This window comes from Sceloporus undulatus, chromosome 1, assembly GCF_019175285.1.
Source record: "Sceloporus undulatus isolate JIND9_A2432 ecotype Alabama chromosome 1, SceUnd_v1.1, whole genome shotgun sequence".
NCBI lineage: Eukaryota > Metazoa > Chordata > Lepidosauria > Squamata > Phrynosomatidae > Sceloporus > Sceloporus undulatus.
In genome coordinates, this window is record NC_056522.1 from 159,325,829 (window position 1) to 159,470,007 (window position 144,179).

General features: G+C 40.6%; 4 protein-coding genes across 10 annotated transcripts in view; 3 read left to right on the top strand and 1 right to left on the bottom strand.

Moving 5' to 3' along the window:
* The window catches only part of CTNNA1 (catenin alpha 1), a 98,234-nt gene extending 94,480 nt beyond the window's left edge, over positions 1 to 3,754 (top strand). The window contains exon 18 of the mRNA XM_042465856.1: positions 2,400 to 3,754. Within this exon, the coding sequence (XP_042321790.1) occupies positions 2,400 to 2,687 (288 nt within the window). The 3' untranslated portion in view covers positions 2,688 to 3,754. The remainder of the gene's footprint in view (positions 1 to 2,399) is intronic.
* Positions 3,755 to 38,721: 34,967 nt separating this feature from the next.
* Positions 38,722 to 103,294, bottom strand: SIL1 (SIL1 nucleotide exchange factor). 3 transcript variants are annotated; one of them, XM_042445000.1, is made up of 10 exons: positions 103,216 to 103,291; positions 98,462 to 98,572; positions 94,935 to 95,076; positions 86,112 to 86,232; positions 75,814 to 75,922; positions 72,766 to 72,957; positions 70,043 to 70,164; positions 61,117 to 61,213; positions 44,894 to 45,058; positions 38,722 to 39,157 (listed from the first exon to the last, which is right to left on the bottom strand). In XM_042445000.1, the coding sequence occupies exons 2-10, from the start codon at positions 98,564 to 98,566 to the stop codon at positions 38,804 to 38,806; spliced, it is 1,407 nt and encodes a 468-aa protein (XP_042300934.1). In that variant the 5' UTR covers positions 98,567 to 98,572; positions 103,216 to 103,291; the 3' UTR covers positions 38,722 to 38,803. The 3 variants fall into 3 exon arrangements, with proteins under 3 accessions (XP_042300934.1, XP_042300935.1, XP_042300936.1); XM_042445001.1 differs by lacking the exon at positions 103,216 to 103,291 and adding an exon at positions 103,086 to 103,109; XM_042445002.1 differs by lacking the exon at positions 44,894 to 45,058 and having other exon boundaries at positions 103,216 to 103,294.
* Positions 103,295 to 104,790: 1,496 nt separating this feature from the next.
* Positions 104,791 to 137,033, top strand: MATR3 (matrin 3). Of its 5 annotated transcripts, none has more exons than XM_042446722.1 (16): positions 104,799 to 104,934; positions 115,506 to 115,610; positions 118,361 to 119,422; positions 123,211 to 123,272; positions 125,762 to 125,803; positions 126,978 to 127,078; positions 127,898 to 127,950; positions 128,582 to 128,707; positions 129,429 to 129,554; positions 129,674 to 129,844; positions 129,932 to 130,063; positions 130,691 to 130,734; positions 130,898 to 131,267; positions 133,022 to 133,373; positions 135,150 to 135,271; positions 135,972 to 137,033. In XM_042446722.1, exons 3-16 carry the CDS (start codon positions 118,523 to 118,525, stop codon positions 136,044 to 136,046), a joined length of 2,676 nt encoding a protein of 891 aa, XP_042302656.1. In that variant the 5' UTR covers positions 104,799 to 104,934; positions 115,506 to 115,610; positions 118,361 to 118,522; the 3' UTR covers positions 136,047 to 137,033. The 5 variants fall into 5 exon arrangements, with proteins under 5 accessions (XP_042302899.1, XP_042302656.1, XP_042302585.1 ...); XM_042446651.1 differs by having other exon boundaries at positions 104,840 to 104,976; XM_042446804.1 differs by lacking the exon at positions 115,506 to 115,610 and having other exon boundaries at positions 104,845 to 104,976.
* A 4,754-nt stretch (positions 137,034 to 141,787) lies between these two features.
* Positions 141,788 to 144,179, top strand: part of PAIP2 (poly(A) binding protein interacting protein 2) — a 20,013-nt gene continuing 17,621 nt past the window's right edge. The window contains exon 1 of the mRNA XM_042446006.1: positions 141,788 to 141,913. The gene's annotated coding sequence lies outside the window, so the exon portion shown is untranslated. The remainder of the gene's footprint in view (positions 141,914 to 144,179) is intronic.

A 144,179-nucleotide genomic window follows, 5' to 3' on the forward strand; every position in this document is an offset into this window, starting at 1 on the left:
TTATATAGCTTTTTATAGATGTGTAGTATATTTAGTTTGCTGTTATTCTTGTAAGAAACAGCTAAGTCCAAGCTCTGTTTTGTAATTATACTGATAGACACTGATTTCATAGCTGTACTTTTGTTTTCTGAATACAAATGTGTCCTCTTCCTTCTATCTAAAACTGCCCTACCAAAGTCGATTGCCTCTCCTGTTGCTCAGGTTATGCAGTGCCTCTTCCCCTTGCAGAAATTCTGATCAATTCCATTTTCACTCATTACTCCCTCAAACAGCAGGAATTCTTCATCATTTCTACATTTCTAATTGAGTTTGCAATGTGATAAAGTAGGAAGCTGTGTAAACAAGGGCATGTGGCTGCTTGCTCCTGTACAGCAAGAAAGATTTCTCTAGCACTCAGGCTAACATCTTCTGAGTTACACATTTCTTTAGGCCTTTCACAGTCAAGAATTTTTTTTTATCATATCCCATAGAACCAAGCCTTCCCTAGAGCAGTTACTCTGGGGTTTTTTTTCTTCATTTCACTAGTTAACCCTATTCAAAATATGACACTTATTAGCCAAATAACAATTTGGTCCTCAAGCGTTAACCTATTACCAAGAGCCAAATGCTAATTGGCAGAATGGACATTCAGGTAGCCCCTTTCATATCCCTCTCTATGGCTTAGTAAAAATTATCTGACAGAAGTGTTGTTGTTTTTTATGTTGTGTATAAATAATCCAGTAAATAATCCAGACTATAGGGTATGAGAGAAACTAACATTTCCCCTCATTAAACTTTGATGGTGGTTGCTAAAAATAACATGATAAGAGTGAGTCCTTTCTTTGGGGAACAACAGCACACTGATGCAAACACAAATCAAATGCCACTTAAATGCAAAATACTTCTCATGTGACTGTAGGTTTCTTTCTCACCTCCCCACCATCACCAGGAGGAAACTAAATGGGCATTGTGGAAAACACAACATATATTGTGGTGCTTTTCTGCAGGCCTGGGTACTCTTTGAAAGGTGGTTTGGAAGTGCATGAGGACATACCTGGTAATTTGACAGCAAATAACATGTTCCTTTGGGTTCCATTGTGACTGTAAATGCTGATTTGCCTGATGTGGTCATCTGTTATAGAAATGTATTTCTATCCAAGCTAGAATTTGAAAAATGTGATTTAATATACCCTGAAAATCAATTATGCCACATATTGTAGGTATCCTGTTGCTTCTTGGTTAGATAAATACAGATATAACTTGCTATATCTGCTGTTTTACCAATAAGAGGTCATTGTGGTGTATACACTTGTCCCAAAGAACTACTTTGGGAAACTACAAGGGGGAGTTAAAATGGCAAAAGGCATCATGAATTCTATATAACTTACTTGTTTGTTTCTTAGTTGGAAGGACTAATGCAGTGCAATAGAAAAGTTGCTCAACTCTACCCCATAGTTTGCAGAATCTGAATAGAAGTGGGTCATAGTGGACCCTCCTGGCATACCAACTAATTTTTCATTTGTGGCCCTCCTGAAATTGCAAAAAGGGGAGGCAGCTTTTATCTGTTAATTCCACAGGTCATTGCAGGTCATTAATAGCCATAAATTAGTGGTTGAAAAAGATTACAAGCAGTTAAGCTTTGTGCTTCCTCTTTCATAGCTTCTGAACATTCTTTCAAATCTCTCACATTCTCAGCTGGCTAACAATCTGTGTCAACCTACCTTTTGCCACACTGAGTGGATTTGCATGTTCTTTTGACAGCACACTGATGTGATGCTCCTATACAGATGTTAATATGATACACATCAGTACTGGCAGATGAACAATCTTAACCAAGATAAATGCAATCATTGCATAGTGGCCACATCAGCTATTGACACAGATCTATTCTGACACAATAGAAACTAGTTAGAAACCTGCTGTGTGCAGTCAAAGTTTTTATTTCCATCTGTTATCCTACTGACTCATTCAGACATCACAATCCCTGTTAAACCTAACTAGATGCAAGAGCTGTACTGCAGCTGAAGCTTTCCTACATAATCAAAATATTAATTTAATTTAGTCCAGTTGCAAGAGGCTTTACTCTGTTCCCTTTCTAGTCTATATTCCAGGATATGCTGCACTCAAATATTTTCTTAACCCTTTTGGTAGATCCTGTTTTCTGGTACTCTACAAAGTATCCCTCTCCTATCACCCCATTTTCCCTAAGGCCCACTGACTTTCACCAGGAACTCCTTTGTATAGTAAAGGAGTTCAACGTACTAAACAGCAGGCATGCATCTTTGATTATATAAAGACACAGTTTTGCAATCACAGATTTCCTACAAATGGTAAGAAGACCACTTCTCTTCTTTACCTAAATAGGCTCTATTGTGGACACTGTTTAAAACTAAGGCAACTTCTTGTTGATTTCATTTTAGGTGGATAGCGCTATGTCTCTAATTCAAGCTGCAAAGAACCTGATGAATGCTGTGGTACAAACGGTGAAGGCTTCTTACGTGGCATCCACTAAGTACCAGAAGTCTCAAGGGATGGCTTCTCTGAACCTTCCAGCAGTGTCTTGGAAAATGAAGGCTCCAGAGAAGAAACCACTAGTCAAACGAGAGAAACAAGATGAAACGCAGACCAAAATCAAGCGAGCCTCCCAGAAGAAGCATGTTAACCCAGTGCAAGCACTCAGTGAATTTAAGGCAATGGAGAGCATTTAAACAGACAGGGCAATCTGGGTTTGATAGCTACTACCTACAGAATTTCTTCCAGTATTCTGTGGATTATGTTAAAATTCATTTACTTAATAATTTGATAAAATCATTTAGAGTAAAAGGACGTAAACAGACTTTGAAAGTATAACAGTACAAGTTTAAATCTACAGACGTGCTGATTCTATTATGAAAATATTGTTTAGAATTCTGTGGTATTTTTAGCTGGCCTCTTAAAAGTAATAAATCCTGCTTTTAAATCTATTCTATAACCAAAGAAGAATTTACCATAATATTAATCCTTTACATAACTGGACCACATCATTCCTTTCGAAGAAAAGTGAGCCTTCTTAAACCTGAAAGTAGAGTGGGACATCTGGTTAAGTATATAATGCTGTGGGTTGGTAGAGAGTAAGCTTTTTATGACAAAATCGTTGGCAAAGTGGAAACTGTTAGTTGCCGCTTTAAACACTAAAACAATGCTAGAAAACTGTTTTGAGGAAGTAACGTACTGTAGTGTTCCTTTCTTATTTAAGCAAGTTTCCCCCCTCTTTTATTTTTTAATGGAATACATTGATGGATTTGTTCTTGAATTGCTGAAATCAATGTCATTTTTATCAGCATGCACAGCTGTGCACAGCAGGGAGAGGTGAACATTTTCTGAGGGCCTCTTGTGAGGGCTTCTCTGGAAGCCTGTGGGAAGACAATCCCAAAGAAACATGGTGTGTAATACACAATGCATCATTAAAAAATCTGATTGTTTTCCTTGAGACAGGGAGAAAGTTAAATGTTGATTACAGATTACTAATGTACCTTGCCACAAGACTCTAATAAAGTTCCTTGTACCAGCCAGTACAGTAAACATTGCATTCAAATGCCAATCCATCATTGCGTTCCCCTGATAATTGCTATGCATCCTGCCTTAAGCTTAAAAGGAAACGTAGCCAATAGTTTTAATTCAGACTGCAATTTAGACATTGTCATACTGGGAGCTTTTTGGTATAATTTTGCTGTTTTAAAAAAATTATGGATTTCTGTTTTTATACCTTTTCCAATAAAGTTCAGGATAAAAACCAGTTGCATAGATCAGAATTGGATTATGTTGTTGTTGTTGTTTTCGTGGTTCCTCCATGAACTGTGATTCCTCAGTGAAACTACTGATACTTTTAAAGGAATAAGTTCACACTATATTAATTTAGTTAAAAAGTAGATAATACCTGGACAATTACTTTTTCATTGCACCACTGGAAGAGTTAATCTGCTTTTATTCTGATTCATATCGTGTCACTAGGAAAATGTATTTATGGGTTAAGGAGCTGGGTTTCTTGGCGCATCATTGGGATATTTGTTCCAAATGTTAATTGGTTTGGGGTTGTTCTTTGTTTGTCCACAGTACTTACACCAAATGCATCCACTTGAAAGAGAGTCCACTGGAAGAGCAATATTGATCTAGAATCTGGATTCATCACAGTGGCTGTGTTTTCAGTATGGACAGCTCAGAAAGTGTTTATTATTTCAGCAAGTTACAACAGTGCCACAGTGTTTAGCAAGATATTCAGATGCAAAACTAGTAAACCAAGGTTGCAACATCATCATCATCATCATCATCATCATCATCATTATTATTATTACAGTTGCCCCTCCTTTTTCATGTGGGATCCTGTCACAAAAATGGAGTTTCATTTATATTCAAGCTCCATTGGCTTGAATATAGGTGCAAGCCCCATTCATTCCCCCTCCGTTTGTCCCTCGCACATAAGTGGGGATGCAGGTCTGAAGACTGTGAGAAAAAATATCATATAGTTAAAAACATACAAAAATAGTATATTAGAATTAAATTACTACAATAATTAAAACAAGTTCAGTGCTAAAATCAAGTACTGTACTTTAAAAATATTTAAATGCTTAAAATACATTAAAACAATATAACAACACCCCATCACATGCCTTTAAAATTTTCTGTTTTAAAAGCCTGTCTGAACAAGTAGGCCTTAGCCTGCCGGCAGAAGGATAACAAGGCAAGGAGTTACAGAGTCTAGGGGCAGCCATAGAAAAGGCCCTCTCTCGTGTCCCCACCAACTGTGCTTGTGATGGTTGTGGGATAGAGACAAGGGCCTCTCCTGAGGATCTCAGAGCCCGGGCCAGCTCATACAGGGAGATATGATCTGCATTTATTTTATACACACAAGGTGAACAGGTTGATGTGTTTGAGAGAGTCATCTTGTTAGGGTGCTTGCAATGAGAAGCAAAATACTCTTTTCGTGTGCCATCCTCTCACAGTTGAAAATTGGTAAAGATAGACATAAACCTTTCATTGTTTCAGAAAAGTCACTGCAGTAGTGAGATGTTGGGTCAGATAGAGGCTGGTTGGGTTACATGTTCAGATAAATCTGTGGATGTGGCCGTTTCTTCCAGTTTAATGTAAAATGTGTTCTTTAAAAGTTGTACCAGAGTTATGCCTATAGAGAGAGGTTACCCCTGGTTTGCAATGGCTACAGTTTTAATAATAATGCTATACCCTGGGGTGCAGATTTAAAGGTGTACAGAATACAGAACATGGAGTTCCATAGGAAGCATTTATTTATTTATTTATTTATTTATTTATTTATTTCATTTTATGCCATCTTTCTCCCAGAAAGCGACCCAAGGCAGCTCACAAGATAAAAAACATTTTTAAACTTTAAAAACATAATTAAAACAACCACCCCATATAAAAGCCACCCCATCATGATTTAAAAGTCTGCCTAAGTAAAAATGTTTTTGCTTACCAGTGAAAAGAAAGCAGGGAGGGGGGCAAGCCTAACCACCCACAGAAGGGAGTTCCAGAAATAAACAAATAAAGTAAATATGTATGCCATTAATATTGCAACAAATTTACTAGAATTATATGCTATAAGAAAGGAAGAGATAACTTGGGTAACTCTAGCAAATCTTCCTGGGTATATTGTGCTATGGATATAATAATATATACATATAAATAGTACTGATTTTTGACATTACTGTTTTGGTGGTGACTCTCCTGTCTTTAGTTTTTCGGGCTAAGTGGCCATGTTCTAGAAGAGTTTATTCCTGACGATTTGCCAGCATCTGTGGCTGGCATCTTCAGAGAATTCATCTTCAGCCACAGATGCTGGCAAAACGTCAGGAATAAACTCTTCTAGAACATGGCCACATAGCCCAAAAACCCAACAAAACAACTATGGATGCCGGCCATGAAAGCCTTCGACTTCTCCTGACTTTGTTAATGCCCACATTTTCCTGGTGGTGTAATAATCAGTTTTTACAACTGCTGCATCAATATAAAGCAGCTTTTGTATTACTAGCTTAACTGACTATAGATGTTACTGAATTACCTGGCTCAGAAGAAAATCTGTGGTGTTCATCATGCTTGCATGTGCTGCAGACTGAGTATTCCTCCCTCCCATTTTTCTGTGACTTACATTCTGCACCTCAGAGTGTGTGTGCGTGTGCGTGTGCACTGTGTGTTGTACGCCTTCAAGTCATTTCCAATTTACGGCAACCCTAATCATGGGGTTTTCTTGGCAAAATTTCTTCCGAAGTTTGCTATTGCCTTCCTCTGAGGCTGAGAGCATGGCCAAGTTAGGAACTGAACCATGGTCTCCAGAGTCGTAGTCAAACTCTCAAACCATTCCATCACGCTGGCTCTCTGCACCTGTGCCAACAGTGAATTTCCAGTTGAATCTTCAAGGGTTCTTAACAGTCACAGGAAGGGAGGGATTGCAACGGCAGTAGAAATCATGTAATTTGCCATATGTCCAACTAAACTGCAAGTCCTTGCAGCATACCCACTGGAGCAGAATATCCTATAAGCTAAAAAATAATAATTTTCCCAAATGCATCATCAACATAAGAACAATTATGTGGATTTTTCACGTCCATGTTGCCCCTCCCTCCCCAAATTCCCTTTTAGAGAATCATGTTAAGAGTTCCTTTGCAGCGTCACACTCCTTCAGAAAGATAAGATTTTCTGCAATCTACAACTTGCCTTCAGTAACAGGATCATTACCTAAATTGTTCATTTCTGAGTTCTTCCTGTAGCCTTAGATACTACTCCTCATGATGTGTTCATGAATCACTGAGGACCTGTTCACAGGAATATGCAGGAACTATGTTCATATTTAGCAGGAAGATCCAAGGAGGTTGCTTTGTGTGATTTGACCAGCATCTCTCATGTCCTTTCTTTTCAGTCAAGAGGAACAGCTATGGGGCAAAAACTGTAAGGTTAGTGCAACCATTAATCAGTTTGTATTCCCTCCTTGGTGCCTCTGAGAAAAGGAGATGGGCTTTGGCTCTGAAGGAACCATTGGCCATGTGGCTTCTCAATGCATTTGGTCATTATATAAGGAAGTTATATAACAGCATGCAAGAGTTAGTGCCTACGTTTATATCCCTTTTTCATGCAGTACAAATATTACACTCAGTCCTCCAGTGGTTCGATAGCAGGGATGGGTATGTATCACTATGTTGTGTGTATGTCAGACAGAAGCAGAAAGGAATGCGTTCAGATATTTAAAGCACCCAGAATACTATAAAGCTATAAATCAGGTGTAGGAAAGTTTGAGTCATCCTGTGCTTGATATACCATGCTATCAAAGAGTCCCAGAGTCCAGGGATTGGTCTGCAGTGGAATACAGAATACTGGGCCAAGAGATTTGTCGTCTGATCGTGGTGTGCTACATTGTTCTGTATATATATCCCTGTAATTTCTGCTGTAGAACTGCATCTGCCAGATCATGCTTTGGATCCCAGATGAATTGTTTGACCATGTTCCAATTAATTTGAAATCATTATGCCAAGTTCATGCTGAGAACTGATCTGAGACTGTCCTCTGTGTTTTTCGGCTAAGCCAGGTTATCTTTCCTCTTCAAACTGCAAGCCTAAACCAGGGCATGTTTCAAGCTAACTGGAGAGTAAGCGTTAGCTGTGGATAATATGCCTTGAGGGCTTCAGAGTCAATGATGTAGTAAAAATCAGAAGGCTGCAAGAGGGACAAAAGCACAGCCGTGGTTCTGTAAAGGCTTGTATGATGGCTAAAATTACTCAGCCTTACAAGGCACAGAGGGAAGGGGCACAAAGAGCACAGCACATTTTACAGCCAAGACCCCAAATGAAATGTGGTTATGCAGTTTGCACAAATGGTCATACAGTTCTGCTCTTGGCAATACATAAGAGCCTCGGAATGTACTTTCAAATAAAGACCTTTTGATTTCAATGTAAAGGAAAGTGATAGCTTGGAAGAGAACAGTGCAACAGGAATAGAAAGAAGAGAGAATAGCAAGCTAGTCTCTACTTGAACCTTCAGTCTTCTGCTTTTCATTCTGTTTCCCCATCTCTCAGAAAAACATTGGAATGTCACATTACTTTGCTTGACAAGGTAGTGGCACATGTTGTAAGAGGTCCCCCCTTCCAACCATCTCCTGAGCTTGTACCAAACAGCTTGTGATGGATGTCGCAGCATTTAGCCAATAAGAGGAGGCAATCGTGAGATCAAGATAGATGATGATTTAAACATTATTATAATATTAAATAGGTAGGCTTTATCTAGAACTGTCCATTTCTGGTGGCTTTTTAAGAAAGGCATCAGCACTCTGGAACATATCCAGGGTTGCCTATCAGCACTAAAGAGGCTGTACTGAGCAAGAGTTGAGACGAGATCAATGCTACTCAAATGAACCATTATCTACAGCATTTCTGGAAATTAACAGTTGGGATAAGCAGGCACAAATATGGTACTAGCCTCTGTCACACTGGAGGGGAATGCCATGGCCATCTGATAGCTAAAAAAACTAGATGACCTCTAAAGGCATTCCAACTCAGTGAAGATCTTTTCCCTAAGAGTTAACATTCAAACTGTTACAAGAAAACTCAGATGTGACATCAAATTTTAGATTGCCACCTCTTCCACTAGTGGTTATCATTCACTGGCTAACTTAGCCTAGTTTCTGAACTAGAAGCCTTCAATGGGAAGTGAGTTACAGAAATAATGGACTACATAGTATCATTTTGGACACTACTGTTTGTGGATATGTTTCCTATTCAGTATGTTTAAAATGGTTCCTAAATACTTTGGGTCTGTCATCACTAACCACTCTTCTCTTTCCTACAGTTTAATTCACTGTTGGGAAACTAGAGAAAATGAAAGTGCTGTAACACAATGGATAAAGTATATCACTTAACAAAGAGTACGAGGGCAATGGTATTGGAGATCGAGAAGAACTATCTTCTCAAAATGTGGACCAACTCACAGTTAAGAGCACTCCTCCTAGCTACTTGGCAGTGTCTCATGAATTGCCAGCTCACTAAAACAGATATATATATTTTAAGGGGGAAAATCACATCCCTCTTGTATAATGTTGATTTCCTGTCAGACTCCATCTGTTCTTGTCTGCTCTCCCCAGATGTATTATGGCTACCTTTCCCCCACTAAGCTCATCTGTTGTATGTTCTCTCCTAACTTGACTTTATGCAATACTAGTGTATTCCAGTAACCATCTTGTTCCCCAGCAGCTGCTAAACATAACATAATGGGCTCTATTGCATCGCCCTCTTGTCCTAGTGTGAGTTGTCAGTGAGCTGATTTACTTACTCTTCCTTGGAATATGAATTTTTATGATCCCACAAAGGACTATATTTTATGCATGATCATTTTGAAACCCAAGTAAAATACTAATAGGCATGAATTTAGCCTGGTGTGACATTATGCTTATGCCCTTGAGATACTGAGGCTACAATCCTAAGCAAAAGTGTCAGTCAGTTTTAGATTGAGTTGGTGTTGACTTGTTTCCAGAAATAGCCTGTGATCAAAGAAACCTATATCCTCAAGTTTTACATAGTGAAGAACATTCCAGGTTGGTTGAAACTCCACTTTAGTAAGTGTTAAATGAATTATATCCATTGTTGCTCATACAAAAGGAAGTATAGCTACAAGAAATGGATAAACAGAGCCTTAGTGTATACGAATGCCTAGGAGCAACAGTTGGTGCATATACCAGGAGCCTAAACAGCATAATTTATCCCAGTGCCTCCAAACATAGGAATTCTGCTGAATCTAGACCAGGATTCTGCTTCTCTATGGTGACCACATAGATGCTGCCTCACCCAAAACTCCATGAGCAAGACTGGAAAGTAATAGACCTTCCTGTGTCTTGCCACCTACTCTGAAATGGCTGGGCTCATACTGGCTTAACCTGGGACTTCTATACACCACAGCTTTTAACTGCTGACACACCTCTATGACTTTGCTGTTTACATCAGTGCCAATGACTAGCACTGCATGTTGCAAATGTGATCATGGATTTTTGTGAAAGTAATGGGCTTGGAAAATTTAACTTTAACTACAGCTCCCACCATTCCCCCAGCCATTGTGACCACTGGCCATGATGACGAGGAGATCCTGGGACTTGTAGTCACAAAAAAGTAAAATTTCCAGACCCTAGAAACCCATTCAGGTTTTCTAACTTCCTTTTCCCCTCAAAATTGCCTGTTTCAGACAAAGCCCTGTACCCTTGAAAAAAGTAGTTTTACAAAGAAAAGCAGGACAGAACAGGGGTGGTTTGGCCTACAACTCCCCCACCATGGCCAAAGGGATTGTAGGAGGTGTAGTGCCAAACATCTGGAGCGCTGAAGAGTCTCTACCTCTTGACATCGACCATCTGAAATATATCTCATGCACTATTAGCAAATGCTTGATTCTGCAGTTAAGGGCTCCTGGGGCCAGGGACCTAATAATGTTGCCATGTCTATGTACATGGGGATCCACTTAAAAGAGAACACTAAAAGGAATAGAAAGTGTCAATGATTATTGTCACCTCTAATAGCTAACTCAGCTAGTGAGTGCAAAGATATTAGAGTGGGTGCTTGGTACCCACTGAGATTTGGTTCCAGGATCCCTGTGAATACCCAAATCCATGGATGCTCATGTCCCATTAAAATACAATGGTATAGTAAAATGGTGTTCCTTTATATCAACTAGCAAAATCAAGGTTTACTTTTTGGATTTTTTAAAAAATATTTTCAAGCCATAGATGGTTGAGTCTATGGATAAAGAATCCATGGATACAGAGGGCCGACTGTATAACCAACAGTGGTGCCACTAAGAACTGAAAAATGAAGGAGGTTTTAGCATGCTTGGAGAAATATGCGCACGCACACACACACATGTATCTCTTATAAAACATACTTTAAGGACCCCCCACAAAAAACCCAAAGGGAAGAACTTATCACCATTTAAAAAAAACCCAGTGAGGGCTGAGCTGGCTTAATGCTCATTACTAGAACACTAGTTGCTCACTAAATAACTGTTGGAAGCAGGGATGCGAAACCAGTGGAAAGGAGGAATGGAGTCATGTGTCCTGAAAGAGATCATCGCTAACTGGAATGGGTACACTCTCCACTGAAACACTATATTGCAGATTTCAGCAGTAAAATTTTGACTGCAGATATAAATGCAGCGAATAATAATAATTTTATTTATATTTCCCACCTCGATCCGCAGATTTAAACTACAATGTCATATAAAATATACTCAATAAAACAATATAACCAATACCAATACAATGTATTGACTAAATCGTCATTTAAAATGCATATTACAAATAGAGGTGGAGTGTTTCTAATTCTCTTATAACAGATTAGGTGGATAGGCCAAGCGCATGAACATTGGTGCCTTGATTTTTTAGTACTGAATAGATAGCTTATCCAAATCGGTGGCTCAAAATTATTTTTTTCAAAGACATGCAACAGAACAGCTACAGATCCCTCAGCATCACTTCTTTCCCATTGGATTCCTTTGGGAAATGGGAAAACCAGCAGCACTAGTTTTGCTTGCCAGATGCAGTTTGTGAGGTTCCTCCACTCTGGGTGGAGGAATTGCTTGCCTGTCCTATGCTAGGAGGAAGCCCACACTCCAGCAATTCAGCTGAGATTCTGGAAGGGCAGGTGCCACTGGGACTCTCATGTTATTTCTGTTTATCTTCAGGTGAAAAGTGTGGAAGGGTTTATTCTGATATTGTCTTTCTTGCTGATCTTGTTGAGTAGAGAATGGGTTTGGCAGCCTCCATCCAGCAAGAACAGAGTCTACAAAGAACCCAGAGCCTCAGACCAGAATCCACGTCTAGAGTTTAGAACAAAGTAATCCATCATTCCAAAGATGAAGGATACCTTACTATGCATAAACTACACATAACACTTCAGAAGCCTTTCTTCACTAGGAAATGAGTTGGGTTGGTGGATTGAGGCACGTGTCAAGAGTGGAGACTTTGTCTGACGGTGATGGCAGTGGTGGTTTTCCAGGAAGGAACAGGTTACAAGTGTAAGGTAGGCAGGGGGAAAAAACGCACAAATAAGGGAAATCACCTTCCTTTTGTTTGTTATCTTCATTCATTGTTGTGTGCCTGTAAGAGATTTTTTTTACTTATGGTGACCCTAAGGCAGTTCTATCATATGGTTTTCTTAGCAAATTTCTTCAAAGGGGGTTTGCCATTGCTAGCTTTTGAGGCTGAGAGATTGCAACTTGCCCAGTTACCCAGTGGGTTTTTATGCTGAAGCAGGGAATCAAACTTTGATATCCAGAGCTGTAGTCCAACAACCAAACCACTACACCACACTGGCTCTCCAGTGAGCTCAGGTCAGCATAGATAGCTTACCTCCTCATTTCACTTTAGCCTCCCAACAACTCTATAAGGTAGGTCAAGCCAAGAAGAATGACTGCCCCAAAGTCACCCAATGAGTTTTGTGGTGCATTGGGGTCTTGTAGCTGAATCTCCCAAGTCCCAACCCAACATTTTCACCACTACACCTCACTGGTTCCTTTTCCAGTACTACCCCCCCCCCCGAGTGGTAAATCTTGTTGGTGTGGCCAAAGTAGAAGATGCTTCGAGACTCCGATCAAAGCAAAGCTTTTGCCCTCTGACTAATCCATCCTACTTTGTAAGAAAATGACAGCCAGCTACCCAATTCTGATACACAGGTTTACTGCCGTCACATCTTGTTTGCCCCTTTCTCAAGCTTAACTGAAGTAAGGATCTCTAGAGAGAGAGCGGGAGCTTTTTGTTGGTGGAGACCCCCAAGAAAAGCCTTAAAGCCACATTACAGCATTTAATGAATGCAGACAGCGTGTGCAATGACCTAGAAATGTAAGGCAGTTCTTTTTTCTTTTTTCTAAAGGGAGGGGAGAGAGAGAAAGAAAAAAGTTGAAATGGGAAAATTCCTGGCAATGACAAGAGTGCCTGAGCCGAGGAATACTAACCCCAGTGTTACCCTGGGGGCAAGAAGTGTGGGTTACAGGGTTACTGGAGTAGAGAAAACAGCAGCTCTGTTTCCCTGGCCCTCATGTAGGGCAGTTCATACAAAGGAGTCCCAAGACCTAGAACTCCCTCTTGCTCACAAGCCTTCCTGCTGAACGTCCTACACAGGCGCTTGCTCAAAACTTGGGAAATCATTGCTTTGGGGGACAGCAACTCTCAGTGCACCAGTGGCCCTGCTGACTGGGGATTCTGGAAGTTGTTCTCTCAAAAAATAACTTCCCAAGCTTTTTTCCTTCATCATAACTTGGTGCACACAGAGGAAGCTCCAGCAAGGAAAGTAGCTGGGATGAGGAGGATCACCATGGTGTGGTCTCTCCCCCAAGCAATGTTTGACGTCCTATTAAGCAGGGTGAGGTGGACACCTTACAAAACAGCTTTGGGGGTGTTACGGCAGAGCATCAATTTGTAATTTGATCTGTTGGCAACTTTTTTAAAAAAGACTGCCAGAACTAGGGAAGGGTACTTGGGGGATTATAATATAATATAAAATATTATACAAGGTTACCAGAGTGGGCTTCTCCTCACAAAGCAATATTAAAGAAGGGTAGAATTGAGGGAAGAGATTGGCTAAAATATAAAGATTATGTAAAGATAATAGAGGGGAAAATTACAATGAAATCTAGGGAAGAAATGCTAAATGAGGGAATTAAAATAGATTGGTACTTATATTACCAATTAACGGAAAAATATAAAGCAGACAGAAAAAATGTAGGTATAACGTTAAAGAAAACAGAATTGGATGTCATATGGAGGGATAAGGATAAGAAAAAATAACAAATTTCTATAATTTAATTTTGAGGCTTGAATTGGAACAAGAACAAATTAAGCATTGTATGATTGTATGGGCACAGAATATAGGGAAGAACATACAGTACGAGGCGTGGAAAAGAGCTTGGGGACAGGATTTAAAATTTACATTGTGTATGGATCTAAAAGAAAATTTTTACAAAATGATGCACAGATGGTATATGACAACGAATAGATTAGCGAAAATATATAAAAATGATAAAGGAAAATGTTGGAAATGTGAACGAACTACGGGAAGTTTTTTTCACATGTGGTGGAGTTGTCCTCTGATAAAAAAATTCTGGAGAGAAGTACACAAGAAAATTGAAATAATTTTACAATTGGAATTCCCTCTGGTCCCGGAGCTCTGTCTTTTAAACATAGTAGAAAACAAGGATTTAAGACCGAAACTGAAACCATTATTATATTTAATCACCGCTGCCAGAATAACAATTGCCAAAGTCTGGAGAAATAAGGAAGTACCGAAAGTGGAGGATTGGTTAGGAAAGTGTTTAGAAATCATAGACATGGATACCATAACTTTGAAATTAAAAGATGAAATGCAAGAAGAAGATAATTTAACTTGGTCGAGAATAAGAGAATTGTTTCAAAAGGGAAAGGTTAAATAAGGTAATAAGGAGTGAAGGGAAATTATGTTAGATACGTGATACCGTTGCTGTGTAGAATTATGGATAAAGAGTTAATTATTGTATAAACTTAGGATTTAAGCAAAATAGAATGAAAGACGATGAGATAAGGAAGTAAGGATGATAGATCTTTGAGAAATAGAGATTTTATAGCTAATAAATAAGCAGTAAGTGAAATAGAAAGTGAGGGGGAGGGGAGGGTTAAGAAATATTGGAATAAGAATTTGGAAATGTTTTGGTACTGCCCTTTTTATGTTGTAAATAATTTCAATAAAGATTATATAAAAATACTATAAAATAATATGTCTGTTTCGTTCTGCATATCAATAGGAATACAGGCTGAGTCTCCCTCATCCGGAATTCCAAAAATAGAAATATTCCAAAATCCAAAATTGTCCTCATGGATGGCTGAAATAGTGTCATTTTTGCTTTCTGATGGTTCAGTATGCACAAACCTTGTTTCATGTACCAATTTATTTAAAATATTGTGGATAAAATTACCTTCGGGCTATCTGTATAAGATGTATACAAAACATAAATGAATTGTATGTTTATCTCATTAGGTATATGTCAATATCCCCAAAACAGAAAAACTCCAAAATCCAAAACACTTTTGGTCCCAAGTGTTTGGGATAAGGGAGAGTCAACCTGTATTTCATACCTAAAGAGTGCATCAGGGGTAGTGCAACAGGAGCTTGTGATAGAGGAGAAATGAGTCTGGATGCTTTTGTCGGGTAAATGAAAGGAAAACTTACATTTATTGTCTTAGGAAATCCATTTTAGGATGGTAATGGAGGTAGACAAAAGAACTTGACCTATATTTGGTTACAAGAGCCTCTAAAAGCTGAAGTTTATGTGTGGGTGTAAACTGACATCAATTCTTGAGGTTGGAGCCTCATGGATGCTCTTTCCCAGACAAAGGAAAACAAAGAGACTAACTTCTTGAAAGAAGAGGAGAAGCGAAATCTTTGCAGGCAAGGAAACAAAAGCCTTGAGTAGATACATAAACCAAAGGAAGAAAATGTAGAGAGATCTTGCAGCACCGTTGAGTCTAACTGAAAGAAAGAAGTTGACAGCATGAACCTTGGTACTACTTCCTCAGATGCATTTGGTCAAAAAAAGAAACATGGTGATGAAGACAAAGGGCAAGCATTCTCTAGACTCCCTTCTCTCCCTTATCACTTTGTTCATGCTTCTTTGCTTCCAACAATATCAACTTGGGGAGGGACTGGGTACCATTTGCTATTCTGCCTCAGGCAGCGAAGTATCTTGGGTTGTTCTTGGTATGGCAGCAAATGGTTATTTAATTTACTTCCAAGGAGATGATGGGGTTTTATTGGATTTTCTGCCTTATGTTGCCAAAATAAGGTGGCTGACTTTGGTTATGATTCACAGTGAGTTGGGGTCGGAGTGCTGTTTGCTGCTGCACCCCAGGCTACAAAATGCCTTATGACAGTCTTTGACTTTGAGTTCACAACGAGAATCCTGTATGGGATTTATGGGATGCATAAGCACCATAGTTGTGGTGCTATACAGTGAATCCCAGCCCGACTCCCCACTTACCAGTACGATCAACAGGAGTCTGTTCCCCTTTAGATCAAGAAGCAGTGGATTGACAGTCCCATCCCCTCCTGTGAGCAATCTCCAGTTCTACAAGGAGAAGTTGCACTTCAGTTCCACTTTCCACTGTCAGAGATTGCTCAGGGGCGCATGATTAACTTGTTGTTTTTTAAAGCTCCTTTCACACGGCACAGTAATAGTGCTACAACACCACTAACTATCATGGTCAGCCAGCTGCTTCCTAATAGACAGAGAAAGAGACCTTCATCGATCGCAGTGGCTGCTTTCTAGTAAGTAGGATTGAGTGACTTTCACAGTACCTGTCTCCACAAGTCAGAAATGATTTGAAGCCACACAACAACAAACAATCAACAAACTAGTGGTTACATAGGGTTCATAAATATGTAACCCTCATAAGTGCATAACTTTAGGTTATGCATTCAGAACTGCCATAGAGAAATTCGGCCCTTATTTTCTACCGTTCTCTTTTTTAACAGATTTTTTAAAAAATTAGACCCTTTTCACACTGCACAGTTATAGTGCTATGATATCACTAACTACCATGATTGCATCCTATCCTGGGATAATTTAGGATGCATCAGAGGGGATGTCTGGCTCAGAAGCCTTAATGTTCCTCCCCTAAAAATGTCCATCCAAGGTTTCCATAGGATTATGCCATGGCAGCTAAAGTGGAATCAGAGTACTATGACTATGTTGTAAGAAAGGGCCCTTAAAGGTAATTTTACCCATCCCAGATTATACCTATCCCATCTGTGGGATAATATACAGTCAGCCAGACATATTCACAGATTTTTTTATCCATGGATTCAAGCATCCAGAGCTTGAAAATATTTCTTAAAAATATAATATCCAAAAAGCAAACCGTGATTTTGCCATTTGATATAAGAGATACCATTTTACTGTGCCATTGTATCTAATGAAAATTGAGCATTCAGGGATGTTGGCATCCATGGGGGGTGGGTCCTGGAACCAAATCCCAGAGGATACCAAGAGCATCCTGTATATAGAGGGCACAGATTGGGAAATTACCTTTTTGATTACAACTCCCAGAAGTTGTAGTCTAAGAAGCAACTATTTCAAGCTCCAACACAGACCCCTATTTTCTCCCTGCTTCCTCCCCACCCAAAAAGGAAAGCTGCTTGGACAGAGTTGGTTTTGAGTGAAGAACAGCCATGGTGAAATCAGACTCTGGGGAATATACCTGTATTAAAGAATTCAAAAATACAGCTATGTAGAATCAGTACGTAGAGAGATCTTGTAGCACCTTTGAGACTAAATGAAACAAGGAAGTCGGCAGCATGGGCTTTCATAGACTTAAGTCTAGATGCACTTGTATTAAAGAAATCTGCAAACCCCAGATGACTCCCCTCTGTTAAATTCAGAACAGTGCTTGGTAAACCAGGCTACTTTCTCAACAAAATCAACAATGCGTATTCATTTTTCTTCTTTTTTAAAAACCTATTTTACTTTGGCTTGAAGCACAAGCAGCCTGAATGCCTTCTTCACTACCCCTCACAAGTTCCCACCACAAAGAGTTGCCAAAGAGAAAGGTAAGGAGCGAGATTAACTCTATTCTGTCAAGTCACTTCGACAGAAGGAAAATAGCAAAAGCGACAACTCTGAGACATAAAAAGGAGAGGAGAATATCTGGCAATAAAGAGAAAAAGGCTGCTGTCTCAGGCTGGTGGTTTGAGGTGTACTGCAAGGGCCGAAATTTGGTAGGGTTATAGATAAAGCCAATTTCAAGTATGGGTTTTTGAACAGAACAGTAAACAAACAAGAGAAGACCCAGTTTGATAAAGAAACAATTTATTGCCTGCAAGATTTCAGTTTAGGATTACCATCCTAATCAATATCTGAGACCCTGAGTAAAAGTAAAGCCTTCCTTTTATAGGCCGCAAACAAAGAAACTCTGGCAAATTCTATTGAGTAGAGAAATTGAAACATAAAAAAATTTCAAGCACTCATAATACAAATTCCTGCATACATTAAAACTCAATTAATATGCATTAGAACCCCTATGCCACATTCCATCCTTTCTCTTATCAATCTTGTTATTACTAAAGGGGCTCCATATACCACTCTCAACCTTCTACTTAGACTAGTCTACACATCCCTATCAACATCCCTTATTTTGACTCTAAGCAGTACCAGTATTATCAGACATCCTTCAAAGATGTCACTCTGCCCTCTTTATTCATCTTGTTAGAATCCCTGATTCAGCAAACTTTTTATTGAGGCTAAGGTTCACCTTTTGGGCCTCTTTTCTACTATGCATTTAGGGGAACTAGATATTGATTGTATCAATTAAAAATTGAATATTGCTATATGCCATCACAGTAGTGATAAAATTATTATTATTATTATTATTATTATTATTATTATTATTATTATTACTATTACTATTACTATTATTACATTTTTCCTGTCATAGCAATAACAATATCATTTACATTTCTATACTGCTTAATAGTGAACTAAGCAGTCTAAGTGGTTTACAATGTGCTAGGTACTCATTTTACTGACTTACGAAAGGATGGAAGGCAGAGTCAACCTTGGAGCCCTGGGACCGAACTCATAACCTTGTGGCATGTAACCACTGTCACTAGGGCTGTCATAGAGGGGGGAAAGACACTTGTGGGACTTTTTGCCTCAGGTGCCAAAGTAACATGCCTCAAGAGATTATAACATGGCAGGCACAGTGTTCTTTTCCCGTCCTCCCCTTGTCCTTAAACTCTGCTCATCGTGTGATCAGGGACCGAAAATTATCACACTCCCACATGCTTCACCCCTCTTTCTCCGGTGTGTAAAGTGTAACGGAGCCATCATTTGGTATTAATGGGTGTTCTTGGCCTGATTTGGCTCTTTTTGACATAAACTCAAGCATGAAAAATTCAACCACCAGTTTCAAGGATTGCTTGCATTTATTCATTCTTTAATGGTCTCCCTTTTTGGGAGACTTTGAGTATGTTTTTGTTTCTGGGTGCTTATTGTTTTAGTTTAATTTTCTAATGGACTTCATTGTTAAAGGGTTTCTTTCCTCTCTTCCCCATGTCTTCTCATAGCTTTGGTTCTCTCATTTTAAAAACAATCCTGTTCAAGCAGCCCTGCATAATTGCATTATTGGAACATGGAACTGACTCAGTATTCTGAGAAGCATCTCTATTAAGCAAATGGGTGAGCATTGCCTTACAACTCTGAACAAGGGCCAGTCAAGAATCACTGTGGTGTAGTGGTGAAAGTGCCACATTGGGAACTGGATGACCCTTCCTTGGGCCAGTCTCTCGCTTGCTTGTTTACTCTCTGCTTGACCTCTCTCACAGGATTGTAATGGGGATTAAGTGGGATAGAAGCAATCCAGGCACATTGCCTTGATCTCAATGGAGAAAAAATGAAAAATAAATTTAACTACCTGAATGGATGGACAGAAAAGGAGGGAGAGAAAGAGATGCTTGTGACTTGGCTGAATGTTGCCTGAGACTATTTTCAGTAGTATGGCGAATAGCTTGATCGCAATATTCTTTAAAATACATTATGGCAGACAGGTTGGTTTCCAATTGGTAACAAGATTAGTTAAGTCTTTTAATAACATAAATGCCAGTCAGCAAACAGGCAACCTAGTATGTACTGGAGACAGCTCAAAATCGTAATTTGTGGGTGCAAATATGGGTGTTTTGGTTTTGTTTTTCCTTTCGTCCTCTGTTAATGAAGAGGGAAGCTTTTTGGCCTGGTTAAGGCCTGAAATAGCAGCTGGCAATTTGTGTCTGGAGAGGAAGCTGACAGTTTCTGCTTTCGAATGCAGCAGTTTCCTGGAGGGATGTGTGTGTGTGCAACGGAGAGACAGAGACATGGAATCAATCAAATCCAAAACCCAAACCTGGAGACAAGAGATCCTACAAAGGTCAACTGTTTTGAGTTTGGCTTCCTTTGAACATCCTTGGGCCCTGCCCTAATATTAAGCAGAGAGGACAGAACAGTTTTTATTGTTCTTGTTTTTTTGATGCCATGGAGATGAAATCTATCTACAATAATTTTCTTACTTACTTATTTAGCCTTGGGTTTCTAAAGAGCTTAGCCAGTTTGGGGGAGGATAGTGGTAATGGTGAGTCAAACTATACAAATGAAGAGAAAGGTTATATTCTTGGAGGCCAAAATACAGACCAGTTCTCCCAAGAGCAAGAGGTCACTCATTTGCAAAAGCTGCATTTGCTGAGCAGTGGGGAATGTCTTTTGCAGTTACAGCTGTGGGCACATATAGCCCCACCTCAGACAGCAATCTATCTAGGACCAGCTCTGATTTATAGGTTTTTCACATCTTGCGAAAATGTAGATTTGTTGAGTTAGATCAATAAATCAATGGCCTTTTGGCAATGCCACGGAACACCTCATTGTAGTTCATAATTAATTGTCTCTCAGTGCCATTTCCCAGCAGCATCTCTAAAAGGAATGGCCAGAATAACAAGGCCTCTTGCAATAAAAATGACTTGTCGTATGCCGGTTTGGCACTTGCCTTTAAAACGTATGTGTATTTATTTATTTTTATATAAGAATCAAGTTTAGTTGAACATGATACATCTACTTATATGCCAGGGCTGGCCCAAGATATTTTGCTGCCTGAGGGAAATCAGCAAAAAAGACCGCTTCCCAATTCACAGTGCGAAGAACTCCAAGTGAGCCAGTTTATTTTGACATGAGCATCCCTCACCATCCCTGGCAGTAAAAATATCAAGAAAACCATAGTAAATAGATAATCTTACACCATTACCTGACCCCAAAAATCGGCTGCCTGACGCAGTCTGCTAGGCTCATTCTTTGTGAGAGTGAGAGGGACTTGATCCTCCCCCCAAACTAGGCTAAGAGGGCATATCCCCCCAACACAAAGTGATCAAGCACCAATGATCAGAACCACCAAGAAACCTGTATAATTGTAGTCTTCCATATTTCCCTATTTCCTTGATACATTAATTGTACGCTTTAAGAAATTTGTGTTTCCTTTATTATTTTGTCATTATCTTTATGGTAGTTACATTGTTGTTTGTTACAGTTGGCATTATTAATATTATTATTCACTACAGATGGCCCTCTATACTGTAGTCACAGATTCTATATTCAAGGATTTAGTCATCCATGGCTTGATAATACAGTGGACCCTTGTTATACGCTGGGGTTTGTTTCCAAGATCCCCCGTGGATTACAAAATCCATGGATGCTCAAGTCCCATTAAATATAATGACATAGCAAAATGGTGTCCCTTATAAAAAATGGAAAATCAAGGTTTGATATTTCAAATTTATACTTTTTTGAACATTTTCAAATCGTGTATGCTTGAATCCATGTATAAGAAATCCGTGTATAAGAAGGGTCGACTGTATTCAAAAAAATATAAATTTGAAAAAGCAAATGTTGATTATATAAGGGATGCCATTTTACTATGCCACTGTATTTAATAGGATTTGAGTTTTTGTTTCCCTCAAGTCAATCTCAACCTATGGCATCCCTGTGGATGAGACTTCTCCAAGACTCGTTGTCCTCCATTGTTCTGCTTAGTTCCTGCAAAGTCATACCCATGACCTCCTTAATAGAGTCAATCCATCTAGCATGTGGCCTTCCTCTCTTTCTAGTTCCCACCACCTTTTCTAGCATTATTGTCTTTTCTATGAGTTGTGCCTTCTCATGTGTCATCCAAAGTATGACAGCTTCAGTGTTGTCATTTTGGCTTCCACAGAGATCTCTGGCTTAATTTGCTCTAGGACCCATTGAATTCCCTTGCTATGTTTGCATTCCCTTAGGAACTTTTGCCTGTCCCTTTTCTTTAGCGGCCTAAACTCTATTTCTAAATGCTCAACTGACATTTTAAGTTATTCCAATGCTAGAAATTTGGGTAATTAAAGACAATTTCTTGGGGGGGGGAGCAATGCCCTTATTTTGTTTGCCCCACAGCTACATCTCTGTAATGTGTTTTAAGGGAGGAGCTAGAGATAATGTTTCCAGCACCCATTTGTACCATTTCATCCACGTGTTTTTCCACAAGCAGGTTTCTCAAATAATCAAGCAACACTTCAGTCAGAAAACAGAAGAGCAGAGAAGATGAAGGGAGCAATGCTCATCATCCCCTAAGACATTAGCTGTCAAAAACTTCGCCATCATTGCCATGGGAAATCTTTAATCAAGAAAGAGACAGGGAAAGCACCCTTAACAAAAGTGATTTCTGTTTTGAATTACTCCTGTCCCAGTTAGGGAGAGAGCAGTGAAGAAAAAGAGGGGCAAAATAAGGCACCCCTGTCTGCATTTACTCTTCAGTTCTGCACATTGCCCGCCTGAGATAAAGACTGTCCCCAAGTGTGTGTGTGTGTGACCCTAGACACACAAATATTAGTCCATATTGAAACATAGGAAGCAGAGACCGAGTCGAGTCTTGTGAGCACCTTGAAGACTAATGGATTTATTTTAGCACAGAGTACACCTTTCAGTATATGTCAGGGAGTAGATAATTTTTCTGAAACAAGACAAGACCAGACATGGGCTAAAATAGTACCAGGAAATGTAGAAAACTCTTCAGAACATAAAGAGAAAAATAGCATATGGCACAAAACAGCTTTTGACTCAGAAGATCCACCAAAAATACTTTTTTGGACTGCAGCTCCCAGAATTCCTCAGCCACCACAGCCACTAGTGAGGAGATTTCAAGACGTTCAGTTCTTGAAATTGGTTGCCATTGGAAGACATTTATTATACCAAAAGGAGACATCTGTGCACATTCCAAATAGAGCAATATGACCAAAGACATGAAGGATAGTGACAAGCTGGACCATGCCTAGAGAAGGGTGACCAAGATCATCAATGGTCTGGAAACCAAGGCCTGTGAGGAACAAGCGAGAGTATGTTTAGCTTGAAGAAGAGAAGATTAAGAGAGGACATGATGGTGACAAATATATGAAGAGATGTCATATGGAGAATAGACCAAGCTTCTTTTCTGCTGCTCCAGAGATTAGAACATGAACCAATAGATTCAAATGACAAGAAAAGAGATTCCATCTTAACACTATCTTGTACAAGCCGTTCAACAATAGAATAGAATGCTTTAGTCTTTGGACCTCTTTTTTGGAGGTCTTTAAAGAGAGGTTGGATGGCCATCTTTTGAGAATGCTTTTGTTGTGTATTCCTGCATCTTCTGTCTCAAGGATTCTATAATCTTGCTGAAATGCATACCTTACTAGTGAAACATGTGGTCCTCTGGATGTTGTCAAACAGGTCAGTCAGGCTGCTGTGGCTGATGAAATTACCTGCCATTGGAAGACAATGGGATGATGAGAATTGCAATCTAGCAACATCTGGAGAACCAGAGTCTGACCATAGCTCATTGCAAACGTTGACAGTCTACTTCAGCCTTTCTGCCTTTTAGAAAAGCCAGGAAAAAAAGGAGGATATCATTGGACCCGGACAGACAGGCCAAAATAAAGCTGCTTCAGGTCAGTTTGGAGGCATGCTGTTTAAATGACACACACATCTTAAGAGGCCAGAAGCTGTGCCAATGCTGTGTTCTGGACCTTAGGACTGGAGCATGGCTTTGGTGTAGCTTCCAGCTTCTTAGGATGCATGCAACATTTAAACAGCATACCTCCAAAGTGACCTGAAGCAGCTTTATTTTGGCTTGTTTGTTCGGGCCCTGTATTAACAGGAAAGCCTTGATGCCCTTCAGTATACATCTGTAACATTCAGTTGCTTATGCACTTTTTTAAAAAAAATCAAAACCAGAGATATTTCAAATATCTGTTGAGGTTAAACTCGGCTTTTGTGACTCCTTGGAAAGTGCAAAACACATTACCAAGGAGAAAAGGGAATCTGAAAAATTCAAGCGTAGAGGCACCGTGCAGGATAGAAAAGTGCAGTCAAAATAAGAGGTCCCCCCTCGATGAGCCTTGTAAATGATGGTAGCGACCCAGTTTTAGATAGAACACCTCCCCAGCGAGCTCCTACAGATTGTGAGCCAGAGAACATCAGTAAAGAGAAGACATTATAAACATAACCTTTTCCACTTGGAATACCGCTTGCATAATCAATAAGCCCCAGCTTCCCTGATACGTTCTCCTCCAGCTCACGACTCTATCCCTGTGATTTTTAAAAATGAACTTTCTGTGGGCTGTAAATATCAATCTGTTTAAAAATATCATGAGATCTATAGCTGATGAAGCTGTGTAAACATGGCATACAAAAGAGAGAGTTGTGTGGTGTTGGCGGTGATGGTTTTAAAGGTCTATTACCTTATTTTGAATGTACATACAGCAAGAGAGATCCCAAAAGTGGAGAGACTCTGGTGCAGTTGTACTGCTGGAAGAGAGAGTATGCTGCTCCATAAGACATAAGGCTCGAGGAAATAAGTAAGGGGAAATCTTGTCAGTTCTACTTTGTCCCATCCTTGGGTAATTTAAACTTCACATTCGTTCCATCACAAATATAAGTAGATTTGCGGATAGGGGCAAATTCTTCAAGAAATCAACTGCAGTGGAACTATGCTCCATTTTCCCTGATCAAATTCAGTACATATAGGTAATCCTAGAATGGAAAAGAATATATTAGACCTGATCCTAACCTTTGGAGCAGAAGAGCCTCAATCATATCACCCCTCAGTCTTCTCTTCACCAAGCTGAACATTTCCAGCTGCTTCAACCTTTCCTTATAAGTTTAGTTCTCCATTTTTCTGATCATCTTTGTTGCTCTTCTCTGAACCTGCTCCAACTTGTCTATAACCTTCTTAAAGGTTGATTTTCTTCCTTTCCGCTTTTTTTCACTATTCAGTTTTTTACAACCATGCCTAGAAATCAAAAATACAATGGCATGGATAATCCTGACTTTGTTATTCCTACTGAGCCCATATGGCCTTTGGTATGAACTGCTGATGCTGTTTCTTCTTAATCTGCTCTCAGCATTGAACTTAAGTGGGGCAAGCCCCTTTGACTGTTTTAGTCTGGTAATCAGCCCTTAGACACTAGTGCAAGAGTCAGACAAGTAAAGAGAATTAAAGCAGGAGTCAGGCAAGGAAGGAGAATTAAAGCAGATTCAGGGAACCCAAGCACTGAGGAGTCTTTGAGAATAAGAGAAAAGGGAGGAATGGCAATAGACGCTACTTTCTAATAACATATCCTTCTTGGAACATTTATCTTTATGAATCTAACTTTCTGCAATATGATAATGGGCAGGCAATTGCTAAGATTATGATTAATAGATTAAGATGATTAAGACTGGACATGACTTGACAATCGTGTCAAGGGAAAACCTTTACCTTTTCACCTTTAATTGCTAAAACAAAGAGCCAGTGTGTAATGGTGTAGTGGTTTGAAAGTTGGACTAGGAAACTGGGAGACCAGGGTTCGTATCTTCACTCAGTCATAGAAATCCATGGGCACATCACACTCTCAGCTTCAGAGGAGGGCAAGGACAAACCCCCTTTGAACAAATTTTACCAAGAAAGCCCCACGATAGGGTCTCCTTTGGGTATCCATAAGTGAGAAATGACTTGAAGGCACACAACACCAATGAGGCTTTTTCTGTTGTGGGATCTACCCCATCTGTGGAATGCTGCTCTACGCAGGGTTTGCCTGATGCCAGGCTTGATGTCACTTTAGTGATAGCTAAAGCTCTTTTAATTCACTTTTTACCACCTAGCATAAACTTGATGTTGGATCTGCTTTATCCTTTCTATTTAATCTCAATACTTTGTTTCAATGGCCACTTTATTCACTCTCGTTTATTATGTTATCGCTTGGTTGTATGCTAGCGAGGAAAGTGTTTTCTGAAGGGCAGTGTAGGAATATTGTAAAGAAACAAAAACATGCACTTGAGGGAAAGTCTGAATTAATGCATCATTGAGGCCAGGCAAGAAGTTACAGATTTATTCAAACCATTTCCAGTGTAGGGGATTTATTCTGTCTTATCTCCCCCAGAAAGGTGGAGGAGTAACTCATTTTAATGATCTAGGAGAAGGGCTAGAGATAATCATCAGATTTTGTGGTTATAGTGAAATCCAAAGATGGTGAAAAACCTCAGCATCTCCACTGCTAACTAGTTTCTGCTGTCTACTTCTATAACAATATGTCTGTCATCGTGCCAGTCTGAGTACCCACATATATTTTCAACACCAAACCACTGCCATCACATGTATCCAAATGTTGGATCCCAACTCACAGCCACTGCCACCAAAGCCACCTCCACCAACATGGCTTCTCTGAAGACTTCCAGGATCAGTTGAAGGTTAGTGTACCCTTAAAACAGATATAACCTTTGAAGATCCTTGAGATGTAACACCATAATGCAGAGCACTACATGCAAGCAACCTTAATCCAAAAGGCCTTAAATTAACATAGAATGGTTGAATGGTTGTCCAGTCCAACCTCAAGCCATTTTTTAAAATACTGTACCCTGGAAAAATGTGAAGCTGTCTTCTTGCTGGAGTTGTCAACCTGTGTCTGAAAGTACCAAGTGAAGATTTATGCAACCAAATTTGACCTAAATCCAACTGCTAGTCCCAACTAGAGACGGTCTGTTGAATCCTGGTGAGCCAAAACAGAAGATTAATATTCATTGGGACTAATAATTGGCTTGATACCCAATGAATTGATTCCCAATTCATTGGGATCCCAGTCAGTTGATTGGCACTAATTATTATCTTGAAGTTTGAACATTTGAGTACCTTGATCTCCTGACTACGGTCTCCTTGCTTATTAAACCCTTCACCATTTCACAGCTCAAAACTAGGATATATGTAGCTCAGCAACATCAGAGCGTGACCAAAAGGGTTTGGCGAGGCAACAAAAGACATAAGCGAATATGAAAAATTACTCTTTTAAACAGGAATCCTAGAATTTATGTACTGAGTTTGGGAAAGCCTGGAAAAAGGAAAAGCGGGGGGGGGGGGGCACACAAATGAACCTACTGAGAGAGGGAGGACTTTGCCCGCATCTCTTCCTGAGAATGTGGCCTGTTACAGACTGCCAAAATAAAGCTGCTTTGGGTCTCTTTGGAGGTATGCTATTTAAATGATGCATGGGTCCTAAGAGTCCGGAGGTCGCGCCAAAGCCACACTCCATTCCTAAGCACTGGAGGGCAGCTTTGGTGCAGCTTCCGGATTCTTAGGATGCATGCATCATTTAAACAGCATACCTCCAAAGAGGCCCAAAGCAGCTTTATTTTGGCAGTCTGTAACAGGCCTGAGTTAACTGAGAGCAAGCTATTTTTCCAGTTTGAAGCCTGTTTACATCAATTGTTGTAAGCCAAACATGAAGGAAGAAAGTGGGAAGAGGCAAGAGAAACAGGGACATTTTAAAAGCAGCTGAGAAAGTTGGATGAAAGATGATTTATCAGGATTGCCCCAGCTAAATCAGAACAGCTGGAAGGTATGGCTTCCCCTTTCTGGGCGCTTTAACTGTTCTATGGTACACTGCAACTCTAGAATAAAGATCTCCACACATTAAGTTACATAGACAATAACACATGATAACAATCTGCATCAAATTCTCAGTGGACAAAATAAAAGTGTCCCTTGCCTACCATGTCACATCTTATAAGAAAAAAGAGACATGCCCATTCATTAGAGATGCTTACATTTAAACAAACAACTTCTTCCATTTCTTTCTTTCCTGCCAGAGGATTTCAGAGCTGAGCCAGTTCTGTCTTCCTTGAAAAAGCTTGTTTGTTCTGTACAATAGTTTCCCATTGGTAGTCTCAAAGGGACATGCCTGTGGGTATATAATTATTCATAAAACTCTCTGTCTTTGATTTCCTGCTGTTTTTCTAAATTGTTTTCTTCACTTTCAGTGCAAAAGCCCTGTTTACGTTAGTGCAGAGTGAGTGTGTGCGTCTGTGTGGAGCTGTGGCAATATGAATTCACATGACAGACAGCCATGAGGTTCACATCCAGAGGTGTGCAGAATGAAAAGCTGACCTCCCGAGGCCCCACTCGGACCCCTTCCTGTTCTCCAAATCCTTAAGCCTACATACCCACGTCCATCTTTTCTACGCACTCCTCTCTACTCTGGACTCCTCCTGTGTTGCATCAGACACGGCTCAGTTGTCTTTGGATTTGCATTTAAAATACAAGACTCCCAGTGCTGTCAGTTTTCCAATGCAAAGCTGTACTGGGCTTCTCAGAAACAGGGTTTCATGGAGCCAAAGTGGACAATAACCCAGTCAGCAACTTGATTCCTCAGAGCGGTTGCCGGACATCTGCTAAATGTTTGCTGAGGAAGACTCAGCCATCACATTCTTTCTACTCTTGTCGCAGCATGGGATGGGCAACTGTTCAGGATTAAACACCACACAGGAGAGGTTGCATGGCTGCACACCCTGCAGCCTGTTTTTTGCTCTCAAATACCCCTCCTGCACCCTCCAATGCCTCTAGGAAGTATGGAGGTATTTTTGCTCAGGAGAACCAAGCCTCTTCTGAGCCTATAATGGCTCAGGAGGGCAGAAATGTCCAAATTTGCCCCCGGGTCCCATGGAGAACATTTGGGGGCATGGAGTATTTAAAAAAATGAACCCACGGGTCACATGTTACTCTAAGCAGTTATGAATTACTCCACTCATAGCCCCTTGCCATTGGCTGGGGTTGATGGAAACTGAGTCCAACAGCATTAGAAGGATCACTGCTTCCCCAGTCCTGCTTAGTTGCCAATGGAGTTTATCAGACAAGGGGAATTGGAAGTATAATCCGATGGCAATCTGAACGCAATCATGGGGTTTAACGTTATTGTGTGATAGACCACCACACGCAAATTCGGGCAATGGGAAGTCAGTCCTAACGCAAACATGTGGTTTCACGTTATTGTGTGATAGACCACCACACACAAATTCGGGCAATGGCATGCTATTTTCGGGCAATGGGGAGCCAGTTCGAACGCAATGCGTATTCATGTAATTGCGTTAAACTAGCGACTTTAAGTGAATGCGTTCTGGCCCCACTTTCTTTTCATTCGAATTTAAGAGAAATTCCTTCAGTTTGATAAACTCCCATTCTCTTCAGGGAGCAGATTTCTTTGGTGTCACGAAAAGGCAGCTAATTCTTAGTTACTATTGTTTACTGAATTTTTACGTCTAGGGGAGGTAGTAAAGGGACGTCATAGCCTCCAACTGCCCCAGTTTGGCAGGAGCAATCCTAAATAAATCCTTTTATTATTATTATTATTATTATTATTATTATTATTATTATTAAATAATCTTTTGTCATCCTGTTTTGTTTTGTTTTTAAGATGCTTTTAAAATTTCTGACTCTCTCTCTCTCCTTCTCCTCCTTTGTTCTCAGCTTACTTCAATTGCTGCAAACTGAGTTCAATGTGCAAATCAATCCACGTTCAATTAACTAAGCAGTGAGAAGAGGCAGAGGCAAAATCTTGCCCTTCCCAGAAGGTTCAGGCAAAAGCAAACTGCTTCAGCCTGTCCCAGTTTGTGAGTTCTTCCTCATAAATTACTTCTACCGTCTTGGCCACATTCTGATGTTGTTTGGCCACATGCATCCCAGTTTTTACGTGTGAAATGAGGGAAGGTACCTCAGGTGCTGTAACAACTTACTTGGGCTTAGGTACAATGTATCTTCACTTTGGAGGGGCAGTGGACCATCATCTGCTCCACCTCAGGAAGCACAATGTCTTGGGGCAGCCCTATTGAATGCCACATCAGCACTGTACCTCCTTTGAACAGCCATTCTCAGCTGTTTCTGCTTTCTTTCTCGGCTTGCTCTCTCTTTGTGGAAAGCGATAAAACAAAAGGGGCACGTGCTTGGTACCAAATCCTATTGATGATGGGGTTTTTTCCTGTTTCTGAATATACATCTCCACACACCATCCATGAATAAAGCAATCTCATAGTTGCACAAATTAACAAGGTGTGTCTACGCAACAGCACATAAGGTCTAGGGGAGAAAAGCCAGTTGGTTTGCATCTTCAGTCATAACAGCATGTTTGCGATGCCTAATACAAAGCCTGTTCTACTTCAGGCATGTAGAAACATGATTTGTAATGTGCAAAGTCTCTTGGAGGAGACAAAACGGTGCCTCACTACCCATTTATAAAGCAAAGACATGTTTGTCCATAGCTCACTGCAGATTCCACTATATGCACTTGCACAGTGCGAGGTTGTGGTTGTGTACAGACAAACTCTCCGTTTGGTTGTATAAGCTGTATTTTTGCATTGGTTGGCATGCAGATGTGTTTCCCCCTACAAACACACTCAGTCCTATCGCAGTTAAAGCAAGCAGTTAATATGAGCTTCTCTCTCTCTCTCTCTTTCTCTCTCTCTTCCCCTATTTGTTCATGTTCATTGGGGCCAGCAGTCGCAGGGCAGCCAGGGGGCAAAGGGTGGTTCAGGTCACGGCAGATTAATCAGGTTGTGTTTTGCCGGAAGGTTGGCTTTGTAATGCCAGTGAACACTCAGGCTCTCTTAAGTCGAGATGCAAGAAGACTGAGGAGGGAAGATCTCCTTCAGGTATTTTCCTTCTGCTTTAGCCAAGCCACAGAAGCATGTTCCCACCTGCTCATCCGCCTCCTCTTTTCTTTCTTCACTGTTATAAGAAAGAGGCAAAAATCGGAACAGGCAACCCGTAGCTTTCTTTCCCTGCAGTTTTTGCGGAAACCTCCAGCCTCTTGCTGAGGAAGATGCCTTTCGCCAGCTTCCTGCTGCAGGAGAGAGACCAAGCTAAAGCTGGCCATTCTCCATTTCTGTTTGCCAGCATGTTTTGCTTTTCCTCCATCTGGCTCCAGCTTTTTCTCCAGGAGGAAACAAAATGTGACTAAATGAGGCCTGGGCACACTTGTTGGTGGTGTGGCACTGGGGCTGGTCCCTTTCCCCCAGCCTGAACCGTAACAGCAAGCAAGGATCATTCTGTAACAACACTCTAGATGTCTGTAGCCCTTGCTCCCACAAAGCACATTCATAGCCATCCCAACTCCAAACACTCCCATTTTAGGCATATTTTGCAGAAGTTACTCTTTTGGACCCTCAGCTCCCAGAACCCCCCAGGCAAAATGGCCATTAATCATCCATATCCTCCAACTGTCCCAACTTAGCAGGGACAGTCTCAGATAATCCTCTGTTGTTCTACTTTCTCAGCTGGCTTTAAAATGTCTCCCCCCCCCCATCCTTAAACTACATCAGTTGCTGCAAAATAGTCTATTTGGACAGCCAGGAAGACCACAAAATGGGTCCTGGGAACAGATCAAGCCTGAACTCTCACTGGAAGCCAAGATGACCAAACTGAAGCTGTCATACTTCAGCCACATGGTGTGAAAGCTTATAGAAAACATATCCAGGGGTAACCGGGTTGGTCCTATAGCAAAGTACAATGACATCCAAAATCTGCAAAACTCTGATACCTTTTTTGGCCAACCAAAATTCAACAAATATATGTCACAAGCTTTCAAAGCTTCACTGGCTGCTTCATCAGAGAAAGATGTTAAAAATACAAGAGAGAGAAAAAAGACGATGTTAGTCACAGGCTTGCATTTTGCCAAGATGTTGGTGGCGGCAATCTGAGTATGTCGGGATATCTATGTAGGCAGGCCACTCCTTCTGACTATGTGGTACAGGGAGACAAAGCATTTCAAAGTCCAGGAAATGTCAGGAGAGAGTGGTGTGTGGCCTTCCAGATGCTGGACTGCTTCTCTGTGTTGGCTATGCTGCACTAAACTGATGGGAGGTGTAGACTAAAAACATCTGGCTGGCAACAGGTGCCCTATGCAGCTCTCCAGATGTTGCTTGACTGCAACTCCCAGCATTCTGTATGACTGGCTCTACTGCTTAAAGATGCTGGGAGCTGCAGGCCAAACAACATCTGCAAACCAGATTATTTTCGTACCTTAAGGGAGCAGACCAGTACAAGAGAGCAGGGCAGCTCTATCTTCCACCAGAACTGTGTGCTGCCTGTCCCTGAAGCCACTCCTTGGCCTTGTGCAACAATGGGAATTATTCTGCCTTCTAGACATGGTTGCATTGCAGTGCCCACCAGCCCTGCACAGCATTGGATGCAGGCACTCCAACAATATCTGGAGGGCCGCACATTCCTGGGCACTGGTTTAAAGGCAGGAGAAGGTCCTATTTTTCCCACTAGAAAAAAAAGACCTGAGTCCAGTATGGGACAAACATCTCTTCTGAGTCCAAGGAACAAAACTGTCCAGCAATTTCACATACTCAGTTCCAGAACAGCTGAGGAGTAAGAGAGCAAGATATCCTCTATCCGTGGCCTGCAAGTCCACAGCACTTGCCTTCTAAATACTTGATTTGCCAAAATCCCATCTGGACTTTAGCTACCATTGCACTTAGTATCATTGCAAATCCATATCAGTTTTAGTCTGTAGAATTTCCACTTAGCGGTCCCAGAAAATCCAGCAGAATCCACTGAGATGGTGACCTCTGTGCCCTTGACCTGAACATGAAGCACACGGAAGGCTCCCACTCTTTAAATAAAATCTGAAGAACAAGGATATTCTCTGCTGTGTTATTCCTTGTCAGCACAGTCCCACTCCCTTAATATTTCACAAGCCTCACTGCCTAACCATCAGGCAGAGAGAATGTCATCCCAAGGCTTTCTACCAGCTTAAAATTGAACTGCAAGTAAAAAGATACAAACGCAAACCGTGAGGAAAGAACACAACCCCCTTTTTTTTCTGCTACCACAGCACAGATTTTCAGGAGCACTGCACGGCATGAAGACCAGCAACTTACATGGATCTGAAAAATTAAAATGGCTCCTGAGCTGCAGCTGCATTTGTGAGCAGAGCTGAGAATTTACTGAGCACTCAAGGTGTATCCAGACGGATTAAAAAGTCCCAGATTTTTGTTGCTGTTCTTTCCAGTTTTATATTGGATTGAAATAAATTAACCTGGGGAGCTGGTATAAAATGTCTTTGCTCATACTGGGAGCTGAAAGAAAATATTCTGGGATAACGAAAACGTGTATGAATCTCCAAAATGAAATCAGAAAAAAACAGGAACAAATCCTGGGACTTTCTGGTCTTTTAATCAGTCTGAATGCACCCTTACGAGATTATTGCACAAAGATTCCCTCCTGAAGCTGTGCGGGTTTTTTAAACACCTAAAACAGCAACGATTCTTATCAAATTACCATGCAATTGTGAATTAATAGGTTGCCCATGAATCTTAATGCACTACCGTTGCATTTACTCATCAGCTACCCGAACTTAATCAGTAAAGTAGTCTTGCCTTTGGCAGTGGGGTGTGTGCAGTGAAAGCCCTTTAAATCTTGTTTTTATTGACCCAGATGAAATTGTTGCCTTGTCAGTACTAAAAAGTCTTGCTTTCAATGGGAATGGTGTGTGGATGTGTCCATGCAATGAAAGCCTGTTGCTGTTTCTTCTCCCCGAGATGGGTTGCCTCCTCAGCAGTAAGAAGTCTTACGTTCATTAAGAATGGGGAGAGGTGCAGTGAAACCAGTTTAAATGCCCTTCTCTCTGAATTACCCTTGAATGATTTATGGCACATACTTCAAGAATGGGTTAACTGTGGGACTGACAGCTATTTACGGGATTTTCCCGTTCATTAAAAGCAGTGGCAGAAGCACAGATTGACCACAGGATACCTAATGCATAGCCATGATGTAGTGGGCTAAAATCCGTGGATTACAGTGTCAATCCCGCTTCTATTCCACTACTAAAGAATTGTGTGATAATCTCCTTAGTCACATCAACGGTTGTGATGCCTGACCTCTGTTTCCTCCCAAACATTGCCAGAATTAGCAAAATCCCTAAAGCAGTGATGGTGAACCTTTTACAGGCCGAGTGCCCAAACTGCAACCCAAAACCCACTTATTTATTGCAATGTGCCATGTCCCTCTGGCTTTCTAGTAACAAACTCTGGCAAACTCTGTGCTGGGGCGATGGCACATGTGCCCACAGAGAGGGCTCTGAGTGCCACCTCTGGCATGTGTATAGGTTCGCCATCACTGCCCTAAAGGATGACTGTGGAGGAAAATAAGAACCCCAAACAGCATTTCCCATCAGTTCTTCAGAGGGCAACCCAATCTAGGAATGCCAAATTATCCATTTGTGCATGGAACGTACCCCAAAGTCTGGGTCATACAGGGGTGGAAACCTATAGCCCATAGACAGATCTCAAGAGCTTCCTGGAGACTACTAGCCAAAATATGATGCTCCCCACTAGCAACCGGCTGAGCATGGAACATGAGATAGTGGCAAGGGAAAAGAGAAAGAAAAGGGCTGCCTCCCATGGCAATGCAGCCCCCAACAGGGGAGAAAAAAGGCTTCCGCACTGCAGAAGCATTCAGTGGCAATCTTGTGCGATTGTCATCTTTTCCTCTTTGTTTCATATGTGCCTTGTTCCTCACCTTTCAAACCCAATTAACCACTGCCCGCTGCTAACCATTGCTGCAATCTGCTCGCATCTACTTTTAAGACCCTGAGTGACAGCTCAAACAGAAACGTACAACACCTACAGAGCATTGTTCCTTCCCTCACCTTGCTCAGGGAAGGTTGGCTTTACAGTAACCTAACTCTAACAAGCAGGAATGGCTTAAAATGTGAGTGCAGCCTTTTCTTTTGAGCAACACCCTGTGCGCACTGCCAAAACTCTGACGTATTCTAAAGCGCTAGTGTTTTACTGCTTCTAATAATCACATGCTGTTCTCTGGGGAACATTTCCTGTAAAATCCCTTCATTTTCTCCCTCTCTGATTGAAGATAAACAACCAAAATGCCACCAGAAGGAAAATCAATGTCTATAATTACTTCTGCAACTTAATCGCATGAGCCAAAGTGGTAGAATGTGCAAAAAGTAACAAATATTTCTAAGTCCAGTAAGGAAGGGCTATTAGCTATTAGCCTTAAAATAACCCAATCGATAAAAAGCCAAGTGCTATCCATTCACTTTTTAAAAGAGGCTGCCTGTTTCAGCTCCAATGAATATAAATTTATTTTGGAACATGCACTCTGTGCATCAACATGGCAGCCCTTGTTATCAGGGAAGAACAAATCCTACATCACCCCTCCAAAACAGAATGGCTCTCACAAGTTGTTTTTTTAAACATTTGCATCATGGTGTAGTGGTCTGAGGTTGGACTTGAACCCTGGGAGACTAGGATTTGAATCCCTGCTCAGCTGTGGAAATTCACTGGGTGACCTTGGGCAAGTTACCTTCTCTTAGACGAAGGCAAAGGCAAACCATCTCTGAACAAATCTAGCCAAGAAATCCCCATGATAGGCAGCTTGCATAAATCAGTAACTACTTGAAGATGTACAACAAATGTGTGGGACACGTGCTAGCGTTTGGTACGCACAAATTTGCAGTTTGAAAGCACTTAAGATGGAACTGGGTTTCGTTCCAAACTACTTTTCTCAAGTTTAGCTTGCCTTTCTTCCAAAGTGCTCAGGGCTGGAATACATGGTTAGTCCCAACTAGAATTAGACCCATGTATTTAACTGTTGACAGATGAGTCAATCCAACTGATTCCATAGTTCTACTCTAGTCAAGACTAGCAATAGGCCCATGGTTTTCTCTCCTCTCAGTCTGGGCTCTTAGGTCATCATCACACGGCGACCTATGTGCTGTCATCCCAAAAATGGTTAAAGTGTAGTCATTCCAGAAAAGCAAGCCCATTTGATAATGGTTATCACACACAAGAGCACAACAAGGGGTTAAAGGCACATTATTTAGGGTTAGATTCAAATTTAGCTATCAGATGGGTGAGGACAAATTCCCATTGCTTGCTTAGAAATATCTGTTCTGAGCATGCTCCAAACTGTCACTTCCACAAGTGCCCCCCCCCCCACATGCCGCAGGGAGGGAGGGGAAACCAGGGATGGAAGTCTTTGTGCCCCAAAAGCTGTGTCAGAGGAAGGCAGACAAACTCTACGAAGACACACACAGGCAAACAAGAGTCATATGGGTCCTATTTCCTCTGAGGCTGAGAGAGTGTGACTTTCTCAAGGTCACCCAGTGGGTTTCATGACCAAGCAGGGTCCCTGTCTGTCTGTCATACATACATACATACATACATACATAGCTGCCAGTCTGTCTGTCATCCATCTCTCTGTGTCTGTGTGTCACCTGTCTGTCTGTCTGTCTGTCTGTCCATCCACTTACCTATCTCTCTGTTAGCTATCTCTGTCATCTATCTATCCACTTACCTATCTCTCTCTCACTCTCTCTATCTCTCTATCATCTATCTCTCTATCTCTCTATCTATCTATTCATCCATCCACTCACCTATCTTTCTGTCATCTATCTGTCATCTATCCACTTACCTATCACTCTCTGTCATCCATCCATCCATGTCGGGGAGAGAGGGCCATGAACTTGCCTGGTTCCAGTGAGGGCTGAGCCTCCCAGATGCCCTCTTTTTCCAGGGCATGTCCTCCATTTCTCCCTCCAAAGCACCCTCCCTCTGCCTTCTTCTCCCACCAGCAGCTCTGCCCTTTGTGAGAGGCTCCATTAGAGGAGGAGAGAGGCTGGGTGAGGGAAGCATGTGTGTCTCCCCTTAAGAAGTCTCTAGTCCCAGGGACTAGAGGCAGCTTGCGAAATCAGGAAAGTGGATGCATCTGGAGCCTTGCATTATCACACAGCAGCCATTACGTGAGAGGAGCCAATTTGCAAGGAAAAAGGACAAGTGAATCCGGTAGTTTTGCAAATTTGCTTATTTCCCGATTGACCTCACATTCACTCTAGATTCTCTTCTGATTGGCTGCAGCGTCATGTGAAAAGCAGCTGCGAATTGGTCCCTGAACCCTGGATGGCTCTGCATTGGCCCCACTTTAAACTTCCAATTTTGCCTTGTGGGATAACATGGTTAGCAATCCTGTAGATTTGATTGAAAATAAGTGAGCTCAACCAGCAAGGTTTACAAGGGAATGGGGATTTCAACTTGTGTTTCCCTGGATATTGAGAGTCTAAAGATTACATCAAGCAGGCAAATGGGCTGAGAACCTATGAATTTGACAGTAGCATGGAAGAAGGTATCCATAGGCCATTATGGCTTTCAGATGGTTTGGATTGCAACTCCCACAATCCCTTGCTATTGACTGTGCTTGCTGGGGCAGGTAGGAATTGTAAGTCAAAACATCTGAAGGGCCAAGGATTCTCCACCTTCACATTGCCAACTCAGCAGCAGCTTGCATAATGTGCTAAGTTCTGGTCATACCACCTCCCACTGCTGAGGCAATGGTAATCAATCTCTAGAACTGGCATGGCAGCTAATGAGATCAACCACACAATGATTCACAAAGCACCCCTTCCCTGAGTGGGCAACGAAACTCCCACAAGGTAAGCAGTGGCCAAAGCTGAGGACACAGCCACACAAAAGCTGTGAGTATTCCCCTCACGGGAAAGTAATCCAGAGTTCTACATCACAGCATCATAACTTTAATGAGACAGAGTGAAAGAGATACAAGCTAAGTTGGCTGCAGAACCAATGAAGGAACATCATTTGCCATACAGATAAGCAAATCAAAACATGGGAGCTGGACAGCAAAAGAATATAACCCCATGGAGAACCATTCAATAAGTAAAGCCTGAGCCATAGATTGCTCTGTGACATTGCTATGCCTGGTCAAAATGGCACATGATGGTTTCTAATGCAGCTGTTCTAGCAAAGGGTCTCGCGTATTATCTCCATCAGCTTCTCTGTTGAAGAAGTGCTGTGTTTCAGAAGATTCTACAGGAACTTCAAGTATGCTTTGAGTCCATATGGTGTGGTTAGGTCTGTTGGATCTCCCCACTGTCCCCATGTGAAGCAAGAGCTCACCTGAGAACATGGACAGATAAGTGATGCCTTCTAGACGTTTTGGATTGCAAGTCTTCTAATCCTTTTTCATTGGCCAAGTTGGTGGGGCAATAGGAATATTCCAACACATCTGTAGGATATACCCCTGATTTAGAAACCATCCAGCTTTCTTCTGTAAATACACTTTTCAGGGCAAGTTCAATAATGGAAAAGCTGACTGTCACTGAATTTCACCTGCTGTTACCAATCTCCTCCACAGAGGAATCCGTGTTAACCCAAATACAGTTTGGGAATCGTGGAGCCAGAACATTATTTCTGGAGCAGCATTTTCTTAAGGCTTAGTGGCTAAGCAATCCAGCATTCTCTAATAGTGTCTGAACAATCCACTACTCAGTCCTTGTCACTCTGAATTGCAGATGAAAGCTCAGAGCTAGCACAGGGCTAATAAAATGTGTTTACATTGAAGCTACTCTTTAGACAACAGTAAGGGGGACTGAAACAGCAGCAGAGCTACAGAGCTGTGTAGAAAACAATACCTTTTCTTCCCGACATGTTTTGAGACAAAGGAGTAGTTGCCCTTCCAAACAAATAAAGCAATCCGATATGCTCCCACCCGTGGCCAAAAAATTGATTTTTCACCCTTGGCCCAAACATTTATTTCAACTGACATGGGTAAGACAAGATAGAAGCCTTGCTCCAGCTGATTTCAGACTGCCTTACTTATTTGTAAAGACAATTTCTCTTGGAACGTAGTTGTTAGCTTTTTTTTTTTAAGTGATAGAAATAAAAGATGCTCCCTTTTCTGACACAACTTTAGTAGGTGCACCTCCATCCTGTTGTAAGGCAGGTATTTCTGGAAATTAGTTCCAGGAATAAAACATAGTATGAATTGCTAATATGAAAGTAGGCTCTCTTTCCCTCTGTAATGGGCTTACTTACCACTTCAAAGGATTACACAAAGCCAAAAGGTTGGTTCAATGGTTTTATTATGCAAAACTCTTTCCAAATTGACCAGTGAATTTTAACATCTCTCCAAGGCTGCAGAAGTCCTTTATTTCAGCTGCTGGGTAATGCTATTTATGGAGCTAAGGAGTTCCTTAAAATAGCCATCTTCCTCTCCTTCCTTTTGTTCTTCTGCTGCCAGCTCTTCATACTCTTGGCGGAGGAGGCTCAGCGTGTGGGCGAGGCTGTGATCGTGGGAGTAGCTCTCCCTGCAGAAAGCCAGCAGCACGTGCACAGTCTTGAGAACCTTCTCCCTGGTGTCATGTTCAGGCATTCTCAGGAGATTGGAAATAATGGCACACCAGCCCTGCTCCACAATGGCAGGGACCAAGGCCACTTGGCTGTACTGCTCAACCCTTTCGCGGACCTGATGGTTGTCGTCAAGCGGTTCCTTGTGCAACAGCTGTAACCAAATTCCCCAAAATGATTATTAATACTAGTACTCCTCACTTCCTATTATATATACATTCACCAGACCTTGGTAGTCCAAAAGACTACCACTCCCAGGATCCCACAGTCAGTATGACCACTGGCCACATTGGCTGGAGGATTCTGGGACCTCTAGTCCAAGAGGGGCTTGGAAGCCAAAGCTGCCACCCTTGCCATCTAGAAGGGGCCATGATCACTGAGGGTCTCAGGGGGCTGCAATCAAACAAGAGTTAGAAAGAAAGAAAGAAAGAAAGAAAGAAAGAAAGAAAGAAAGAAGACAGGGGAAAAAAGAAAGCGAAATAATGTTCTTATTCTGAATTTGAAGTGGTCTTACTTCTAGCAGTTTCCTATTTCACTGCAAGGCACTGCATTATCAGACCTTGCCAATTCTTATTCCAGTATTTTATCACCAGTAACCATACTTTTTCTATTTCAGTTAATGAGCTGTTGTTTAAGCTACAGGTAAGTTTGTCTAATTCAATCATATTTATCAATTTAATTAACCATTCTTCAGTTGAAGGCGTTATCTTTTCTTTCCAGTATTTAACTAAAAGAATACGTGCAGCTGTCACCATATATAAAATTAGCTTCCAGTATTCCTTTTCATCTGCTTTCTCTAAGATTGAAGTCATATTAAGCAAGAATAGTTCAGGGCGCATAGGGATGCATTTTCCTATGCGTAACAAGTAACTTTACTAAGCTCTAGCTTTCATTTAAATATGGGATGAGAAACCTCTAGCCCTCCAAATGTTGCAGGGCTCCATCTCCCATCAGCCCCAGCGGGCAATTATCAGGGATGATGAGTGCACCAGTACATGATTTGGAAGGCTACACGTTCCCCACCCTGACTTACAGGAAGATTGCAACCTTCTATGCCTTAGGGTTTCCATAAGTCAAAATCTACTAGGAGGCATACAACAATACCTGTTTTTATTGAAAGAAGCAAGACCTGACTTTCAGCTTCTCATGAGTATGCAATAGGGAGGGGTGAGAGAAATATTCTCTGATTCATTCCAATATACTGTTAGCTGAAGAATCTTTAAAATGTAATTTTCTACTCGTAAGAGTAGATACCACACAAAATGAAAAAAGACACAGACAAACCCAAATGGGTAGCACTGTGGCTGAATAGAAGAGTCAAAGAGGTGCTAAAAGATAATGCTTCATTTGTATAGGATGCCTTGCCAAAATGAAGAAAATAAAAAAGAGAAAAACTCTGACAACCAAATGCAACTTGACTATAAAAGCAAGCTGAGGAACAAATTGCTTTAAAATGTAAAAATCTATTATTGCTGGGGATGGGGGAGAGTCATTTAGAAATAAGAAATCAGCCAGAGATAGTAAAAGTATTTGATGACTCAAGTAGAAAAAGGAAAGGAAAGGAAAGCTTTATTCATTATTTATATTAGCTTTCACTGCTCAAGCTATTAAGATGGACACAAGCACACACAGATATCCTGGCCTGAACCATTGTTAGCAAGTGGTGTGGGGCAAGTAGGTAATTTTTAGACTTCGTGCTTTTACACAAGCAGATGCCCATGCACACACACACCTCACTTACTTCAAAATGTGGTAAACAAAACCTGCTGCATACTTCCACCCACCCACCCTTCTTCTACTTCTGGGAGCTCCCTGGTTTTCTGCCTCCAAGTCCTTTGAGTGCATCAGAAATACAATAAATGTCTGACAAAGGTGACCATGTAGATGAAACACTGAAAAGGAGCAACAACCAGGACTGGATGGTGTTTATTCAAGGGTTCTTTAACTATGCAGAACCCCATCCTACGCCAAAAGTCAATGTGAAGATGAGGGTGGTGGACAGAACTACTCCCTGTCCCCATTGCAGCATCTGGACACTACAGTGGGCTTAGGTTTGCCATATCCCGATTTCTGCCGGTCTGAGAGGCAGCGTGTGTGTCTTTGGGAGCACCACTAGCTTGTATTGTGGCAAAAGCTCAACATAACACAAAAGGATGTTATTCAAGAGGTACTAAGCTTGAGGATATCAGTAACAGCAACTTCTCTTCCCAGCCCTGCCCTCGTTTTCCATCTAAATGTATCCTGACATTATTTAATACTGTTGCTTTATCTCTTGCCCTCAGTGGAAACAAAAGTTCGAGTTATTCTCGCTTTCCTTTCCAGGGGCCAGTTAAAATACTTTGAAATAGTATCAACAAATGAGATTACTGAGGTTGGTTGTTTTTTGGAAACCACAACTGTAGCAGAAATGGGACCTGAATGTCAAAAACAGACTAGACTTCTGCTTTTAATGCTCTTTGGGCCCCCTGGAGAAGTAATCAAAATCATAAATGACTATCCAAATATGATATTGCCAAAAAAGGAGGAGGGAGCAGCAGCCCACAGGGGAAAGATAAAAATAAGGGCTACAAATACCAGCAAAATGCTCAAAACGTATTTGTTTTCAATGCAGCGTGCATTAAAAATACCTCCTGCACCGCACAATGGCAGTCAGCGGCTGTGCTGTATAGTATCCCATCTAATCTTAGTCACATGTTTTCATGTAATCTCTATGAAACATACAGGGATGGGAAGAACGAGGGTTGGGGATCCTTTGTTTGCCTTAAAGAAACCCACGCACTTAAGCTGCTGCATAACAAGGTACAGCTTCTCAAGTGAATCAGGTTTCTGCAGAAGTTTTTAACAAGAAGAAATGGAAGAGAATTGTTTGTAGCAATTTCTCTTTGGATTTTACTCACCTTTACATCTTTTATGTCTTGTTAATTTATGTCTTGTAAGTTACTAGGGCAATTTGTGCAAGTCTACGTGTAAATAAGACACACAACATTCAACAAGGTTTATGATTAGCCTTGCACAGGACAGGGGTCCAAGTAGTTCTGATATATATTATTTTGGGCACAGGAAACAAAAAGGCTGCTTTCAGCCTTTTCAGAGTCTTTGTGCTGGGGGAAGTGAGGAGATACTATTGCATGACAGTCAACAGTCATTATTACTCTCTTTGAGTGAATGAATGTGGGCCTGGTGATAGCTTCTGATCAGTTAGTTTTGCAATAATATTTAAGACCATCCTTTGAAAAAACCAAAGTAAGCCTCCAAATGTGACACTGTTGCAACAGAAAGGTGTCTATTTGGGCAAGTGACTGAATTGTGACTATTGGCAGATGCCTTAGTCCACTCAGTGACCCAAGCATTCTTGGGACCTTGGGGTGGATGCCCATCTCCATAGGCATTCCACGTTATCCTTAAATTTAAAAAAATTCAAAAGATTGAAATTAACTAAACCAGATATTGGTTGCTGTCTCTCCTGACCTATTTTATTAGTCTGTGGTTTCCACGCAGTTTGGGAAGGGGCTCCAATTGGGTCTGGATGGGATAAAGGGGGGGGACTTCTCCCACCGCTACATTATGCTGTACAATAATCCAGCTTTTCCTTCTTGATCAGCGTTAAGGCCAAAGAGGTAAAAAGAGGAAGAAGGAGGAGGAGTGAAGGGAGAAGCTGCACCTCTTGTTTGATAGAAATCATCATCTGGACTCAGCCCAGAAGCTCAGTTCCCTCAGCAGAACTCCCACATGGGCCCTGCCAGCCAGCCAGCCATCTGGCTCAGCTTATGAAGTAAAAGGTTGCTTACAACATGTAGTTGCCAGATCCAGAACACAATGGGAGCCTGTATCCTTTCTTTAAAGAAGAAGAAAAAAGCATTTCTTTGCTTCACTTGGCAGCCTCCTGTGTTAATTGCTATATATGTGCTTCATTAATTAGATCCTAATCACAAGAGTCTCCTTACTACTATATTATAATTAAGGAAGAGTGTTTCTCTGGGTTGAAAAGAGCAAAGTCAAGGCAAATCAGCCAAATTATAGGAGGATGTGCATGGGGAACACATTCTGCTCCCTCAAGCAATGCAACACTCAGTGTGCAACAGAGAAGTGTGAGTGTAACATCTTCCCTCCAAGATACTCCACCAGCCATAGGGTGTGTGGCCAAGTATGCTGAGGGTAACAGTTGAACTCAGCACCTAACCCAATGGGAAAGAAGAAGAAGAAAGCAGTTTTCCACAGAGCCAGAAGGCAAGTGAGACCTGGAGTCTCAAGGCATGGCAAAAAATATACTTACTGAGATGCTCTGCAAAATTTTGCAGGTCTGCCTTCTTTTGAACTCACTCAATCAGAAGATGGACATTTATGGATGTCCAGATGTTGAGGGGTTACAACTAGAGCGTGAGAAGCTACATTTACAAATTAATTCACTCAAGATATATTTCCAAGGGTCAAAAAAATTAGTTGTTCACTTATGTGCATTATAGCTGCATTATTTTCCCTCAAAAAGGGGGGCGCTTTACTTTAAGTTGGCAACACCTGTTGTAGCTATTAGTCCTAGCTGAAGAAGGGCACTGTGTGATGGTGAAAGAAGACAGGAGCTCCACCAAAGGTAGGCTGCACCCAAGTTAATCAGCAACAAATTTCACTTAGTAGGAGATGGGCAGATCCTGCTGCACCCGCTTATGAAATCACCTCCTTCTAAACCAAACCTTCCAACAGGTGGCTACCAATAATGTACTGCACATCCTCAATTTTATCTCTGTGTGAAAGCATCACACAAAGCTCAGGAAGAGGCAGTCTATAAATAGAGTAATACATTCAGGGGATGGCCTCTAATTTGTAAGTTATTAAGAATGCAGTCTGCCAAATGCAGCCATCCATGTCAGTGGTGAAGATTTCCCTCTTAAGAGGATCTGGGGAACAGTCAGTCATCTACACAAAGCTAAATGATTATCACAACAGAAACAGGAAAGCATGTGCAAGCAAGAACTGACACAGCACAGTGACCAAGAAACTGAGTCCCTAGTTTGCGTCTTATCTTTGCCACAGTTTACCTTACCTTGCCCTTTGGCAAGTACCCTCTCTCAGCCTGCCTTTTGCAAACTAGGGGTAAGTGATATTTAACCTACTTTACAGTGTTATTACAAGGGCTATGTGTAATATTGACTACTTTAAATTACTCTATTAACAAACTCAAGTGGCAAGTGCCAAGAATTGGAGCCCAAATTGGGCCACGGATAAACAAGAGGGAGGTCTGAATGCTTCAGGAAATTCCAAAGTTTGCAGACTTACAAAACTTATTAGCCAAAATCCCACTACTAGCCCCAACCAGAATCACTGAATCAAGTCAAGAATTTTAAGTCAACACTTTTGTAAGTCCCATTGAGTAAATCCTAGTCAAGACTAGCAACTAGATTTTGGTTCTACTGAAACGCATTCACAGATAAAGATGGGCCACCACAGCTAATTTAATGCTCCCCATGGGCTTGCACTCTGCAAAACTGCTTAATAACAAAACTCACTGCCTTGATTTCTAATTCTTCCAGGTGAAATCCACTTGTGGAAAATTGCTAAGATGGAACATGGTGGATCACACAAAGGGGGCCCTTTTTAACAACCAAAAGGTGGGATATAAATAATGCAATATGAAAAATCAAATGATGGAAAGGACTCTGCAGCTTTTTGCTCTGGAACCTAGAATGTCAGCTCACTGTGAGCTGTGTCTCACTTTTCAGGCTCCATCATTCCATTTCCCCATCAGCATTGTTCCATCAGTGCTAAGAATACAGTCCTGCTCTTTCTGCAAATTGGAGGGCTTTGATGCATTTCATACTCCAATGATGATACTTGACCCATCCCTGTGTATTCATGCCTATTCTAAAGCCTGTGGAGTGTTAACAAGCCCTTTTACCTTTTCCACCATTAAGTCATGCAGAAGTGTCACAACACGAACATGTAATGTCTCCATTCCTTTTTCTGTGCAGAGATCTCTGAGTACCTGAAGACCTCCCAGCTTAAGGAACTGCTGCTGAGCATAGGGAAAGTGGCGTAGCATTGATGACAAGGCAAAGAGAGCCTGGAAACAAAAAGAAAACCAAATAATCTACCTGGTCCATCAGTACTTTCCTGTGCAGTATATTTAACCCATACCCAAACATTTCCCTCATATCTGACAAAACCCATTTCTATATTCCCATTACAGTTTTATTTGCATGGATTCATGGAGGGAGAATCTGAAGAATCCAGTGGTTAAAACAACTTGATTCTCTCCCTTTGGGGCACCATATTTCAGGGGGCTGGTATGCTCTGATGCATGACACACTATGATACAAGGGTTAAAAAAAATAAGACTTATAGAACAGACAAAAATCTGGCTTGAATCCAGAACTCCCATAAACTGAACTACCCTCACAAGACATTTTTGCTGAAGGTAGGATGTGGGGACCAATTCTCACCCACCTCCCCACTGCTGTGTATCTTAAAAAGCAGATCTAGAGGACAGAGACATCCTGTAGAGCAGAGTGGGAGGCAGCACAGAAAGAAATGGCTCAAATCACCTTCCTCTTCCTTAGTGGAATCTTCACTGGATCTAAGGCCCTTTCCTCTGTAGAAGTGCCCTCCTGGCTTCTAACTTGGGCTTTTTGATATATTTTCATTGGGGGCACTTAGCTGTTTACAAGATGCATTACCAGCCTGTCTAATATGTTTTTCTCTCTGGTGAACGTGCAATGTTTGAAAGAAATAAGCAGGCCTGTGAAATCATAAGGGGAAAGTATGCCTGAGAGAGGCAGGCAGCAGACTTCATCTCTATCTATCCCCTGCTAGGATACACAGTGGACATGCTGGAAACCAGGGTTTGAAAAGGTGATTCCACCCCCTCCCCATACAACTCAGAGGGCACATTCCCACTATGATAAAATACGAATCTTGACATGAGTTATATGGACCTAGTGCCCACTGGAACTCGAATCTGATCCTCATTTGATCGATTCCAGTGGGAAAAACCCACGTCAAATGCCAAAAGCCTGGGGTATTTAGGTAGCCTTTTTTTAGCAGTTCTTTTCAGAAGCTTCGATCCCAACCCGCATCCATTAAGTGGGAACGCCAGATCGAGATTGATTCTTTCAGAGGAGAGGGGAAAATGGCAGAGGGATGTGTGTCATCCATCCCCAGAGATGTCACACACACACACACACACACACACACACACACACACACACGTGCCGCCTTTTTTAAAAACAAAAAACAAAAAATAAAAATAAAAATAATAGCAAAATTGATAGATTGGCAAAGCAACTAATTGCAAAGGTGAGTCGCTGCTAAGCCACTCTATCAATTTTGCCATTAAATTTTATTTTTTGGGGAGGGGGAAGGCTCCCATGCCCTCCTCCTCCTCATGCCAGGCCCCAAGCCTCCCATCATCCCCCTCCTCCTCTTGCCTCCTTCTTTCTCCTTCATCCTCCTCCTCCTCCTCATGCCAGGACTCAAGACTCCCATCATCCCCCTCCTCCCATTTCCTCCTTCTTCCTCCTCCTCCTCCTTCTTGCGCCAGGACCCAAGACTCTCATCATCCCCCTCCTCTTGCCTCCTTCTTCCTTCTCCATCCTCCTCCTCGCACTGGCATCTATGCTCCCCCCATTTTCCTCCAGAGCCCCCTCTTCCTTTCCTACCGGGTCACTGACCCTTCCTCCATCATCATTCTCCTCCTCCTGCCTCTTCCTCCCCCTCACACTGCTCTGACCCTTCATTGTTTCTGAGCATCACACTCTTTCAGCCTCGGGTCACACTCTCTCAGCCTCCAACCCCCCAATTTCCAAGCTGGGCAGCCCGCTTACATCACAGATTATTTACAGGGGATTTTGAAGCTGCGCTGCCAGTAGGAATGACAATCGGGATAAACTTGCTTGGACGGGGGTAAGGAAAAGATCCCCTTCATAACTGGAGGCCTTTTGGGTTCACTTTCAAACCCAGGGCAGAAGTGAATCAGGAAGCGATTCATCCTGCCAGTAGGAATGACCCCAAAGAATCTCTGGGCTGGCATGCCTGATATAGTTCAAAAAAGTAACTTTTCCAAGCTGTAAGAGAAACATAAGTAGGAAGCAGCCCTTGTTAGAAATCCTTCCCACTTTATCAGAGATCTTTACATACTCCGTTTTGGCTCCTGTGTCCATATTATAAAAGATGACAACAATTTCCAGTGATTAGGGTTCCAGAAATCAGAACTACTGGTTTGTCTTCACATCAATCTGACCTTCAAAGAGACAATTTTCTGAGCAGGTCTGAGCAAAGAACATTTCTTCCCTTTCCAATTTAGTTTGTTTCTTTATTGCATCCTCTCCAATAGTACAGAGGATGAGCCTTCTTCTTTATCTAGACTACAGTAATGACATCTGGTGATGTTTCAATTCCCATGGCATCACAAATGAATGAAAAATAAATCTCTACGGTGTCCTCACAGTACCAGAAGTCTGATACGTGCAAGTATCTCTCGTCTTCTTAAATGCTAATGGAAAGAGCATTCTAGCTAGTGCTGACCTGTTCTCTCTTTTAGTCAAGGAAGGGCTAGAAAGAAATACTGCAGAGGGAACTTGACATCTGCCTAGCCTGCCAGTTTTTCATCCAAACTGCTTCCTGATTTTTTAAAGCACAACTCGGGCACAGATTAGAACTCCCCTTTATTTATTCTTATTTTTATTTTTGCTTTGCTTGATAATTTGAAGGTCAGTGAAGACCTATAAACCTTAGTCACTGTCTTCCAACATTCCAACCCTCTTCCATGCTGTTAAATGCTGGACATTTCTCCTCTGCACAAATTCAACTCTCTCTTGCAAAAAACCAACAAACCAAACATCATTCACTTGTTGCCATGGCATCCATATGGCACCCATATATGCTTCCTGTGGTGTGCCAGAGGAGAGACTGAGGAATAGCATGGCTCTGATCTCTTAAAACTCCAAGGGAAAACCAATGTAAGTCAGCCCACACTGCATTTACCAAGGAGCTTCTATACAGCAACTCAAAGCAGTGTGATGTGGTGGCTAGCCACTAGAGCGTTTAGTGGGGATTATGAAAATCCAGGTTTAAACCCCCCACTGAGCCATAAAACCTTCTGGCAGACTTTGGGCCAGTCACCCTCCACATCATAGGGTTGTTGTAAAAATAAAGCGGGGAGTACAAGAGCTGTGCAAGAGGGTATAGCTACAGGGTATAGCTACAGGGATGGCAATATGTGGGCACTGCCTTCCTCTAAGTAAGAATTCTGCCATCCAATTAAAGTTTCCTTCAGTTTTCAAATTTCTAGCATTGCAGCAACTTAAAACTTCAGTTGAGTATTTAGAGAAGCATCCAAGCAAAAGAGATAGACATAGCAAGGGAATGTGGGGAGAGCAGGTATAAGAGTTTTAAGTGTGTTTCAATGTCTCCATAGACATTTGAGAGCCAGAGGCAAATTTCATTGGTGGGGCAGAATTCTTGTTTGGGAAGGAAATGCTCTCATTTTGCCACCTCCACCCCTGAAGCTATAGCCCATCTACATGTGAGGTTCTGTACTCACCGGAGAAAAGTCAAGATATAAATGAAATTACCTGTCCATCTCCTACAAGCCCTCCCAATGATGCACATACAGATACTTCCTTGACTGCACCATGTTGCTGGAAGATGGAAGCATCAAGCAGGGAAATCCTCCAGGCAAGCTGCTTTGCCAATGGATACAGTGCAAAGGCAGGGTGACCCTAGAGTTCTAAGCAGGTTGATTTCTTTCATGCAAAGTAAACATATCAGGACACACAGCACATTTCCTTGCCTTTCCCTAGGCCAGCATTGCCATCATTCTCCTTATATGAAGAGCGATTTTATGAAGACAGGAACCTCCTTGGTGTGTTCATGTGATCCAGAACACAGGTCTTCCTGCATTCTGAAATTCACACAGAGTATCTCTACAAGTAATAGGAGGCTCTTCTTTTCATCAGGTCGCTCTCCATGTGAGAAGACTGATGTAAAAATACAAGGAATGTGTGAGGGTAGCAAATATCCCCACCTTGCACAGAAAGGAACACCTGCATAGGCCTAAAGATAAGTCAACACAGGCCTAAAACCCCTCAGAGCAGTTAAAATTCCCCTGGCTACTCAGAGCAGAGCAAGAACTGATCCTCAACAGTAGTCTTCCTCCAAAGTGAGCAGGATGGGAATGCAGGATGTTAGCAAGTCCTTATTCATAAGTCTGCCTATAGTGTTCCCTGTGGTACTACAGAGTATGTGCTGCAACCTGAGAAAGTAGCCAGCGGGACATGCAGTGTGAACATGCTCAAAGCAATTTGCAGGCAAAGCCCTCCAGGGTTATGTGCTGAAGTGTGATTAGCAAAAAGCAACGGGAAGGAAAGAGGCGGTTACAGCCCTTACTCCTCCCTTGCCAATTTTTGGACACTGCTAAGAATGTTAGGCAGAGATGAACCACTCCCCCCACCATATGAAAAACTATATGGCAAGAACGTAGCTGTGGAAAACAGGAGGAGGCAAATTCTCCTGTCCACCATTCTTTCCTTTAGGACACAAGCAGAGTGCTTTGTAAGATTAAGAGTACACTCCACACAGCTTTCAGGGAGATGCTATAAACATTTTTCTGCAAGCACAGCTTTATATAAGGGTCTGCACTGAGAAAGGGATTTTCCCTCAGGAAGCATTTTCCTCTTACATGAACATACCATCAGTCTTGCTTCTTTTTCTGAGGCACACACACTCATTCAGAGAAGCTCCGGGGTTTTAAAACACAGCTAAAGGCTAATATATTCCAGGGCACCCTTGTTAATACGTCGACAGCACAGCCTTGATTACACTGACACAGAGTGCATAATGAATAAAGACAAGGAAGAGGTAGGTCTACTTGATGATTGCAAATGGTTGCTATATTCAGAGCTTGGAAAAGTTAAGGGGGGAAACAATAGATACCAGAATTCCCCAGACATGGGCGTTAAGTGGGGACGCTGTGAGTTGTCATCCAGAAAGAGTAACTTGTCCAAACTGCAGCTGAATGAGAAAACGATGACTGTAGCTTCTAGAGGAACTGTAAACATTTGTGATCAACAACATCTTTGCTATTCTGCCTGATAAGGGTAAATGGATCTCACGCCTCAGAGAGCAAATTGATCACCGAAGAGCCAGTGAAGAACCAAGCCTCCAGCTCTCAATCAGTCTGTCCCATACATTGAGCTAGAGGCCTTTATCAAGGCTTTGTCCCCTGAAAAAAAAACCAACATCAAATATTGGTCACGGCTGGAGGCGGATTACTGAGCTGCATGAAGCAATTATCTCATTCCCCGAATGTCTACTCCGATGTTTGTTAGACTCTGATATTCAGGCCTGCCAGTGGAATCAGTTTTCTTTTTGACAGTCCGTATTATGCTGGACAAACTGCCCTGCAGTCCTGTAAACTGTGCTATGCAAGCTTCATCTCCCCCTTTAGAAAGCTTCAGAACTATGATACCATCAGAAAAGCCTAGACCCAGCAAATGGCAATGCAACCCAGCAAAAATTGCCCCCATCATTATTCCAGCTGTGCTCATCTTAAGCAGCAGCACATGGTGGCACCGTATGTCCTTTGTCCCTTCCATGAAAGCCTTCCATGGCCTTCCTGCAATCTAACCCCAAATCTCTCTACTAGTCTGACTCAATACAGTCAGCCCCCATCCACGGTTTTGACGTTTGCCAATTTGATTATTCACGGATTTGATTAATATGTTTTCTCTAGGAATCTCTAAGTCCTCCAGCATGACTCTATGGTCAACTTCTGCCAAAGGTTATGCTGAAGGCCCTAGATGTAGTGGTTCTCAACCTTTGGCCCTCCAGATGTTTTGGACTTCAGTTCCCATAATTCCTGACTATTGGCCAAGTTGGCTGAGGCTTCTGAAATTTCCGAATAGTTTCCAAAGGCAGCCCCATGTAGAGTGTGTTGAGGTAGTCCAAACAGGATGTAATCAAGGCATGTGTCACCATAGTCAGAACTGATGTCTCAAAGAATGGGCACAGCTGGTGCACAAGTTTTAATTGTGCAAATGCACTCCTGGCCACTGCTGAAACCTGGGCATCCAGGCTGAAAGTGGAGTCCAGGAGCACACCCAAGCTGTGAGCTTGAAATTTCAGGGGAAGGTAACTCCAGCACAGGCAAAGCCCCAATTCCCTATCCTGCCTTATGACTGACCAGGAGCACCTCTGTCTTGTCTGGATTATGTCTGAATTGGTTTGCCTTCATCTAGTCCATTACTGACAGGAGACACTGGTTCAGCACAGAGATAGCTTCCTTGGAGCCAGATGGAATTGAGAGACAGAGTTGGGTGTCATCTGCATATTGATGACACCATATCCCAGAACTCTGGATGACCTCTCCCAGTGGTTTCATGTAGATGTTAAATAACATGTGGGACAACACAGAACCTTGTGGGACTCTGCAGGCCAGGGGCCAAGAAGCATTCACCACTCCCTTTACCCACTTGGCCAGTCCCCCTTTAGCTGATTTCAGAAGCCAGGAGGGGCAAGGATCTAGTATGCAGGTGGTGGCTCTCACTTCTCCAAGGATCTTGTCAGCATCCTCAGATTGCACAAACTGAAACTTATCCAATAATATGGGACAAGCAAGTGCTAAGATTACATCTACTGGACCTGTCTCAACTATAGCATCCAAGTCAGAGTGAATCCGAGTGATTTTGTCTCCAAAGTAACTTGCAAATTCTTCACAGCAAGCTGTCGAATGGTCTTTATTTCCTTCGTGGGGGCCAGAATGTAAAAGACCCCTGACAACTCAAAACAGCTCTGTTGGACGACACTGTGCAGAAAGAATGGTGGCAGAGAAATATAGTTTCTTTGCTGTTACCACTGCCATGGCATAAGCTTTCCAATAAGCTCTAGCCTGTGTTCGGTCAGATTCACTCCAAGTCTTCTGCCATCATCGCTCTAGTCTCCGTCCCACTCATTTCATCATTGTCAGCTCCCTGGTAAACCGGGGGCACATCTGGCTGCATTTCATAGGAGCGGATGCTTAGAGGCAAGCCTTGGCCATTTCCCTATCAGCCAGAACTTCGACAGGATCACATGCCAAGGCAGCAGGAAACTCCCCAAAAACCATCAGGAAGCCATCCGGATCCATAAACCTCCTGGGGTAGACTATCTTAATCAGCCCCCCACCACTACAAAGGCTCTGGATCCCAGTAAGTCTAACTCCTACCAGGTAGTGATCAGTCCATGACAACAGAACTACAGAGTTCCTCCACTCCCAGATCACTATTATCCTGTCCCGAACAGAAAACAGCTCCAGAGTATGTCCCACTACATGGGTGGCCTCAGATATTACTTGGGGCAACCCCATGGTTGTCATGGCAGACATGAAGTCCTGAGTTGTTCCTGACAGTATAGTATCCACATGGATGGTGAAGTCACCCACCACAATAAGCCAAGGGGACTCCAACGCTTCTGCAGAGACTAACTCTGCCAGCTCAGGCTGGGAGACTGTTGTGCAATGGGGTGGGCGGTACACCAACAAAATCCCTATTCTGTCCTAACCATCCACCTTTAAATAAATATACACTGTAGGACAGGGCACCTGATAAGGAAGATGGAATCCTAATAGACCACTGCAATTCCACCTCCCCATCCCCCAGGCCTCACCTGCTGATGTACGGAAAACCCAGGTGGGCAAAACTAGGAAAGATTAGCTCCCCCAGCTTCATCCAGCCAGGTCTCTGTAATACAGGCCTGGTCGGCATGTTCATCCAGGATCAAGTCCTGGATCAGTGCTGTTTTACCATTCACTGACCCGCCACTGAGCAGCAGCATTTTCAGCCCAGGGGGCCAGCTGTCAAGGCTATACAGGCTATTTGAATAGGGAGTACCCTGTGTGTCTCCCTTCTACCACAGTGATAGAACTGACTCCCCCTACCGTATCTCCAACTGCCCATTATTGTTATAAATCAGATGGTTATTGTTGTAAACCGCCGTGATCGTAGGAACGGCGGTACAGAAATAAAGTTTCATTCATTCATTCATTCATTCATTCATTCATTCATTCATATAAATCCCTTTGATGTCACTCCTTTCTGCGACGGCTCCACCAGCGGCACACCCGCTGCAGCAGGCACCCAGCTTTTATCACCTTAGAAAGGGGACAGGTTGTCCTACATAGCTGTTTAGCCAGGAATTAGCTGGGTGCCAGGAGCCTGGTCCTGAAGGGAATGGCCTCTCAAAAGGCAACAGTCTTCCAGGTAAGGCTGCCAACAGCCAGCAGCAAGCAGCAAGAGCAAGCAGGCAGGCAGTCTGTAAAGTTCTTCCTGAATGGTGGGGTGGCCTCTTCCTCCTCCCACATGCTGACATCCAATTCCCATGACCTTTGCTCCTCCTGCTTCCCCACACGCCATCATTCAAATGTTTCTCTGCTCTTGAATGAGCTCTTGTAGCACCTTTGAGACTAATTGAAAGAAAGAAGCTGGTAGCATGACTTGAGCCTACTTCTTCAGATGTATCCCTTTGCATACTGATTTTCCAAACTAACACAGCTATGTCTTTGAATCCTGCTCTTGAAAGACTTCTCTCTCATTAGCCTGTAGTCTTGAAAGACTTTCTCAGAAAACCTGTATGATGCCATCACTTACTTCTTCTACAGCAAAATCTGTTTTTCCTGTACCTTTCTGACACCACCCATGGGTTCCCATGTCGCACTAGGAAGCCACTTTGGATGAAACTAAGCCAAAACATGTGCTGTGGAACTCACCATATTGTGCTTCTCTGTTTACTCTTTGCACTTTCCTCATCCTCCCCTTTGTTATTTCCCCAATTGAGATCTAAAGAGAGTAAGCTCCTTAGTAGCAACCTGCCCCCCTCCTCTGTGAAGCACTGGACACACCGAGGGTGCTGCAAACAAAAGCAGCTTTATAACTCTGCAGGCCAGAGCTCATTTGGCCAAATAGAAAGCAACATGTAGGCATGAAGCTGGATCTCAGCAGCTGCACACTGAGAGGATCTTTTGAAATCAATGAGCTTTGAGCCTCCCTGAAGTCCCATTGATGGCAATAGACCTACTTAAATGAGGATATAACCCAAAGGTGGGAATTAAACTACTCTCCAGATGTTATTAAGACTGCAAGTCCCAGCAGTCCTAGCCAGCACAACCAATAATTAGGAATGTTGGGAACTGCAATCCATCCACCAGGATGCACAATTCCTATGTCTGATGTAACCACTAATATAGTGTCATTGCTAATGAAGTAAGCCGTCCTAGTCCTGAGTTCAAATTCCATCTGATTTCTGAACTGAATGGGCAAAAATACATCACAGCCTCCTTTGCCTCAACACTTCCCTCTCCTAATATCTATAACATGGGGATAACACTGATCAACTTTATTGAGTTGCCAAAGCATTGCTGAAATGGTTCATTCAGACATTTATAAGCTACATTCTCTATTGCTGAATGGCACTCAAAAGGACAGCCAAATTAAAACGAGAAACAATCCAGGACAAACATAAAAGCATCAATAAAACCTTAATAGAATAGCCAAATCAAATCTCAGCAACAAACTAGATCAAACAGCAATTTAAAATTCAAGGAGCTGGAAGATTGTTGGCATGTAGGCAGATTAACTCCACTACAGGAAGCATTCCATGATGTGGAACCATCCCAGAAAAAAGACCAGGTCTGCACCAGCATAAAGGATGGGAAGAGATCTTGCTATCTGGGTCTTCCAGCACCTTGAATGGAGACAGGAAGCAGACCAACAACCAGAGCAGAGGAACTAAAAAAAGAAGGCCTTATGCTTTCTAGAGCTAACAATCTTAGGAAGTAAGCTATTTACAGATCTGTTAGAATACCAGAGAACAAAGGGCCTTCCAGATGTTGTTGGACTGCAACTACTCTCAGCCGATAGATAGCACTGCCAATGTTGAGTGCTGTTCCTTCTCAAAACAGCAACACTTGAAGAGCCACATGTTCTCCATCTCTGTTTGCAAACTTTACTTAAAAGTCAGCATCATATAAAGTACACTATCGTGGTCAAAACAGGAATGACAAAAGCACAGGTACTGGAGACCACATCTTCCTCCAAGAGAAGTAACTGAAGATGGCCCATTAACCAAAGCTTGTAAAAGCTGCTCCTCGCCACTGCAGCCTGTAAGCCCATTTAGGACAAGTAAACCACAGCCTCCTTGGGTAGGTTCATCATCCTCTCTTCTGTCTTGATAGGACTGAAGCCTCAATTTGTTACTGCTGTCCTAACCTACAACTGCAATCAGGCATTCTTTTGAGAACTATGTTACTGTACCTAGATTAATCAAACAAGGAAACAATACAGAATGTCAAAACACAGTATCTATTATAGTCTATCAAGAATGGTAGCTCACTCAATCCTTCTGACAGATCTAGAAATCATCAGGACTAGAGTTACAGAAAGCCCACAGTTCAATGGCAGAGCTTGTGCTTGCATGCAGAAAGTCTTGGGTTCAATCTCCAGCTGGGGATCAAAAAGACGCTTCTCTGAAACCACTAGAAAGCTGCCACCAATCAGTACAGTACGGAAAACACTGAGCTAAGGGGAACAGAGGTAGTTTACTGTGTTGCTATCACATAGAGCATATCTCATGTAGATAGGGCAGAATACTCAAAAAAATACCCTTCTGACAAGGGCCCACATTGTGTAATGGTTTGAGTGTTGGGCTACGTCTCTGAGAGACCAGGCTTCGAATCCCTGCTTAGCCATGGAAATCCACTGGGTGAGAGGAAGGCAAAAATAAATCTTGCTAAGAAAACCCCATGATAGTCTTTGGGCCACCATAAGCTGGAAATGACTTGAAGGCGCACCACCACCACCACAACAACAACCCCCACTGAAACCAATGCTTAAAAACAGAAGAATATAATGGTTTAGATGACGTCAATAATGTTTGGGCATCCAGAAGTTTTGGAGTTCAAAAAACTAAAAGCCCCAGCTACCATAGAAACACTCCCAATCCTAAGGGATGAGAGTGGTAGCCCAAAACATCTGCAGGGGCAAAGGTATCCAACCACCAGTTAATAGTACCAAATAGTACTATGTTCTCCTCATCCAACCCTCTATGAAGAACACTGAACACTTGAAATATGGTCGGTATTAATTTTATACATGCACTGCAGCTGAAGCATACTGAAGGATAAATTCAATTAGCAGAATATAAGGACTAAAGATAATTGGAATGTACACTTGAAGTACTACAGCAAAATATATGAATAAAGCATGTCAGAAAATAGCAATCCCTCTTTCTCTAAGCTCCAAAACAAACACACCAAGGACCAATCATATCTTATTATGGAGAGATCTGAATTTTGCTGATTGACACACAAACAGTATCACAATAGGAAGGATAGGACTTCCTGAAAGCCCTGGACATGTAGAAAATTGGACCTGAGATCAAAAAGCAAATCTTTGGACTTTCAATCACTATGTAATACCATCAAATCTGATCTGAATTGATTAGTTGTCTCTGTTTTGCTGGAAGAAAAAGATACACTTCTATAAAATGCAGAGCAGGTCTTACAAGATAGATGGGGGAAAGCTATATAATCTCTAGTCTGTATCTTTGGGCTGAATGTGTTCACTGCCACAGGTCTATACAACAATAGAACTTGGATTTTGTGAAGCTATTTGCACCTGAATGATATAATCTCTCCTTAAAATTTTACTCAACAGATGGTACACTGAGATGTTCAATCACCACATCTGGAGCATGTGCATCTCATTTTTGGTTTCAAGCCCATCTTTTTGAAACCAAAGTTTAGAAAAATTCTGGGAAACTACATCATGGATTATTGTAAATTGACAGGAGTTTGGAGGTGTGTGTGCACGCACGCACACATACACACACAGAGCTCCCAGAAACCTCCAACCAGCTGTGTTATTAGACATGCTACTGAGAGATTCTAGGAACTGTGCTTGATAAAAGTAACTTCTCCTTATGGGACCTGAAAGTTACCCAACTCAGCCAATTACACGCCAAGAGATGTAACAAAGTTCCTGTTTGGTTTGTTGCTGTTAACAGCCATCAAGTCGACTTGACTTATGGAGACTCCATGAATGAGAGACCTTCAAATCACCCTGTCATCAACAGCCCTGCTCAAGTCTTGCAGACTCAGGGCTATGGCTTCCTTGATTGAGTCTATCAATCTAGAATGTGGCCTTCCTCTTTTCCTACTGCCTTCCACCTTACCTTGCATTATTATCTTTTCTAGGGAGTCATGTCTTCTCACAATATGACCAAAGTACAATAGTCTCAGTTTAGTCATCTGGGCTTATAGGAAGAGTTCAGGCTTGATTTCATTTGGACCCATTTACAGCCAACCCTCTGAATCTACAGATTTTTTTATCCACTGATTCAAACACCCAGTTTGAAAATGTTATCCATGGGAGGTCCTGCAACCAAAACCCAGCAGATACCAAGGGCCCACAGTATTTGTCTATTTAGCAGTCCATGGTATCTGTAGGTCTCTTTTCCAGCATCTCAAATGAGTTGCTCCCCCCCCATCAGCTTTCTTCACCATCCAGCTTTCACAACTGTTCACAGAAATGGAAACTATGATGGCATGGACAATCCTAACATAGCCCTTCCAAGTCCTAGTCTTCTGATTACTTGACTGCAATCTCTATTCTGATTAATGACTGAGCCAAGATATGAAAAATCTTGAACTATTTCAATGTTTTTTATCATCTGTTTTGAAGTTATATAAATTATCTGTGGTCAGTAGTTTGGTTTTTTTTAATGTGTCTTTGCACTTTCTTCAGTACTTGTTCCAAGTCTTTACTATCTTCTGGAGGAGGGCAAATGTTGTTCCCATCTTCAAAAAGGGAAGAAAAGAGGATCCCAACAATTATTGTCCAGTTAGTCTGACATCAATACCAGGAAAGATTCTAGAACAGATCATTAAACAGAGAGTCTGTGAAAATCTAGATGGCAATTCCATAATCACAAAAAGTCAACATGGGTTTCAGAGAAACAAGTCATGCCAGACAAATCTGATCTCTTTTTTTAAATAAAATTACCAGCTTGTTAGATGAAGGGAATGCTGTGGATATAGCATATCTTGATTTCAGTAAGGCCTTTGACAAGGTTCCCCATGACATTCTTGCAAACAAGCTTGTAAAGTGTGGGTTAGACAAGGTAACTGTTACATGGATTTGTAATTGGTTGACTGGCCAAACCCAAAGGGTGCTCAACAATGGCTCCTTTTCATCCTGGGAAGAAGTGATCATTGGGGTCCCACAGGGTTCTGTCCTGGGCCCAGTGCTATTCAACATCTTTATCAATGACTTGGATGACAGAATTGGGGGCATACTCATCAAATTTGCAGATGACACCAAAGTAGGAGGAGTAGCTAATACCCCAGAGGACAGGATCAAAATTCAAAATGACCTGAATAGACTAGAAAGCTGGGCCAAAGGTAAGAAATTGAAATTCAATACGGAGAAATGTAAGGTACTGCACTTAGGGCATCGAGAGACTAAAATGGTGAAGGGTCTTGAAACCATGCCCTATGAGGAACGCCCTAGGGAGCTGGAGATGTTTAGTCTGGAGAAGAGAAGGTTTAAGAGGTAATATGATAGCCCTGTTTAAATACTTGAAAGGATGTTATATTGAGGAGGGAGCAAGCTTGTTTTCTGCTGCTCCAGAGAACAGGACCCGGAACAATGGATGAAAACTGCAGGAAAAGAGATTCCACCTCAACATTAGGAGGAACATCCTGACCAAGGGCTGTTCGACAGTGGAACACACTCCTTCGGACTGTAGTGGAGTCTCCTTCCTTGGAGGTCTCTTCCAAATCTATGATTCAATGGCCTGTTACAGACTGCCAAAATAAAGCTGCTTCGGGTCTCTTTGGAGGTATGCTATTTAAATGATGCGTGGGTCCTAAGAGTCCGGAAGTCGCACCAAAGCCACACTCCATTCCTAAGCACTGGAGTGCAGCTTTGGTGCAGCTTCCGGATTCTTTAGATGCATGCATCATTTAAACAGCATGCCTCCAAAGAGACCTGAAGCAGTTTTATTTTGGCAGTCTATAACAGGCCTATGATTCTGCTAATAGTATGGTGTCATTGCATATATTAAACTGTTTATGGTCCTTCCTCTAATTTTCTTGTCTCAGACTTCTAAGTCTAATCCCACTTTGTGATACATTCAGCATATAAACTAAACAGATAGGGTGATAAAATGCAGTCTTGCCTGACCCCCTTGGCAATTGGAAACCATTCAGTTTCTCTGTATTCTTTCCTACCAGTAGCCTCTTGTCCTAAATACTGGTTATGCTTCACCGACAATCAAATGTAGTGGTACACCCATTTCTTTAACAGCAATCTATAGTTTTTCCTATACAATCACAGGCTTTGTTATAATCTATAAAACACAGGCTGGTTTTTTAAAATTCTTTGGTGTGCTCTATTATCTAATATGCAATGCGATGCCTAGTGCCTCTTCCTTTCTTGAACCAAGCTTGGACGTCTGGCATTTCTTGTTCCATATATGTTGAAAGAATTTGTTGTAGAATTTTGAATGTATGTATGACTTTACTTGTATGGGAAATTAATGTAATGGTCTTGTGGTTACAGCAATTCCTGGTATCCTCTTTCTTGGAAACTGGAACGTATATTGAATGTTTCTAATCTGTGGGCCATTCTTTTGTATTCCATGTTTGCTGACTGGTTTTAGTTAGAACTTGATTAGATTCTGTCTCTGTAGCTTGAAGCAGCAATGCTGAGATGCCATTTGTTCCTGGTAATTTATTTCCCCAAGTATTCTGTTAATACATGTTTGAAAATTGTCAAGAAAACCCTATGATAGGTTCACCTTAGGGGCACCACAAGTAAAAAGTGACTTGGAAGCATATAACAACAATTACTGTTTCAACAGAAAGAAAAAAGTAGTTTGAGGAAAGAAGAATTTAATGTGGAGAAGCAGTGGCCTGGATATACACACAGGGCCAAGATAACAGAAAGCTCTGCCCTCTGTGTCCTTGATCCAGGACAATCCACCTTGCTTGTCTGTCTGTCTGTCTGTCTATTTATTTGTATCCCGCTCTTTTCCCAGGACTGGGACTCAGAGCGGCTTCACACATTCCCCTCAGCATAGTATAAATATCTACATACAGAGATACATTGCATTGGAACTATGCAACTCCCATGAAGAATAGAATTGCTGTGAAACCTGTCAATGACTGGGTACCACAATGTACTGTGCATAACCACAATATGCAACATTGCTACATGCACAACTCTGCTTCTGTTGCTGTCAGCTGAGTATGTCTTTTGCACTATGGAAAATACTTCACCTGCCATGCACAGTGTGGTAACACTACACGAGCTAGTCCAAGACATTATGCTGCTTGAAGCAAAGCACACACACCCTTACTTCTGTATGTGGATATACAAATATAAATTCAAGTTCTAGTTGAATTTTGGCTTCAGTGCTTGTGATCGGTGGCTGCTGATGGCTCTCAAGTCCATTTTTGGTTGTAGTCCAAACTTTAAAAACACTACATAAGGTGCTCAATCCATCCCCCTAAATAAGTTCAATGCCTTGGCTAGCTCCTTTAAAGTTCAGTCCAAAACCCTGAGCAGATTCACTGTCCCTCTAGAAGTCACAAGATGTCGCTGCTGGAGATGAGACGTCTTCCAACATACCTGAGCACAGCAAACTGGTTCAGGAGGTACAAGCCAAGCCATGAGACACACACAGCTTTACTTCCAAGAGAAGGGAAAGGTTATGGTGGAGATGAGCATGAAGAAGGCCCCAGGCGCTGCCACTACTATTCCCTAGCATTTGGCATCTAAGGCAGCTTCCCTTGTGTATATAATGGAAGGGCCGGCCCCTACCTGTCCTAAAGAACTCCAAGGATAACTGGCTGCAAAACTAAATATATTATCTAGCATGAAAATGGCAACAAAATGTAGTCCTTAATTTCAGAGAAAACTCTGATACAGTGTCTTTATCCAATTACTGGGTTCACATCCATACATAAACCTGATGCTGCTTTAAAACTACTGATTCCCATATGCGCTGTCTGTCTATAAAGATCTACTCAAGAATTCCAGTACAGTTATATCTAGAGCTCTGGTCAAATGTACACTGCTGCCCTCTTACCTTTTTCTTCACAGCTAGAGACTGATCTGTAGCCAAAATAACCAGCAGTTTCTGCAAAGCACCTCCCTCAACTGCTGCAACTTGTACACTGGGGTTGCTGCGAAGAGAGGAAAGTGAAATGCATTTGAGTCAAAAGCATTTGGGTGATCTTTTAACTTTATTGCGATCTAGCTTCTGAAACAGACACTTGTGGGGCAAGCTATTTGGAACAATATATTGCAAGGTTTTTAATGAACACGAAGCCCTTGAGCAAGACAGCATTGCTAAAAAACTGCATCTGCTACTATTTTGGCTCAGAAGTCGCCATCTGGTGGCAAGAAACCTGACAACGTAAGACTAGCAACTCATTTTTTTAGGATATGTGGCTATGGTTTGGAGGAAGGCAATGGCAAACCATCTCTGAGTATTCCTGGCCTAAGGAAACTCTACGTTATTCATGGGGCTGCCATAAGTCAACAGACAACTTGAAAGCACATACACAGTTGTGTGTTGTCCAGTTAGAGTACACAGTTAATGAGTTATAAGTAATGAGCTACTTGTAATCAGTTCCATTTCTAACAACTGGGGAATAGATATTGTATATTCGAATTCTAATTTACAGAGGCTATAGCTACAGGGTATCAAAATGAGGGTATTGCCCACTCCCAAATAAGATTTCCAACACATACACCCCAATTAAATTTTCCTTCAGTCTCCAAATTTCTAGCATTGCAGTAACTTAAAACATCAGTTGAACCTTTAGAAATACAGTCCAGGCACCCAAAGGGGCAGCAAAGTTACCAAGGGAATGTGAACTGAGCAAATATAAGGGTTCTAGATGTGAACCATTTTGGATATCTCATTCTGCTATGCTAGAAATTTGGGGATTGAACGAGAATTTCCTTTGGGGGCCCCAAATACGTTCAAGACTCTTTAGAGACAAGAGTCTTTACATTCTTTAGTTACAAAGTGTAGCCTTGCTCAACAGTGGAAGACGAAAACCAAATGGTTCAAATGCTAATTCGCATTATGTTTCATGCTGTCTCCTTAGGACTGGAGCATGGCTTTGATGTGGTTTCCAGACTCTTAGGACGTATGCATCATTTAAACATCATACCTCCAAAGTGACCCGAAGGTGCTGTACGGGCCCTAAGATAGTAACTTTTGGAGCCGTTAAGTGATAACCCAAGTAATTAGTTAAAGAGGATCCCTCTTGCTTCTCTAGGAGTTCAGATGCTTTTGTTTGTTTTGAAAACCTAGCATTATAGTGCAAACATGTGGCATACCCTCAAAAGATGTAATACCTTTATTTTTAAACAGGGGAGGCTCATCTAGGGTACATCTAGGTCCAAAACACATTGCAGAAATAATCCAGTTTGAGACCGCTTTAACTACCCTGGCTCAGTGCTAGGGAATCCTCGGAATTGTAGTTTATTGTGGTCCCAGAGCTCTCTGACAGAGGAGGCTAAATGTCTCATAAAACTACAGTTCCCAGAATTCCCTAGCATTAAGCCGAGCAGTGAAAGCGGTCTCAAACTGGATTATTTCTGCAGTGTGTTTCACACACTGCACTGTAGAAATAATGCAGTGTGATACCACTATAAGTGCTGAAGCTCCAACCTATGGAATCCTGGGATTTGTAGTTTTACACGCTATTCCACTTTCTCTCCCAAGAGTTCTGGTGCCCCACAAAACTACTAATCCCAGGATTTTGTAGGATGGAGCCATGGCAGATAAAGTGGTATCAAACTGCATTATTTCTACAGTGCAGATGCACCCATGGTTGGAATAATGCAAGAGGTGAATGGTTCAAAAGCAGCAGAGTGCTAGACAGTAATGAGTGGATGAAGCTGAGAGAATGGCAAATCCGGAGAAGACTGCAGTCATCCAAGTAAAAGGTGACCAGGCCCTGGATCTGAGTTTTCACCAAGGAACAAAAGGACCATTCCTTAAATGTATAACATTACAAAGCATTGTAAACCTTCCATTGGTTTCAGATTCTTAAAGAACATTAAAAAAATACCTACAAATTTTCCCATCCTTGACCACAGTATTTCAAGCCATCAATAAAATGATAAAACATCATGTGAATTGTTTTTTCGGGAGGAGGGGGGGCTTTTGTGAAAAACTGTTTATGAAAATAAAGAAATAACCAGACACCCAACCTTCTTTGTTCATGCCGAAACCATCATTTTGTGCGCAATACACTGTTTTCTGTACAAAAATAATTCTTTTCCATACAAACTATTGTTTTTGTGCAAAACACTCCAAGTTCTTTGCGAATGTATTTTCGACAATAAGTCCCCAAATGCTACAAAAAATCATTGGAAAATATGCAAAATCTCTCATAATCTTGCCAGCAAGAAAGAACTTTTGAAATTATTTAGTCTTGCATTTGAGAATGAAAGGAACAAAGATTTAAATTCCTAATTAGTATGAGAGTCATCATGGTGTAGTCAGTGGTTTAAGTATTAGACTATGACTCTGGAGACCAGGGTCCGAATTCCAGCTTGGTCATGTAAACCCACTGGATAGCTTTCGGCAAGTCACATTTTCTCAGCCTTAGAGGATAGCAATGGCAAAACTCCTGTGAAGAAACGTGCTAAGAAAACCCCATGTTAGGTTTGCCTTAGGGTCACCAGAAGTCGGAAATGACTCGAACGCACACAACAACAATGAATGTAAACAAAATTTGGCACACAAATTATTTTACTACATTGGAAACTTCCCATAGACTAGTTTGGAATGAAAAAAAACACACAGCGAGCACTTGAAAAGACTAAATTTTCCCTCAAAATTCAATGTGACAGGAAAATTTCAGAGTAACAAGGAGGAAACCAAAAGAGGATGGGAATCGTTTTTTGCTCTTCATTCACATCCATCTTATAAGGGGCCATGGACTGCAGGTTAGGAAGCACTGTTGTAAAGGGAGAAGTGATATGCTTTGGTGAATATGTAGGGAGACAAGAGTCAATGAGAAAACCAAGGCCTCGATAATGCTTGTTAAGGTGATTATTGACATGGTCAATGGGTGAGGAGTATGAGCAGAAAGAGCCTCCCTCTTTTGAGAAGTTTTTCTTAAATCTTTTCTGTACACTTTTAATATGAGCAGAGACAGAAGGATGACACTTCGGACCTCATTCAGTAAGAATTGAAGATAAATGCAACATTCGGCTTGCCATGAGGTGCAACAGAAATCCCCAATTTTCCTCAAAGAGAAAAGCTGTTGTGAAAAACAACAATGGGGACAAAACAAGACTTTGAATGTAGCTGGCAGTGCCAACTACCATATGAGCTTAATATTGCAGTGCAATAAACATTTCAGGACCGCCTGTAAGCGACAGATGGATGTTTGGCGGTGCGGAGTGGCAGTGGTGGGGAAATACTGGATAATCAGCAATGCAGTAGCAAGGGAAGTGTGACTAATGTTAAATTGAACTAATGGCAGTCAGGTGTAGGACATAAAGGGCACATGAAGCTTTCTGGCCGTACCTCTTAAGTGTTGCAGTGACGTTTATTAATGGAACACCCTTCCTTCACTAGAAGTGGTGCGTTAACAAGGGGCTCTTTCTCCAGTGTTATTTCCTTTGAATTTCATTTACACAGATTAATGGAATAATCTGCTCACTTTATACCACATCTGTTCCTTAATTTTTTTAAAAAGAATCCCCGCTCTTTTTCTGCTTCTCTCTGGCTCTTCTGTTTCTATTAACGTGATGATTTATTCAAACACTTATTATCCATGTCTGTTCAGAATCTTATTCTAGGATCAGCCTTTCAGCTCAAAGAGAATAGAATTTCCCTCTGAAAAAGTTAAGACATAACAATTCAGATGCATTCCGCCCCGCCACAAGGATTATAAATGGGCCAGATTCTCTTTAGTTGATTTGGCAAACGTTAGGTAAGAAGTTACATTTACATCCCACTTGCCTTTCCTGGAACTAAGGATGGTATTCTCAGGATGCCCAGGAACTCTCCTATCCAGGCGTTGACTTATTTATGGAACATTTGCCAGTAACATTTTGTAGTCATCTGCACACCTATCCCCTTAACAGACATAACAGGAAAGACAGTATCATTTTGCTCCTTCCAGGATAGTAATGCAGGCAGAAACCTCAAGCTCAACTGATAGTGTGGACTATATTGCCAAATTCAGAAAGAACCATTTGCCCTCTACAGTAAGTGATGGAAGCAGAGCTTGGAAAGGTGATTTTCTTGGACTGCAACTCCCAGAACCTTCTATCTGAATAATGCATATGAACACTTTTTCGTAACCTATATAAAAACTCTGAACAGTTTAGAGGGTTACAATTCTGAGTAAATACAACAGTCTTCACCTGGAGACTTCCTGAGGAGGGGTATTTCATAGGCATGGTGCCATCACTGCAAAGTCTCTCTGGCAGCTATCACCTAACTTACTTCAGATATCAGCATTATTGAGGAGAACTGCAGATGAAGATCTTAGTGAAAGGGCGGTTCTGTAATGAATTCAGTACAGGAAATACCAGACAATTCAGACTGCTTTTTGTTTAGGGGTAGCACTTTGAGCCCAGAAATGGGACTTTGGAGCCAAGTGCCTCTGTTTCAAAAGAGGTTTGTTATGATTTCCCAAACTTGTCCCTCACTAGTAATCTAATAGTCTTATTTTGAAATAGTTGTACTTTCTGGACCCTCTTCAAAGGCAGTCCCATGGAGAAGATATTACAATAATCCAACTTGGAAGTCACTAGAATACCAATAACCACAGCCAGATTTTCACTGTCTGACAAAAGGTCACAGACAGTCTATTCTTCAGCCTTAGCTGACAGACAACACTCTACATCACTGTCACTCCAATGACAGAAGAGGATCTATTAATAGCTGAGATCACACTGTATCTTTTTTTAACTGTGCAACTACTTCCAGAATTGGTTGAACACCATCAACCACAACAGACAAACCCTTTGTCAACAGCAGCCTAAAATGTGATGGGAATAAGTTTCAATTTACTGGTCCTCAGTCAGTCCTGTACTGCTCCTGAATTTGTTTCAGTACCAGTACTGGCATTGGAGGCCTCTGAATGCCTGATAGAAGAAATCACTACCGTACATTAAACTGGAAAACATACATGGGGTACCATAAATAAAGCCTTCTCTGCCAGCCCACCAATGGAAACCAGTAGGCTCATTTCAGCCTCTTAGAATGGGTAGGATCAATTATGACCAATATCGGTTTTCTACAGTTTCCCCTTCACTGCACCCTGAAGCACATCCACCACTATAATTCACACCAACAACCAGAAACGAAAGCAGAGGCATTTCATTGGGGGTGGTCTGGGGATGGACTTCACAGGGCCCATGAAGTAGGAACAAAAATATGGATTTTTTTTTCTCCTCTGGATTTCTGTTACTTTGAAAATGATGTTTTGAGTGCATTGCTCTGGGGAGAGGGAAAATCATCGTGTTCAATAGATTCTCAAAGAGGTCCAGGACCTGTAAAAGGCGAAAAACCACTGAACCAAGGTACATACTTGACCATTCCTCCATATTTTCAGTATCTATTGGGTTGATTAGCTCTCTTCCCCAGAACCCTCTGGTTCCAGTCTTTGGCGGTTGCCACTGCATTAATTTCTCCTCAAAGATTAATCCAAGTTTTACCAACAAATAAAATGCTGCTCATATTAGTCAACTTGCAAATCACTTTGTGGATGGAATAACAATTACTGCAATTTGATCAAACCCTTTTAAATATATATATAGACCCCATGGAGTGAAGCTGGGGGGCCAGCTTAGCTCAGCATGGATCCTCCCTTTTCTCCCCAGAAAGGTGTGTGCAAACTTATTTGCAAAGTAGCTGCTATTGTTCTCTGCAAAATATGACGCTCTCCAGTGATGAAGGCCTGCCCTCAGCAACTGTTGCCATGGATATTCCCCTTCGGTGCCTTTCTGAAGAGGAGGTTGTGAATACAGGATTGTTTCTAGCAGCTGTTATTTATGTGGCAGGAGTTATGAATAATGGCCAAGAAAGGCAGCAGCCCCCGCTCTTTCTATTTCTTTTTTGCTCGATCCTATCACCTTCTGGTCTCTGCCAAATTAAAGCGCATAGTGGAAAGCCCCAGTAAACAGGCCCAGAAGAGTAAATGCTTCCTAAAGGGAACAAAAGCATTTCTTGAAAGTGAATACCTATGAGAAGTAACGCTTTATCGGGAAACACACTTGTCAGACAATCAGTCACAGAAGGTCACAATAGGGAAGGAACACTAAAAGGGATGAATGCCATGACCGGGTGCAGTTAAGTTAGTTTCGAATTGCAGCTAACAATTGCTATTCCCCTCCCACAATATACATGCTGGAGAAAAGCTCCAGGGTCAAGGCTAGGAAGAGAACTAGGAAAGCCTGACTAGGTTTTGGTCCCAAATGGGATGGAAAGGGGGAAACCCTCCTAGAATGCTATACAGTGGGCCCTTGATATCTGCTGGGGTTTGTTTCCAGGACTCCTCGTAGATACTAAAATCCATGGATGCTCAAGTCCCATTACAGTGGTACCTCGGGATACGAAATACCCAGGTTACAAAATTTTCGGGATATGAAAAAATCCCATAGGGAATCATTGTTCCGGGTTATGAATGTTTTTTCGGGTTACGAAAAAACTTTTGGTGCTTTTTTCAGCTTTTTCGCACGGAATCGCGGCTTTTCCCCATTAGCGCCTATGGCAATTCGGCTTACGAAGGCTTTTCGGGTTACGAAAGCGGCCGCGGAACGAATTACTTTCGTAACCCAAGGCACCACTGTATATACAGTAGCACAGTGAAATGGTGTCCCTTTTATAAAAATGGCAAAATCAAGGTTTGCTTTTTTGGAATTTATACTATTTTTGAATATTTTAAAGCTGTGGCGGCTTGAATCCATGGATAAAAAAATCCATGGATACCAAGGGCCAACTGTATTCCCGTTCTATAAAACTGAAACTTCATCAGGTTCTCTCTTAACAACAAAAACAAATTAACACCGTCTCTGTTTATGGCATCATCAACAGCCAGAGAGGCCAATATGCTACCACTGGCAGCCAAGGCAAAAGATGGGGACTCATACTTGCCTCTGTTTGTGTGTGTGGGTCTGCTGATGTATAGCAACTCTATGAATTTCAGAGTTCTCCTAGGCAAGGAATCCCCAGAGGTGGTCATACCAGTTCCTTCCTCTGAAATATAGCCTACAGCAACTGGTATTCTTTGGTGGTTTCTCCATTCAAGTACTAACCAGGAACCTGCTTAGCTTCCAAGCTCAGACAAGATCTGGTGCCTTTAGGGTGTTTAGGTCATCCAAACAGCAATATACATAGTTATACCTTCATCAGGACAACCAGAAGGCACAAAAACATTATGCTAACTTTCAAAGCTCAGTGGGCTTCTTCATTAGGTGAAGATGGTGCATAGCTTGTGCAGGGGAAAACAGTGACATTGCTATAGTCATAAGCTGCAAATCTACATGCAGTTTATTTTGATATCACAGAGAGAGTGTGAAGCAGACAAAAAAAATTAAAGCTCTATCTTCCCCCTGCAACAATGTCTAGTTGATAAACCTAATATCAAATCCCAAAGGACAGAGGCAGGTCAATAATACATAGAATCATGAAATATATACCACTGCAAAATGGAACTATGCCACTCCATTTCCTCATATTAATAATATGAGTAGAAATGAGTAGAAATGCTCCACTACCCTTATCATGCCACAATAGATTCAAGTGACAGTTTAAAATCTAAGTGTGTATGGCATGTCCTAAAGCTTACACTCCAACCAGTGATCCAAGTTTTACTCTCAGAAGGGCAGATATAAATGGTGCCTTTAACATGAAATAGGATTTCAATTCTTTGAACATTTTATCCAAGTAATGGAAAATTCCTGTGACCCTACCTGGGGATTATGACAGACAACAGCAGACAGGCATAGGACCCACAACTGAAAACCCAAGAGGAATTTGCAGAGTCATTTTCTTTGAACTGTTCTTTTCCTTTTGGAAATGAAAAATGTGTTGTGGTGGTGGTGGTGGTGTGCCTTCCTGTCATTTCTGGCTAAGGCAAGCCTATCACAGGGGTTTCTTGGCAGGTTTCTTCAGAGGGGGTTTGCCATCGCCATTCTCTTAAATCAGAGCTAGGGAATATGTGGTACTTGAGATGTGGCTGGACTACATCTTTCATGGTTATCATTTGCTATGCTAATTCGGATGAATAGAAATGGAAGTCCAACAAGGCTGTGTTATTCACCTGTGACTAATATATTGATGACTATGTTTTGCCTAATACTATGCCTTTTGTATAGTGATATATTAATGTCGCTTCCACATGATGTTCACTTGCAACTTCCATTAACCCTTACTACTGGCTAGGCTAGCTAGGACTGATGGGAATTGCAGTGCATCCACTTCTACAGGGCCACACATTCTCCATCCTTGTTTTTGAGGGTTTTGAATGGAGATTAGAATATGCTTTGACTTGTTGCTATATTCACAAAGACATTCTTAGTGCTTTGTTTCTGAGAGGCTTGGAGTCCTTGCAGCAAGACAATATTTTAAAATCTAATTATCATCTAATCCCCACAGTGTTCACTCCAAGGTCTTGGTTCTTTGTCACAAAGGTCAGCATCCTAAAAACAACTGCCCAAACATTTGGATGAGATCAGTTCATTTGCTGCTTCAAAGGCCCGTCAGCAGCTGGACAGCTGCTTTGTTAGATCCAAGGGAGATACAACCTTGTGCAGTTGCCTAGCAACTACAGGACACCTTTAATCATGTTTAGGTTGATCACTTCTGATAACAGGAGCACCAGGCACAGCTGACCACACAGAATCCTGCCAAAATCTGTAACCACCCTGTCTAATTGGGCAGTCAGATGCTGTCTGTTTCTAGTGGTTATTCTTTCCTTCCTGTCAAATTCACAGAGGTCTCCCCACACACAAACACACACACTCACCTTGATAGTGCTGCTCCAAGTACAAAGGATATGTATTCCTTCATTAGCGGTTCAGTGCTGTTCAGCCCATTTATCAGAAGTTGTAAGCCACCAAGAGAAAGCAAATCTTTTGCATTGTCCACCTGGAAAAGATTCAGTTCCATATTTGTGTAAGATAAGGCTATGTCATTGTGAATGTTCTTTTTTGGGGGTGGGGTATTCATAATTTGAATAAAAATGAAGTATGCAACTAAAAACATAAAGCATGTTCCATATACCCTATGAGATTAATTTTAAAAGGTTTAAAAACTAAAACAAATTATTTTGTTTCAAGTCATAAAATACCACCTCCTTACGGATCACATTTTATTCTTGAAGAAATAACATTGTAGGCTGGCTCCATAGCGTCCCTCATCCAAACGGAAAGCTCTTTTCCATTTTCAGAAGGAACTGAGTAAACTCTATGCCAGAGTTCACTTGCTTACTTGTAGGCCTAACCTGGAGGGGAGCATGAGGTATACACATAAGCCCTGCACCCAAAGGTCACTGTATGCTGAATGCAACAACATATTCAAGTTGATAATGCTTACAGAGCTCCCATAATCAGAAATTAGATGTATCAGGGTTTCTGATCATAGGAGTTTTATAACCATGTTTGATTACATAGTCCTATCTTTGCATACTGTGCCTGAAGGTCTGGAAAGCTGTTGGCTCTGTGGTGATATTCAGGGACAGGATTTATGTGTGCACCCACATCCCAGCCTCAATTCACCCCTACATGGTAGAAGCCCGCATGGGTATCTAGTGGAGCTGCAGCAATAGTGGGGAGAGATTATTTTCACCACTTCTTCCTTCCTCTCTCCAAAGCAATGCCACCTCCCCACACTGTTCTGAATTAACTTTTTGGGTAAACTCAGAGAGTTATAGGAAGGCTTGGAGAAAATCACTCCATGCTCCACACACAGAAACATTTTGAACCCTGGATCTGGCCCTAAGGCTGCAATCAAATACAGAAAGAATTGCTCAAAGTTCAAACTGTGTGATTAGCTTATGAAACCCTTCCCCAGATATTATACCTAATAGAAGAAGAATCACTATCAAGCAAAATGAACACTCTTCTTTGTGTAGGAGACTGTTGTTGGGAACCTGGGGAGTTATCCATTATCCCTACACAATGTTTTAAATTTTAATTTAACTGACAGGGTTAGAGGGTTAGAAATACTTGGGGACTAACAATAAGCATTTGTATTATTGACTAGAAACTCATCAGCTAGAACGAATGAGCTGGAAACAGAGCTTGGAATATTGATCGTAAGATGACTGAGCCAACAGTCTGACGTGTTAACACAGAATGTGAATTTTAGCCTTGATGAACTAGGGGAGGCCTGCCTACTTAAAAAAAATGCTGCAATGGTAATTCCGTTCAAAGGAAAGGCAAAGCCTCATACAGTGTTTGGTATTGAAATTGTAGCACTCAGGTTCAGGATGATTATTAATTCCAGCTATAAGAGGTACAAATGAATTCAGGTAAGGTAATAGCAGAAGGGAAGAATTTGTTATGAGCACAGAACCTGGTCAGCTTAGAACTGAAAACAACACAGAAAGCTGACTAGCAAAACTACACTCTACAAATATATTATAGGTGGGGATAAAGAATAGAAAGACCAAGCTAGTCAAATTTAAAATAATCAGAGGTACAAAAGTCAGTATCCATTGATCAAGTGATCCAATTTATTTAGCTCTACGTACAGATCAAACTTTGTGGAGTGATCTTACTGTTTAATCAATTAGTTCTTCTTGTAGAGTATGAAACATTACATGAGTAATTATTATACTGTGATTATTCTTTGTTTGTCAGTCAATAGCCCATCATCCTTTTATGTGTTTCTCCATTATTGTGCATGTAGAGAATTTTTTGGTTATTAAACAATTTTAATCAAAATATTTCAAAAAGAATCAGTAGCTATGAATTGGACTTTAAAAATCTACCTTAAAAATCAGAAGGGTCTTAAACTAAGGATGTGTGGAAAGAAAGTTTTGTCAGCCATATTAAATCTCTTTTAGCTTCCGTCAAAATTCCCCTGCTTTTCTGCTTAAGGAAGAATTTCCGAAATTTGTATTAACAGAAATCTGGAGGCAACACTATAAGGCTTATTGGTTTCACTGTAGGTCTCCTTTAGCTAAATATGCTTAGGTTTTTGATCCAAGATCCTCTGACATTCTATTCAGGAACAGATGAATGAACAAAAAAATCTATCACTCAGTTTATAAAGTGATATTTGTCAAAGCTCAAATCTTAAAAACTATAGCTGGTAACTGAAAAGCCTCTCCTTTTGTCATAGGTAAGCAGAAGTGAGCCCTGGTTATCCAGTGGCAAAGGACACAGCACATTCTTAGGAGGTATTTACTCTCTGCTTCTCAGACCATGAGGCTTGCCATTCAAAACACCCTCATCAGGTTCCAAGGAAGACCTGATGAACATTTGTTATCATCTTTAAAAGACTGCTTGAATGTGTGTTTGGAAGGACATAGAAAAAAGGCAGCTTCCAAATGTTACAAGTCATTTGCCTGATTTCACATCTGAATTGCAGAAGCATACATCTGTACAGATAAAATGTCATGAGAAGAGAAACAGAGTACCCCAATTCCACAACATCTGCTACTGCAAGAAATCTATTTTTATGCTTCCATCATTCCCTGGGTATCATACAAACAGCTGCTAATGCTTTTTAGAATGTTCTTACCTGATGAACATAATATTCAAGATCATAAAGTGCTCTTATTTTCTCCTCCAGGGTTGAAGCAGAACTGTTGAATGTGTTGATTAATTTAATCATAATTTCAGAATCTGTTTCTAGGTGCAGATTGAGCTCCCTGAACTCTTCCTTAAGCTTTTCAATGGGACGGAACCTTTTCCTGACATCTTCTTGATGAGCCTGGGGAAAGATGGGGAAAACAAACCAAAATAGCACACGCCAAAGATAAACATTGTCATGATTAATTATTTTGTTTCCTCAAAACTTGTCAAAGCAGTAGGTGGGTTTAGGTGTATACAAATAACCCCTATTAAGACAAGGGAAAACAAACAACCACATATAATCTTATGGGTTCCAATTAGACAGACAGGTATTTCATCTAACAGAAAAACATATGCAAAATGGAAGGGCACAGTTCTGGAGTTGGGTTTTTTTAAATTTAAAAGTGTATAGGAAAGGAACTGCATTCACTTCTGGGTGCCTCATTTTAAGAAGGATATAGACAAACTGGGCCCAGTTCAGAGAAGGCAACAAGGACGATAAGCGGTATGGAGAACAAAACATACAAAAGTTGGGCACGTTCAGCCAGATGATTATAGGAGTGACAGGATCACACTTTTTAAATAACTAAGGGGCTTCACAGAAAGCAGGGTATTGGCTTGTTTACTACTTTCAGAGGGCATGATCAGGTCTAATGGTTATAAGTTACAGGAGGGTAGATTTCAATTGAAATTAGAAGCAATTTCTTAACAGTAACAGGTTCATAACTGGAACAAATTGCATAGAGAGGTGGTGGGGTCTCTTTTTTTTTGGACATCTTCAAAAAGAAGCTGGACAGCTACCTGCTGGGGATGCTTTAGCTGGAGGTCTTGCATTGAGCAGGAAGTTGAACTTGATAGCCTAAGGGGTCCCTTCAAACTCTATGATTCTATGAACAAATTGTTTTGGAAAGGCATTAATTTATCCATCTTCCCAACATCCCCATCACCTTTCTCTCATCAAAGCTACCATTTGCCCCACTGAGGACTATGGCTTGTGGGGAGAAAGAATTACACACCCATCTCCCAAAGCCATTTGTCCTAATCCAGTTCATATCTATCTTGCACTCACTTTGCTTATAAAACTTTTTAAAAATCACACATCTCCCACCTTATGCCTGTTTTAGCCATAGGTGGGAACCCATATATTATATCTCATCTCTTACTTCTGCATTAAAAACTTTTCATGTGGGTGGTACAATCAGAGAAGGAGGGATGTTACATACTACTGTCATCCAAATTCAGTAAACTGGTATTTCTAGCTTCAGAGCACAGAAGTGGAGCTACAGTGTTGTGTAAGTCCCTGCCTTATTTCTTACAGTGCTCCTGGGAAATAGCCCACTGAATTACTTAGATTACACAAGAGGTAGAATATAACGTATGATCAGTTTTTAAAACAGACAATAGCCTCAAGAAAGGTGAAATTACTTTCCCATGTTCAAAGTCAAGCAGCTGTCAGAATGTAATTAAAAAAGAAACACCTTGATTTACAAGCCCCAAGAACTGTTTGTTATTTACCAATAATGTTTTCTTAAAGATTTAGTATTAGCTCTACAAGGTAGTTAGCAATTAAAACTGCTGAACAGATTAGGTTATCAAAGAGACATCAAAGCGGAAAATTAGATGTTGTAATCTTTGTTAGAGAACGGAAATTAAATCTGACAAGATGTCTGCCCATCCAAAATCAGTAGAGACTTTGCCGCAGAATCTGCACAAACAGAAGGGGAGAGACTATTCCATATCAGTGTTCAATGGAGCATTTCCATTTCTGACTTCACCATCTTTTACCTAACCAATCAATAAATAACTGAGCTCTAAATGAGTAGATGAGCAAAGAGGAAGGCAATGCATTCCAATCAGCTTTGGAAAGTCTCTGAGGTTTGTGTTACAGTGGACCTTCCCATCTGAAGGGGTTCCGTTCTAGGAGGTAAACATGGACACTCAAGCCTCTTATTATTCAATGGGCAGCAACATGCACAAGTTCTTGTCAGCACCACCACTGAATAATATGGGCATGGAGAGCCGCAGACATGCCAATCTGCCTGTAGGTAGCCTGCCAGTACAGTGGGCCCATTGTATCTTTTTAAACAATGTGTTCGAGGGGCCCCACTGTAAAAGTACAAGCATATCTACCATCCTAAAGCAGTTCTCAATACCCCAAACAATCCTATAGCATTGAAAAATGATTAAATGATTTCCAAAGGAATCCCTTTTTAATTGACAGTCATGGGTTGAAGTGAAAATGCCTTGTAAAGATAGACACAGCACTACCTGCTAACTTGTAGTAGAAGTATCCCATCACTTAGGAATAGTGTTCAAGCAGATCAGGGTTAATTATTAGAAGAAACAGGATAATTCAAAAAGGAAAGTGTGTCGGCTATAATATTTGCCTTTAATAGTTTACAAACTTAGACAAGAGTTGCTCTGAAAATGCAGGAGAACCTTTATTTATGCTGCAAATATTGAGGCTCCATCTGAAATTTCATACAAGAGTTATCAGATTATGGTGTTTGACCAGAACTGGAAAATGCAAGCCTCTGACACAAAATCCATTTGTTTCAGCAGATTCCTGGCTTTCATTTCAGGGCTATTTCTTTCTCTTTTCTGGAATGAGAATGAGAAAGAAAGGAGAAACAGCCCTCTGTACTTAACAAAGGAGTCTCACTTTTTCAGAAAATGAGCATGTATACATGATGGGAGTCAGGGAGCCCTGAAACCAAAGCAGTCATTCTCAGTTGTCTGACAACATGAATGGATTTGCTGCTTCTCATTTCTGGCCAGACAGTGCAGGGGGGGGAAACATAGAAAATTTCAAATGCAAACTCAATGTCTGTAGCAGATTCTTAGACTCTGAACTTTCAGAGTAACTCCATTCTGAGTTAACATTTAAATAGCACGACAGGCCTCCCTTATCTTTTTTCCCCATAATTTGATTTGAACATCTCACTACTGAGTTTTCAGTAACCTTCTCATTGACATTTTCCTGGATTAACAATACCTTTTCTTCCAAGGTATCTTCTGTCTTCATGCTTTTCTTCATTTTAGCCAGAGCCTTTTTCAGTTCTTGAGTTGTAAATGAACCTGGGTCAACATCTATGGGGCCCAGTCTTGAACAAAACAAAAGCATACATTACACAGTTTAATAAGAGATCGACACTAGAAAGTGAAAAATTAAGAATAATCTGACTGCCAGCAATCACTTTTGTTTTACGTGCAAACCTTATGTATGCACAAGATATATAGAAACAACCAGTGACACCATTATGGATCAATCTTGAGTGTAATTTAATGCTGATATTTTTTTAAAAATTAAAAAACGTATACAGTCGGCCCTTCTTATACATGGATTTTTTATACACGGATTTAAGCATACACAGTTTGAAAATGTTCCAAAAAAGTATAAATTTACATTGATGTTCCATTTTTTATTAGGGACACCATTTTGCTATGTCATTATACCTAATAGGACTTGAGCATACATGGATTTTGTTATACATGGGGGATCTTGGAACCAAACCCCAGCGTATAACAAGGATCCACTGTACAGTCATAAAAGCTGTCATCTGACAATCCATTTGTACAAAGCTGATAGAACTTTGCAGTTGCTTTAACTTTATTCTCCCTAAAGCACATCTGGGAATATATAAAACAGATTAGCTACACCAAGATGAAACCCAGATGTTCCTGGTCAGCGCCACAAAATTGTACTGTTTAATATTAAACCCTGCAATAACCTTGCTCAGGTTGAGAAGTAAAAAGTCAACACCTTAGAGGAGCAGCATAAACACCTGCAAAAATCACTCCAGAAGATTTATTCAGCTTTATTCTGGACTCTGTGTTCTGCACAAAACTGACAATTGGCACATCCACTTAAGTACTGGCAGGCACCCGTACCTAGCCAGCAGAACAGGGACATTTCCAATGTGAATCTTGTTCCAATGTTCCTCAAAATAAAACTCATTTGAAACAATAACACATATAACACTTTAGTTGGATGAAAATAAAAAATAATTCCTTCTCATAGTGAATTTAGATGATTGAGTGCCTAAAATCTGGAAGTGAAATGAGGCCAACCCAAAACAATGACGACTTCTGAATACACACGCCATCCTCTAGAAGTATCAATCATACTTGGCCATGGAGAGGACAGAATAAATTTCAGTCCCCAAATATATTTCCTACACTGGCCAATCTAAATTTTTGGTCACAAAATTATTTTCTTTACTCTCTCAACCGTGTAGAAAGGAAAAAGATTTTTCATTGCCACGCGTAGAATAATGTCTACAGCTCCAGTCTCATCTTAAAAAATACAAAAATAATAGAACTGAAAAGGGTTTAAGAAATGCAACTAACATTATGAAGGGCTTTTTTCTCCTTTGTGACAAAGAGGATGATTGACAACAAGTTCCGAACTCAAAAGAAGATAAATTTTTTCACATTATACAGAGATTAATTTATACAAAGATGATTGATATTATTGAAGTCTGTGTGTGTTGATATACTCATTTTACTGCCTAATTTCAGAATGGTAAAAACAACTTCCCTAGAGAGTTTATCATAAATCATGATAAGATTGAAGTTTTCCCCCTACACTCCTAATCATTTCCCACCTACCCCTGCAAGACACATCAATCCAGAATATATATGCAAATATTCTCAGTATATCCAAAAATACAAATTATATCTTCAAAATGGGGGGGGGGGGGAGAGAAAAACTTGTCATCCTAGATATCACAAGCAAAACCACTTTCCTCATGGTATTTAAATGATTAAGACTAAGATGACACCTGACCACCACCATCTGGCTTGTTTGTAATGTCAACATCCCCAAGCTCTTCCATGAATAAAATGTTCCCTCCTTGGGTGTATCAATGCACACGATGTTTCCCTGAAAGAAAATGATTTGTTTAAAGAGAGAGCTCAGCTGACATCAAATATGCTTCCAGCAAAACTGAGGAATAATAAGGTTGAGAAGAGTGAGTTTTCAAAAGTTTTAGAGCAAAGGGCTGATCATATTTGTTCTAATGAATCGCTGATTCTAAATTCAAAGTCCTCCCCCTCCCACATAGTTCTTCAAATTAGGTTTTTAGCCCCTTATTATATTAATTTGACAACAATGTCTCCTGGGTGCTTATCAGACCTAAGATACTGATTTAGCCTGAATGCTTCTCATGCATGAGCTGTTTGCACTGGGAAAGGCTAAACAAATCAAGGCACTCTTTGCCATGGTTTGTTTCTTGCGTCATTCAAATGCGGGCGCCTACTTTTCACTGTTTTTTTTTTCTCCCAACAAGCCAGAAAAACAAACCTGAAACAAATCCTAGGTTCTTCCCTTGATTTGTTAGGAGGGAAACAGAGAAGAGAAAATGTCTGTTGGTTATTTTTTGTGTCAAGAATAAAACTACTGAAGATCCCAGCAACTTACAGTAAGACCTGTGTTACTTATTTCTCCACTTTATTCTCAGTTGCTTCATAATTATTCTCCCTTTTCAGTCATGCTGTCTACCTAGTAAAGAGATGTCTACTTCTCACAAGTCAAAAAATGTTGTACAACATCTGCTTTTTCTCCTGCTTGGTCTCATGGACTCTGGCCTTTATATTAACTATTTTCACTATCTGAATATCCTACACTAAACATTACATTTCTGCCTAAAGGATTTCTTTTGAGTACTCAAAAAAAAATCGATGACACAACACTAGCACCATCAAGATAGTTCGGATTACATTCCTATTTTTTCCCCTTTCTACCTTTTTCCTCATAATAATTACTCTGAGTTTATTCAAAAGGTACCAATATGAGTAACCAACATTGATAAACGTCAAGTGTAAACACACAGTTAAACATGTGCATCACAATGAACTCATCAGTATAAATCACTACAGCACTGAATATGCATGCAAGTTTGTGTATAATCTATACATATGTAAAGTTCACAAAGAGAAAAGGGATCTTTTCTTGAAGTTAACTACGCACATACAATAACGGGGGGGAGGCACCAGTACTACTGGGTTCTTAAAGCCCAGTAATAAAGCTCTTCAGACACTTAAGCCTAACATACCTCATCTATAATACTTACTAACATAGGCCAAAATTTTATACCCACGTGATTGTTATCATGCTAATGGTAGCAGAAAAGGGTGTGGTGATGAAGACAACAAGGAAAAGACAGAACACAAGCCTCAGCAATGGAAGAAAAAGGCTCCCACTTCTAAGGGCATATGGCTTGAAAGACTAGCTCAGAGCCTGAAACAATCTTCTCTTTACTAAAGGCAAGAAGGTAACACTGCTTGCATGTCAGAGGCTGGCAATGTGCAACTACTGTATATACTCAACTATAAGTTGATCTTCTCATGTAAAGTTGTGGTGGGTTTTAGAGCCAAAATTATAGAATTTGGCATGACCTATGGATAAGCCAAGGATAAAACTTTGGAGTTCAGCATGGTCCTGCTTTTCTGCCCATCCGCTTGCCTTCTGTTATCCGGTGCCAGACTATCCAGTGCCAGACCCGGAGCCAGACCACTTATTTCCTCCCAGAAGGGGGAGATGAGGAGGAAGAGGAAACAAGCAAACTGGCCGTAAACAATCGAAAGCAGGCAGTTGGGCAGTGAAGGAACTTTGAGGGATGAGCACTTATCCTTCCTCCTCCTGTGCCACCTGCCCTCTCCTTGGGAGACAGTTCAGTGGTGGATGAGCCTTAAGGGGTGAGCATTTGGCTGTCCAGATCTCTCCTTGGGAGAAAGCCAAGTAGCAAAGGAGCCTTGAGGGGCAAACTTTCACCCTTACTCCGCAGCCCAACCCTCCCCTTGCGAGAAAGCCGAGTGGCAAAGCAGCCTGGAGCAGTGAGTGTTTGTCCTTCCTCCTCCACCACCACCACTCCGGCATTACAGTATCGACCCATGTGTAAGTCAATCCAGGGTGGTTTTTTCTGAGTCAATCTTTTGATGTAAAATTTTCAACACATACACGAGTATATGCAACATATATACAGGTTGAGCCTCCCTTATCCAGGAATTTAAAAATGCAAAATATTCCAATGAATATTTTAAATGAATGGCTGAGATGGTAAAACCTTTGCTTTCTGATGGTTCAGTATACACAATCTTTGTCTCATGCACAACATTATTTAAAATATTGTATAATTAACCTTTGTGTATAAGAAGGTTTATATGAAACATTAATAATAATAATAATAATAATAATAATAATAGGATTTATTTATATGCCGCCCAATCACTGGGAATCTGGGCGGCTTACAACAGAGGGGATAATAGACGGTTCCCTGCCCTCAGGCTTACAATCTAAAGAGGCACGACACAAAAGGAGAAGGGAATGGGGGTGGGATGTTGTGTATATTAATATTAAATAAATGAATGTTGTGCTTAGACTTGGATGCCATCTCCATGATATATCACTGTGTACACACATGCAAAGACAGGTATCCCAAAATCCAAAACAAAACAAAAACAAAACAAAAAAATCCAAACTCCAAAAGACTTCTGGTCCCAAGCATTTCGGATAAGGAAGATTCAGCCTGTATGCCAAAGCCCCTCTTGGAGAATCCCAGTCCGATTCAAGGATGCAATTCAGTGAGCTACTTGCCTTTAACTACATTCCTTCACTAAGTGGCAGAGTCCTCTGGTTGCAGGGGACTGTTTAGAAGAGCATAACATACCTTTGGCTGGAACTGGATTACACTCTCCAGCAAATTCAAAATTAAAGTGAACATAGCTCAAGACTGTCATATCACCCTTACACACATCTTCTACTAATTGGAACTGTAGAAGATTCTTTTTGTAAATAAAAATAAGGAAGGGCAAGTGAATCTAGGGGGCATAAAGCAAAGGACAAAGGGGTTACAATATGGATGGGGAAAGTATGGCTGATGGGCTACATGGGGCCACAAAGCGCACTTCTATGGACTCTGAGCCCACAAAAAAATTTGGAGGCAATTTTCTGTCCAAAGACTACCCAAAACTACATGTAAATGTGCAATTTGCTACATCTCCAACTTCCCCCAACCTCACAACATTTTTCAGCTTCATTTTGGCTCCAAATGATGACCAGGAGTGATATGACATCACTGGTTGTGTGTTGAGAAGTGCCAGTGCAGATTGAGGGAAGACAGTGAGGGAAAGTTGGGTCTGTCTCACCCTCAGTACAGATATCCACCAGAGGATAAAGAAACTTAAGATAGACCAGAGGCAGAAATAGAATAAACATATATTTCATGGTCCATTTTCTAGCACGTTTAAACATATATTAATGTCCACTAGAATTAAAATATACTAATTGGATTTCTCAGTCATGAATTAAACATAATTCAGACTGAGGTGGAAAACTTAATTCCAGCAATAAGAAAAGCTAATGGAATGCATGCACTTTCTAGAAATAATCAATGGTACTTGATTTGGTGTGGTATATATCCCTAATTATTCAAGAGGATGAATGTTATTACCTTAATGATTTTTGTCTCTTAAAAACTAAAACAGTTACCTTGACGTGAACTTTTAAAATATTAGGGAAACAGTACCCTTAGTAATTTCCAATAAATTCTTGATGGCTAAAATCTGATCTGCTTGTCCTGAGAAAATGTACAATAAAGTTCTATAACACGTCATTCTGAAAAATAACTTTGATCTACACTGCCAGCATAACCACCACTAGTAGCTAATAGACCTAGAAGGTTTCAGAAAGAGAATTTACCACCACCCCAAGTACTTTTACACAGAGGAGAACTGTGAACCATCTGGTTTAGCCAGAAGACCCTAAAGACACTCCCTCCCACAAAACCAAGCTATTGAGGGCCCTCGAAGTATAACAAGACCAACACTTGTAGGAAGGGACAGATTGACCAATTATTTTTATTGCAACATGGACCTTGTTTTTGTATTGGTATACAGGTTGAGTATCCCTTATCTGGAATTCCAAAGTCCAAAATACTCCATAATCCAAAATGTCCACATCTGTGGCTGAGATTGTGACACCTTTGCTTTCTGATGGTTTAGTGTACACAAACATTGGTTTAATCCACAAAAATTATTTAAAATATTGTGTATAAAACTACCTTCAGACTGTGTATAAGCTGTATACAAAACATAAATTAATTTCATGTTTAGACTAGGGTCCATTTCCAAGATATCTCATTATGCATATGCAAAGATTTCGAAGACTGAAAAACTCTGAAATATAAAACACCTGGTCCCAAGCATTTCTGATAAGGGAGGCTCAACTTGTATATTAAGCATTATTGTTCTGTCTCACTGTATCATGTTTGGCGAAACCTATATTCAGATCAAGAGTCTGCTGTCAGAACTGAGGATGGAAAAACAGAATGGTTCCCAATTGGCAAAGGGGTCAGGTAAGGCTGCATATTATCACCCTATCTATTTGACTGTATGCAGAAAACATAACATACAGAGTAGGCTTAGACCCAGAGGCAGGAGGAGTGAAAACAGGAGGAAGGAACATTAACAACATAAAATACACAGATGGCACAATACTGCTAACAGAAACAAATAAAGACCTGGAGCAATTACTGAAGAAGGTCAAGCAAAAAACTGCCAAGGTTGGATTACTGCTGAATATTTTTTTTTAAAATTACCATGGAAGATCTACAAGAATTCAGCTTAGTCAATAAGAAAACTGATATACTCAAAGAATTCCCATGTCTTGGATCAAACACTGAGCAGAACAGAGACTACAGTCAAGAAATTAGAAGTAGGCCAAGATTGGGAAGGGAAGCTATGAAAGAACTGGATAATGATAACAACAACAATATTTATTTCTACCCCACCTCTCCAATAAGATCAAGTGTAAAGTGTAAAGATATAATTCTGATACTAAAGTGAGGGTCGTCCAAGCCATTGCTTTCCCCATCACCATGTATGGATGTGAGAGTTGGACAATGAAGAAAGCCGACAGAAAGAAAATAGACTCATTCAAAATGTGGTGCTGGAGGAGTGTCTTGATCATCCCATGGACAGCCAAGAACAGATCATGCCCGGACTCCCCCAGAAGCCAGGGTGACTAAATTGAGGCTGTCATACTTTGGCCACATCATGAGAAAGCATAAATCATTAGAAAAGACAATAATGCTAGGAAAGGTAGAAGGCAGTAGAATGAGAGGGAGACCACATGCAAGATGGTTGGACTCAATCAGAAAGGCGAGAGGCCTGAGCCTGCAGGACCTGAGCAGAGCAGTGGAGGACAGGGAGTCTTGCAGAGGTCTCATCCATGAGGCTGTCATAAGTCAAGGGCAACTCGAAGGCAGTTAACAAGAACAACATGTTTTGTCTCACTGTGGGGGAGAACAGACGGCCCTGAAGGGGTGGTTTGAAGCAGCCCTTCCAAAGACGGATTGGGGCTGTGACAAACACATGCTCCAACCCCAATCTGTCATGAAGCTGGCCGAAAAAGGAGTGGCAAAGATCTACTCCTTTTTCATCCAGCAAAAAGACAGCTTTTCCTGCCCCACTGCGGCTTGAAGCCGTCTTGAAGATGCTCTGGCGGCATGTGGCATTAAATGGTGCACTGCCAGAGCATCTTGAAGCCGCCCATGTCTGGGCAGTTACCAAGCTTCCAGAAGTCATGAGAGTATGTGGCATGTAAACGCTGCACTCTGATGACACCCTGAAGGCATCTTTTATGGGCCATCTGTTCCGGCCCTATGTCATGAATTTGTCTGAAAAATTACATCTTCCTCTATGAACCTTCCAGAGTATTAAGATCCTTGGGGGAGAGCTATGTCTGTCCCACCACCATCTCAGAACTGTCTGGCAAGGACATGGAAGAGGGCCTTCTTGATGTGTGCAAACAGGCTAAGTAATTTCCATCCATTGGGAGCTAGGCTAGCCCACTCCAGATATTTTAATTCATAGAATCATAGAGTTGGAAGAGACCACAAGGACCATCCAGCCAACCCCCTGCCAATCAAAGCATCCCCGACAGATTGCCATCCAGCCTCTGCTTAAAGACTTCCAAGGAAAGAGATTCCACTACACTCCGAGGAAGTGTGTTCCACTGTCGAACAGCCCTTACTGTCAGGAAGTTCCCCCTAATGTTGAGGCGGAATCTCTTTTCCTGTAGCTTGCATCCATTGTTCTGGGTCCTGTTTTCTGGAGCAGCAGAAAACAAGCTTGCTCCCTCATCAATATGACATCCCTTCAAATATTTAAACAGTGCTATCATATCACCTTTTAACCTTCTCTTCTCCAGGCTAAACATCCCCAGCTCCCTAAGGTGTTCCTCATAGAGCATGGTATCCAGACCCTTCACCATTTTAGTTGCCCTCCTTTGGACATACTCCAGTTTCTCAACATCTTTTTTGAATTGTGGTGCCCAGATAGGTATTTAATAATTAATGGGTTTCAGAGTCTTTTTATGTGGGAAGGTCCTGTATTTTTTAATTGACTGTTATATTTTTAAATGATTTTACACTTTTGAACTCTTATGGCACTTTAATATGATAACTTGTTTAGTTATGATTTCAATTTTTATTATCAGGTTTAAAATTTTCATGTTTTATCATTTTTGTAAACTGTCATGGAGCCTACATCAGGAGAAAAGGGGGATATAAATAAAATCCATCCATCCTTAAAATTTATGCTGTGACAGAGCTACTGAATTGTTGATTACCTGACTTGAATGTTTTGTAATTACTTGTTTTTCAGTGTGATCGTGTATTTTTAGAGCAGGACAGCCATATCAGACTGCAGATGCCAGGGAGTAGGAACAGTGCATTGCAGGAAAGAAATGCTTATGTTGTACGGCTGATCTGCTGCCCCCCCCCCCCCCCGCCGGGCCAGTCTACACAGGTGTGGTGGAGAAAACTGTCCCATTGGCAAGTACTGAAATAAGAATCAACTGCCAAGCCAGCTAGGTTTTGAACATAAAACTATGAAAGACACCATCTTATCCCTCACCTCAGATAGTATTTTAAGCTGGTCCTATATATTTTGATACTTATTGTAACAAACCACCATAGTGAAATTACAACTCCTTTCAAGCATTAAACCACTATTCCTCAAACTAATCTTTGGTTGTGGTTGCTGCATTTGAGAATTTAACTTTTTTAATATCTAGTTTATATCTAGCAAGATAAACTTTTCCACTAAAGAAACAAGGGTTTGCTTCTCTCAGCCACATTTCAAATGAAAAGCTATGATGAGCCAGGCTAAATAGCATCTCTGTAAAACCAGGCTATTGAAAGAAGCATCCATAGAAAACCCAACTATCTAAAATAGGATTGTGTTGGGTGTTGTGCCAATGTTGCTAAATACTCTTGACAATTAGTGAAGAGGGTGGGGTATATATACTATTGGATGAGAGGAAGCAATTTACATATTAATATGTGTGTTGCTCTGTTGTTGAATGGCAAGGCCTCAGGGTGTCTATTTAATTAATGATCCATTGCCTGCTGGGAGCATTAATTAAATAGACACCCTGAGGCCTTGCCATTCAACAACAGAACTATACACAGACTAATATGTAAATCCTTTCCTCTCAACAAACAGTATATATCCCCACTCTTTTCTGTTCCAGCATTCTCTAAAGATGCCAGCCACAGCTGCTGGCAAAATGTCATGAATAAACATGGTCTCATATGGATGATGGGAAGTGCAACATGTGACAATTCCATGATGTAAAGGCTTGTCTTCACTGTCCCTGAAGTATTCTGGCCCCAATTTCCCCTCATTATCTGTGTTCTCTCCCATAAGGGATGACTCTCTCTGCAGCAGCTGTTTTCCCATGTGATTCCCATTCATTGTGTGGTGCCACTGCTGAAGTCACAATAAAGTGTCCAGCCATGTTATCGAGGTAGGGCACTTCATTCTGACTTCAGAGCAATTCACGTCTTCGTGGTGCCAACGAGTGGCTCGCACGGACTCTATGGGGAGGCAGCTAACCATCTTCACTGCAGAGACAGCTCAAAACCCAGGGCAACAGGAGGAAATGTCATTTCAGGTATGGATGTCATAAAGACAGTCCAGACCCATTTCAGGTTTTTGCCTTGCATCATGTAAACAGGACCCAAAGAGCCCAGGAGGAATTCAGAGTAAATAACTCATGTACACCAGCCCAAAGCCATGGATGTAGGATATTCAGCCCTTCCGATGTTGATGAACTACTGATTCCTTCATGTCTCACCACTGATTGGGATGGCTAGGATTGATAGGAAAAGGAATTCTACAATCCTGGTTTTCTCCACCCATGCTTTAACCTATCTTCAAAATGAGGGAAAATCAGCTTCCAATTGCAGCAGGGGTGGGGGAAAGTAGTATTTTAAGCTATGGTACCTTTTACTTTTTGAAGGGTCCTTCAAGTCACTTTTCCCATGGCTGTCCTCTGGAAGCTTAGCTAATTTTTCTCCTGTCTGAAGATTTAATTGCACATGCAATCCTGCAGGAACAGCCTGACCTGCAAATAAAATAATAACAATTTTTGGGTACATTTATTCATCTTAGAATTTTCTTTTTCCCCTTTTTCCCCCAGATAGGCTGACATTTTTATTTCAATGCTACACGACAAAAGGTAGCCAATTAGACAGTTAAACATGATTGAAGCCTTTTCATATAACCATAGTGAGTCCAACACAGGGTCACCAAGAGATCATTTCATACTGTAATCCCCCCCCCCCAAGCTATTGGAATACAAGTAGTATAGTACATACCTCCATTGTATTTGTGAGGCTAAAAAGAGACACAAGGATCTGTGAAATGCTGTTAATCCAAGCACAGTGTTTGGTGCAAATCCATGCCTCCCACCATTTCACAGATCCTCATGTCTCTCTCCAGCTACATTTCTCTCCAGCTTCACAAATACAGCACAGTACATACTATGCTACTTGTATTCCAAAATCCAACTCCAACATATTTCAAAATCGAACCATCATGTCAGCACTCAAAAGGTTTTGGTTTTTTTTGGAGGGTTTCGGATTTCCAGATTAGGGATGCTTAACCTGTATTTAGTTCATACTTGCTACTCTGCCTTATTTCTTCACTCCTACTCAACAGATTATTATTATTTCTGTTTATTTACTCCTGTTAGATTATTGTCGTTCCTCTTTTAAATGTGAAGCAACTCTCACTTAAAAATACATCAGTAATATAGGTAAACGATTTCATCTATGGTCAGATCAACTAATAAAAGTTTTGAAATCAGTTGGGATTGCTTCATTTCTTTGTTCTTCCTAAATCTGAATTTGGGTAGTTGTTCTCTGTCTGGAACCAAAGCAAGGCCAGCTTAAATCAAGGCATTGGTTTTTACATCCTTGAATAACTCCACACATATGGAAAATTCTGTAAGTCTGAAAACCAGATAAAAGAACTTTTCTTTAAAAATTCCACATCTGTTAGATGATTTGACAAGGACCAGGGAGCTTCCAAACTAACATAATGTTGTTGCCAGTTGATCTTCATTTCATAAACACAAGACTGAGTAATTTTGTCATGAAGGCAGTGTAAAAATTCCAGCCTTTTGTGTGGAATCCAATGTTATTATCTGAATGCTTCCTTTTAAAATAAATCCAATGGTTAGACAGGAGCTCAAAATGGTTTTAGTAGAAAAAATGAAATGCAAATACCTGAGCCCTTGAGACAGGAGCGGGATGAGGGGAGAAATCCAAATAGGCAGAGAAAGTGCAGTCCTACAGCTGTTGCTGGGTTGCAGTTCCCAGCATGTCCCACCACTGGATATTCTGGCTAAGACTGATGTGAGATATAACCCAATGATATTCAGTAGACCACACACCGACCACTCACTTGAGAAAATGCCACTCAATTCAATGAGACTTATTTCTGCCTTGGCGATACAGAGAGTTGTACTGTGATTTAGGCTGATCTCTAAAGGACTAATTTTCTCTTACTGTGGGGAGGGAGCATTTCCCACTTCATGAGTTAAAGAATCATAGAATCACAGAGTTGGAAGAGCCCACAAGGGCCATCAAGTCCAACCCTCTGCCATGCAGGAAATCACAATCAAAGCATGCCCAACAGTATGCAAAGGAATCTTGTAGCACCCTGAGACCAACTAAAAGAAAGAGATTAGATGCATGAACCTTCATGGCCTTGAGCCCAATTCATCATAAGCATGATAGACCTTGTCACAATAGGTCTACCAAGCCAGCAACTAGTTGAATGGCAAGCCCATCAGCAGGCATTCTTATTTAAAAAGTAACTATCTAGACAAGGTAAGAGGTAATTGTGTTGTTATTTGTGGCTGATCGCTCAAGGCTCTACAGGATGCCTGTATGGGATTAGAAGCAACCCCTTAGCAGAAAAACCTGATTATATTGTTTTAAAGAATGATGAACAGAATGAATAATCTCCATTATTAAGCATCATATTAAATTTACAGGGCTTCTGTACTAAGGCAGAGCCAGCATGATGTAATAATTTGAATGCTGGACTATGACTCTGGAGATCAGGGTTCAAATCTCCATTCAGCCATGGAAATACACTGGGTGACCTTGGGCAAGTCACACTTTTGCAGCCCCAAAGAAAGGCAATGACAAACCACCCCCAAATACATCTTGCCAAGAAAACCCTAGCGAAGCGTCCCTAAGACAAAGTCAACATGGAGGCACATAACAACAACTGTATTAAGACCCTTCCCAATGCTGTGAACATGTCTAGATATCACACCTTAGGTCCCACTGTGGGATGCTGTGGAAAAACTGCCTGAGTTCCATTGTAACAGCTATATGGATGGAAATCTTTTGAGCCCACAACCTTTTAATTGGGTGATTGATCATGATTAGAGGACTGGCAGAAAAGGGCAATGAAAACAGCATGTACGTATAATATTTGGACTCAATGTTGAGATTCAAGATATTGCAGGATGCTAATCTAAGAGAAGGTTTAGCTTTGCCAGATTTAAGGTCATATTACCATGCTGGTTGCTTTGTATGGTTGAAAGATTGGATTACACTGGGAAAAAAATATGAGAGAGCGTTGCCAATGGAAGGATGTAATTTGAGACTCAATTGGCATGCTTTTCTGTGGTATGATAAAGCTAAAGTAGATTCTGAATTTAACGATCACTATGTGAGATCATTGTTAAGAAACTGGAACAGATATAAAATTCAATTTTACTCGAAACTGTGTCTTTGGAATTTACCACATGAAGCACTGTTTAAGAGAGAGCCTTTTTTGAATAAAAATGAGTCTCTTATAAAGAGTTAATATTACTGGATAAAGGCTAAATTGGAATCAAATCTAGGGAGAATCTGGAAACTGAAGGATTGATATTTCACTGGTTATCATACTGCTAATACAGTGAGAGATTTAAGATGGACAAAAGCACTATATGATTTTGTATTAAAGGAATCAGAAGTGGAAACTCAACTTTGTTTAGATGATGAGCATTTAATAACAAAGACGTACAAATGTTGTTAAGAAAAGAAATAGAAGTTGAATAAGTGAAATTATCTATGAGAAAATGAGCACAAAATATTGATACTCAAATACATTTAGAACAGTGGGGAAATACTTGGACAAAGTCTTTAAAATTTACTATGAGTTATGATCTAAAAGAAAATTTCTGGAAAATGATATACAGGTGGTATTTAACGCCAGAAAAACTTTCAAAGAAGTATTTAAAAGGTACTAGCAAATCCTACAAGTGTAATCAAAACATTGGGCCATTTTATTATATATGGTGGTCATGTAATAAAGCTCAGAAAGCTTGGACTCAGATGTACCTAATGTTGGTGGACATTTTAAAGCTCATGAAGAGACCCAAATTTTACCTATTGGTAATGATGGAATAACAGATGGAAAGCAAATATAGAAAAATATGGAATATGGAAGAATTCTATAATATATTATTACAGCAGTGAGAACTGTCTATACTCGAAGATGGAAAGAAGCTGCTATTTCAACACATGAAGACTGGCTAGTGAAGATTTGTAAGCTTGCTGAAATGGATAAATTGACAGTCTTGATTTTTAAAAGTCTTTGGTTAATTTTAAGAAAGATTTGGATATGTTTGTCAACTTTTTGAGACAATGATGGGGGAATTTGACAGTTTGAGGTTTGATAAAATCAAGTTGTGTGGGATATGATTTTTGTAAACTTTAGTATAGGTTCTGGGAACTGTAGATATGTGAGATATTTAGTCTTCTCTGTCAGAGGCCTCTGGTGCCACAATAAATTACAGTTCCCAGAATTCCCTAGCACTGAGTCAGGGCAGTTAAAGTCTCCAACTGTATTATTTCTGCAGTGTGTTTCGGACCACAGTTTGAGTTAAAGATTTTTGGTTGGGTGGAAGTCATAGATGTAATGTTTATTTTAGGGTTGTATTTTGTATTTTATGTTGGATTTGTTTTTTGTTGTGTTGTTTATTTTTCTAATATTTTATGTAATTGAAACTATGGGTTTGAATAAAAATAAAATATTTGAACCCAGTGTTCTCAGATTTTCTTTAATTGGCCAGTAGAGGAGGGACCGCATTTAGAGATGTTATATATTTAACATTTATCTTTTGACTATAACAACACTGTGATTAATATAAACCCTTACATTTACCAGTTGTTTATGTGCCTTTCTTAATCTGCCTAATATTTATTGATATAAATAGAACAGAAAAACATGCAATAAATGAAAATTTACCATAAATTCAAGCTAGCGCTGTCACACAAATAAAGAATGATATTATATGACTCAACATAAATAAATGTGCAGACTGACAAAATCCGTGTAGATACCTTCCTGAGATATTGATGGAAATGTCAGCTAAAATACAAGCTGGTTTTTAAAAATAGCTTCCACTCACTAGAAAGGCCATCTTTAATATTTCATTTTTCACTACCTATTAAGGAAACACAGCACAGACATCAAAATCAAAATAGCCCCAAAAAACAAAACTACTGAGCCCTTGAATAGCAGCCTTATCTTAATTTTTATACATTCCTCATTTACTAACTTTAGTGTTTAATCAACTGAACCTGCTGTTGATTCACCTGCCTATTAAAACTTGCAACCCCAATTAAAACATAATTACTTTACCCATAAACATGTGAACAAAAACTGTATAAATCACCTTTCTACTTGGCAATGTGACCAATAGAGCTTGCAAGCCTTTACCCATAGATTCCCTCCTTCTTGGTTCTCTACACAAAAAACAAAGAAATATGGACATCTCGCCATTTTGAAAAGCCACTATAAAATTAAAACTGGCAACAACAAGCAACAGCTTTAAATATTTAATCCAAACACATTAGAACATGACCATAAACCAAATTTGACTTGATGGAAATTAAGAACAACAAACAAGTTAGAAACTGAGGAAATTGTCCCACCTCTCCCTAAATACATTTTCTAACACAACACATTGCAGATTATGTTTGAGAACTCACAGAATCATAGAATTGGAAGAAACCATAAGGCAGTAAGACACCATTAAAGCACTCCCGACACATGACCATCCAATTCCTATTTCAAAAACCCCAAAGGAGGAGACTCCACCACTCTTCAAGGCAGTGTGTCCCCTGTCGAACTTCTCTTCCTCTCAGGAAATTCTTCCTCATTTTGAGGTGGAATCTCTTTTCTTGTAATTTGAATCCTTTGCTCCAGGTCCTAGTCTCTGGAGTTGTAGAAACCAAGCTTGCTCCATCCTCAATATGACATCTCTTCAAATGTTTAAAAAGGGCTATCATACCACCTCTTAACCGTCTCTTCTCTAGCCTAAACATACCCAGATCCCTAAGTATCTCCTCATAGGGCATGATTTCTAGACCCTTCACCATTTTGGTCCTCCTCTGGACACACTCCAGCTTGTCAACATCCTTTTTTAATTGTGGTGCCCAACATTGGGCACAGTATTCTAGGTAAGAGTGGCACTATTACTTCCCTTGATCTAGACACTATACTTCTATTGATGCAGCCTAGAATTGCATTGACCTTTTTAGCTGCCACAACACGCTGTTGACTCATGTTCAACTTGCACTGTTGTCAAGCCAGGAGTCACCCATTTTATACCTGTGCATTTAATTTTTTCTGCCTAAGTGAGTGTAAGAACCTTACATTTCTCCATGTTGAAATTTGTTTAGTCAGTTTTGGCCCTGCTTTCTAATCTATTCAGGTCATTTTGAATTCTGATCCAGCCCTCTGGAGTATTAGCTACTCCTCCCAATTTGGTGTCATCTGCAAATTTCATAAGCATGCCCTCTAGTCCTTCATCCAAGTCATTCATAAAGGTGTTGAATAGTACTGGGCCCTGGACAGAACCTTGTAGCATCCCACTGGTCACTTCAAGATGAAGAAGAGCCATTGCTGAGCACCCTTTGGGTTCGACTGGTCAACCAATTACTAATCCACCTAACAGTTGCATTGTCTAGCCCACCTTTAACTAGCTAGTTTGCAGGAACCTTGTGAATAGCACCATTTGAATGATTACTAAAGTATGGTAATTTAGAAATACTAAAGTATTCCATACATATATTTTATACTTTAGCCATTTACCTGTACAACCTGGCTATTTTAAGCATATATCACCGTGTTATTTCTGTTTTCCCATATTTTTAAACTGCACTCAAAATACCACAATGAAAAACAATCAGAAGCATGTATACAAAAGGTTGCATCCTCAAATCAAAAATACCCAAACACACACCATAAAATAGCCACCTCCAACCAGCCTTCCAACATTTGATAGGTAGATGCCACATCATGGTCACTAGACACGGGGGGGGGGGGGGGATCACCCACAGCTAATTAAAGGGGATGCAATTTTATCTGAGAGCAAATATGTAATATAAAATTGGTCTGATCTGCCTGGTATAGTAGCCACTAAAGCAGCAGTTACTTGCTATTAAGCCCCAACGTAAGTACTACGAAAAAGAACAAAACCCAAAACAAAATACTCCATAGCTCGTATCACCTAGTTGTTGCATGGATGACTGCTCGAGGGTAATGGAACCCCATCATATCTTCCTCTAACCATAGGAGAGACTAGCATGCTAAAATTGGATGAAAGTGAACACCATACATTATTTGGTTACAAGAAAACTACGTGGAGAAGACAAGAAGGGTTATGCAGTACCAAACCAAAGGCCCATCCAATTCATCAGGCTGTTTGCACAGCAGCCTTATGAGAAGCCCACTCGCAGTGCACCCTCTTTTTGCCTTCTCCAAGACCTGATAGTAGGCATACTGTGAGAGAGTGTATTATATATTGTAGATTATATAGCCATCCTAACCAGTGGCATTACTAGATAGGATGTCACCCAGTGCAGAGGGCATCACCCAAGAAGGGTGTGCATTTGCCCCTCCTCTTCCTCGATCACTAGGCTTCCTCCCCAGGGAGGCAGTCTGGCAATAGAGCAGCTGGGAAGAGCAAGTGTTTGCCCCTTCTACACCGGAGGAGAAGGGGCCAATTGGGGTGTTACCTACTGTGCTCCGCACCCGCCACACCTCCCCAATGACGCCACTGATCCTGACTAGTAGCCACTGAGTGCCCTAACTTCCATGCACTAATATCCATGCATTTATCTCACCCATTTCAAAGCTGTTCAAGTTGGCAGCCATCACTATGCATTGTGAATTCTACAGTTTAACTACATACATGCTGTGCAAAGATGTTATCTACTTTTGGCTGTTCTGAATTTCCCAAAATCCAGCTTCAGTGGATGTCCCTTTGTTCTAGTATGTATTATGAATGTTATGAAAATGGTTTCCATAAAGAAAAGGTTTATAAAGAATGAGGAGAGCAAATTGCATACACCCAAGTACTGTAGAAAGATCTTGAAAGGAAATATTGCAGAATCAAATCTCATTTAAAGGAAAGAGAATGACAGCCTAACACAATGGGCTCTTTCATCCAGACAGTGCATCAGAGCAGTAGTGTGAATATTACTTGGAGAAAAGTCCAAAGGCCTAACTGTCAGGATAGAAATCTTTAGCCAGAGTTTTAAGGTTGTCACCCAGGTCTTCACAAGAAAAGGGGAATGTTGTGTTTCCATTAGTATAGATGAAAACAAGGAACATATCCAGGGATGTACAAATGGGGTAATCAACAAATAAAGGTCTTCTCCTGACTCAAACATAGCAGCTCTATAAAGAGGCTGAAGAAGCTATCTTAGCACTGAAAAATGCTATAGCTGCTGAAGTAGACTGGAATTCTAGAATAACTTTTTCATACAGAAACAAAATTAATAGAGGAATCTCACCATCTAGTGCTTTCTGAAGAATGTAAGATGTATGTATATACTATGAGATTGAAGAGTAGAATATCAGTCCCAGATTTTGGTAACGTTTGATCTGTTCTATAATCTGGTCATTCAAAACCCATCAGCTTCTTCCCAATACACTTGTCCCTCCACATTTGCTGGGGTTAGGGGCGCAGGACTCTTGTGAATGTGGAAAAACCACAAATAACAAAATCACGATGTTTTTACCTGAGAGAACACCTCTCTAGGAATCTCTAGGTAACTCTGCAGTCAATATCTGCCAGTCATTGACCACAGAATTGCGCTGGAGGAGCTACAAATGCCTAGTGGAGTGTTCTCTCTAGGACTCTCTAGTCCCTTCTGTGCGACATTTGATTAAAGTTGATCACAGAGTTGCACTGGAGGACCTAGATATTCCTAAAGAGAACATCTTAATAAAATCCACTAATAATCAAATCCGCAAAAATCAAAGCCGCAGATGTGGAGGGACGAGTGTACTATGAAATGCATAACAAAAGTATTTTTAAAAGGTTGAGCTTGTCAGTCTGTTCCAGCAAAACAACAAGGAGTCTTATGGCACCTTTAAGACCAACAGGTCTATTTTTGCACCATCTTTTGTGGATTATGAGCCACAAAATCCATAGAAGTACATGGTAAAATAAATATTAGTTTTAAAGTTGCCACAAGACTTGTGAGTTTTAAAGGGTAAAATGTGTTTTATTGATATTTTAATTATGCTGTTAACTTTTGGAAATAAGTTTCCCTTAATATGATTTTAAAACTGTCTTCCTCTCAGAGCTGGGATTAGACTGGAGATCACTGGCATTTTAGTCACACTTACCTTGGAGTTTTTGCAGTTGAGTGAAACTGTACTCTGTTTCTGTGCTGATTTTCTTGAACAACACAGAATATAATTTCAATAGTTCTGCACAATTAGCTATATTTTGTTTACCTGGCCGAACTGTTTGCCACTGATTTGTTGGATAAAATACATCCAAGTCTTCAGGATCTAGTTCCTCCTCTTCTTCCTCCACAAACTCTTTTCTGTTCTCTTCCTTTAAATCATTCTCTTCTTTTTTTGTCAAAGCAAACTCCTTCAAAATAAAAGACAACTGATTTACAGCTCTAGATAGGTTATTATTTTAAAAATCTATGCTTTATTATTATTATTATTATTAACCTTTATTTATAAAGCGCTGTAAGTTTACACAGCGCTGTACATAAATGTTTTAGTCAGACGGTTCCCTGCCCTCAGGCTTACAATCTAAGAAGACACGACACAAAAGGAGAGGGGAGTGGTGGTGGGGAATAGGATCAGGTCCAGCAGATCTTCTCCACCTCTGAGGCCTGGACCAAGGCAGATGGACTGGAGGAAGGGCTTGGCTTCTTGATGGATAGTTAGAAGGAGGCTTCCTGGGTCAGAGAGGGGCTCACCTCTGGGAATGCTTCTCTAAACAATATAGTCTTTAATTCAGTTTTGAAACTGGGTAGAGAAGTGATGAGGTGTGCATGTGGGGGAAGAAGGTTCCAGGAGTAAGGGGCAGCAAGCGAGAAGGGACGAATTCGGGAGGGGGCAGTGGTAGTCCTACACTGTGACAGGAGACCCTGACTACCAGAGCGGAGGGTGCGAGTAGGAATGTAAGGAGAAAGAAGGTCAGATAAGTAAGGAGGGGCCAAACCATGGAGGGCTTTGAAAGTCAGTAACAAAAGCTTGTACCGGATGCGGAAGGGGAAGGGGAGCCAATGAAGGGAGGATAAAAGAGGAGAAACATGGTCAAAGCGGCGAGCGGATGTGACAATACGGGCAGCTGAATACTGGACAGAGATTAAAGGATGGAGGTGTGAAAGAGGAAGCCCTGTTAGAAGGAGGTTACAATAATCTAGTCGCGAAACCACTAGGGCATGGACCAGAGTCTTGGCAGTAGAGATTGAGAGGAATGGACGGATCTTGGCAATGTTGTGGAGAAAGAATCTACAGGTCTTGGCGGTGGCCTGGATCTGGGGAATAAATGAGAGAGAAGAGTCAAAAATGAAGCCAAGACTGCGGGCTTGATGAACTGGTTGAATAGAAGTGTCGTCGACAGAAACAGAAAAGGAATAATGAAGGGTGGGTTTAGGTGGAAAGACGAGAAGCTCAGTCTTAGACATGTTGAGCTTCAAGCGCCGAAGCCGCATCCATTGAGAGATGGCAGTCAGACACGAAGAAACTTGCTGTTCAAGCCTCGTCGAAAGGTCAGGAGTGGAGAGATACAGCTGAGTGTCGTCGGCGTACAGATGATAGGAGAAACCAAAAGAACTGATGAGTTTACCTAGAGACAGTGTGTATAGAGAGAACAGAAGGGGACCCAAGACAGAGCCCTGGGGAACTCCAACAGATAGGGGAACAGAGGACGAAGTCTGACCACCCGTGACCACTGCAAAAGATCTATCTGACAAGTAAGATTTAAACCAGTCGAGAGCAGAGTCGGCGAACCCAAGGTCAGAAAGTAAATCAACCAGGAGACAGTGATCAACAGTGTCAAAGGCTGCAGACAAATCTAGAAGAATGAGAATAGAGTAGAGGCCGTTTGCCTTGGCCCGCAAGAGATCATTTGAGATCTTGGTGAGGGCTGTCTCTGTAGAGTGCCGTGGGCGGAAGCCAGATTGGAAGGGGTCTAGGATGGAGTTGGCTTCAAGAAACTTAATACAGCGAGAATAAACGACCCGTTCTAGGACCTTAGAAAGAAAAGGAAGAAGAGAAATTGGACGATAACTAGACAAAGAAGAGGGGTCGAGAGAGGGTTTCTTCAGAATTGAGGAAACGAGAGCATGTTTGAAGTCAGAAGGGAAGGAACCCAAAGAGAGAGAGAGATTAAAGATATAGAGGAGCGAGGGCAGAAGAGAAGGGGCTATAGAGATTAGGAGACGGGAGGGAATAGGATCAAGAGAGCAGGTAGTAGGTTTGGAAGAATTTAGCAGCTTAGAGAGTTCATCCAGAGAAACAGGGGGAAATACAAAGAGTTTATTAGTAGAAGGTACCAGGAGGTTAGTGGTAGGGGGCAAGTCGGGAGGAACTATTTCAGATCGAATAGTAGTGACTTTTGTGATGAAGTAGTTGGCGAAGTCAGTGGGGGAAAAAGATGAGAAGACAGGGGGAGAGGAAGGTTTGAGTAGTGTATTGAAGCAGGAGAACAAACGCTGCGGACGCCTCTCATTAACGCAGATCAGCGATTTAAAATAGTTCTTTTTTGCCGTAGACAGAGCGCGTGAAAAAGATAAAAGGATGAATTTATAATGAATGAAATCAGCCGGGTCCCTAGACTTTTTCCAAAGACGTTCGGCCGCTCGAGAGCAGGACCGGAGGTACCTGATAGTGGGAGTGAGCCAAGGCTGAGGCCTAGTCATGGGGGAAGACACACGTACAGATACAGGAGCAAAGCTGTCAAGAGTTGAAGAAAGAGTGGAATTAAATAAAGACATTGCTGAATCAGCAGAGTCCCCAAGATCAAGAGAAGAGAGAGATGAATTCAAAGTCTGACTGAGATGGTCAGAGTTAACAGACTGAAGGTCGCGGAAATGGCGCTGGACAGTACGACGAGGAGGAGGGATATAAGTAAGAGTAAAAGAAATTAAATGATGGTCAGACAATGGAAAATCAGATGCCAGGTAGTCGGAAATGACGCACTTAGCAGCAAGAATTAGGTCGAGACAGTGACCAGAGGAATGGGTTGAGGAGTTAGAATGAGGCTGAAGGCCAAAAGAAGCAAACAGGGATCTAAGGCGAGATGAAGAAGGATTGTTGGGATTGTCAAGGTGAATATTAAAGTCACCTAGGATTAGAGAAGGGACTGTATCAGATAGAAAAAACGTCAGCCAAGATTCAAAGTCAGATAGGAATTGGGTAGCAGAACCAGGAGGACGATAGATGACAGCAACCCGGAGCTGTAAAGGAAAAAAGAGTCGAATACAGTGAGACTCGAATGAAGAGAAACAATAGCTGGGGGGGAAAGAGAGAACTTGAAACTGGCAGGAATTGGACAATAGTATACCGACCCCTCCTCCTCGACCCTCAGGGCGGCTTGTGTGAGTGAATGAGAGACCGCCAAAAGAAAGGGCAGCGGAGGTGGCAGTATCATGGGCCGGGAGCCAGGTTTCAGTAAGAGCGAGAAGGTTAAATGATCTAGAGAGAAAAAGATCATGGACAGCAGTCGCTTTCGGAGCAACAGAGCGACAGTTCCAGAGTGAACAGAGGAATGGAAGCTGGGAGATAGGAAGAGGTCGAATACTGACTTTACTGACTTTCATGCTGATTAGAGAGCCTTTCAAAGACCTGATTAACTATGAGGTTAATTATTTGCACTGAAAGTGCAGACTACAGTAACAAATTACAAAGAATTAGCCTGAGAAAGAAAATACATAGACCAACCTATCTTATCAACACCAATTCATTCAGATGAATGAACTTTCCTTATATAGTATTCAGATATTAAACATACTTACTGCAACTCTGTCATTTAAGCATGAAGAGAAACTTGTTATAAAAAGCAGCAAGACCACCAAATTGAGCTTTGTCACGATGGACCCAAAACAGATACTGTGAGACATTGCAACCTGAAATGAGATAACAGATTTATCAAGTTTCCCTTCCCTTCTTCATCATGTCAACATCTCTTTCACAACACTGTACAATTTTATTATCTAGGGAGATACAAATTAGTCCCCTTTGAGCCACAGATCTCTCAGGATGACTTTGAGCTAGTTCAATGTGACCTACCTCACAGGTCTGTTATAAGGATAAAGGAGCAAAGCGGAGAGCCAGTATATGTTGACTTGAGTTCAATGGAGAAAAGTGGCATATAAATGTAACTACATAACCAATAAATAAATTTCAGTCACAATCCACAGGTTGGCAATTATGTGAGGACTGACTGAGCACAAAAGCAACCTTGAAGTAAAGCCAAAACAAGGCAACTTAATTTTTTAAAAAATAGCACCAAAGTTTAATTGCAGACATTTTCAAGAACATAAATTTCAATCACTCAGCCACGAACGTAGTGACCAGATGGCCAGTTACCAGATGGCAACTATAAATCTCTTCCTGGTGTAGGCGTCTGGCATTCAGATGTCTAGCCTAACCTGACAGCTTTTCCTTCCTCAAGGTTTTCCATGTATTGAAGAGAACTTATGAAGTTTGTGTCAGTGACCCACTTCACAAGAATGAAAGAGACAGACTCCTTCAATTTGTCAGCCATCTACACAGAACCTGCAGCAGGGACACCTGTCACTTTGCTTGCTCCTCCTGTGTTTAGCAGTCTCCAAAACCCAGCAAAAAGTAAATTCCATATAAATTCCAAATAGCAAACTTTGGCCTGTTACAGACTGCCAAAATAAAGCTGCTTCGGGTCTCTTTGGAGGTATGCTATTTAAATGATGCATGGGTCCTAAGAGTCCGGAGGTCGCGCCAAAGCCATACTCCATTCCTAAGCACTGGAGTGCAGCTTTGGTGCAGCTTCTGGATTCTTAGGATGCATGCATCATTTAAACAGCATACCTCCAAAGAGACCTGAAGCAGCTTTATTTTGGCAGTCTGTAACAGGCCTTTGATTTTCCATTTAAGGGGCAGCATTTTACTGTGTCTTTATATTTAATGGAACTTGAGTGTTCATAGATTTTGGTTTCCATGAAGGATCCTGGAACCAAATCCCAACAGATACCAAGGGCCCACTGTAGTTTTCAAACATGGAGCCATTATTTGACTAGTTCAGCATTCTATTCTATTATCGTGGACCTGCCCCTATCATGGAAAATGAAGATGCATTTATTAGGATAGTCATCTCCCCCACTCTTTTTAAGCCCCACAAATAGGCGGTGAACTTAGGTTAAGAAAATAATATGTGGGAGGAGTAAGGTTTCAGTTTGGTCGGCCTGATCTGGATGAGGCCTCCTTACACACTTGTGCTATTGTGTGCCTTCGAGTCATTTCCCACTTATGGCAATCCTAAGGTGACCCTATCATGGGGTTTTCTTGGCAAATTTCTTCAAAGAGGGTTAGCCATTGCCATGCTCTGAGGCTGAGAGAGCGTGACTTGCCCAGGGTCACCCACTGGGTTTCCATGGCTGATCCAGAATTCAAACACTGGTCTCCAGAGTTGTAGTTGAACGCTCAAACCACTGCACCATGCTGGCTCTCTCCTTACACACCTACTTGTAAGAAGAAATAAAAATAACACTTCAATTGAGCTCTTCACCCTACTTTAAACACAAGATGCAGTTTCACTTTTGATAGAACATCCAGAGTTAGAGCAAGCATGGCTGGCAGCTAAGGATTTGGGATGAAAAGGGAGGGAGGAGACACTTCTGCCTTCCTTGACTCCTACATTACTTTTTATTATTCCCTCTGCCTCTATGCTTCCCTTCTACAACACAGATAGGTGGCAGCTTGCATCCTAGGCTGTCATCCTAGAGTGGCAGTCTCAACCTGTGGGGTTGTGACCCCTTTGGGGGTTGAACAACCCTTTCACAGGGGTTGCCTAAGACCATCGGAAAACACATATTTCTGATGGTCTTAGGAACCGAGACACAGCAATTTTATGGTTGGGGGGGTCACAACAACATGAGGAACTGCATTAAAGGGTCACAGCATTAAGAAGGTTGAGAACCAGTGCCCTAGAAACAAAGGACTCACCCAACTATACTACAGGAAAAGAGTTTCCACCTCAACATTAGGAGGGACCTCCTGACAGTAAGAGCTGTTCAACAGTAGAACACACTCCCTGAGAATGTAGTGGAGTCTCCTTCATTGGAGGTCTTTAAACAGAGGCTGGACAGCCATCTGCCAGGGATGCTTTGATTGTGAGTTCCTGTATGGCAGGGGTTTGGACTGGATGGCTCTTGGGGTCTCTTCCAACTCCATGATTCTATAATTCTTCTCACGCATTATCAGCAGCAAGAGGAGCAACCACTGAAATCAGAAAAGTAACTTTTGGGGACTACAATGCCTAGGCTTCCCAAGCAAAAATAGTAATTGTAGTTTGAAAAATTAAGTTTCCCAAACTTAGAAAACGAGAAGACAGGACCTAAATGTCTCTTCATCCTTAGATGCTTGTTTCCTAGGTGAGTGTTTGTTTGTGGAGCAACAGCCATTCCTCTGAGCCGTTAACTGCTGTCTGAAGTGAAACGGCCCCAATCAAAGTGGTACCTCTCCCAGCAGCAGTACTGAGACTAGGGCCTGTTACAGACTGCCAAAATAAAGCTGCTTCGAGTCTCTTTGGAGGTATGCTGTTTAAATGATGCATGCATCAGAAGAATCCGGAAGCTGCACCAAAGCTGCCCTCCAGTGCTTAGGAATGGAGTGTGGCTTTGGCACGACTTCCGGACTCTTAGGACCCATGCATCATTTAAAATAGCATACCTCCAACAAGGCTCGAAGCAGCTTTATTTTGGCAGTCTGTAACAGGCCTAACTAAGGAAGAATAACATGCAGAGGTTGCTGTGTTGGCCATTTAACAAATGCAATCAAAAATCCATCAGTGATACCTTTATTGGCCAACCGAAATGCACAATATCCTTGTTGCAAGCTTTCGAAGCTCCATGGGCTTCTTCATCAGGCAAGATGTTACAAACCAAACAGGAGAGGAAAAAAACAATTGAAGATGTTAGTCAGATGCCTGCATGTTGTTTCAGTCCTTAGTAAAGATGTTATGATGGGGAGGATGTCTTTTGCAAGCAGGCTCTCCTCTTTCTGGCCATGCAGCAGTAGGGAGATTTTAAAAGTCCAGGTCATTTAAAGTCCATTTGCCTGTGGCCTCATTGGAATGGAGACATACTGGATTGCAAAACAGGGCATCCCTGTGGAGATGCAAATGGACTTTAAATGTCCTGGACTTTGAAAATCTCCCTGCTGTTGCATGGCAAGAAGGAGGAGGAGACTACCTGCATAACATCTTTACTAAGGACTGAAACAACATACAGGCATCTGACTAACATCTCCAGTTCCTTGGTTTGTAACATCTTGCCTGATGAAGAAGCCCATGGAGCTTCGAAAGCTTGCAACAAGCATACTGTGCATTTCGGTTGGCCAATAAAGGTATCACTCACGGGTTTTTGTTTGCATAAGGAAGAATAAATTTCATTTTGTCAGATGCAGAAATAAAACAAAGGGAATGTGCCAACGAAGGTCCAAAACACACTGCAGAAATAATCCAGTTTGAGACCACTTTAGCTGCCCTGACTCAGTGCTATGGAATCCTGCAAATTGTATTTCATTGTGGCATCAGAGCTCTCTGACAGAGGAGGCTAAATGTCCCACAAAACTACAGATCCCAGAATCCCCTAGCATTGAGCCAGGGCAGTTTAAAGCGGTCTCAAACTGGATTATTTCTTCAAGTGTGTTTTGGACCACAGAGTTCTTTTGCCCAGTTACTTTCAAGGACGTTCTGTGCTGAAAAAGACAAGGAAAGCTATCTCTCTGAACACTTTTGTGGCTGTGGTTATATGACTGCCTTTGGTGACCTTATCCCAGGATTTTCTTGGCAAGCAACATTCGGACGAGGCTGAGAGAGTGTGACTGGCCCAATGCTAACCAGTGTGCTTCCAAGGCCAAGCAAGGATTTGAACCCTGGTCTCCAGAGTCCTAGGCTGCTGCCATGCTGCAGAAGAGCCAATGCCATTTCACATCCCTTTAACTGCCATGCTGTGGAATCCTGGGATTTGTAGTGCGTTGTGACACCAGAGCTCTCTAACAGAAAGGCCAAGGCTGCATCCACACTGCATTTAGTAATAACAATAGTAATAATTCAACCCATGGCTGAATCCTGGGAGTTGTAGTTTATTTGTGGCGCCAGGGCTCCCTGACAGAAAAGGTTGGGGTGTCTCACAAAACTACAAATCCCAGAATCCCCTAGCATTGAGCCAGGGCAGTTAAAGTGATCTCAAACTGGATTATTATTTCTGCAGTGTTGTTTGGGACCTATATACACCAGGGCAGTTAATAATAATAGTATAAATTATTTATATTCCGCCTTTTCCCTAGGGAATCAAGGCGGACTACAGCAATGACAACAATAAAACACAGTTAAAGCGGCGTCAACGGAGGATTGTTTCTGTTAACTGGGGTGCAGCCTACATGTCTCCCAAAAACTACAGCTCCCAGAATCCCCCACGGCACGGAGCCCCGGCTGTTAGAGCGGTGCCAAAGCGGGTTATTCCTGCGGCTGCTCAGAGTCCCTCCATCAGCTGCCCCTCAAGCCTCCTACCTCTTGCCCAGCCTTCCTCCCAGTAGGAGCCTGAGCGGAGCGAGCAGCCCGTTCCACCAATCAAAAGCAGCCACGTCACGCCCTGCCGCCATTTTAGGCGAAGCGGACTCCGCTCCTCCCACGCAGCTGGCGACTCATAACAGGACTCCTCTGTAGAGGTAGCAAAGATTATAGAGGGGCCCACCCAGGGGTTGGAGGAGAAGCTTCCGGGCTCCCTTTCTTTGTTCTTCCTCTCCGGGCGGAAGTGGAAGAAATCGCCATATTTGTTTAGGGAGAGGGGAAGAAAAGTGTAGATCTCTTTTTTTTGGCTCAAGGCTATGGAATTCTGGGAGTTGGAGTTTGTTGTGGGGTTTCCAGAGCGGAGAAATCCGTAGCACCAAAAAGAAAGTAACCCAAGGTTTTATTGGTTCTTAGACAAAGGAAACTTATACATGAGAATTCTCACATCTATTGGTGGATAGATGCACACATTAAAGGTCCATTTGAAAACCTGGACCCACACTCCCTTATTAGTTTCAATTCTAAACTCTCTCTGTGCCATAATGTTTCTTAAGTGCATTCCACACATTATTTATAATAATAATAATAATAATAATAATAATAATAATTTATACTTATATTTATTTATTTAGTGTATATTTATAAATAAATTAATAATATTTTATTTATATGTATATTTATTTATTTATAAACATTATTAATAATACTTTTATTTATATGTGTATTTATAAATAAATAAATAATATTTATTATCTAGTTATGTGTATATTTATTTATAAATGTTATTAAATTTTTTATTTGTTTATATGTATATTTATAAATAAATAATATTTATGTGTGTGTGTTTATTTATAAATAATATTTATTTATTTATTTGTGTTCAATGCCAGTTCTGGTGCCTGGAATGCTTTGGTGACCTCAGTTATCTAAACAACTTTTCGGGCCTAGATTTTTTCTTTAAACCTCTCTCCTAACTGTTAGTAACAAATTATATTAATATTGAATATTCTAAATATAGCTATTACAGTAAGACTGTTCCAGAGTGGCGAATTAAGGAAGTCAACAAGAAGATTAGGGAAACAAAAGAAAGAAAGAAAGAGACAGGAAGAAACAAAAGAAGAATTAAGTTATACAGTAATTTCTTTAATTGTTCAAAGAGCGATAAACCTGTGGAATTGGGAATCCTGGGAACTGTAGTTTTGTGAGACATTTAACCTGTGTCAGAAACGAGCCCTGGTGCCACAACGAACTACAATTCCCAGCATTCCCTAGGATTGTTCCTGCAGTGTGTTTTGGACCTTGTTTTAACTTATTAAGCGACTTGGAGGCCTGTCGTTCCTAGGTAAAAGAAACACAACGCTACAAAAAGCCAGGAAGTCTCCTAAAATGAAAGATCCATCAATTCAAGAATTTTGAGGAGGGGAGGGGGAGGACTCCTGAGGGAGTAAGGATAGAAAACAAAATGGCCGCTTTCTCGCGATGGGTTAGAGAAGGAGGGGGGGAAACAACACAGCCGCGAGATTTTACACGCGAAGTGAGCGCATGCGCACAAAGCTCCGCCCCCTTGGCCGCGCAGACGACGACGCATGCGCCGGGCGGATTAGCGGTCTAGGGCGAGCGGTTGCGGGAGCGGAGTCTAACGCAGCGGTCTTTCTACGCCTTTCCCCTGTTCTCTTCCTCCACCGGGGTCCGCTTCCCCAGCTTCTGCTTGTGACAGGGGTACGGGCCAATCAGGGAAGCGCTCGTTTCTGTCTTAGCGAGGTAGGCGCGTGAGGGGGGGGGAGTATCGTCTGCGTAGGTGAAAAAAACCAAGGCTCTGTGGTGGGAGGAGGGGGGAGGGGCTAAATGGCGGCGGCGTTTGGAACCCTCGGGGAGCTCGCGCGTGCGCATGCGCAGTCGGCGTTGAGGGAAGCAAGGAGGGGGGTTTGAGGACGCGGAGGAGAGTGGCGGCGCGAGCGGCGGCGGTTGGCGTCGTTGCGCGCGCTCTCTTTTTCTTTCTCTCGCGCGCAAGTGAGGTAGAGCGCATGCGCGAGTGGCGCGACGCGAGGCGCCACTACTTTGTTTCCCTTTCCTTCCCTCTGGAGGAAAACTGAGGCCCTCTGTCGATTTGACTTGGTTTTTATTACGGCTTACATATATATATATATATATATATATATATATATATCCAGCATAGAGAAAGTAAATAAATAAATAGTACAAGACAACTGGGCTAATGTAAAATAGAGGGTTTAAAATGAAAGGAAAATGTTATCTGCTCATGAGGGGCTATCTCTTTCCCCCCCTTTCCCCTCTCTCTCTCTCGCCCATCCAGTTGGTTAGAGGAATGCTTTCCCATTTTAAAAGGGAAGATGGGAAAACCACCATTATTGTTGTTGTTTTCAAACAGAGAAGTGGTGTTTATTTATTTGTTTTTGTATGCCGCCTTTCTCCCAGGAAAGGACCCAAGGCGGCTCACAGATTTAAATAATTAAATAAAAACGAGATTAAAAAGTTACAATCGCAATTTAAAACCGTCGAAGTCGTATTTAAAAACACCACAGTAGAAATTTAAAGCCGTCAAAATAATATAAAACCATCATTATTGTTACGTTTTTAAACGGAGGAGTGGTGTTTATTTTTGTATGCCGTCTTTCTCCCAGAAAGGGACCCAAGGCGGCTCACAGGTTTTAAATAAATAAATAAATAAAACATTACAATGGAATTTAAAAGCATTAAAATCATATTAAACCATCATCATTATTATTATTACTATGTTTTTAAACAGAGGAGTGCTATTTATTTATTTATTTATTTATTTATTTGTGTGTGCCATCTTTTTCCTAGAAAGGGACCCAAGGCACTCGCAGATTTAAAATAAATAAATGTTACAATAGAAATTTAAAACGGTTTAAATCATATAAAACCTGTGTAAAATTGACATACTGTATAGGTGTACAAAAGTTTAAAAATGTGACTAAAACACACATGCTCCCATTAAAAACTACCCTGGTGATGATGAACATCTTGAACGCCTCCTTAAATAAATACGTTTTGGTAGCTAGGTCCTCTGTAATTTCTTCTTCTTCTTCTTCTTCTATTTAAACAGGAGTGGTAGTTTCTTAGTAATTTCTTCTTTTTTTAAACAGGAATGGTAGGGTCACCATAATGACTTGAACCCCCAGACACATAAACCAGCCTTTGCATTTTCTTCCTTGACTTCCTTTAGCAATTGCTCCAAGTCTCTGGCATTTTCTGCCAAAGGAAAGAGAGGCGGATAGTGGAAGGGAAACATACACCTGTGACTGCCACCATCTAAGCAAGGCCAGCGTCTGCTGGATTTCAAGGGTGGAAAGGGTTCTTGTAACACCTTGGAGACCAACTGAGAGAGAGGCATAAGCTTTGCTTGAAAGGCCATTTTAGGCATCTTGACAAGGGATTTGTAGATACTGTAATTCTCATTGAGCCTAAGTGAGTTTTCCCCTTTGAATAAAGTAATGCAAAATAACCAAAAAGCAGTAGAGCAAGTAATAAGGCAAATTACCTCTCAAACATTTCCAAGCTGTAAGAAGAACAATTTATTATGCAAAGGGATCTTGTAGCACCTTTGAGACTACCTGAAAGAGAGAAGCACGGACTTTCCTAAACATGGGCCTAATTCATCACATGCATCCCTTTGCCTGCTGATTTTCCAGACTAACAACACAGCTATGGTCCAAAACACATTGCAGAAATAATCCAGTTTGAGGCTCTGTGCTAGGGAATTCTGGGAACTGTAGTTTTGTGATACATGTAGCCTTCTCTTATTCTGGTACCACAATAAACTACAACTCGCAGGGTTCCCTACCATGGAGCTAGGGCAGTTAAAGCCCTCTCAAACTGGATTATTTCCACAGTTTGTTTTGGACCAAATGTCTTTGAATTCTGCTCTCCACCATTTCTCCCTCATTAGCCCAGAGTCTTGGAAGTCTTTCCTAGAACACCTTTGTGATGCCATCACTTACCATATCTACATCCCTCCTCAAAATCTACATTTTTCCATGAGCCTTTCCAGCACCACCAGTATGCAAAGGGATCTTTAAAGCTTTTGTAGTCTTGAGGCCACCCCTTCCTCAGAGGTGGAGGGGAAAGTCCAGGGAGAGACCTATATAGTGCGCATCAGAAGAAGGAGGCTTAAACCTAGGAAAGCTGCAAGATCCCTTTCCATACTTGCTGGTGCTGGAAAGGCTCATGGCAAAACATAGAGTTTGATTTTCCAGACTTATCAGGCCTATGTATGTCTCAGAATTGTATTTCAGTAGTACCTTTGTTGTCTTCCTAGCGTCTGAGGCATACTGGAGTAACTGCTACTTCTTGCTGGCCATAGTTAGTTTGTTCAGTAGGCTTGATGCAATCTGTTATCTTTTCAAATGCTTAGCTCTGCACACAACCAGACCATAGTTTATTTCATTTCTGGCTAAGACACTCTTAAGCACATTGATCTCTTTTTTTAATTGCATTGTATTCTTTCCAGGAGCAATGTGTTTTAATACTGTAATGGTTCAACTCTGTTTAAATGCTCACTTTTGTATGTTTTTAATAGTATTCTTTTAAACTGTAAGTCACTTTGAGTTCCAGTTTGGGAGGGAGGTGGGATGTAAACAAATCGAAGAAGACAGTGCTGATCATTTTCAGTATTAAAATGTGTTTACTGTATATACTCCTGTATGAGTCTAGAAATGTTAGTCAAAAAAATTGCCCCCCAAAACCTGAGTCGACTTATCAACAGGTCAATATAACTATTGTTCTTCAAGTCTTATTTAAAAAAGGAACTGTCCTCTGGTGAGAGGTAAGAGCATAAAATATCCTGGAGGCTCTGTTTTGTTATTATCTACCCTCGAGTCGATCTCGACCCATGGCAATGATGGCAAACCTATGGCATGTGTGTCAGAGGTGACACTCAGAGCCCTCACTGTGTGCATATGTGCCATCTCCCCAGCACAGAGTTTGTTACTAGAAAGCCAGAGGGACATGGCACTTTGCAATAAATAAGTGGGTCTTGTGTTGCAGTTTGGGCACTCGGCCTCTAAAAGGTTCACCATCACTGCCCCATGGCAACCCTGTAGATGAGACATCTCCAAAACTCCCTACGTACACTGCTCTCTACTCTCTCAGCCATCCAGCCTTTAATGCCTTCTGTAGTTTTGTAAGTTCTTTGGCATTATTTCCCTTTCCTTCATCATTTACATCTTTTGTTACAGGCCTCTGATTTTACCCTCGACATATCCATGGGTCATATCAAAATTCATAACTTTGGCCCTCAAACCTGCCCTTGACTTAGACATGAGATCGACTTATATACAGTAGTTTTCAGTGACCAGGTCAGCTGAGGGCTGGATGGATTCATTTCAGTGTACATGAAAGGGTTTCTTGGACTGAAAGTTTCCTTACATGTACAGTATTTTTTTCAAAAAGCTTTCCTTTTTTTGTTAAGAGAGACCAAGCCTGTTGGGAAGTAGCTTAAGCACTAATCTTTCTGATTATTACTTTAGTTCTCTTTATGTGCTGGGACTATGAGGTTGTTTTGTCCAGATTGATGATCTGATTGAGAGTCAGACCTCGGTTGGCTAAATTTGAGGCCATGCTGTATTCTTTTTAAAATTTGGGTTTGTTGGTGTGATAGGTATTGCAACCAGTGAATTGTGTTTTCTGTAGCAAAATGCAACTTGGATGTTATGGCCACTAGCTTAAATGATGCAGACGCCCCAAGCAGGCAGCCAGTTTATTTTTTAAGAAGCCCCACAACACAGTTCTTTGTACCTGTTTTCTCTCACAAAAGGGAGACTTTGAGTTTGAAAAACTTTCAGAATGACACTTGGAAAGATACATGTAACATCTAAAACCAAAGTTACCTTCAGAAACATTTTCAATCCTGTATAGAAATGTATTTAATATATTAATCAACTAGGGCTTGTATGGCTGGTCAACCTTTTTTTTTAACTACAGTTTCTGCTTTGCCATTTAAGGCCCAGTTGTGAATGTAGTCCAGCCTTATTGGTAGCAGGAGGGGCTGTGGAGACCAGATGTGGCGCATCTAGCCCAGGAGTGTCTTGCTATAGTGGTCTGGGGTGCCAGAAATAAACAAAGTGGAAGAAGCTGCCAGGAAAGACAGTCAACACAATTGTGGTCCTTTTTCACAGGGAGTCTGAAAGAGTTAAAGGCAGGGACCCAAAGGCGTCTGAAAGGGTCAGATTGTTCACCAGATCTAGTCACCTTGCTACTTTGCCTCCTTCCCTAGTAGTAATTGTGACTCCTCTCCTCTCTACACTTACTTGTCAGCAAACTGCATTGAATATGATGGGCATAGTTCTGAAAAGAAGGAGAATGGATTGTATCGTGATCATCCAGGGACTGGTGCCACTCCACAAAGTATTGTATGGTAGTCTGTGACAAGTTTCCAAGAAGGAAAGAAACAGTCATAATCGGTGGGCATGAATATGGTCCTGGCACATGGCAGCCCGGGGGGGGGGTGTCACAGTCTATAGTCTATCAAATACAAGAATAAAATTATTCAGTAGTGCCTTGTTATGTAATACTTTCAAAAAGATGTTTCTTTTTCGATTTGCTTTTCCAGAATTTTAGAATACACTGCTTTTGACAGAAGTCAAAACTTCCATTTGGTTTCCACAACTCAAAGGATGTAGGATGCGGGGGGCAGTTCTTGGTGGCTCCTGATAAAGGAGCCTAACATTAGACATTAGCTGTTGTCTGCAGTTGCATCCAGTGACTTCAGAAGCAGGTCTCACAGAAATCTAATTTTAGAGAAGATTATTTCAGAGTCAAGCCAGGTAGCTGTTATTGATATAGTACAACTAAGATGTTAATTTGACTAATAAAGGGTGTTTTATTCTAGCACAGACTGCGCAGACTGCCTCCTGACAGGTAACAGTCTGTTGTTCTGGTAGTATTTCATTGCTTCTACAGATAAGAGAGTGAAAAGGCATGATACTTATTCCCTTGGAGAGGTAGCAATTCTGAAAAGTCCTGGACAGGGATATTTCCCAAGCCTGAGGTCTTTCAACTGGAGGTCTCAGCTTTTGAATCTGAAGTCTTCAGGCCTGCAAAGACAGACTTTAGTATTGCGATACAGCCACCTACAGTACAACATCCTTACTCCCTAACAGGAGTGCTCTTTTTTGTTTAACCAGCCACGTTCTTCTCCCAGGGTAGTATAAACTGGAAGAGAAAGAGGCATACCACTTTGTTCGTATTTGGCTGGTAGGTTGACCAAGTCACATGGACAACTTAACCATAGACTATACTACCTGAATATCTCTATGTGAAATATAATGGGAATATTAAGTAAAGAAGCCTTCCCCAATCTGGTTGCCTCCATGCATTTGAGAGTACAGTTTCTATCAGCCCCAGATGACATGGCCAGTGGTCAGAGATTCCAGGGGTTATAGTCCAGGACACCTGAATAGCACCTGGTTGAAGAAAGCTACAGTGTTGTTGTTGTTGTTGTTGTGGCTGTTGTTGTTGTGTGCCTTCAAGTCGTTTCCAATTTATGGCAAACTTATCATGGAGTTTTCTTGTCAAGATTTGTCCAGAGGATATTTGCCGTTGCCTTCCTCTGTGGCTGAGAGCATGTGACTTCCCTGAGGTCACACAGTGGGTTTTATGGTCAAGCTGGGAATCAACCCCTGCTCTCCAAAGTCATAGTCAAATGTTCAAAGCACTATGCCACTGTGTCAGAGTTAGTATATCTGGTCCATTTGACATTTCTACATTTTCTGCAGCTTTCTGTAAAACATTCTGGGGGAAAGAATAGCCCCCCCCCCCCCCCTTAGTATGAAAGAATGAAAGTAGTTTTAAAAAGAAAGCCTGTGTCTTGTGGCTCAAATTTCAAGCTATTCTCACAGCTTCAGTTCTATTCATATCTGTAACATGATAATGGTATTGGCTTGTCTACAGGGATGTTGGAAATATTATTGGTACAATATATATAAAACACACTTTGTGCTCTTAAAATTCAACTTATTGGAGAGCTGAACAGCCTTAACTCATGAGTTGATACTTCCTTATTAAGGTAATATGAGTATACACTGTACGTGCTTTTCATCTGATTGTGTTGATTAAACAGTGCAGTCCAGGCAGTCTGGTGACTTTTGTCTTTTAGAGTAGACATGAAAAGAGATGTAGGTTTCATTGGTTTCATGCTGTAATATACAAAGAACTATCACACAGTTCCTTCCCACCTGATCAATTACCATCAGTCCTGATCAAATAGCACTGGTAATCACGTACACAGTTGGCCCCATCAGTCTACCTTGAAAGGTTACAGTGAAGCTGTGATGTGAACCCACAGAGAATGCAGCTCCAGTCCACCGTAATAGTTAAGGGACCCTTGTGTGGTTGAAGAGGCAACGCTGCAGAATAGCTCCCTTGAAGCAAATAGGTATTGGACTCTGTCTAGTACATGAGAATTGGGAAGTAATTTAAGTGTATGGTTTTTAATTGCTTTTATCTTTTAAAACTGTATTCTGTTTTTATAAAATTGTAGTAGTTAAATTCCTTTTTAACTGTCAGTTTTGTAAGCCTTTAATTGTACTGTGTTTTTAGACTCTAAGCTGCTTTGAATCCCAATTTTGGAGAAAAGCAGAATAATAATAATAATAATATACATCCCTACAGTTCAATAATCAAATACAGGCCACTAAATACTAAAAAGAACAATAGAGGCAGAAGAGTGTAACAAGACATGTGAAGAATGCAGTTGTTATTGTTAAAACCCGATTACAATGTGAGTATTAAAGACTTAAAATGAGAGCCTTGTAGAAGATGTGGGTTGAAGAAAGGGGTAAAGGTTAAATGTTTTTAGCTATGTTTAACTTGAAAGCCTATGGGTGACCTTGGGTAGGTTACACATTCTCAGCCTCAAAGGAAAGGTCCCCCCCCCCCGGGCAAGCAAATCTTGCCAAGAGAATCCCACAATACGTTCACATTAGGGTTGTCATAAGTCAGAAATGACTTGTAGTCACACAACAACAACATTTAACTTGTCACTTTGGCTTATTTGGTAAATGCACATGATTATGATTTTGTGAGGTGGAAAGTCCCTATTGCAACTTGAATAGCATCATATGCCTAAGGCTTAATGTTGGATTAGTAATGCTTTTCAACAGTGCTTAATCAATTTTAGAATAAAGTTTATTTTGTACAATTGAGGGTTTCATTTCTACTTAAAAGCAGTTTTGTTTTATTAATGCGTTCTGTTTTATATACGCAAATATATCACATACACAAAATATCAGAGTAATCACACAAAATTTTATTTCTGAACAAGGTTTCATACCAAAACAATATTATGGAACTGAAACTGTATGTATGCTAGCTTAATAATAGTGCCAACTCAGGTCCATTATATTTTGACTATCCAGGTTCAGGTGCAAAGAGGGCTAAGGATCACTTCTTCACAAGCTCAGGAGAAAGATCCTTCACCACCACATCCTATTTATTTATTTCATTTGTATGATTCCTTTCTTCCAGAAGGAACCCAAGGCAACCCACAGATAAAAACATTATTAAAAAAGGAATTACAATAAAATGTAAATCAATTAAAATCTAAAAACAGTATAAAATTACAGTTAAATTTACAAAAGTTAAAAGCATGACTAAAACACGCCTACTCCATAAAAATGACCCTGGTATGTTTATAATATATTAAACGCCTACTGAAATAAAAACATCTTGGCTTACTTTTTAAAAAAGCAAGCAGGGAGGAGGCCAGCCTAGCAGTTTCAGATGGTGGGAGCAGCCACCGAGAAGGGTCTCTCTCATGTCCTCACCAAGGGAGACTGGTGGTAGTGGTGGGACCGAGAGAAAGCTTTCCCCTGAAGATACTAGTGTTCTGGCAGGTTCATATGGCGAGATCTGGTTCTTCAAATAGACTAGACCTAATCCATATAGGGCTTTATAGGTCATGACCAGCACTTTGAATTCCCACTGGAACATGGGAACATAACTACCAAAATGCAAGTGTCCATTTGTGTATTGTGATCCCTGTAGAAGACCTAAGTCACTTCTTGATGGAATGGAATTGTATATGTCAAATATATAAATGTTAGACATATTTAAACATAGACACACACATGCACAGTACATCCCTTGCCATAGGGTATACTAATGTGTTTGATCAAAGTCGACAGGTTATGTTTAGAGTGTGTAGATTCATTGTATTGACACTGAAAGAATGTTAAAATTTAATAAGGTTCCACTTTGTGTGAAATTTTATTTACTTTGTGATTGTGTGTTTTATTTTTTGTTTTGTTTTTATATCTAGCTGCAAATTAAATTCTTTGAGCCCCATTAAAGACAATGGGGATCGTGTCCGTGGCAGCGCGTGGTGCCTCATGTGCCATTGCTTTTCCCGGCGCGTGGCACCGCTTCTGGCGCAGCTTCCAGCATATGCGGGTGCATTGTATTTATAATAGTTTCTTGTTATATACAATAGTATGCTGAAATTTTAATTTCCCACACAAGTGAAAATTTCTACAGGTATAATACTTCCAGGAAGGAGGTAAATGTGTTCCTGGGCATTACTACTTTAAAAGAAAATTTGGTCCCAGAAGCAGAAGTAACAAGTAAGGAATAGGGATAAGTTCCTATACCACCAAAAGGAACATTTACAACATGTTTCAGTCAACTTTTTATTCAAAACAAACAATGTGCACATGCAATCGGTTAAGCCTTGCATATGTAAACAAAAACATGCTGTCTCTAGAAATTACTTCCAAGATTCTTCCAAAATGCATCCAGGGATGAGCTTCAGTTTTCCTTATGATTTCCATTTTGGTAGGCAAACATAAACAAACACATGCTTTTTTAACTTGTTGGTGGTAACTGGTGAGGGAGACTTGTTTGTTTTCATGTTTTCTCTTTTCCTGTCCATACATACTCAGTAAGAGATTCTGGAGGCAGTTGCTATTTACCTTTCCACATTCTTTCCCAACTAGCTTTATTATTTACTGCAGACACACTCTGCTGCAACCCAGCACTGAATGCCTGCATTTCCCCAGCCTTCCTTCACCATCCTCCCAATGACAAATAAAAACTTCAGCTAGGTGGGACAAGAAGAAAAAGCAAGCAGAGTAGGTCGTTCATAAAAAGACTTTGCAAAAAGGAGCTACTTTGTCAGAAGCTATGTTAATTGATAGATGGCTGTAGTCCAAACCAAGCTTTATGAAGTAAGTAAGAGCAATACATTTTTCCTGGATAGTTTTCCAGGCAGAATTCTGAGACGCATTTGCTGCGTTAAAGATATGCTGTGTATCAAAGGTGTTGTTTTAGGCTCTCACTGATGCTTGAACGGGGCCATAATTAAATGCTCCCATATTCTTCTATGCCATATTCCTATTGCATGCTAGGTTATTAGTCTTTTCCAGTGTGTAACCAGTTCTGTTCTTTCAGTGAAAACTGTAAGACAGTAGGCATTTTATGTAATGGAGGTCCTTCAGGTTCTAGAATATCCCTTAAGGTGGGAGTTTTCTCCGGTCTGTGGCCAGGAATATCCTAATTGTGGGATAAGCACATCCTATGTGGTTAGCCTGTTTGTCCATGTTCACATCCCCCTGAATTTCTAATGAAGTTCAAATGTAAGATGATATGGATCTTGTCTGGCATGTGGTTTCAATGAGATATCTTAAAGGAATTCCTGAATTCTGCTAGATACTAATTTGATTCTGCTTGAAGAAATTTTGATGTTCTATTCTTATTTGTAAGTTTCTTTGCTTATACCTACTTCCTATCATGCTTTAAACTCCACCATCGTCTAATGCTATCTTTCTCCTCATATTCAAAAACCTTTTTACTTATATTTGAAGAAGCTTATTCTGTAGTGTTCAAAGTATTAGTGGTATGAGGTCATTCATGTTTATATAAGTTGGTGAACCGACATTGTAGAATTTGAAGCCAATGTCTTTTCAACAGATTCTGAACTTGAAAGATAGGCCATTTGCTTTCTGGTACAGTATAAGCTCAGCAGCTCTTTTTCCTGTTCTTCAATGTTTTGTTTTCAACTCATTAGACCAGATATGTTCTGAATATATCCATTCACATTTCTTTCTAGTCATGTGTCTTAATCATTAGTTATTCAATATAGTCAGTTGAAGTTCAGAGAACTAAAATAGGCCTGTGTTATACAGTATGTTGTTATGGTTATCCTCTTTCCTCCTTCACAATCCGATTTTTTATCAGACCACAAACTCATTTTTAGTATTCTATTTTAAGAATTTAATACTAAGATTTTTCTGATGTCTGCTTTTTCTTTGTAGGTTTACAGTACATCGATTTCATAATAAGCCTGGGCAGTTGCAGCTTGTGTGGAAACCAGGCTTTGCAGTGAAACCATCTGCTGGTCAGTCCAACTCTGTCAGGAGGTACACTTCAGATACTCCTGGGTCTGATATTGTATAATAACTTCAACAACTCACTAAAATCAGAGGTGCAGAGGTTTGCTTTTTGTAAGGAAAATAATCAGCCTTGCAAATAAGTCCGCATGTGTATACATAGATGTTCACATATTTCTTGGAATCCAAATAAACACTCTTGTTCTGAAACTTTGGAAATCTTAAGTAATGATTCCGAAATTATTAAATTAGAAATTAAGGAAAAGCATTCTCTGGTAGATTTTCATATCTTGAATTAAATTCAAGGGGATGGATATGCCTATCCACAAGAAAGAAACACAGAAAAACCAGCTTGGTAGAATATGTGGAAGAGTACTAATTGACTCAAACTTAGTCCTTATTTCAAAGAAACTTTGACTTTAGGGACTGGATCTGAATGTAAATTCCATCTACCATACCCTTTAGGCTTAATTTGAGTCAAGTCTTACTATTTTCAATCTTTCCATCTGTTACCACTATTAAGAATCAACCCAAAAACTTGTGCATAAGAACTACTATGGTAACAGGGCATCTGAACATCTGCAAAGACTCATTGCTTTGCAAGTGTATTACAACACCTAATTCTTGTATTTCTGCAAAGAGAGAGTATTTGAATATGGAAAACCCCAGTCTCCTATCCTTACTTTCAACCTTTCTGTTAAGTAAAAACTGCTTCAAGCATTATATTAATAGTTATGTACTGACTTTTGCCAGTGAATGGGTCTCGGATCTATCAAGAGTTAAAGTTAAATGCAGTGAGCTATTAAATAGGATTTAGTCAAGTGGATAGCTAAGTGAACAGGAAAGATGAGCAGTAGCTTTGCTATTGCTGTGAAAGTGCAAACTCAAGAAATGCTGAAATATGTTAGGATTTACACTGGTTTTTAAAGGGCTAAATTCATCTGTTGTGATTTTGTATTGCACCTTCTAGTCTGGAAGCAATTTATTTGCTCTTGGCAAATCGTTTGTTACAAACCTGAAAAGAACTGTGTCTTCTAAGTATGAAAAATTCTCATGACAAAGCTTTCTGTGGCATTGCTGGTAATTGCTAGCATTACATGCAGAACAGTTAGACTATCACTTTGTTTAGAAAAAATTTCACTTTCATGGATGGTATGTTTGTCACTTGACATTTGATCTTTCTTTCTCTTCTGCTTCTGTTGACATCTGCTCTGCACTTGCAGTATCTGAACTGTTCTTCTAGTTCTACCCTTCCATCAATGCTTTTCAGTTTCTCACCCCCAATTCAGTTGGAAAAAAACTTCAAATGTTAACAATGAAATAGTTTTAATTAGTGTTAACTGTGTCACTATTATAACCAGGTAGTGACAAGCAGCCCCCTGTGTCAACATGTGAGGGTTGTATATTAAAATAGTTCCTATGTTGTCTTTTGTGTGTGTAACTACTTATAACGTTTCAGACAATATAAGTATACATCCATATGGTAAAGCATCTTATCATTGCAGAATTTAACACTAGCTCAGATCTTTAGAAAAATTGAAATATTGTCTACAACACTTTTCACTTAACAATGAAACATAATGTGTAATTCTGAGAAGATATACATTTAACAGCAATTCAGGCTTCATAGTGTTTGCTTTTAAATGGAAAATTGGTAATTAAATATTTTCCCTCAAAATTATCTACTGTGTTGGCACCATCCCTAAACTATTCTTCCATAATAGGTACAATGAAATTGCTATCAGTGGTATTTTAAGAAGTGCCTAAATAATTTAGGCCTGTATTTTCATGTATTCACTTTGTGCTTAGAATAATCTCATGAGCTCTTCTCAAAAGACCACTTAGAAATTATTCAGCTAACTTTTCAGTATTTACTAGTTGCTTAGGTAGAACAAAATAAATACTTCAAGAATAAAAGCCTTTAAAAATAGCCATATCACTTTGTCATGGTACTCTTGTAACAAATGTTGGTTGTAGCCAAAGATCTAGAATCATCCAAAAGATATCACACTGTTCCTTGAACAAGTTTGATTGGGATAGTGCCACAGAATTTCTCTTCTTCAAAAAAATCTGTGGTCTCCCAATTTATTAATTGTTGAGATTTGGCCGTGAGTGGCTTGAGATCTTATAGTATAGACTAATGTGCCAAATCTTCATTATATAATATTAAAATTTGTGGATATGGTTCATATGCGATGCTAGCAGTATATGAACTGTTATTTGATCAAGAAGTCTTGTGTTTTCCTGGCAAACGTTAAACATGCTATTCTTCACTAAAGTCTTATCAGTAACATAGTTTTACTGAGTAGAAATTACTTGGTCTTATTTAGTAAGTCATTCATTAGATATCCAGATATCAGCTACTCTCAAATTCCTTCTGTCCTTTCCTATAATGGTATAGGCTTAATTTCAACACACACATTTCTTGATTCCTTGAGTGACACATTATGCCACCTCCCTGAATCTAGAGCAATAACATAAGATGTGTACACCCTACCATTTTAACACAAAAGCTTGAAATCGGGCATTTCTAGTCATCTGGTACTTAATATCATTTATCATCAAAACAAAACTGCACATTTAAAGTCAAAATGGTGGTGGGGAATCTGTTTTTATATGAAAGTTATATATGATAGGGTTCTGGATGCATCTTCAGGCTATTGCAGCTACATAATGAAGCCATGTAAGGTCTCAAATTGTTTCTAGATCAACATGATGCATACTTTAAAACTGCATCTGCATAAAGAGTTTTATGACTAAAACTGCTTGTTTTTCTACAGACCTGTCGTGTGTTTCTCAGCTTGAAGAAGATCAACAGTCATTATTGATCCCTTTTCTTGGCGTTACCTTTTTGAAGTGAAGTTTACCTAGTTTTCTAGAGTGAGCTTTCTTTTCAGACATTTCTAAAGTTTGATCCATAATAGACAAGCTATAGTTCAGCAATGTCCAAGTCATTCCACCAGTCAGCTCTAAATAGGGATTCCCAAGGTCATGGACGTGACCTTTCTGCAGGAATAGGCCTTCTTGCTGCTGCTGCTACCCAGTCTTTAAGTGTGCCAGCATCTCTTGGAAGGATGAACCCGGGTACGGCGCGCCTTGCTAGCTTAATGAATCTTGGAATGAGTTCTTCATTGAATCAACAAGGAGCTCATAGTGTGCTGTCTTCTGCTAGTCCATCTTCCCATGCCTTACAGTCTATATTTAACATTGGAAATAGAGGCCCACTCTCTCTGTCTTCTCAGCACCGTGGAGATACAGAGCAGGCCACTAGCATTCTGGCCAGCTTCGGGCTGTCTGCTAGAGACTTAGATGAACTGAGTCGTTATCCTGAGGACAAGATCACTCCTGAAAACTTGCCTCAAATACTTCTGCAACTTAAAAGGAGGAGAGCTGAAGAAGGCCCATCACTGAGTTATGGTAGAGATGGCAGATCAGCTGCACGGGAGCCGCCATACAGAGTTCCTAGGGATGATTGGGAAGAGAAAAGGCATTTTAGAAGAGATAGCTTTGATGATCGTGCTTCTAGTCTCAGCCGAGTGGTTGACTATGATCATGGAAGTCGTTCTCAAGAATCTGTTTATTATGACAGAATGGATTATGAAGACGAGAGATTAAGAGATGGAGAAAGGTGTAGGGATGACTCTTACTATGGCGAAACTTCGCATAAGTATCGTAAATTTGACAGTGAGTATGACAGATTGGGCCGTGGCCCTGAGAGATCTCTCTTTGAGAAAAAAAGAGGCGCTCCTCCTGATAGCAATATTGAAGACTTCCATGGACTCTTACCGAAGGTTTATCCCCATCTGTGCTCTATCTGTGATTTGCCTGTTCATTCTAATAAGGTGAGTTAAGCATCAGATGCTTATTTTTCTTTACTTTATAGTCCCTGTTGCTTGTTTCTTGCCTCACTTTCTATGTTCTGAGTACTTAACACAAAGACCCTACATGAGTTCACGTACAAAAGACGTGATTTATTTTCAAGACGTCATTAACAAACACATGAAGACAGGGATTTACCCTAATATATATTGTTTCACTCACATGGGCTGAATTCCAGGTCACTTATCATCTAGTCAGTTTATATTGTGCGTCTGCATAGTATCTTACTCTAGCTTAAGATAGTCAGTTTCATTTTGTTTTGTAGTTATTTGCAGGCTGGAATCAGCATTCCTTCCCATCTGTCTTGATTGCTGATTTGATAGTTAAGCTGTCTTACACATTTCTGCTTTTTCCCTCTTGTCCATGGCCAGAGAGAAAGAGAATGAGTTAAGGTAGTATCCAGTAACACGATATCAGAGTTGTAGTTCACATTTTTAAAAGTTCATTCTTTTGCTTTTTAAAAAGAACTTTGAAACTGTTTTCATACTGTGCCTGAAACGTCTCATTTTTTCTCCCTTTTCACAACCTTCTTAAACACTTCAGACTCACTTTTTATTATTACATAGTACATCTATCCCTTTTTACAATCTCAAACATTAGCCTACTGCTGTTGTACAGTATCATACTCTGTTGGCATTCTCTACTTAGAGTAGATCTTTATTGAAATTGTGATCAGGCTTCATTCTTCATTCATAATTTGGTTCTCAAACAAAAGAGCTATTGTGAATTATTCAGGTTTTCTAATTGTTTTACATCATCTGTTTGTCATTTGGATACTAAAACCAACTATTGGTATTGCTGTGCTCATGTTTTATTTTCAAAGCTTGTGGCAAAAAAATACAGGTAAGAGTCTTTCTTCTAACTGTTTCATTGGGTTGTCTCTAACACTTTCTTCACAGTAACTGAAGGATGTGCAGATTTCTATGTCCCTTGCTTGTGGAAAATATCTTGGTGAAACAACTATTTTAAAACAGTAAAAAGAATTGTTTCATTTCCTCATCTCACTTCTCTGGTTGATTCTTCTGCTTCTGAAAGTTTGCAGGTTTTTCTCAGTACAGTATCTTTGTTTCTTACACTGAGGCTAATCTCACAGGAGTGAAAAGGTGCAGGTGGTTTTTTTAAATCATAGCAATAGATTTTTTTTATGTCCCACCTTTTCTTCCAAAACCAGAAATCAAAGCAACTAATTTTGACACTTACATAATGAAGTTTATCTTCTACACCTATATCTTGACAAATTGTTCTGAACAGAAGGTGTTACCCTCAAAACAGTTGTCTCTTCAGCATATTGTAATCTGTAGCCACCTGGTGTATGTTAAGTGACCAGTTCCAAAAATTACATATTTTCAACTGAATTTTTAGCTGAATTATGCTTATAATATTTAGAGCTTTGAACAAGCAGATGTCTTAATGGAAAATGTGTTGATACAGTATGTACATATCTGGCCTCTGTTAGCCTCAAATCACAGCTATAAAGGAGAGTTAGAACTGTTGTATCTGGGCAAGGAAGGAACCTGGAAAAGCTCCTTAGGTCTTTGGGAACCTTTTGCTTAGAAAGGATGAGCCCAGATATTTAGTAATGTCCTGAGTATTGGTGCTGGTACAGCAAGAAGGAGCACCTTGTTTTACCAAACAAAATATTCATATGCTCAGTTAACTATTGAGGTCCCTTAATGGTTTAAATAAAAGTCTTTCTGTGAATAGAAGGTGTGTAGGCTATCTGAATTTCTAAGCTTATTCAGAATGCCTTTTTGTGGCTCCGTAATTATTTTGAATTAGAGAAATTAGTTCATACAGTTACAGTTTTAAAAATTTCCTGAAAACAACACTGATAATGTATTTTGTGGTCCAAAATCTACATAAGCCGGAAGTATATATTATGTAAATATTACAAAATCCTGCCAGTAAACACCTATATATGTGCCTAAAAGCAGTCAGTTAGATTTTAGAGTAGCAAAAAGTTAACTCTTGTACAGTAAAGATGGAGCAGGGACTAAAGATTTTAATTTTCTTGTTGTTTGTTTGTTTGTTTTTTAGTTCAATTACTGAGTCTTGGAACCAGTGCATTTGTTACGTAGCTTATCACCTTTCTTGTAGATAACGGGTTGGGGGACAGACTGTAGATCTCATGCTCCCATTTCACTGCTCTTCCTGTGCCAGTCTTAACTGTGGATTAAGTATGGGTTGGCACACTGTTACCCACCTTTAAGCAAGGATTGACACTTGTTCAGAAGCATTGTAGGGTTAAGGACAGTTAACAGCTAGTGTGAACATGTCTCCTAAGGATAATTAAGGCCAATAGGAAAATCTTGAATAGGGACGAGATTTTGTGGTCTTCTAGCATGTTCCTGATTCCCTAGCCATAGCTACGTCTGCACCAGCCCGTGGTAACTAAAAATAGAATGGGCTTAATACTTAGAAGGCTCCCTTTATTAGAAGCTTATGAAAAATGCAAGAATGAGCAGTAGCTGTGAAAAAGTGTTCTTCCTCTTTTCCTTTATCTTTGAAACCCAAAAGCTGTCCTTCTGCTAGAGTGAAGTCATTGTCACATGTGCTAGCATAGGTGAAAAAATAATGGGTGGATTTTAGCACTTTTTGTTGTGTGTGACAGCATTCTTTCTTGATCTTAATGGTATTACCAGTGTAGAAGCCACTGCTTTTTATTGTTATTTCCCAGCTGTCTTAAGGATAGGGTTCTAGATGCATCTTCAGTCTATTTCAGCTACGTAATATCCTACGGCCTAATATCACTAAAAGCAACTTTGGTTGACTTATACCAAAATCCAGTTTTCATTATATTTTTGAAGCTATTCCTAATCAGTTCATATTATTCCCTGTCAAGGAATGTCAAACTGTTCTTTGATTTTAGCTTTCCTTGATCTTTATAGACCCTATTCTAATACTGTCAGTCCGCCTTATACACGGATTTTTTTATCCACGGATTCAAGCATCCACGTCTTGAAAATATTTTTAAAAAGTATGAATTCCTGATAGCAAACCTTGATTTTCAATTTTATATAAGGGACACCATTTTGCTCTGCCATTGTTTTTAATCAGACTCAAGCATCCACGGATTTTGTTATCCACGGGGATCCTGAAACCAAGCCTCAGCGGATAACAAGGTCCCACTGTATTTCTGTAATCTTTAAAAATGTGTGTCCAAATTAGAAAAAAATTTTTGCTTGTGCACAATGGGGCACCTTATTTCTGCCAGTCATCCATGCCCCTTGTGCACTCTCCTTGCGACCCAGAAAGTTTCTCCTCTGGATTGGGAGAAATTTGTGTAATAGAATGGAATATTGCAGAGAAGGCTGCAGAAGATGGGGTGGGGGTGTTTGCTGAAAATTGGCTCTCTAAGGTGATATGAGTGGCCACAGAAAGTCTTTCCAACAATACACAGTCACTTTTGGAAAAACATGGTATGTATTCTAATGTGGAGGGAGGGAATAAAGAGTAAATTGCAGTTATGCTAATTTTTTTTTTTTTTTTTTTGCCCTTCTTAGGGTCAGTCCTTTCTGCCTCTGTGGTAACATTTTGCAGTTGAATTGCAGATAAGTCCTTATTTGGATGACACTTTCAGGGCCCCACTGTATAAATCTTAAGATATTTTTACACTTAGCAATGTAGTTAGCATTAGGTTTTTCACATAATAATTTGATGGACTTGCAAATTATTCATTGGGTGTTGGGAATATGTGTAAAATTACTACTTTATGTTCCTGATCATTTTGGCATTTGTACTTTTGCTACAGGAGTGGAACCAGCATATCAATGGAGCAACACACAGCCGACGTTGTCAACTTCTCCTTGAAATGTATGATTTGAATATTTAAAACATCCCCTTTTATTTTAATTGCTGTTTACTGTTTCAGAAAACACAACCATTTCCATTTCTACACCTTGAAAATAATTAGCTTATTTCAACAGTGTCAGTGACACAGATTAGATCTGCAAGATGAATTACTCTAGAGGCAAATCATATTGGCTTGAAACATTCCATAAATCAGTTTCTTCTTTTGTTTCAGACTTTAGTGATGTCCACAGTAAAGCAATATTGTATATGCACAATAAAGCTCCAAACATCAATTATGCTTGACTTTCACATAACCCAGCTGGATCTTTATTAATGTTACAGAACAACTAAAAGTTTTGGAATTTATCCCTGTATAGAAGATTACTGACAGATCTTTAAAGGAAGGTCTAAATGTTTTAAAGATATTTTTTTTTTGTTACAAATTTTGTAATCTGTTAAAGATACCATTCAAGATTTTAACCGTAAGTACAATGGGCCCCCGTTCCGGATACCAAAATCCATGGATGCTCAAATTCCATTGGGGTCAGTGGGACTTTACCTCATGCATTCTCCCTCCCTCCTTTCTTTTGCCTGAGGTGGTTAACGGCAAGGGACCACCGCCACCACTTCATCTTCCTCCCGCTACTTTCACTCTCTTTCTTCTGTTCCTTCATCCTTCTCCTCCTCTGTGCTCCTTCCTCTTCCTCTCACCTCCTCCTACTTACTCTTGCCTCTTCCGTGGCTTCCTCCTCCTGCCTCTTCCTTCCTCCTCCTTGCTGCTCCTCCTCATCTTCCTCCTCCTTGTCTGTGGCTTCTTCCTCTCATCTCCTCCTACCTCCTCTTGCCTCTTCCTCCCGCTTCTTCCTCCTCCACAGCTTTTTCCTCCTCCTAGCCTCCTGTCACTTCCTCCTCCTTAGCAATGCAGGCTTGCCGCCCACAAATGCTTAAATCTGCAGATGGCAAGTTCACAGATGTAGAGGGCCCACTGTACTCTTCTCTTTAAAAAGTTAGAACAGCTTCTTTGTGACTTTTAGTACATATTAGTTACTTCTAAACCATTGCACTTTTAGTGTAAACTTGATTCTAAGCTAGGGATTTTGATAACTTCCAGACTGCTCATCAGACTTAATATAGTGGGCCGTCTGTATTGGCAGGTTAGCAATCTGTAGATTCCCACACCCCATATTATTCATTGGTGGCATATGGATCTGGATACATGCATTGTCACCCATTGGATAAAATGGGGCTTCAGCATCTGTGGGTTTTTTCCATCACTCTGAGGTCCTGAAACCAAACCACCAAGGATGGGTCCACTGTATTTTGTATCTTTAAACATACAAAGACTGAGAGCCTGCACCTACACATAGCTCCACATGTGCAGTTACACCTGCCCCCACCTAGCAGCTGTCATACCCAGGGAGTAGCCCCTACTGCTGTCACTGTTGGAGGAGAAGACCATAAAAAAGCGACTGGTCTCCACTCGGGTCACGGGGTCAAAGGAAGTGCACCCATCTGTTCCTTCCCATGGGAACCCAGGACAGCTGAACTTTCATGGTCTAAATTATTTCCCTTGCCCACCAATAAGAGAGAGCAGCAGGGGTCCTACCCCCAGTTGACAGCCACCAGGCATGAGAAGAGCTTGTTTGGGATGGCTGTGTTTGGTTGGTTGGTTGGTGTTTTTTTACAAAGCTTGAGCAAAAAATATTCTTCTCCCTCTATCCAAAAAGGGACACACACATGTATCTCACTAGCAAGATGCCAGCTGTAATTTTCTTAAAACTGTTCCATTGGGTGTCTGTTAAAATAACTTGTGGCAATGGATTTCACTCATTAGTAGTAAAAGAAGATTTCTTTTGATTGATCCAAAATCGACTGGAAATCTGTTGTAACTCTATAGCCTAGAGTTCTACCATCTTCAGTCTGTAACTATTCCAGTCTCTCTACCCCGTTCAGACTATACATCATATGTTTCTTTAATAAAATTGAAAATTAGCCTGGGCATTCTTTCATAACATATAATAAAATGTTATTGGGTTAGTTGACAGATTATAATAGAAGTATTCTGTCATGCAAACTTTGGTTATAGTGAGATTTGATTTTGATACTGATTATACTGTCAGTTTAACAATTCATTTGAGTTTAACATAACAGACAGTACTCAGAATAGTTTACATTATTGAGATTTACATGGAACCAACTTCCAACTATGTACAGTATACAGTGGATTTTGGCTCTTTCAGTAATGATTATATTTGCTTGTAAAAAAAAAACACTGGATTATATTCCTTGTCAGGTTTCATGTTACTTGGTCAACAGAATACTACAGGAAAGTAATACGTTAGAAATATGGACTAACATTGACAGTATGGGGGAAGGCAGCTATTTTACAAGTGACCTTCTAATTTTTACATTCAGAATTTTGATGCTGAGAAGATATAACTGTATAATATCTCTCTAGATATAACATTTAATTTACAGAAATGATCTAACTGACTGCTTTTCCTTTAAAGATACCCTGAATGGAACCCTGATAGTGATTCTGGACGTGGGCTGTAAGTAAAAATATATATATACTTTGCAAATAGAATGAAATAAATTGGTGGCATATGAAATCAAAAGAAATTTCCAGCTTCATTCCCAGTAGTTTAATGGTTACAAATTCTGAGATTAGGTGAAATAACTTTCTGCTAGAGTGCTGAAATTCAGGACTTGGTGAGCAGGGATCTATTCATATAGCTTTAAACCTCAGTAGTATCTTGCAGGATGGGGATTATATTTATGTTTTCTTCTTTGTGATGCTGTGTAGAAATGTCTGAATGACCCTGTCCTATTGTTCCTAATGACCACACATGCACGTGGTCACAGCCGTGCGCACGGTGCACTGCCATTAACAACTACAAGACATGAGGGCCCAGTTTTTGGTGTCCATGGAGGGGGGTGGGATGGAACCCCTGCAGCTATTAAGAGCTGGCTGTACTAATACAGGGGTGGACAATTTCCACAGTGAAGAGACCCATTATTCAGGTTGGGCGAGTATTCAAGGGTTGCAAAGTCAAGGGACATGGCCCAAGGGAAAGGATTTAATGGAATTATTATTATTATTATTATTATGTTGTTGTTGTTCAAATCTCATCTTTTCCTCAGAACTGAGATTCATAATTACATAAATATATATTTTTAATATTTAAATTTCAGTTTAAAATAATTATTAGTCAAAACTTGGCTGGTTAGTATTTGGAAAGTTTAATTTCATTATTAACAAATAGAAAGTATTGTATTAGCTTCACTTAGCTGTATTAAAATGTATGTGTATATATAAGTGAACCTTAAATGTTTTTATATACACTGCTGTAGTAATGAGTTTTGACCGGGGTATGGACTGTGATACTAGCTATAGCCAATACAGTGACAGGGATCAGTATCATTGAGTTCCCTGCTAACTGTAGTGTACTTACTACTAAACTTCAGTTTATCATGATAGCAAATTTATTTGGGGGGGAAACTGAGGAACAAACCTGAAGACTAAATGTGATCTGAGGGCTGCAGTTGTCCCATCCCTGTACTAGTATCTACACATGATAGTTAATAATGGTGCAGCAGGACCTCTGAACACTTTTATCTATTACCATTCACTTACTCATACAAAAAATTACTGGAATTTATGTGAAAGATTATGCTTTATTTTAAAGGCTAACATGGTTTCATTTTGTTGTGGGTGACCTCTAGGGGTGATCCATTTATGTTGCAATCCACAAATCCAGCTCCGGGAATTTTGGGACCACCTCCACCTCCATTTCATCTGGGAGGGCCACCACTTGGATCAAGAGGTAATAAAATTAAAGGCATACTTTAGTAAGGAAAGTCGTATCACATCTCAAAATTTCACTCAAAACCCTCACCACTAGCAAGGTGTGGAGAACAGTTTCACTATCTTTTTAGCCCACTTGATTTTGGCTCAGGAAAGGCTTTGAGAAGTAAGGAAACCAGAGAGTTCCAATTCGCTTCCAGGGACAATAAAACATTTCTCCTGGTCCTAAAGCAGTCTTGGGAAGGCTAGAAACCCAGTGAAAACCCATATCCGTATCACATAGAGGTTTGTGTGTTTTGGGTGGGGGGGAGGGGATCTGGGGGGAAATGTCTGATGGTGGAGGTACAGAGGAGTAATGAAAGTTTATTGGGCATCAGTTTTGATGCAGCACACATCATCAGACGTGCCATGCCAAATATCTATTAGTCTTGTAAGGTTCCTGAATACTTTGGGGTTTGTCTGTTTTTAAGCTAAAGAATTTGAGAAATTTGGGTGGTAGAATTTGACTTAGTGGCTTAAGCCTCCTTTGCTATAGTACACTTTCTGAACTCAACAAAGTCAATCTCATTTCCAGGTTTTCCCACAGAAATTGTGAATTTGTGTGCTTTGACACTTACACATTTCATTTAGAGGGGAAAATATAAGAAACACATGTATTATTTGTAATAAAAACATGTTCATAATTTCAAAAAAATCAGTCATAGTCTTATTAAGAGCTTTCCATAAATGGTTTAAAGGAATTTTCACATTATGATACATCATATTATCAAGAACCTTGCTAATTGTATAACTATTTCTTTTTCTCTCTGTCCATTTCTCTCCCAATGTTTATGTCTAGGGGCTGGAAATGGAAGCATGCAAGGGCCAAGACACTTGCACAAGGGCAGAGTGGTTAGTATTGAAATCAAAGCTGAAGTATCCAGATATGTTTAGTTGTTACTACAGTATTGTTACCTGAATGGAATGAGGGTCTACCTGTCATTGTGGTGGTTATATTAATTCAGAATGCAGCTTCACACAAGTGAATACATTCCATACAAAAATATTTTTTGCATAGAATTAGTGTATTGAGAAGAAGATCATGCAGACCTGTAAGCTTTCTGTCACCATCCTGGTGTGATGCAGCCCAGTTTAGTAGGAGCTTAAGTATAGAATGCAAGTTAACTGAATATGAGGCCCTACTATCTACAGACTTGATGATCCCATCAGGATATCTAGTTATCTAAGATCTACTAATGGGATCCTCAAATCTAATATACTATTCAAAAAATGTTAGAAAGGCTGTACAGACATTTGCAGTCCTTCCTTCAGAGGATGTATTTACGTTCAGGTTTAGTCAAGATTGCCTCCCCTTTACCTTGTGCATCTCAAGTGAATCCAGGATGTGAGCTGCTTCTTTTCTTTTTTTAATCATTTTTCATCAGAAAAGTGGCTAAAGGAACCTGTAATAAATAGGAGTAGGATGCACTTTTTAATGTTTACTTTGCTTAACATACTAGTCACTGCTGTCTGCCATTAACAGGAAACAAGCCGAGTTGTACACATTATGGATTTTCAGAGAGGGAAAAACCTGAGATTCCAGTTGCTGCAGCTTGTTGAACCATTTGGAATTATTACAAATCACCTAATCTTGAACAAAATAAATGAGGTAAACATTACAGTCTTGTTAGATAATATCATTTTTCCACTTCATTTGAAACATTATTAATGCAAAGACTGAGCTAGTGTTCTTTGATAAGTTGTTTCTTGAATTATATATAGTATAACAGCAGTAACCTGTGTGAAATGACATAGCTGAACCAGAAGGGGGCAGCATGAGGCCCCAGATATTCTTGGGATCTGGAGAATGCTAGCTTCACAATAGCAAAAACGTTTGATACAGCTAACAAGCTAACTTTCTATTCTACATACTTGCAGTGAGAAACTTAAATGCAAAATTAAAACTTTTTTTGATGTAAGGAGCTTATCAAATGAAGAAAAAAGCCAGTTTACCTCTTCCGGATTCAATTCAGGATCCAAGATGCTTCTGGATGTTATCAGAGCTACCGATCTATTCGCAATGTAACTGCCCGGATCCATCACTGGTTGAAGTCTCACTCAGCCACCAGCACTTTTTCGAAGTTGGAGAGTTTCCGACTTCAAAAAATGGCCAGCTGAGCAAGGCTTCTGATAAGCTCCAAAATTTTTCAGCACTAAAGAAATTGCATGTTCCTGGTAAAACACATTTATATTTTTAACATGCAAAAATATTTCACATAGATAGTGCAGTGCAGTAAATGTAGTCTGCACATACAGACCACATTTGATATATACTCAACAGTGTATCATATGCACAGCCCTCCTTTAATTTAACTATTGTACAATTTCAGGCATTTATTGAAATGTCTACCACTGAAGATGCGCAAGCTGTAGTAGAGTATTATTCAACAGCACCAGCCTTAGTGTTTGGCAAACCTGTGAGAGTCCATTTATCACAGAAATATAAAAGAATAAAGGTAATTCATCTAATCCTACATTTTCATTTTTAATGTTTAATAAATTCCTGCATTCTTTGCTGTGGTTTCTGGTATAATGGCTCAACAAAATCTTTTCTCAACTAATTTTGCTTTTTTAGAAACCAGAAGTGAAACCTGACCAAAAATTTGATCCTCCAAAACAAGAACTCGGTCGTGTGATTCATCTCAGTAATTTGCCAAATTCGGGCTATTCTGACAATGCCGTACTCAAATTAGCCGAGCCCTATGGGAAAATAAAGAACTACATATTAATGAGAATGAAGAGTCAGGTAATTCATATGATGTTGCGTAACAGGAAGCCCACCACTCATTGTTAAAATGACTATAGGCTAAACCTTCTTAACTCTCTTGTGTAGGCTTTCATAGAGATGGAGACAAGAGAAGATGCTGAAGCAATGATGGAGCACTGTTCTAACAAAGCCCTCTGGTTCCAGGGAAGATGTGTGAAAGTAGATTTGTCAGAAAAGTACAAGAAATTAATATTAAGGGTAGGTACCATGTGTTGGTTCAATGGTTCAAGATGATTCTCACTTTTGGTTTAGCACTGTTTTGGTCAATAATGTTATAATACAAAGTGTTGAGTGTTCATGACTGTTTCCTTAGTGAGCAGGATAGCATTTTCTTCTTATACTGACTGCCATTGCAAGGGAAGGAAAGGGTACTTGACAAGTAAATATTCAAACCATAATTAGACTGCTGGGAGATGTAGATTAGAGCTGCTGGTGATGCATCTGGACATATTATGTTTTTCTTTTGTACTATTGTCTAGAAATGTTAACTGAATGGAAGGTGATTCATACCTGCTGTGCCTTGCAGGAGTGTTCACACACATCTCTGACTTTTCTATATTTTGTTGGGTAACTTGAACTTGGTATTTAAATGGATTTAATTGAAATTATCATCAATTGTGAACACAAGATAATTAAGATTGTGAAGGTGCAAAATGTCTCTACTGTGGTACCTTTAAGCTTTTAACTGTTACTATGTGATTTGTCTTTTGTAAATCCTTGAAGAATAGAAACATTCACTTGAATAATCATGAGGCATAATCCAGAACCTCAAACCCATAAGCCTTACCTTGTACAAATTAATAAAATGTATCATGTTCGTTTCAGATTCCCAACAAAGGAGCAGATGTGATGAGGAAAGATAAACCAAGGTAATCTCTCAGATAATTAGTTTGTTTGCACCATAAAATGGGTAAGTAAGATTGGGTTTTGTTTTGTTTTCTTTCTATAGATAGCAGACTGTAGAAGTTTCAGGTGATAGTTTTAAAATACACCATCAAATGGAGAAACAAGATTTGTTTTCTTCTTTTATAGAAAGAGAGGTCTTTCTCCAGATAGCAAAGACTACGGAAGTGAGGAGAAAAAAAGTAAGTCTGATGAAAATGAGAAAATGGATACTGAAGATAAAGAAGAGAAGGGAGATGAAGCAGAAGGGCAGGATACAAAAGACAGCGAACAAGCAGACCAAGAAGAACCACATTTACTTGAATCTGAAGATGAGCTGTTGGTAGATGACGAGGAAGCAACAGCATTGCTAGAGAGTGGCAGTTCAGCAGCAGAAGATACAGATGTGGCAAATTTGGGCGAGGTAACTACTGAAGAAAAGGAAGCAGCTGGTGATGAAACTACTGCAAAAACTGAAGAGGGTGCTGCAACTACTACAGCAGGGAAAAAAATGAAAAAAGTAAGCAGAAAATGCTATTGCTAAAATTGATCCCTTCTCCTGATAGACAAGAATATTTACATTCCCACCAGTTCTGTTTTATATTTCCCATCAAGAGAGATGCTGTTTATAACAAAGTTGTTCAGATCAGGCTTTGAATAAAAAATTTAGGAATAATGTACTCATGACTCCCTGAAGGAGTGCTCTCCCTGTTGCTTCTTTCGCTGGCACAGGTGGCTTCAGAGAGCAATGATACCCTATAACTGAGTGAGCTCTAGATCAGAGGTCGGAATAAATGTGGCCCTCCAGATATTGTTTATTGCAGCATTAATCAGTACAGGAAATGGTAAGGAATGCTGGACATTACAGTCCAACATCTGGAGGGTTTGTACAATTCTCATCTGTGCTGTAGATTATTTAGTGAAATTACTGGAAGCGAGCTGAAAGCTGCAGTAGCTTGAAAGTGGTGTTTTGAGGAGAGAAATTAGGAATAATATTTGAAATGCCTCAGTACGTTGGGGGAAAGTGTCACCTTAATTCAGAAAGGGTAAGTACAACTGCCTTTGGTTCTGTGCTGGGTGAAAAGGTGTGTGGCATCCACTTACCTTTACATCGACCCCAGTCATTCATTTGGAGGAAAAGGGAGAAAATTTTAAAAATTCTGTGGCATCTTTAAAAAATACAAAGAGCAAACAAGCTATATTTTAAAAGTATTTTAAAACGTTCATCTTCTGACCAATACTGCATCTGCTTCTGTCTTTTGCTGAGGGTCTGGTGCTGGCTGCTAACCTATACCTTCTGAGTTCTACCTTTAGCTCCTCCACTTTACTATCTATACCTCTCTCATTTTAGTGACAGCACAACTGTGAGTTACTGACTTGTGCCACCTTTGTCAACCTCATTACCCTGGAAGAATCCTTGAAATAATTGTCAGGTCTTAGGGAACCCTGCCTAAAAATTTTATCTACAGCTCAAAGTTGTTCTTGATAATCACAATGTCTTGCACAATCCCTAGCAAGCTTTTATGGAACCCAGCAGTTCCAGAGAATCCTTGTTGAGAAACCCTGACCTGAGTAGTAATGTCTAGCTAGAAAAGAATTGAGTCCTACACAAGGACTGTGCCAGATGTCCTAACATCCTGCATAGGAATGTGTCACTTGTGGCAGTAGTCACCTATGTGTTCCTGTCTTGTGCTTGATTATGGTTTTGTCGTGTACCATTTTAGGGAATCCAGTTTTTGCTATGTGTTGCATAGGGGAAAGTTTAGCCTAACCTAGCTTCCAGTGTGTCTCTGGTGATATATTCTACAGCTATTGATGTTCTAGTGCACCCCAAACCTCTCTCTTCTGGTGCCCCATAGATAGAGAAGTGATGAGAGTGTCTCTATGTTAGAATTGTATCTTTGGACTATATTCAGAAGGCTCATAAAATAGATCTTAGGGGTGAAGCAGATGGGGCAAAAGGAGAAGCCAGAGGCTGCTCCTGCCCTGATTGCTCTGGGACCACAGTGATTGGATATTGCAATCCTGAACCCACCTGCTGCCATGGTCCCAAATGGGTCTCCAGAAAGAGCAGCTTTTTGTGCCAGCTTTGTTCTACCTTAGGCAGCCTTGGAGCAACTTCCGGGTGATTTGGGGGCATGTGTCGTTTGAATGCTATGCCCCCAAAGCACCCGGAAGGTGCTTTATTTGGCCCATGTGTTTCAGGCCTTAGTGAGAAAATCTTATCTAACGTAACAGATAGCTAGAATAACAAATACTTCTTTTTACCCCCAGAGGCATGTAGGTGGATTTCCAAGAAGCATGGAAGGTTTTGTCACTCTTGATGAAGTTGGTGATGAAGAAGATTCAGATCACCAGAAACAACGTCGATCTGGCATGGTTAAATCTCTTGTAAAAACTGACAACAATGAAACTGAAGGTACAGCTGAAGAAACAGAACAGGGAAATGAGACACTGGAAAATGGTGCCAAAACTGTGAAGACAGACCAATCTGAAATGAATGATGGCACAGTATCACAAGAAGGAGAGAAAAAAGAAAGTACCAGTGAGCAAGATACTGCCAGTGAGAGATGCGCAGTCTCAGATGAACACAGAATTGGACCATATCAACCAAATGTTCCTGTTGGTAAGATTATTTTCTCCTAGGTAGCATACAAAAGGTGGCATTGCAATAGAAACTGTAGGTTTATCCAGACAGGAAAAAAGTCCCTGAATATTGACTTTCCAATTCTTTTTGTTTTGATTTTACCTACATATTGATGGTTTTGCATCCACACTCTAACTTGAAATATCCTAGGCTTCCCTCACTGCCCCCCCTTTTGTTCTTTCTCCTCCCCCTCATCTTGGTCATATGTCACATCTAAACATAGGCAACATTTCAGGAATTGCCTTTCAGGAATTTCCACTTTTTAGATAATTCAGGAATTATTGTCAATGTGCTTTAGCAGTATTACACTAGTTAAGCATTAACGTCATTTGTTTTTATTGCAAACACTCCCTCACTTGATATCTGTTGAATATGCTGTCCTGGGAACAGTTGCTATGTTTCTTGGTGGTGGCCATTTTAGCTACCTCCCACGATAACACACAAACAGACAGCCATGTACACTGGCCTGTTTTGCCCTTGGGAGGCTAGCCAGATCCTTAGTGTTTTAAGCACTGACTGAGAAAGAGAAAGGGAACTTGCCTCACCAAATAATTGGTAGCAAAAGCAGTGGTTGTATAATCATCAGGAGGCTTTAGTCAGGCCAGTACAACAGGTTCAAAGGGAGCATTTGAAAGATTAGTCCAGGTCCAAGCAGAATTCCAGGCAACAGGCAGTCAGTAGAGTGCGAAGGATGGTTATCAACCATGCTGGACCATGGGAGGTCCTGGCATATTTATAACCTAACCTAGTTGTGCAGGTGATCCTTGTCAGCAGTCTGCCTCCTACTTAACTGCAGAGAATGATGTTGTCTCTCTTTTTTTCTGGCATGTCTCTTTTTAAAAAAAAAATTTTTTTTTTAATCCTCCTCAGATTGCAAATCTATAGGCAAACAAACAAGATAGTTCACAGTAACAAAATACTAACATAGTACTAGCTATTGGCAGTCAAATCAAGCTATTTCTTTCTTGTACATTTTTATGGCTATTACATCTCCTGGTTTTGAATAATGGTTGTAGAGTTTCTAATAGTGTCCCCATTAAGTTTTCGAGATTATAATATCTTTCCAAAGGTCATAGTGGTATCTCTCTGTAGAAGTAGGCACTGGCAAATGTGGATTGGGCGTAGGGAAACTTTGCTCTTGAGAACTTGATCCAGGTACTTTTTGCCAGCTTATGCTGGCGTGGCTGCAATCCTGGCATGTCCCTTGAGTGCCCAGTCTTTTCCTTTGACTCAGAGGACATGTCTGGCTCCTTTTCATTTGGGAAATTCAGTCCTTGTAACTGCTGAGAGTTCCCTGGGAATACTGAAGAATGGTGCAAATTTCATGTAGATCTTCCCCACCTAAAAAAGAATTTCAAAACTGGAAAGCACAAGTTTGTTTATTTGTTTGTTTGTTTGTTTTCCAGGATTTATATCCTGCCTTTCTCTCACAATGGGATTCTGTTTGGTTTTTCCCCAGTCCATCTGGATGAGCCCTGTATCAGTCAGTTCATACTGGAACACTAAAATCTGAATTGGGCAGAAATTCATATGATGGATTTTTAAAATCTTCAGTGTTATTAAATTTCTAGCAGACTGACTCATTTGATTTAATAACACTTAAAAGCAAGATTATGTGTAGCCAGTAGAAGATTATTTCTTTAAATGAAGAACTTGGCTTTTCCTACCTTTTTCAGAATTAAAAATATAAAGATGCTGATTCTTCAGATACTTGGGATCAAATTTGCCACTGTGTGTCTGTCTCTCTCTCTTTAGGTGTGAACTATGTGGTGCCGAGAACTGGGTTTTACTGTAAATTGTGTTCTTTATTTTACACCAATGAAGATGCTGCGAAAAAGGTCCACTGCAGCAGCCTCACACACTATCAAAAACTGAAGGTAAGGCAAAATTTCTCAAGGCACCTTCTGTTTTCTACAGATGAAGAAAATATCTTTGAAACCTGAAAATGGGTAGATTTTTAAAAAAGTTTATATTTAACTCTTAAATGGCAAATACGAAACTGAGTGCCACTGCTCTTAATTTGTTTCATCAGCTAGCTGATATGGAATTGTTCACACGAGTCGTGCATGCTAATTATACAAGTTAAGTCCAACCAACTAAAGTTCCATCGGGTTACCTAATTCTAGTTGGATCCCACCCAGTAAAATGTATATACAGCTGGCCCTCCTTATCTACAGATTTTTTATCCATGGATTCAAGCATCCACAGCTTGAAAATATTCCAAAGAAGTATAAATTCCAAATAGCAAATCTTGATTTTCCATTTTATATAAGAGACACCGTTTTACTGTGCCATTCTGTTTAATGGGACTTGAGCATCCACAGATTTTGTTATCCATGGGTAGTCCTGAAACCAAATCCCAGCGGATAACAAGGGCCCACTGTACTGGTTGTAGCATTCAGTTCGGCATATTATATGGCAAACATAACTATTCCGAACCTGTGGGGTTTTCTGACACCTCACCCAAACAAAATCCAAGTTGGATGGACGACTGTTTAAAAAGAATATTGGACAGTATGACTTGAGGGCACTCCATAAAACTTAAATTCAATTCTCCTTGTTTTTTTTTCTTTACAGAAACACATGGACAAAATGGCTGAAGATCAGAAACAGAAAAAAAAAGACTTAAATGCTGCTGCAGAGGAGGCTTAAGAATTTAAGAAAAACTTGTTTTATTTTTAATGTTTATCTCAATACAGCAAAATTGATGAAATGCTATATTACGTAGATTTTAGTAGACTAAATAAAAGTATAATTCTGTTAATGTGTTTAATGTTATAACAAACTGCATTTTCAAATCTTTTGTTTGTTTAAAAAGGGGGGGGAAGACAGTAGATATTTGTGTCTAAATTGATTCTTCTGAAGGACTGTTGCATAATTTGTGAAGACCAGAGAATTTTATCAGCATTAAGCTTTTCAGAGTTTGAAAAACATCTTTTTAAATGCGGTTTTTTTCAGTTACATATTAAAACTTAGAATTTTTTCCCCTCTGGAACATTCCACATTCCATTTTTTAGTCCAGCTAGTAGTTTTTCAGTGGACTTTCATTATTTCATTTCATTTTTGAGACGTGTTAGAAATTTTATGTGGCTTTTAAAAATGTGGAAACATTTTCTTTAGTATCCATGTGTTAGATAGTGAATAGGAAAACTATAGCCAGCTTCAACAACAACAAAAAAAAAAAACTATTATCTCAGTCCTGATTTTTCTGTCCTGATCTTGCAGGAAGCAAATTCTTACTCTTCTGACCAGTATTACGTTTCTGAGCTCTTACCTGCAACTTTAATTTAGTACTTTCCATACATCTTCAGTATAAGCAAAAGGAGCATTTCAAGGCTAAATTGTAAATATTTACCTTTTTTATGTTTGTATTCCAACTCAGATCCTAGATTAGTTACTAAACAGTCATTAAACCTAGAAGTACTTGGTCCATAGTAACGTGTTTAGAGTGGGGCCTACATTTTCAGAATTGATTTCATCCTATATTCTTGATGTAACTTCACATAGCTGATGTGAATGGAGCTTGTGTGTAAAATCTGTTTTTGTGTAGTTTTATCATTTTAACAGCTTACTTTACTTAACTGGATTCAGATTGTTAGAATGTCAAGCCAATAAACTATCAAACAAGTCAAGAGTAAATTTTGTTAGATGTTCTTGTGTTCATTCTGTCTGTAAGCCATCTCCTTATTTGGAAGAGTAAATCAGGGGCAAAGATGGCTAGTGACATTCACTGGTGTATGAAATTTGGGTGTTCAGTTACCCCCTGAGGGCAACTTCCCAGTGTTGATATGCACACCTGTCGCCATTTAATAACTGAAGGAGGGTGGAAACAGCAGTTCCACAGCTGGAAGAGAATGCTAAGGTATTCTGCAGATTCAGGAAAGGAATGTCTGTTTTCTCCCAGCTGTGAATTGGCATGAAAGTGAAACATTGCCTGGTTGCCTTACGCACTGCTACATGGCCATGGCAGCATGCACTGGCACTAGAGCACTTCTGCAGAGCATGGAAGGAATCTTAGACAGGGACTGTCAACTCAGCTTTCAAGCTAACTTATCACTAACTTGCTGCAGCGACACTTGCTCACTGTTTATCATAAGCTCTGTAACCTTAGCTGCCTTCTTTTGAAGCTTCTGTAACGTAACACGTTAGTTTTGTCTGAACACTATTCCTTAGCAGCTCGTTGCAATGCCTAGACAGAGAACTAAATCCAGTTGCTAGTCTCACCTAGAATTTTCGGGATTCGATCATTTCCACTGATGGAATGGATCTACTCAGGCTGGGTCTAACCACTAAATTTAGACCAAAATGGCTATTATCCATCCTACACCTTGAAATCCCAGCCTTAGATCCTTCCCACTGTTTTGTTCTTTAAAATGCTGTGCAAATACCTTCTTAATACTTGTGCTACAATAAATCAGATGTTAACTATGAGATTAGTATCTTAAACCCTGCCTATAAGGACAGAAAAGAAAATCAATACTGTGTGTACAATTTTAATTTTAAAATACTGTTTTATTTTTTCTTATACCTTTTTAAACCATCTTAAGTCAGTGGTTCTCAACTGTTGGCCCTCCAGCTGCATTGGACTTCAGTTCCAGAAACACTAGTCAGCACAGTCAAGGTGATGGATTCTGGACACTGAAATCCAACACATTTGGTAAAACAAAAGCTGAGAACTTTTGGTCTGAGTTATTCTATGTCTGGCAATAATAGACTCTTCTGCAGAAGCTATGCTGAAATCATATCACACAGAATTGATGAGCAGAAGCCACTGCGTACATCTATTGTGTCAACAATTGACCTCATGTAGTTCAAAACTTGTATGGCAAGCAGTATTCTCTAGGAGTAAGCACAAGCATAATCAGAAATCATGCTTACTGCTATAACATTTTCATAATTAGGTTAACTGTCACCAATCAAGGCTAATGGAAGTCCAGCAAGAAGATGCAAGTATTTTGAGTTAAGGGGATGAGAAAGCCAACAGGGACACTTGTAGTGATTGGCATGAAGGAAGAATGATACATTTTATTAAAATTTACAAAAAATAACAGAACAGACGATAAAGCACAATCGAAATTGGAGCGAAATATGAGATTGTCTAACAAATACAGCCATATATATGAAAATAGGAGGGAGAGCTTGAGAGTAAGGAACTTGGCAGAAGTGAAGGAAAATTGCAAGGTGTAAATGAGATGAAGAAAGGGCAAATGTCCAAAATGAGAACAGTTAAAGGAAGGTGGGTCACTGACAGTAGGGAAGTTATGGTCACTACTTGCCTACCAGCTTGGACATAACTGACTTGTGTCCCATGTTTTTATATGTACTTCTTTTTGGTAGGTATCTTTGCAGTTAAATCAACAGCATAAAGTAGTAGCCAAGAGGGATTAGAGCATAGGAGAAAGGAAGGGGGCATGAAGGGGTCTTGAGAGGACAGACAAGAAAAATGTGTGAAACCCAAGCTTGATGGGAAGAAGGTCTTTGGGGAAATTTGGGCTTGCATTTGTTTGGCTCTGTATCGTCCTGATGCTTTACGCTACATCCACTATACCACACAGACTCTCGTCATCCTGATATTCTATGTGCAGGTAGTTCACATGACTCAGATTGATAGCTAGATCCTGTTTAAATGCGAAGAAGGCCATCTCACATTCTAGTGATACAAACTGTCTGAAAGCTACACTTAGCCACAGTGGTTCAGTAACCAAAAAAAGCATACATTAACTCCAATGTTAGGCCTACCTAGAGCAAAAGCATGGAAATCAAACCTGACAAGGCCCTTTATTCATTGCCATATGAGGGGGTGTTGAAAAGTTCTCAATCTGAACAAGAAGGAAATGACTTAAAGCCATTAAACTTATATTCTATTCCACATACTGTAGTATTCACCCCAAAGTTTGATAGATTTTTTTCTCAAGGTCCTTTAACCCTTCCCCCCCCCAAAAAAAATCTAATGTCTGGTCCTTGAAAAACTGTTCTGCTGCTGCTATCATTGCCAAGTAATGTTTGCAGCATACACTCATGGGTTTCCTTTGGGAAGGTTTCTCCTGCAGGAACAGGAACTGCATGATGGCCCAGAGTTCAGCACTTGAAAATTACACACTTCGCCTTGGCAGGGTTCTATCAACGATCTGAAAATAATAATAATAGTAATAATAATCAGAAATTAGAGTTATGATCCTGCAAATTGGAAGCTATAGTGGCAACATTACGCTCAGACTTTGGAAAGTGCGTAGGGCTGAGAACTTTTTGGCATCTGCTTGTAGAAATGCACTGTTTTACAAATTGCAATGCAATGCAATCCTATCCCAACTAGATCAGGTTGGTCGACCTGCCACTCACCAATGCTAGTCCCCAATCCCCATTGGCCTTAGGCAGCATAACTAGTACTGATGGGAGCTGCAATCCAAACTCAAGAGGCACTACTTACCCACTCCTGATTTTAATATCCGGGGGGTTCTGGACCAAACCACAATGGATACTGAGGACCCACTATATACAAGGTGTGTTCCAGTACTGTTTGAAGCAGTGGCAGCTGATGATGAATCCAGGTTGGGATAACTTTGAAGAGTGCTTTTAACTTGTTGGATTTGTTTGGAAGGAGTTAGGCACCTTGGAGGTCCTTTGAAATCTAGAGTGGATTCACTGCTCCACTTACACAGAAGCCACCAGCCACACCGATGTGGTCACTTCCCAGATGAATCAATGAAGTAGGCTATCCAGTGGTACTCAGAATTTTTTACCCTTGGGAACCCATGCCTTTATATCTACATGTGTACATCACATGTGCCCCTCTCACTCGACTACTATAAGCGGTGTGTTTTGGACCATGGATATCACTCAAAAGATACTGAACAAGAGAGTTCCCATTTCCCTTTGTCAACAGACATATTAGGAACTCTCTCTAGGGTTGCCCTACAGAGGACAAATTGGCATGCACCGCACAATGTCCTCCACTGATACTGACTACAAATAGTTTTCAAATAGCATTTTTTTATGACGGCAATGTAGAAGTTTACAACTGGAAAGGCCTTCCTCTTTATATTAGTAAGTAGTAAGTTTGGGCACTATATATTTAATTATGTGGTTGTTTTTGTATTCCAGGAAGCAGCATGGTGTCAGGTTTGGGTGTTGAACTAAATTCTAGAGGATTTGGAGGTGGTTCCCAGCTTGGCCATGGGAACCCACTGGGAGACCTTGGGCAAGAGTCACACTCAGGGGAGGCAATGGCAAACGTCCTCTGAACAAATCTTGCCAAGAAAGCCTTGGGTCGCTATAAGTCAAAAAAGACTTAGAGGCACACCTGCGTATAGTGGATCTTTTCCTATTTCAGTTTTCTCAATACGTATATATGCACATGTGAACTGGAAGTAGCTCTGCCATGAGAACCCAATTGAGTGAACTTGGGCAGCCTGCAAAAGGGTTGCCTTAGGGACGCTGCACAGTCAAAACGACTTGAAAGTCACACAACAACAAACAAAATATTTCCTAAATATTACAATTATTTATATTAACAGTTATAACATTTATAATTATTTTCAAAATAAATAAATAGGCAGGCTTATTTTATTTATTCTGCTTTTAACTGGTTGCATGTGTAAAATTTACAGCCCTCTATAAATAAAGCTATAATAATAATAATAATATATAAAGAACACAGTTTCTTATCTTAAAATGTTTTGTGTACTTTTAAAAAATATGGTAAAATAACTATTATGTGTGTGTGTATACTATATCACATATCCCAAACCCACAAAGCAAATATATATCATTTTATATATTTTATATATTACTAGTATGTATGTGTGTATATATATATATAATTAAATAATAGTATATTATATATAATATATAATATATATAGTAATTATATATATATTAGTAATATATTATATCTATTATAATTATATACTGATAATAGTATTATATACTTAATAATATATCTATATAAACTATTAATTATATACATATATATTATCTTATATATATATATTATTATCTATAGTAATATTCTTATATTATTATATTTTTATATAGTTAATTATAATACACGCTTTGCGAGTTTGTGTGTGTGTGTATACACATTCCACCCCACTCTCCAAGCGCATATATATATATATATATATATATTCTAATATATATATACACACCAACACACACAAAATATGACAAACAGGCTTGAAATATATAATAGCCTAAAAGCATTCAGAGGCCTAGTCTTCTCAGTGCCTGGCGCCGCTCTAGCCTCTGGCACTTCTATGGTGGCACCCCCCCACTTCCGGTTCATGACCGGAAGTGCGACTCTCTTTGCGTGGAAACCATAGAGGCACCAGGGAGGCTTCGTCGTCGTCCCTTACGCAGGCGACGGGTGACGTCCACTTCCTGTCTAGGGCGGTTGTTGTGTTTCCCGAGGAAGGGGGGTGGCTGAGGCGAAGGAAGAAGGAAGGAAGGAGGAGGGGGATCCGACTGGAGAAGGGGAGGAAGCGGCGGCAGGCTCGTCTGTGGCGCAACTACCACACAAGGTGGGGCCCAATGGCAGCGGAGGAGCCTGAGGCTGGGGAAAAGGCCTGGCCTTGGTGGAGGGGACCGACTGAGGGGGGAAACGGAACCGGTCCGTCGGTTGGAGGGGCGAACGCGTTCGGGTCCTTCGACGCCCCCCCTTTTTTTGCCACCTCCATCCGGGTATTTTCGGGAACCGTGCCGCCTGTCCATTAGGGGGCTGCGCGGTGCGTGATGGGAAGGCATTTCGGTTTCCACCCCCTCGGGAGTGGGCGGGGCTTCCTCGCGCCTCGGAGGCGAACAAAGAGGCGCGCGACTGGGAGGGGCGGGGCCTGTCGGGGGCGCGCTGCGTGGAAGGGGGCGGGGCCTGATTGAGCAAGGGGCGTTGGCTTCCCTTCTGTCTCTGTCTTGTCTTTCATGCTCCTTTGCCAAAGGTTCTGCTGCCTCTGATCAGGCTTGCGGCTTGTTCCTGGTTGGAGGACGGAAACCTATATAAGGCCTATAGAAGTGGCATAGAGAGAGATCTTGCAGCACCTTTGAGACTCACTGAAGAAAGGAGTTGGCAGCATGACCTTCCCTAGGCTTCGGTCTACTTCTTCAGGTGCATTTGACCAACTTCTTTCCCTCAGTAAGTCTCAGAGGCTCTCTCTGTACTGAAGTGACCAGTGGGGTCCCACAGGGCTCTGTCCTGGGCCCAGTGCTATTCAACATCTTTATCAGTGACTTGGAGGACAATTGGGGGCATAATCATAAATTCGCAGATGATGACCAAATTAGGAGGAGTAGCTAATACTCCAAAGGACAGGATCAACATCAAATGATCTGAATAGACTAGAAAGCTCGGCCAAAGCTAACAAAATGAATTAACACAGAAGAAATGTAAAGTACTGCCACTTAGGAGAAAAATGAAATGCACAGATATAGGATGGGGGACACCTGGCTGAATGAAACTCGTGTGAAGGGATCTGGCAGTCCAAGTAGACCACAAGTTGACCATTGAGTCAATAGTAAGATGCAGCAGCTACAAGGCCAATGCGATTTTGGCTGCATCATAAAAGTATAGTGTCTAGATCAAGAGAAGTATAGTGCCACTATATTCTCCTCTGGTCAGGCCCCACCTGGAATACTGTGTCCAATTCTGGGCACCACAATTTTAAAAGGACATTGAGAAACTGGAGCCATGTGTCAAAGGAGGTGACTAAATGGTGAAGGCTGGAAGCCCATGCCTATTGAGGAGAGACTCAGGAAGCTGGGGATTTAGCCTGGAGAAGAGAAGGTTAAGAGGTGATACGATAGCCCTGTTTAAATTTGAAGGGATGTCATATTGAGGAGGGAGGCAAGCTTGTTTTCTGCTGCTCCAGAGACTAGGACCCAGAACAATGGATGCAAGCTACAGGAAAGAGATTCCACCTCAACATTAGGAGGAACTTCCTCACAGTAAGGGCTGATCGACATTGGAATACACTCCTTCCTTCCCTGGAGTCTTTAAACAGAGGCTGGATGGCATCTGGCAATGGGGATGCTTTGATTGAGAGTTCCTGCATGCAAGAATGGGGCTGGACTGGATAGTCCTTGCGGTCTCTTCCAACATTTGATTCTATGATTCCACAGACTTAACACAGCTATATCTTTGAATTCTCAACTTGGTTGTTCTTCACCTCAAACCAACTCTGTCCAAGCAGCTTTCCTTTTTGGGTGGGAGAAGCAGGAGAAAATAGGGTCTGTTTGGAGCTTGAAATAGTTGCTTCTTAGACTACAACTTCGTGGAGTTGTAATCAAAAAGGTAATTCCCAATCTTGCCTCCCATATTTACCGGATGCCTTGGTATCCTCTGGGATTGGTTCCAGGACCCACCCCCCATGGATGCCACCATCCCTGAATGCTCAAGTCCCATTAGATATCTCTTATATCAAATGGCAAATCAAGGTTTGCTTTTTTGGATATTATATTTTTTTAAAAAAATTTCAAGCTTTGATCTTAGAAGGCCTATATAGTGGGTCAGAAAAGCTCATAACTGCCTCTTTCTCATACTGAAAGCATAGCTTAGAGAACTCCATAGACTTTCTGGACTACCGTCCCAGCAATTCCCCAGCCATCGACATGGTGGCCCAAGAGGTTCTGTGAGGTTGTAGTCCCAAGGCCTAGCCTGTGTTGTTTTTGTATGCCTTCAAGAGTTTCTGACGTATGGGGACCCTAAGGGGATCCTATCATGGGTTTTCTTGGTGAGTTTGTTCAGGGTTTGTCATTGCCATTCCCTGAGGCTGAGAGAATGTCACTTGCCCAAAGTCA

Coding starts and splice junctions, on each gene's coding strand:
- SIL1 (XM_042445000.1), bottom strand. CDS start 98,566: ATGTCTCACAGTATCTGTTTTGGGTCCATCGTGACAAAGCTCAATTTG. Junction 72,958..75,813: donor AAGATACCTTGGAAGAAAAG/GTATTGTTAATC, acceptor ATCTTTCCCCAG/GCTCATCAAGAAGATGTCAG. Junction 61,214..70,042: donor CTTGGAGCAGCACTATCAAG/GTGAGTGTGTGT, acceptor CTCTCTTCGCAG/CAACCCCAGTGTACAAGTTG.
- MATR3 (XM_042446722.1), top strand. CDS start 118,523: ATGTCCAAGTCATTCCACCAGTCAGCTCTAAATAGGGATTCCCAAGGT. Junction 128,708..129,428: donor TCTTGAACAAAATAAATGAG/GTAAACATTACA, acceptor GTACAATTTCAG/GCATTTATTGAAATGTCTAC. Junction 131,268..133,021: donor CAGGGAAAAAAATGAAAAAA/GTAAGCAGAAAA, acceptor TTTTACCCCCAG/AGGCATGTAGGTGGATTTCC.